Consider the following 144,179-nt stretch of genomic DNA (forward strand, 5'->3'; position numbering starts at 1 on the left):
GTCAATACCACCCAAAGCAATCTACATATTCAATGCAATCCTTATCAAAGTAACACCAGCATTCTTCACAGAGCTAGACCAAATAATCCTAAAATTTGTATGGAACCAGAGAAGACCCCGAATAGCGAAAGCAATCTTGAAAAAGAAAACCGAAGCAGGAGGCATCACAACCTCAGACTTCAAGCTATAGTACAAAGCTATAATCATCAAAACAGTATGGTACTGGCACAAGAACAGACACTCAGATCAATGGAACAGAATAGAGAACCCAGAGATGGACCCACAAATGTATGGCCAACTAATCTTTGATAAAGCAGGAAAGAATATCCAGTGGAACAAAGACAGTCTCTTCAGCAAGTCGTGCTGGGAAAACTGGACAGCAACATGCAGAAGAATGAACCTGGACCATTTTCTTACACCATACACAAAAATAAACTCAAAATGGATGAAAGACCTCAATGACAGAAAGCCATCAAAATCCTCGAGGAGAAAGCAGGCAAAAACCTCTTTGATCTTGGACGCAGCAACTTCTTACTCAACATGTCTCCCTCCAGAGGCAAGGGAAACAAAAGCAAAAATGAACTACTGGGACCTCATCAAAATAAAAAGCTTCTGCACAGTGAAGGAAACAATCAGCAAAACTAACCGACAGAATGGGAGAAGATATTTGCAAATGACATATCAGATAAAGGGTTAGTATCCAAAATCTACAAAGAACTTATCAAACTCAACACCCAAAATCAAATAATCCAGTTAAGAAATGGGCAAAAGACATGAATAGACACTTCTCCAAAGAAGACATCCAGATGGCCAACCAATACATGAAAAAATGCTCAACATCACTCATCATCAGGGAAATACAAATCAAAACCACAATGAGATACGACCTTACACATGTCAGAATGGCTAACATTAACAACTCAGGCAACAACAGATGTGGGCAAGGATGCGGAGAAAGAGGATCTCTTTTGCATTGTTGGTGGCAATGCAAGCTGGTGCAGCCGCTCTGGAAAACAGTATAGAGGTTCCTCAAAAAAACTAAAAATAGAACTACCCTACGACCCAGCAATTGCACTACTAGGCATTTATCCATGGGATATAGGTGTGCTGTTTCAAGGGACACATGCACCCCCATGTTTATAGCAGCACTATCAACAATAGCCAAAGTATGGAAAGAGCCCAAATGTCCATCGATCGATGAATGGATAAAGAAGAGGTGATATATATATATACATACACACAATGGATAATTACTTGACAATCAAAAAGAATGAAATCTTGCCATTTGCAACTATGTGGATAGAACTGGAGGGTATTATGCTAAGTGAAATTAGTCTGTTAGAGAAAGACAAAAATCATATGACTTCACTCATATGAGGACTTTAAGAGACAAAACAGATGAACATAAGAGGAGGGAAACAAAAATAATATAAAAACGGGGAGGGGGACAAAACAGAAGAGACTCATAAATATAGAAAACAAACTGAGGGTTGCTGGAGGGTTTGGGGGGGGGATGGGCTAAATGGGTAAGGGGCATGAAGGAATCTACTCCTGAAATCTTGCTTCATTATATGCTAACTAATTTGGATGTAAATTTAAAAATATAAAAAAGTTAACAAAAAAGAAAAGTTATATACCCACAATTTCGAGAGCATAAATAAAATTGGGAAAGCCCTTAAAAGACTCAAAGTACCAAAACCCACTAAAAGATAATCTGAATATCATGACATATATTTTAAAATGAATCAATAATTAATAAACTTCAAAAAAAATCATCAGTCCAAGCTGGTTTAAAGGTGAATTCTACTAAACACTTAACAAATCAATGATACCAAGTCTCCACAATTTCTTCCAGAAACCAGATACAGAGGAAACATTTCTTAACTCATTTTATGAGGTTACCACTACCCTAATAAGAAAATCGGATAAAGACATTACAAGAAAACTACAGACCAATCTCTCTCATGAACATTGATGAAAAATTCCTCGATAAAATATTACCAAACCAGATCTAGCAATGTGTTTAAAGAATTAAACAATACCACCAAATGGGATTTATTCCAGGTATGCGAGACTGGTCCCCAAACTAAGTAATGTAATCTATTAATTAGCAAGTCAAAAAAGAAAAAGCACATGATTATATCAGTTGATGAGAAAAAGCATTTGACAAAATCTAACACCTCATCATGTTAAAAACTCTCAGAAAACTAAGAATGCAGGTGAAATTCTTAAACTTGATAAAGAATACCTCAATAAAAAATTGTTACAGTTCAAATCATACTAAAGATCAAAAACTGGGCACTTTCCCCTAAGATCAGAACAAGGCAAAGAAAGATGTCATATTTGTCATTGCAATATCCCAAAATAGGTTCATCTGTTAGCCCTCTCTGAAGTACCAATTTCTGAATGAAAATCTGTAATTTTGACATAAAATTCCATGCCCTTTTCCAAGACCTTATAGTTTATACATTTGGGGTCATATGTAATAAGACTGTGTCTGCCACAAACAATTCTCTAATTCTCATGATTTTTTATTATTGTGACCTATTGGCTATATAGTATCTTTTCTTTCATATAGAAGTCTTTGAGCCATCCTATATAAGACAGAGATTTAACATTATTTGTACCCATACAGTGATCCAGTTTCCCCAGCACCATCTATTAAATAATCTGTCCTTTCCCCCATTGGTCTGTAATACTATCTCCACCATATAGTAAATTGCTACATACAAAAGGGTCAGGTTTTAAAGTCATTATACTCTTTATCAAGAATGTTTAAATTCTTTCCCTTCACTACTTGGTTTGACCATTACTATTTAAATCCATCACTTTTTAAAAAATAAAAAATTAAAAAATAAAATAAATAAATCCATCACTTTTTAATACTATGATTTTGTCTTCATGTCTGGTAGGAAAAATCCTCTCCCTCCTTGTTCTTTTCCAAAATTCACTTAGGCCTTTGTGAAAATTTTATTTTTCTATGTACACTTTAGAAAAAATTTCCAAGTCTTCAAAAATGCTAAAGTAAGTGTTAAATTTTCCAGTTGTTTTGGGATTGTAGACAATTTTTCAAATGCCATTCAGAATCTCCTACATGCTTGGCAAAATGGAATAACACTTGCCATGGGCCACACACAGTGCAAAATGCTTTGCATTTGCAAATGCATACATTTCTCACAAGCACTTCATGATGATTACATGTTATTGGCCTTATTTTATAAAGGACATGAGGAAAAGTTAAGGGACTTTACCAAGGTCACTTTCTTAGAAAGCATCACACTTGGGATTCAACCTAGTCAGTCTGACTCAAGAGAATTCTTAGGTGTGTATTATTTTTCAGATAATTAAACATGAATTGGACTTTGAAACTTTTTAGAGTAGCTTCCATTTTCTCTAGGAAGCCAGTCAGCATACTTCCACACTCTTTGATCCCTAATAGAAGTCACAGGCTCCCCCTTGGAGCCCCCATGACTGTTTCTACTGCTGTATGGTAGAGTAAAAGTAGAAAATCTCTTTGGGGGCACGTGTCCACAGCATGAAGACTGGGCATATCTACTTGTATGACAGCTTTGGGATAAATAGGATAGATAACATTACACCCCTCCCTCCCTAGAGTTGGGTTAGATCTACTTGAATTTGATATGTAATTCAGTGGGAGGGATATTAAGGTTTAAACAGCATAGGTAGAAAGAGTGTAAGAAGGAAGAAGAAATGATTTCCCCAAGACAAGTAGTTTATTCATCTTTAGGGAACTGACCATTTCTAGTTACAGATACGCTTCTCTGTATCCTATCCCTAGTCATGGAGGACAACCTCTTTACCCTCCTAAATTCCATGACTGCCTGAATGCTTGACTTCAGAAGACAACATTGTGTCCAAATGGGAACCATACACTTGACTCACATTCCCTTTTCCTATTCTCTGTGGGACTACATTATAGACTTTGGGCTGGTAGCAATAATAGTTGTCATATTTATTCGATAAAAATAGGTCTTTCATTTCTATAACGTCCAATATCAACAAACAATTTTATTATGTTCATGAAGATCCCAAAGGAAAAATTTAAAAAAAATAAGTGGCTGAGGCTAGGGCACATAAAGTCTTTGGTGGCCTCATTTCAGAAGCCGACAAATTCGTAAGTTGACTCTTACATAATAGGATACATTTATTCGTCTCCAGTTCTTCTCTTTCCCCAGGCAGTGAACTGCAACTTTGACTACTGAGGTCTGTCTCCACTTTGTACGTGATCAGTTAACTGTAATTCAGGCTATCTGACATCTCAAGGAGAATATAAATGCAGTGAGGAAATTTTCATCAAATATAGTAACACTGATGTCAATATAATATTAATTAATTAATTAATAGTGAGTGAATTGAGCAGGATGTAAAGCTGTAATTGCTACAGTATTCTAAGTTGATATAAATATGTATGTTTTACATAGAAAACTTCAACTAGAAAAACTTCAAACTAGGCCAACTAGAAAAACTTCAAACATGAAATACTGGCTATCTCTGAATGGTGGAGTTACAGTGATTTCAACTCATTGTTTACACTTTATTTTACCAATTTTAAACATCAAACATTGGGGTAGGAATGGTGGGCTGTTCACCAAAATATATGCTTTCCTTCCACAGTGTAGAGTTTGCTAAGAAAATGCTATTGGGCAGGAACTACATTTCCCAGGACCCGTGGGTCTGGGTAAGGCCATATGACTCCATGCTTGCCTGTGGAATGCAAGAGGATAGGATGCATGTTACATGAGGCCCAAGGTAGTTAAAGAAGCTGCTGGGCCTTTTCTATCTACTGTTTCCCTCAGAGAGGACTCTGAAGTCCTCAAAGATGTCAGAGCCTCACAAAGGAAAGAACCTACTTCTCTGAATTGCCACTTGGCACCTACTGCTAAACAGGAACATCTACATTGGCAGATTATAGGCAAATGATAATAATAACAATAATAATAATGATGATAATAATAAGCTTCTATTTTAATCAACTTTATTTTCCTGAGTTCTCCTAAGAAAAGAACACTGAAAAAAAATTTTTTTTATGTAGGTAGTTTTTAGGGCATTGATCCAGAAGCAAGAGTGAGAGGTCAGTGAAGTGAATCAGAGAAGGAAGAACAGGGATTGCAAGGATGCATTGAGTTGACCAACACCGGAGACAGCAAGTGCTTGAATCCTCCTAGGACTCCCAAGGAGGCTTACACATTCATCTCAGAACTGCCTAGCTATAGCAGAGAAGGAGGAGATGTTTGTATATCTGCTCCCAACTCCTGCTGGTCAAGAGCCGATACCTCTTGAGGCACTGAGTCTCTGGCTTCCACATTGAATATGTTTACGTACAGAATATTTCATGTAGGTGTCCCTCGATGTGTAGTAAGAGAAGCCCTGGGGCAAACAGCTAGAGGTACCTGATGAATGTCTGAGGCAAGATACTGCTAGATGATATCTGACTTAGGCCATTCACCCCTGACATGGCTAGAACAAGAAGTGAGGTCCAAAGGATTGGAATTGGTGCACAAGAGGTGTTTGGTAGTCACTGAAAATGTGGGATTGATTTACTACAGTATCTAACCTGGTCTTAACTAAAATAGGCATATATTAACCTTGTGATCAGAAAACCACACACACACACACACACACACACACACACACACATTTTTGTTTGATTCTATAAAACAGCTCAGTATCCTTATGACACTTAATGATTTGCATTGAAAGCACAACTGTCAAGTGAGATATGCTAAGCATCTGAGAGTCTTCTCAGCTATTCAACCACCAAAGGCAGTCAATTCCACCTTCTAAACAATATTCAGGATTGTCCCTGCTTCTGTATCGGCTGCCCCTGCTTTAGTCCAGGCTTTTATCAGCACATGCCCCAAACATTGCTATAGCCTTCAATCTTCCCCATTTGTTGTTTAAATCTAAAATTAAATAGGGTTGTAGTAAAATCCTGCTTAAAACTTATTTCAAGGGTTCCCTCTTCTCATAAACTCTGAGCTCTTTACAAGGAATTCTATGTGCTTCATAATCCAGCCTCAAGACACATCTCTACCCTACCTCAATCACTCCAGAGACTGCACCTGGCACTTGAGGCAGACAACAGAAATACAAAGGGAACCCCAAGTCTTTTCATGCCATTTGGTTGTGTATAAGCCTCTCTTTACTGGGAAGGCTTTCCTTCATTTTTACCTAGAGCAGGAGTTGGGCAACCACAGCCCTTAGTGAGCTACCAGCAATGAGCTAAGAATGTTTTTTATATTTTTAAATGATTGGGAAAAATTTTTTTTAAGTTAATAATCATTGTGACACATAAAAATTATATGAGATTCAACTTTCATTGCCATGAATACAGGTCTTTTTGGAATACATCCATGCTTGCTTACTCATTTGTTGAGGGCTGGTTTGGGGCTACCAAGGCAGAGTTGAGCTATTGTCAGAGACTTGCAGCCCCCAAAGCCTAAAGTATTTGTCTCCTGTCTTTTCATTTAAATAATAATAATAATAATAATAATAATAATAAAATAAAGAATAAACCTTTGCAGAGAGCATCATCCTTCAAACTCTGCCCATGAAGGGCCATTCCACATCTCTGTCCCTACAAAACTGAGTTCCCACCTCCAGGAAAGCACGATTCCCACCTAGGGTAAACTGTGCATTTATGTGTCTGCTATCCTACCTATTACCTTTTTGGGAGACAAGGTTATATCTTATTTATCTCTGATTATCCTCCAACCACCAGAATGGTGCCAGGTGAACAAGGCTTAGTCAACATTTGAATCTGTCCAGCTCTAAGCGCTGCTTCCTTTTCTGGAACTTGGTGGTTAAGAGCATGGGCTCTGGCATTGTATTGCCTGAGTTTGATGCTGGGTGTGGCACATAAGGCTGTGCAGCCCTGGAGTCACCCTAACCCCTCTAAGCCTCTGCCTCCTCATCTAAGAACCAAAGATAATAACAGTACCTGCAGCATAGGCTTGTTGTGGGAATTACATGTGATAATATATGCATGGTACTAAGCACAGTGAGAGCACATAGTACATTTTCAGTTAATATTAGCAATTATGATGATGATTGTGTAATCCCTAAAGCTTAAGTGAAGCCCTGGGGTCTCCAGGGAGACATCACTGACCAAACAATATCCCCTACCTACACAGCTCCATGGTGTTACTTGTGCTTTAGCTATTTTAATGTGCTCATGTGTTGTTAAATAAAATGGTGTGTTTGCTGAGGCAAGGGACAAGATAGGCTTGAAACAAATCATCTTTCCATTTTATCTAAGGATCTCTGTCAATCTATTTTGCTTACATATATCTTCTTTCCACTGGTTCCTTTTCCTTTTCTCTCCATCTTCCTTTCCAAGGGCTCTCTCTGTCTCTCACTGCTTCCCCAACTTGCCTGATTGCATCACTTTGCTCTTCCTCTTCAGCCTCCCTTTACTCGTCCCCATCTCCAGTCCCTTGTCTTTACTGTTTTCTCAGTATGTTCCCCTTTCTCTGCTCTGCCCTCTCTTTTCTTTTTTCTCTCTCTTCTGTCTTCATTCTTTGCATTCTTTCCATCCTATTTCCCTCTCATTTTGCTTCTGTCATTTCCCTGGTATATCCCTGGTCTCTTTTCCTGCTTCCTCCTCCTCCACCTCTCTGCCCTCTCATGCCACTGAAGCTAGGTCCCCTCCCCAGGTCCTGTGTAGGGGTAGACGCTCCCTGCCCCCTAGATGACCAGCACATCAGCAAAAAGCTATTAGTCACCCAGCAGAGGATGAAGACAGTTGTCTGAGGGAGTGTGGTGCTCGGGGAGCATCTCGAGGCCAGGCAGAAAATGGAGTGGTCAGGAAGGAAGAGGAGGCGGTGTTTAATGGAATGGAAATAAAATAGGTGAGAGAAAATGAGATGGAAAAGCAGAGATGTACGACACAAGAGAATTTAGTTGGAATGAGATTGTCATCAGATCAGCTGGGGGGAGAAAATGGAAAAACAAGCCTGTTAAAGTGAATTCTTTGTCATAACCACAAGGTTCGTATTCTCAGCTTGCTGGCTTGGCTTCCCAACACTGTTTTGTTCTTTCCTAACCATTTTGTTTGATCCTTCTCTTCTCACCAGACTTTGCTATTTACCCAACCCTGTCTGATTTCCATTTGCTGATTTATTTTCTTGGGCACTTTGGGCTGGCCAAGGGTTTAGAAAGAAATCATGGTTAGAAGCACAGATTCAGGAGTCAGAATGGACTTAAAATCTGGCTCTAAAAATCAAAGTGTTTCTGTTATGTTAATGCTGTAAAGTTACCTCTTCCTATCACCTGGCATAGGTTTTGGAACAGAGTTACTTGGACCATAATCCCATTTCTGCTCTTACTAGTTTTGTGATCTTGGCAATTTATTGATGTCTCTGGTCTCATTGGTCTTTATCATGGGGATAACACTCTCATAGATGAAGTTGCTGTGAAGGCTACATGAGATCATTGAAGCCAAGTGCCAGGTACAGTGCCTGGCACACAGTCAGGCTCTATCAATGTTGGCTGGCTTGTTATTAATATTTTAATAGATTGTTCCAGCCCTCTCTCATTGTAGGTTGACATCAGCCTTCCTGGACTATCTATGCTGTGCCTAGTATTATCACTCTAAACACCTTGCACTACACAGCCCCCCTCCTTACTAGGTCACCTTTCCCAGACTGATGCCCAGAAAAGGCCAGGATTTGCTCAGCAACAAGATTTGTATCTTATCCTACTTTAAAACTTCATTCAGTCCCACTCACCCGTCCCCACACCCTCCCTTCCTCTTGGTTCCTGCTGGGGGAAAGAGGAGGCAAAGGTTGAACCATCTCCCAGGAGAAGCAACCCACACCATGAACTCACCACTCTCAGTTTCAATAGATATCCACAATTAAATATACATCAAACAAACTCCCCCCAGCAGATGAGTTCGGCTCCCAGTGAGAGTTTTGTCACAAAAACCTTTTCTTTCCATCTCTCTCCTCTCCACCCCCAATTTCACCACCCCCGAAGCCTGCCCTTTGGAAATGCTCTTTACACCCACCCTGTGCTTTTAACCCTGGTATTAGGAGGGTGCAACCCAGCTGGAAATTTCCAAAGATGATTTCACTGAGTCCTCCTAAATGTTTCATTTCAATGCAAGGGGGTGGCTGGCCTGTGCCCCTAAGGCAGACAGTGAGGTTCACCAAACACCCTGTTAGCCTGGGGTGCTGAAGCTGCTCACCTACAAGTTGACTTGTAGTCTTGGCAGCACTCTTTGCTACACTTTCTCTCAGCTTCCTCGATGGCACAATGCCAAGGGACTCCTGCAGTTGCTTCTGGCTCTAGTATTCAAAATTCCAAACTCTATTCTGGTTAAAAAAAGATAGATATCTGCAGAGCCCTTATGTCTGCTTCATGTATTTATTATGTGGATAACAGCATAACTTTTTAGAAAATCACCACCAACTTTGCCCCACTTCCTCAGATCATCATATGCAAATTCCAAAAGCATGAATGTCTAAAGAGGGCTATGGAGAAAAGCCACCTTGCTGAGGAAGGGAAATGGTGACATGGTTGGGTGACAGTGGATTAGAGAAGTCTCTCTCCAATGCCAAACCACCAAATTTTGAGAAGAAAAATACTGGGTACCGCTCCTTCAAATCTGAAGTGAAAAAAGAATCTAAAAAATGTTTATAGAGAGATAAAATTAGGGATGAAGAGGAAAGCAAGGGAAACAAAGAGATTTAGAAATAACACTCTAACAAGGAACCAAAATAATCCAGTGTCGGGGGTGTGTGGGGGGGTTGTCTTTCTTTAGCATATATTTTATTCTGGTTGTCTGTTTAAGCTAGGAATTATAATTTCATCAGGTGGACTTCTTCTCACATATTGGAAGGTAATACCTGTTTAATGCTGACCCCACATCCCGAGATATGTCTGTTGTAGGAATTAGTGAGTAATGAAGACGAAGATACGACAATAAATAGAAAGATCTGACTCTAACACATAACCTTACATTCTAGAAGGGAAAAAAACAACAACACTTAACTACTGGGAAGCCAAAGTGGGGCAGTCAATGAAATTTAGGAAAAGGAAAAAGTAGAAGAGGGATGTTGTGAGGCAGAGACTGTGGTATAGTGGGCACAAAGAGACCTGGCCCACACCTGAAATATTACCAACTGCCTTGCAATGCTGTGAGCCTCTACAAACCTCAGTAGATGCACATGCTAAAAGAGGGAAACAAAGAGCCTTTTGTACTCTTTCCTATTATAAAAAGTTACCGTGAGAATCAAATGAAATAAGGACAACACAGGTGCTTTGTTAACTGTACACATGTAACCAACAATTTTATTATAAAACATGATTCCTGAATGACTGAAACAGTGGTGGTTCTAAGGTTATTATAGAGCAGTACATCACAGAGAGCCAGGCTCTCAGTTCTCTGAATGAAATTGCAAATCCTAAATGAATCTTTAATCTCTTTGTGTGGTGGCCTTCTTCTTACCTGAGCCACAGACTCTGGGGGACGAAATCTCCAGGACAGGATTTGAACTAATGGGGAGACCTACATCACTTCCTCCATTTACTCTGCTCGAGGGGCCTTGCCCCAGATGAGGCATAGCTTTGTCCCACAAGTAAATGGAGCGACCAAGCACCCTGCGTTTCCTCTGTACTGGTCTTGAGCCTCTACCGATAAGTGGAAACATGGCCTTTTCTTCCAGCCCACAGTGTAGCCAATTCCTACGCTAACAAAGTTGTCCTGTGGTAAATGCCATCTGAAGGGATGCTGTCCTGTACCCTGTGCTCTCATGTACAGTAAGAGTCCCTGCTAACCATCTTGACTAGCATGACCTCCTACAAGTATGTCTCAGTGCTGACTGGACTAAACAGAAGCACCTGACCAAAACAGACCAACCAGAATTCCTTCCTGAGAGTGTGGGGGAGAGATTAGATGAGGATATCTGAGTGACTAGACATGCAGACCCAACTTCTTTCTAGGATGTGGGTATCCTTCTCTTTCTTTCACTTTCTGGGTGGACTGGAAAAGTAAAGGAAATTTTTGGGCTGGGTAAAGATGAAACAGACCAAGAGAGAATTAAGAAGGTTTCCTCCATCTGAGTCCATTATCAAGTGTGGACTATCAAGTCTCCAATGCAGCTTGGCCTCAAGGATCCATGCATCTCTCTCTTGTGTTATAATAAGGTTTCTTTTCATTTTAAATTGCCTAGCGGTACTTGCTGTGGTCTGAAACCAACTACATAATTTCTTCAGAAATTCACATTGATTATGTGAAAGGAGACCTGAGATTTGGTGCCAAGCAGCATGAGCACTCATCCTGAAATCGCAGGCAATGCTATGGGATCATAGGCAAGTTGCTTACCCTTCTTGAGCCTCAATTCCGTCACTTACAATCAGCAAAAATAAGCTGAGCTCCCTTGGAGGCTGGCTGGGAATCATTGATTTAGAAGAGTTTTATGAATTATGCAAATGTGAAAGATTATTATAAAAGATGTGCATTTAAGTTATTTCTTCTAAAATGGATGTCTGGTCTAATTCAGAGGCCCTCTAACATCAGGTTCTAAATTATATTTTGGATGTTATCCCATCCAGCAGCTGAGCTAAATAACACATACACTCTCTCCTTATGTCCTGCATCTTCTGGTCATTGTTTGTTCCTATGCTGCCCCCAGGCAGAACCAGGATCACCAGTAACTACCTCCTTCCTCCTATCATCCCCATATCTCCTTTGGCCATAGTCAGTTTTGTGCTTTCATCTTTGAAGGAATAGCTCCAAAGCTGAAGCCTCCATGATTATTTCTTGGATACGCCCAGTGAGAACTCTTTCCATCTGCCTAGAATAATGTGGGCACCTTATACCACAGCAAACATCCTGCTTTCTGGTACTCAATGTCCTACCAACTTGTGATGGAGAACCCAGACTGGACAGACAGGCAGACATGGGTTTGAGTCTTGTCTTGGCATCTTACAAGCTGTTTGAGTTGGGGCAGTTCCTTAACTGCCCCAAGCTGGTTTTCTCATTTTAAAAAATGGAGATGAATAATGGAACTTATTTCAGGGTATGTTGGGAAGATTAGACAACACAGAGAACATTAAACATTTTGCACAGGCTTTGACATGTAGTAATAAACTGTAGCTATTGTGACATTCCCTGTACCAGTTCTGCCTTGTTTTCCCTGGGATCCATTTTCATCCTCTGTGGGACAGAGTCTTGTAGGCTGCACACTCCAGATTCCCACATAAACTGACATACAGATATATTCAGCTGGCAGGAATACTTAAATGAGACTGGGGAGTGAGAAGAAGGGAGAGAGCAAGGTATTTCTCCCCTCAACCCCCAACTCTATCTCTACCTCACATGGTGTCTACATTAGTGACTGTGTCTCCCATGTTTCTCCAGTTCCTCCCATGTTCCTCCAAACTCTGGGAAGACTTGCTGTGATTCCACAAGATCCTGGCCCAGGGTTCTAATAGCATGGTTTCTTCCCTTTTCCCCTCAAAAGCTTAGGGATAGTGGTAGATTTCAGCTGTTGCTAATCTTGAGTTGCCTCGCTGTCCCTCTTTGGCTTCTAAACTCTTCCATCATGTGTGTACTAAATTATCTGTACCACATTTCCTCTCATAGTAGTTTCTGTTTCCCTAGCTAGACTATGATTGGTACAACCCACCTCACCCACATCTCAAGTAGATTGCAAATTTGTTGTAAATAGAGATTATGTCTATGTCTTCTAGATTTCCTGAGAGAAAATTATATATTCAGCTAGTACTAGACACATGTTTCTTGGATGTAATATTTTGAAACAGTGACTTACCAACTTCTGCCTGTCCCTACAATCAAGTGCATCATTGTTCTTTGCACATTAGGTCTAAGCCCATATTGTTGCATGGACAATGTCCCCTCAGATGTCTACTTTGTCTACCCTCTGATGGTGTCTGGCCACCCAGGTACCAATGACCAGAAGAGAGAGGTGTGCTGATCATGGGCTGTAGCTCATCTTGGAAGCAGCTTCCTCTGTAACATTGTTACTTCCTAGATGTAATTAAAGATTTTATGTATCAAAGTTAGCTCTGTCTCACCTCATCTGCTGTGTTAAATCTATTTCCTTTTCACTCATTCCAGTGTGTCTACTGGCAAAAGTATTCAAAATCTGAAAAACCCATTTAGTGAACCTAACTTTTAGTTTAGTGACAGGGTCCATGGTGCAAGATGTGGGACTAAATGCTACCTGGCAATACCTTCATCTTTTCTTCATTCTGAATATAACAGACTTCAGAAATTAGGCAGCAAGTGTTTCTTCTTTTTAATATAATTTCCTGCTAAGAATGTTAAAACCATGTCATACAGCCTGCCACAGCAGATATTCATAATGAAATATAGAATATTCTCATGAAGTCTTGAAAGACTTCTCAACGCACCTTTCCAGGAGACCACTGCCAATCATTTGGGGATGATCCTCAAGATAAAATGTGTCGTCAGCTCTTCTCAGTATTTTCCTTTTCAAAGTGTGGGCATGGTAGCTGCTTCCATATATCCAAGTTTTCTCTCCTCCATTTCTGAGAAGTCATGAGCTTAGGGGACATTAAGCATCCCAGCTTTTGCGTTATTCACAATTTACCTAGCCCACTGGTACAGTGACTTGTTTGGGTAACAGAGGCATTCCATGTTCAACAGACTGGCCAACGACATTGAATTAGGAATGGACATGTGTCTGAAGTTGGATCAGTAAGTCATGAAAGGAGATTTTCTAAGGGCTTTTGAGCAATAGTCCCCTTGATCTTCTAGGAGAGCTACCCAAAGCCATCCCGCTAGCTCTTCTTGGGTAATGTGGGATGAGAAACAGCTTAATAATTTTCACCCCAGGAGTGAAACCAGCCTTATAAGGAAGCTGAAACTGCCACAAAAGAAAGCAGAGCAGACAGATGGAAGAACTTGTGTTCAGAAATCGCTGAGCCACTGAATCAAACCCACCTGAAGAGCTTCCTACCCTGGATTTCTACTTCATGAGCTCATAAATCCTTTTCATCGTTTGCATCAGTTGGAGGAGAATTTGCTGTTACTAAAAGCCACCTGCAACAGTACATCCAGCCTCAGATTCGAGTGAGTTCTGTTGCACTCACTACCAGCTCTCTACATAAAGTCTGGCTCCTGCTCTCAGATCACATCAGGCCCATTTTCCCCTCTTCATTGTTCTTACTTAAATGCTCACTCCCTACAGATCTCTATACCTCACAGCACCTGACTCACCTTCTTCTTTCTTTGTTTTACTGCCCTGAATAAGCCATAGCTTATTACTCTTTTTCATATTCTAATACTCAGTAAGGACGTCCTTTGGAGAAGGGGAGGACGTAGTCATACATACACTCTGATTTAAGAAGTTTCAGAGTTGAATTGTCCATCTTGGAGTCAAACTATCTGAGCTGGCAATTCACCATTTTGCTTTTCTTCCTTTGTGTGTGGTTTTAAGTGAGGTTCAGAGAATTTTATAGTGGAATGGGACCTTAAATGATATGCTAGCCTAATCTCCCTAGATAATAATTAAGTCAATGGAGGTCTAGAAATGCCAAGTGATTGCTCCACATCAGCTGGAGACCTTAAGGAAGGGTTGTGACTCAGGTATGCTACCTCTCAGCCAGTGCTCTCTTTCTGACCTAATGCCCACTTTCTTTCACACTGCAAGTATTTTAATGGGGGCCTCAGTTGCAGATATTCTGCATAGAGCTCTGAGAATTGGCTGCTTCCAGACAGAAAATCGAGTGGAGATGGAAACGGTGCTGCTGTCATTCACCTGCAGGACAAGGGCCTGGTCAAGCATACTGACAGGTTCAAGATTCTCCCATAATTCCCCAGATCAAGAACTATGGAGGCTGTCAGGTTGTCTGTGACAGCAGGGGAGACCAGAGTGGTTCAGACTTTCAATCCAGTCAGATCCATTTTCAGGTTGGTAATTTGAAGTGAATTTCCTAAGAAACCAGAGAAAGAGTAACAAAGAAAATTCAAAAACCATCTGATGCTATTTTGATCCTTAAATCCAAAGCTCTCCAAATATTCCTATAACATATTACTTGAGGCCATTGATGTTTTCAGTAGGCAGTGTATCCTAGTGGTTAAAGACCATGGCTTCTGGAGTCAGACACCCTAGTCTGCACTCCTCTCTGCCACTTCCTGGCTCCATAACCTGGGGCAGCAAATTAACCCCTTCAAGACTCTGCTTCCACTTCTGCAAACTGGGGATTTGAGTAGCAACTATTGCATAGGGATTTGGGGGATCTCTAAGTAAGCTAATTTTAGTAAAATGCATAGAACAGTGTCTGGTAAATAGCACACTCAAAATAAGTGATCACTATTAATTTCATCATCCTCATCATCATCATGTACAATTTTTTTTTGAAAGAAAGAAAAAAGGAGGTATAAAAAAAAGAAAAAAAAGAAAAAGAAACACAAAAGGTAAATAAGTCTGGGAACCCAAGTAAGAGGAATAAGAAGCACAAAAGATGGAGAGGAAAAAAAAAGGGAGGAAGGGCAGAAAGGAAGAGAGGTGATTGACTCGGTTTGTTCTATTCATGTGTATCGAGCACTGACATTTGTTCCAAGTGCTATGTTTCTTCCAGTAATGATCCCACATGAAGTTCATAAGAGAGAAAAATATTAAATAAATGAACACAAAAAATATGATTACAACCAGCTGTAAATACTACATTGTATGGCCAAGGTAGACCCCTCTGTGGAAAGGACATTTACAGTATGTTTTCTATAACCTAAGGCATATTTGTGCACATTATAGATTTATTCTTTTAGTTTTGCATCCTCTCCTTTATTCATTCTTCATTTATTTTGTAGCAGCCGTATTCCAGACTTTTAACATCATGGTTTGTATACACAGGAAGAGTGTCTCTTTGGTCAAGGAACTCCTTATTCAGCAGGGGAGACAGGTATGTTAAGGAATAAAGGTCATGAAGCCTGGTGGGAGTGTCAAGAAGCAATTCACAAGAGAATGGAAAGTTATTCCTGGGGATGGTCATGAAAGACCCAATGAAAACTAGTATTTTGTCACCAGTGACTCTATGACTCTTAACCAGCCTCTACTGCAATTCAGAGATACCATCTCATCTGTGAAACCATCTATCTGGGAAAGAGGTCATGAGAAAGATCCTGAAATTCATCGTGGTCAAAAAACGGGCCAGAGCCCAGGTTCAGAGTCTCTCTGCTCCATGAAAGTACACGACACGGAGGGAGGGATGGGAGGTGGTGTTTCAGGGGAAGTTGCCAGTAAGAGGACTGAGAATAGCACACTTGGCTCTTGTAGGCAGAACTCGGCACAGTAAGTGACTACCGAGGTCACAGAACTCTGCCATTAGCAAGAGTGGTGCAGAGAGCTTTCCATTGTGCTGTGACCTCTCATGACCAACCCACTGAGGCTCTCCTACCTCATCTGCTTTCTTCCAGCTTCTCAGCCAAATCACACCCACTCTCTTTCAAAGGCTCACAAAGTACCAACTCTTTATAGAGCTGATGTCAGAAAAAGGGGCCGGCATACTTATTGTGGAACAATACTGCCACATTAGGTTCACAGTGGGAGTCTGGACTAGGAAGGTGGAGAGAGACTGAGTCCTACTCGTTAGGGTCTATACACAGGTGGGCTGTAGGGGTTGCATTTCCACAGAAATTCAGGCCTGATATTATGAGCACATACCCATGTGCATTTCTGTAGGAAGGGGGGGAAGGTTTGTGTCTTTTCCGAGTTTGAGTAATCAATCTAGTCATATTCATAAATAAGTAGAAAGAGAATTTATATTTATCAAATATACGAATTATAGCTGTACAGAGCACTTTATACATATTATCACAGCTGACTATAAAAAATATATGAGAGCTCATTTTCCCCATTTCTACAGCTTTGGAAATATACAGAAGAGAGGTTAAGCAATTTGATCAAGTCTGTACAGTACACGGCAGAATTAAAACTGAAAGCCAGATCCCCAGGATTTTAGGATTATATATATTTTTAGTTGTCTTACATTCTTTCATCTTCAAAGGATTAAATACAGAAAAAAATTCCTATGTTGACTATAAAAACAGAGGAACCTGCAAATTCATAGTATGCATAAAGAGCTTCTTTTCTCTCACTCAAACATACCATATTCTGCCACTTTTATGATGACATTCTATGTATGATAGAGTTAATTTTACTATAAAACTATGATAGGAGAGCAGGTCACAGCAAGATGGGCAACTTTGGCATGAAGATTATTCTGAGCTGAAGTAAATCAAGACCCTAGGGGCTCAAGGGAAACTTTTGCCCCTCCCTTAACAACACTGAAGAATCTAAGTTGGGGGTCTTTGCCAGAATAAGGGTTATTAGGAGAGATGCATTTTATCTAGGGACCCATCCGTATGGCAGGGCAAACATCTGATTTCCAAACATCTGTTATTCTTCTTCTTGCCCTGTGGATTGCATTCCTTTTTCCTACCCCCTTGTCTTTAGTCCAGGATGACATATATACCTCATTTTGCCTGTCTTTGGAATTCCCATGTCTATGTGGATTCCCTGTACGTATACTATTAAATTTTATTTTCTCCAGTTAAACTGTTTCACGTCAATTTGATTCTTATTCCAGCTAGAAGGACCTTTGAGGGGACAGGAATTCCTGCTTCCCAGAGAAGTTTATCAACTTAAGCTTGGCAATAAGTTACCATTATGCCACCAGAAAGATGGCTAAACTTGGTAGGCTCTGAAAATTTGAAATACAAATCTGGGTCTCCATTATCTCAATCAGCATAACAAGGTGTGTTATAATGACAAGGGGATCTATTCAGAACTTTATTATCGCCCCTTCTATATCCTTTCACTCAATTGACTTGTTGAGATTTTGTCAAGGAATGGAAATAGAATGGAATTCAGAAGTAAGCAGGCTTGCATTTGAGTTTGGGATCCATCATTTAATTGTCGTCCTGATAAGAAAAACCAAAAGAGAATGCTTGTCATATGTGTACTACAGAGTTGTTTTGTGTCCACAACTAGGCTAAGAACTTGATGCTTATTATCTTATTTAATCGTCAGAGTGACACATCAAAGTTGATTCTCTTACTACTTTCACTTTACACACAGGAAAAAATGAATATTGAGAATTTGCCATGCATGTGTACATGTGCATGTGCACGTACACACACACACACACACACACACACACACACACAAAACTTGTTCAAGGTCACAAAACAACTGTCTGGCAGAAGCCTTGATTCAAATCCATTCTTGCAAAATTCCAAATTTCAGGGACTCGAACAAGTATGATACACAGTTTCCCTGACTTTCTGGCTCGGTCCCTTTGACCCATTTATTTACCTTCTTTGGTTCACAGTTTTTTCATTTAAGACCAAGTCAAAAGGATCAGCCACAGTTATCTCAGCATATTGTTTTGAGAATTAAATGGGATCATGCATATAAAACGTTTGGGCCATAGAAGCAGGCTTACGAAAGGTTATTCCCTTCCTGCTTCTGAATCATCAACCTTCTCTCTCCTTGGAGTTCTCCTCCACTGTCTCAGCTCCTCCATCCTTTCCCTGCCCTGCCCCCTTGCTTGGGCACAGATGGCAGAAAGGCCCAGTGACATGGGCCATCATTACCACTAGCTGTGTGTCTGGGGTCAAGTAATTTCTTCATTATCTTTCCTTATTGCAAACAGCTTTTGTAAGAGAAAGGGTCCATTAGTAAATATTGATGCTGGCAGGCAGGGCGTGCGAGCTGTCAAACAGCTGAAATGAGGGATTGTCAGTTCAGCAGCAAGAACATGAAAGCCAGTTTAAAGCAAAGATTGAATAAAGAGTAACGTAACTAGAAGAACAAGCACACACTCATCAACAATGAACAAAGACAAAGAAAGTTTCAGGTTGTGTTGTTTGGAACAATTGTGTAGTTTTATGAAGGCCTCTGCTCTAAGACAGAATTCAGTTTACATCAATTTGCAAAAAATTTTTTTTTAAAAAAAGAAAACAGAAAGAAAAAAAGAATGCATGACGACTACCACGTGCAGTGTGTTATGAATCAAATATGAGCAAGATGCAAACATTGTTTTCAAGAAGTTTAGTAAATAATAAAGTAGTATAGGGTGGTTATTGAGAACACAGTTTTTATATTTAGAAAAATCTGGATGTAAGATCTGATGTGTATGACCTTGCATTCCCCTATGTGAATCTCAGTTCCCTCCTTATAAAATGAAATTATAATGCCAACACCATAGGGCTGACATGAGGGTTAGGAAAGCATGTGACATTGTCTCTAGCACATTGTACATGCTCTCAACATCACTGATTTTTAAGAGTGATATTATCACATAACATGGTAATACAGAAAATTCTAGGAGTAAAAAGGTGGCTTTTGAAATGGGCTTGATGTTCAAAACTAACTTTTTTTTTTTTTTTTTGGATCAGGGACTAGGAATAGAGTGGGAACATTTCCACTGTTTATTGAGAAAAGGTGAGGATTTGGCCATGCTAATCTTGTAAAGACTGTCATAGGCAGGGAGAAAAGTGAAAACAACCATGGACAGTGGGATAGCTTGGGGCAGGAGTGACAAGCAGGGGGCTGTTTCATTTGTCTTTGAACATGGTGTGCAGAGATGGGGATTGCTGGAGATAAGGCTATGAGAAAAATTTGAATCCAGACCTTTAAAGGTCTTACATGCTAAGCCAGTAAGTTAGGACTTCAATCTCTAGTAATGAAGTTGTGATTGATGTTTCCCTTGAACAGGATGAAAATGCCATCATTTCTTCTCATCAGGGTGTACTTTCATCGCTAACCTTAAATTTGATTAGTGTGGTGTTCACAAGCATTGGTTCTGATGTTCAGTTGTCTGCTTTTGAGGCTCAGGTTACTGTAGGATCTCAATCAAGGTATTTCATCTTTTTCTACTTGAGTTTCTTCATCAGTAAGATGAAATCATTATATTCTCTAACTCATAATAGTAGTAAATTATTAAATGAGGTAATACATTGCATCATTTAGAACAGAGCCTGGCATCATTATCACCTAGTACCAAGGCCAATCAGTTACTCAATAATGCTACAGTGATTACTGAATAATTAATAGACCTGGGTAGCTAGTGATGATGATACTTACCAGTCTTTCCCCTACAGCCAACACCCTACATAAAATTTCTTCTTTGATGGTGGATATTATTATTGTCCAAGCCATCTTGGTATAAAATATAATGGTTTTGGCAGGACTGCAATGGAGCTACTGTAGCAGGAATGATAGAACAGCTGAGGCATGATGAGGAGGATCACACTGAGAAATCAGGTCTGTGGTGGTCAGAGACAGGAATCAGAGCTCAGAGCAACATCTACCTTCCCAAGAAAATCGCTGGTTAGTTTGCTGGAGGAAGAGCAACCATTTGAATTTTGGCTCAACCAGCGATGGGTTTCCCTGCTGGTCTGTCCTAATTGTGTCTCAGACACTGGATTTTGTGGAGTAATCTTACAATATTTATCCCCAAGCTATTGATGCACTACTGACTCTCTACCTCACTCCATCCCACCAACCTCTTGTGTGTTGGTCTAAAGTCTAGACATAGAATGAACATCATACTTTGCAAAGTTCCTTATGCTGCACTGATTGGAGCTTCATGACAACTGCTAGAGTTTAGGAAGTATATATACTGCCTTCTTGTAAGGAAATAAATAACAGAGAAAATGACTTGCTTTAAGTCACCTACCCAGTTAGTAGAAGCACTGGCCTGGAACTCTGTGGTGCCCTGCCTAGCTATATGAAGCTCTATCCCTGGCACCGTACTGCCTCTCTATCTGCCTAGAGATACCAAAATCTAATAGAGTGTATGTAGACAAGAGATACAAGAACATTACTCTCAAACCCATATCCTACTAATACAGTGCTTCCTCTCAAAAATTCTAAATAGCCTTTCATTACACCTCATGTAACACAGCACAATAATAGGCTGTTAGTCTTACTTCAAAAGTTAGGCAACTGTGGGAAAGATGAGGGTTTAGGAAATAGGGCCTATAGGAGGTAGCTAAGAAAGACTGGAGCTATTTAGCTGGGAGAAGAGAAGGTGGATGAGTAACTTAATAATAATCTTCAAGGGTTATTAAAATACCAGCTGTTAGCCATTCTACCCGAGGTAGTAGGGAGGAAATTGCAGTAGTGAGAATTTAGCCCAGCATTATGAAGAACTTTTATTCCCTTTAGTTATAAGGTCTATTAGACACCAAAACATGATACTAAGCAAAATTGTGGGCTTTTTTCCCTGGAAGTATTCCAGAATAGGCTTGGAGGTAGTTCCCAAGCACTACTCCTTGGACCATTAAGATCAACTCCCTTGGAGCATCTCTTACAAATGCAGATTCCTGGAACCCACTTCGATGTGCAGACTGGCAATCTCTGGGGGTAGGGGCAGGAGTCTATATATCTTAACAAGGCCCCAGGTGAGTCTTGTGCACAACCCCATTTGGAAACCCCTTGTGTATGTAGAATCAGTAAAATTTAACGCAGCAAGAATATATTGCGCGCCCACTTGGTGATCCTACCACTGCTATTAGCCTCAGGGAATAAAGATAATAAAAGAATGTAGTATAATTTTAGTCCTTGTGGAGCTTTCAGTAAAGTAATTAAAGATTAATGATGAATTAGGGCAACTGTTTTGCCTTTAACGTAGTGTGATTTGAGGAAAGTTTCTTAATTCCTTTGGCCTGAGGTCCTAAATTGTTAACTTGAAGAATTGAACAAAATGGTTTTAAAAGTTCTTGTGAATCTTTAAAATAATACAATACAGAATGAAGCCTATTTAGAAAAATAACTAAATGCTAATTAAAGAGTATGAGAGAGGATATCGAGAGAAACCAATTCATATGGGCAGGGCTTACCAGAGAAAACTCCAGGGAGAACAGGCGATTTAAATCTGGCATTGAAAGGTAGATGTGATAAAAAGATAAATGCATATGCACATGTGGGGGCCTCGATTTTTTTAAAAAAACTTACTGTGTACTGTGTACACATGTGACATCATTTAATACATTACAACATTTAATATCTACAAAGGCTTGTGTTGTTAAAGTGAGGATAATTTTTAGAGGATTTTACCATTTACTAGTCACTTAGTTAGGTGCTATATACATATTACCTGTTTAATCGCTATTACATCATTTTCCAAGTGAAGTGCTAGTTTTCTGTTTTTACCCCCCAAATTCTTATGTTTGTATGGCATGGGGATATATTTGAGGACACAGAGAGAGAGAGAAGAAGGAAGAGAGGGAAGGAGGGAGACAGAAGAAAGGAAGGAAGGAAGGAAGGAAGGAAAGAAGGAAGGAAGGCAGGCAGGGAGGGAGCGAGGAAAGAAGAAAAGAGGTTTGTGGAAGTAAAAATTAAAAAATTAAATGAAGAGTACAGGCTACTGAAAACATGAGTTTAGTTTGAGTACAGGATAAACACTCAGTTGTTTTTCATGGTTGTTGTTTGTTAATATAATTGGGGAGTAATAAGGAAGTGGTGCTTATAGATTTCAATGATGCTTTTTTCCTTTAAAAGACCGCTGAATGACTGAATGAATTAACATATGGAACAGTTCATGAGTTTGCATATCATTGTTGCGTAGGGCCCATGCTAATCTTCTCTGTATCGTTCCAAATTTAGTATATGTGCTGCCAAAGCGAGCACAAGACCGCTGAATTTAAACATTGGAATATATATTCATACAGTAGCTTTAAATTTCCTAAGCAGTTGTACATTTCCTTACTACGTTTTATAAATGCTTTTCATTTGTTTTTGTTGTTTGTTTTCTGTCCATAGGAAGAAGGGACTTTCCCAACCCCTCAGGACTTGGGCCTCGTGAATTTCTGTCTCAAGTTTCCAAACGCTCGATAAAGTGATCAAATCATTTTTATCAGTTTGTGGATGACACAAATTCACAGGGCTCCCAGTAGTTATGTGCTTGGGCTTAAGTATGAGTTAAACATAAATTCAAATCCCTATTCCGTCTAAAGAGCTGTGTGACTCTGAATCATAGCAAATATCTGAGCCATTTGCATCATTTATAAAATTGGGTTGTTTTCAATGATACAATGCATGTATAATCTTTCATTGATCAAGTATGTCATAGAAGGTGTAATTATAAAGTAACCTACAATCCATTGTAGCACATCAATTGTTTTCTCTGCCCTCAGGCACCTTATCTACTCTGGTCATGATAGAAAAAGTTCTAAGGTAACACAGTTATAAACCTCTGCCTCATTTTAATAATTCATGTGCCCTGTCCCTTACAATCCTCATGAACTAGAACTTGGTATAAATTTAAAGCTTCTCCCTTTCCTTCTTCCAAGCTTGCTTTAGTCTCACACCCTGGAGGCAAAAATGTACATGGACAGGCATCTGCTCCTCTCCCTTTATTCTGGCTTCTAAACACTCTTAATCAGAGTGGGGGTGGAGGACAGGAAAGGGAGAAAGGAGGAACATTCCTCCATGACTGGCATTGGCTGAAGACCTAGCATCAGCGCTGTGTGCACGTGATGGATGGTTAATGCTATCTGTGTCCATCCTGAGTTCCTCCTGCACTACTTCCCCCGATTCAGAGTATCCATCACCTCAATATTCATGACTCATCTCTGCCAACTTACCTTCTGCTGCTCAGCCCATAGTCTTCAGGTCTACTCTGGTCCTCATGCCCCTCCTTCCAGGCAAACCTCTTGGACAATTCTAGACAACTCCAAACCAGTACTCTTTACAGCATGGCCCAGATCTGATTTAGGGTAAAGGCCATAATCCTTTGATGGGGAGGGTGGTTTTTCTCAAACTACAATTGTCTACTCTAAGGACATAGGTCACTTTATCCAGGCTTTTGATGTTTACATTTCTCAGGTACAACTCAGGCGTAAGTAACAAGATGGAGATTCAACAAGCTCTTCGAATGGCTTCCTTAAAGGCCCATGTACTCTTGTGAAGTGCACAGGGAAGCCCTTTCCAATGGTGCCCTGGGAAAAATGTAAGACTTAAAGCATACACAGAACTATTTCCAAAATTCTTCCTTCACTCTCCATTTGATGATGGTGTTATACCCATAATAAGAGATAAAGGTTGAAAAGGTGTCAGGTTATCATTCACTATTTTGAAATGTTGACTTCTTAGTCTAGAATATCCTTTCAGTATAGGCCTTAGTCAAAGTTTACATTCTAAAATTCTATTGTATATATAAAGCTGCCAATACAGTACTTGGTCATGTTGTTAGAAAGGTGAGTGCTCAATGTAAAGTTGGAATTGTAATTGCAACGTATTACTTGCTTCCTAGAGAGACACAATACATATGTACAGTTTGTGGTGCCATGCTTTAAGAGTAGTGTTGACAAATACAAGTGTTTCCAAAAGGAAGTTTAGCAAGAGCAAAGTTCACAGGGATATCAAATTAATGATTTTAGTATTAAGTCATATGATATGAAATAAACATGATGGCAGTTAAAAGTTTGATATAAACTATGATTATACCTAAAGTTCTCATGTTCATCATGTAAATATTGAGTGATTTGGCTCTACTTTATTTTTTCAGAAACTCTTCATGTGTCTCTTCAAGACATTTTAGTAAAACTAAACTTGAATATGAGAGCTTGCCTGCCTGTGTTCCTTCCTTCCATCCTTCCCTCTTCCCCTTCCTTCTTTCTTTCCTTCCTTCCTTCTTTCTATTTTCTGTCATCCATTCTCTCCTAAATCATTTAGTGCAAAAGTCATTAGGTGAGATGGATCAAGGTTTGCATCTGTAGGTAAGGAGGTCAATGTCTAATAGATATACTGGAGCCTGAATCGGTAAAGAGGGTGTCTGGTGGTAATATGTAGGTGTGCAGAGTGTATATGTATGTATATATATATATATATATATATATATACACACACACACACACACTGTATATGTATATATATGTATGTATACGTATATATACACACATATATGTGTATATATGTATATATGTGTATATATATATGTATATGTAGGTGTGTGTGTATGTGTATGTGTGTGTGTATATATACACACATACACATGTGTGTATATATACACATACACATGTGTGTGTATATATATACACACATACACATGTGTGTATATATACACATATACACATATATGTGTGTATATATACGTAAAAATACATATATATACATATGCAGTGTGTGTGTGTGTGTGAGTTTTATATATAGGTGTGTGTGTGTATATGTGTATGTATATATATCTATATATAAAACACTCACACACACTATATATATAAAACACACACACACGCACACACACACGCACACACACACACATTTTATCTCAGTGGTCTACCAAGAGGGCCCAGGGATAGTGACATCCCAGATAAATGAACACAACCAACACAGATCGTTGTCTCTAAAAACATTCTCCACTAAAAGGAACTTGAGATCCTTAGAGAAATGGCTGATTTCAGGGTTGTGAAACCCAAAATTCAGGATGAGCCTTATGCAGCTTGGTGTGCCAGAAATAATATAAGTACAAAGAATATTGTGGACATGTAAAAAGGACACAGAAGCAGCCAGAAGGACCTCCCACTGGAATAAGCTAGGCATCAAATTAAACAGAGGTGCTACTGGATTATAACCCACTGAATAAAATAGGCATCCATGAGTCCATTCTAATACAAGTAAACAAATAAATGGGAAGAAGAAAACACTTTTCCTTCCACTAGAATGCCGCCTAATAAATGGAGAAGGAATAATAGTGATAGAAAAATCACCATCTGGCAGCTGGAGGAATAATTATTTTCTCCAACTAACAGTAGTAAATGCTAAAGCCAGTGGGTAAAAGTATGATAAGGAATAGAATATTTGCTTAGTCTCAAAATAACTCCCGTATCATACTTATTATAGAAGTAATTTTACAGTGGAAAAATCTTATAGATACAACCTAAACCAGGTGATCAAAGTTAACATCACCAGTAGTGGGACAAATTGAAACTGTGTATCACTTGATAGGATTTTATGAGAAGAACACAGAATCACAATTTTTATGTTGTTGTCAAAAATCTATAATCTAAATCTGATAAGGACACATTGAACAAATCCAAATTGAATGACATTCTATAAAATGTAAAATTATCAGTCTGTGATATTCAAAAACATCAGGGTCATTAAAGGCAAGGAAAGACTGAGGAACTAATGTCAATTGAAGGCTACTAAAATTTATGACAATTAAATGTGACACATGATTCTAGATTAGCCATTTTTGCTCTAATGGGCATTTGTGGAAATTAAAGATACTTGAAAGGGATATGTGAAATTAGTAATATGTGTTAATTTTTTTTTAATTCTGGCAGCTTTTTTGAAGTTATGTTAGAGAACGTCCATGTTCATAGGACTTATACACTAGTGTTTAGGGTGACAGGACATCATGTCCACAACTCACTCTCCAGTGCTTTCGGGCGGTAAAAAAACCAAACCAAAACAAAACAAAACAAAACAAAAAAACAGTCTTTGTATGATTGTTGCAGATTGCTATAAGTTTGAAATGACTTCAAAATTGAACAAAAAATAGAGGAAAATTTGCAGATACTATCTCTAGTAATATCAATTATGCATCGTTCCAAGTTAACTAGAGCGGTACCTGAAGGCACCCGGTTATAGAATGGTGGCAGCAGGCAACTGGTTAGGTTTTCTAAACCACCCACGTGCATACACTGATTCACATGCACAAGACACTTTGATCATCTGTTTGAGTTTACATGAATAAATATCAGTTAGCCATGCCATAAGGGTATTGAGGGTACAGTAAAAAACTGTTATTAAGGTTGCCTTGTGTGTGTTGGAAATGAGGTTATGATTATAATTTCAAATATTTTAGGTACTTTTTTTAAAGTTTGTTTATTTTGAGAGAAACAGCACAAACAGGGAAGGAACAGAGAGAGAGAGAGGGACAAAATCTCAACGAGGCTCCTCACTGTGATCAGGGAGCTGGATGCAGGGCTTGAACTCCTAAACTGTGAGATCATGACCTAAGCTGAAGTCAAGAGTTGGATGCCCAACTCACTGAACCACCCAGGTGCCCCTAAGTACTTTTTTATGTAAGAGTTTTTGTCTTTCTTTAGGACCAGAAGAAAAACAACTGATGGAAGACTGAGGTTTCCAATTTTGATTTAAGAAGAGATGACAGTAAATGCTGCTGAAGAAAGGTAATGCCTTGTGAGAAATTCATATTGAGATCTGACCAAGCCAAGTCTGTGTGATGATCTGATCAGGAAGTGGAAGGATAGGTACATGACAGATGGAGAAAGGTAATCTACCTGATTTCTCAAACAGATGTGCCCAAGGGGATAGAGTTTTAAATACGGATGCTTTTACTCTTAATCCTGACCATATCAAAGATGTTCTGATTCGAAGATATAAGAATTAATATGTCCATTTTTTTTCCCTCTATAGATTCAATAACCATTTCATGTTGATAGGCCTGGCTTCAAGTGCGAGGGAAAAAAAAGTCCTTGTATAATGTCAACATAACAAAAATAATGAGATTATAGAAGAACACTGACTGATCCGCACTTCATAATTGAAAGATGGGCCTATTAAGGGGACACAGCAGGCCTGAAGGAATTGTGTGATCATTTGCACAAATGCTAATTTTGATATGTGGTTCTTCATCTCCGTAAGCATAATGTGGCTGGGCCGGCAGGATGAACAATGCATTCTTCCCCCGGGAGGCCTATGCCTCAGTGAATCAATGCCAGAAGGGCCATTTGCTGGTGTTGGATGACAGGGCATTCGTTCTCTCTTCTTGTTGTACTTGTGGACACAATTGATCTGAATTGCCAGGATGCTGTGTTTTTAGAGACAACCATCTTCTTTCCTAGAGAAGCCATCTTGCTCTGGGTTGTGTAGTTTTATAGATGAAGCCTGGGGCAAATCACCTCTCTCCTCTGGCCTTAATTTCCTCACTGAGAATATAAAGAATTTGGAATAGACAAGCTACCCTCTCTGAAATGACTCTGCTTGGCAGGTAGTGTGATAGGAGAGAATGAACTTGGGCTTTTACATCAGAGAGACCTGGATTCAAATCCTACCTCAGCTACTTTGTAAAATCCTGAGCAAGTTTACTGAGCTCTCTGAGCATCACTCCCCCCCAAATGGAAATAAGTGAGAAAAATAATACTTTATTTTCAGGGTATCAAGAATGCTAGTTGGCAAACAGCCCTTGATAAATATTTATTACATGGCTACATGTAGCAAATATTTGCTACGTTAACTATATGTTAATTTACTATACACCAATATGTATCTAATCAAATAATTAGATATTGACATATAGGCACATATACCCACAAACCCCAGAGAAGATACAAAACATAGTCAAGTGATAAAGATCTGCCACAGATTTAGGTTAGTGTGAATTCTCTGCCCCAAGCCTACAAAGCCCCATCAACATAAGTAGGCACTCAGTAAATGTTTGTCACATGAATAAGTAAACAAAAAAAGCACGTGGCAACCCCCATCTTCAAAAGTGCAAATCCATAGTTTTAATGCAAATTGTCGAGAAATAGAATTTTGAACAAAGATTCTAACTTGCCATCTGCTTCATATATACCCTGCTTTGTCCTTCTTTTTTCTTAATTCTATCAAGTTTGTTACGGTAACTCAGCGGAAGGAACATTTCTCATGGAATACTCTGAGCTCAGTTCTATCTAACCCACATGGAAAGGCCCACAGGTCTACATGTAACCCTAAAGTAGGTTTTTATAAGAATCCACTGAAATAAATAATTCAAGGCCTATCCTCAGTCACATATGAGAAAGCCTCCATTAAGTCCAATGGAGAGTTCAAATGCTAGTCGCGGAACCTGAAAATATATGTATTTTATACAACTCTTCTCACATCCTTTTGGGAAAGATAATGAACTACAATATTAGGGATTATTCCAATTTTCTCAAGCAAGAAAAAAGAGAATTAGATGAGTTGGAAAAAATGGGCTTTAAAAAAATGGTGCAGTATTTGATGTTTAAAAAATCAAATAAAAGGCCACAAATTGAATGGAATAGCTTTTGTTAATGCTGAAACTTGCAGGGCCAGTTAGAGCTCATTAAGAGGTGATGGGAACTATGCAGATGAGATCAAGTTTGGTAATTGGCTGGTTCTGAATCCATTAAAAAGGTTATAGGGTTGTTTGGGTGGGTTATGTTTTATAAATGAATGATTAGAAGTATATTAATGGGCCAATGGGTTATAAGGCTGGGATTGGTTTGGTGATATAATGTCTCGAATAGCACTAAGCTGGGGACAAGGTTATGTGTATAGGATTAAATTTGGGGAATAGGTCAGCTATGATCATATTAGGTGGGTTATAGGGTTGTAAAAAGTGTCCTGTGTTTGATGGCAATGAGAAAATGAGATTGTAGTTAGACTTCACTTGCATCCTTAGCACTTGTAATATTCTAATGTCTTTATATGTAGAAACTGCTTTCTGGAATTTATGTGGGCTCTGGACCAAGACCCCCAAAGAGCTCAGATATCAGTCAAAACCCTTAATTCCCAGCAGAGTTAAAGTCTTCATTGGTGTGTTACCAAGATTAAAAAAAAATCACACTGGGGAAAGGGACAGGCCAAGGTAATGTTATGGAATTTTCTTAGGAGTGGGTTCAAGAGAAAGTGACATGTAGCAGAGTCATAGGAAATTGAATATACACTTGTTACTAAGGTGGTGATTGCAGACGGAAGGACCATCTAGGAGGAGGTTGCATTTCTGTGAAAACATTTGGGCATGTTTAACACACCAGTGTCTTCAAGGAACTCAGAGGTCCTATGTGTGTCCGTGGTGGGAAGGTTTGGGAGTAAGAGAAGGAGGGCTGTGTAGACATATTGTATTTGTGTGTGCTGGGAAGGATTAGACAAGAGAAGTTGGCTGAGGTTGGAATTTAAGGAAGGAGTTGGTGAACATAAATGTGTACATAAATGTGGACTTAATATTTTCTCCCAGTCTGTCCCCAAATGTATTCCAGAGCAAATAAATGTCATAAGTACACAAAATGATTTTTAAAAAAAGGATTCTGTGGACTCAAATATGTTTGCTAATGCTACATTTTAAATTCTCAGCCTCTGCCTCTTCTATAGACATTCAATTCTCTTTAGAATATTAGATGTTCTAAGGAAACTTGCAGCTATCAAGATGTGAATCCATACTTTACTCCACCATATCTTAAGATTTTTTGATCCCAGGCACATTTTTACCCACTCCAACCACAAGAAGAAGTGTTATTAATACCCATTTGAGTAAATGCTTTAAGGAACACACTATTGCTCTAGACAAAGAGAAGCCCTTATAATAAAGACTAAGAAACAAGAGACAAGAATACTCAGTTTTCTCATTTTACAAAAGAGATATAACGATGCTAGAAGGCTAAGATACAGCAAAGAAAATGGAAAAAAAAATATTGATGTTGTATCTGAACAGTCAATTTGAATTATCTACTACTAAGTAGTTATATGACCTTGAGAAAATTTCTTCTCTGTGGGCCTCAGTTTTCTTAAGTATACAATTAGGACAAAAAAGAAGCTTAAGACTATTAAATAAGGTAATGCATGTAATGATGAGCACTGTACCTCACACATAAGAGGGTGACTGATGTTAATAGTTGCAATAATTCTAAACTTCCCGACTGTCTGAGGTACTCCACCATGTTCAGTTCAACCTTCTGGTCCCTGAGTTCAAGTGTGGGAGCCCTCCCCCACATCATGTCATCTTTGGGGGAATTATAAGGAAACATCTTTACAAAATAAGACTAAGGGTAGAAGAATAAAGGTCATGGACTGGTATCAGTTTCCTTCTTGGCTGTTGGATAGAAGGATGACTAATGTTAATTGAATGAGGTATTCATACGGGAAGACTAAATATCTAACTAAAAAAGAAGTAGGTTTTTGAGTGGCAAACATTCTAGTCTCATGAGAAAGGAGCCACCAGCTGACGAGGGCATTGAGCCAACAGAGAGGCTAAGCTCAAATCATAGGTAGACCTTTCAGAGATTTTGGTCCCCGCCTCTGTGCTCATTTCTTCATGAGCAGCCATCCTTGAAGCTGGGAAATAGTTGGGAAATTAGACAGCTAGGGTCTATTTTCTCCATTCTGAACACTTGCCTGATATTTAGACTTTTTACATGTCCCTCCCTAGCCTCACAAATTTTCATGAATATAGCACTTTTCTTTATTAAAAAATCTTACTCCTTAAAATGTTTCTCAAAACTGCCCTTGGTGACATCACAGAAATTTCCTGGATATAAATCAAGTTCAAATAATTAGTAACTGCTAAAGTAATTTCTCCCTTCTTCCAGAGTTTGTCAGAGTTACACTTAAGGGGGAGGGGGAAGAGTGGGAATCAGAAACAGATCTCTGTTTCTTGGGGACAGTGACGGTGGAGATCTGAATTCTATTCTGGGTAAATTCCCTGCCCATTTCCACTTCACCATGACTTGTATTTCACAGCAGTAAAGGGATAGTTAAACTTCTTTATCAAAACAGACTGAATGAAGATTTCAATCCTTCCTTACTCCTACTACTACTACTATTAGTTTTTAGTTTTTCCTCTTTTTGGATGCCTATTAGTCCAGTCACTCACTTTCTTCTCTAAAATGCTCACAATATTCTATACACATTCCATGCCTGGGTTGTGTTTGTTTTTCTTTGTTTTTGTTTTTTCCATAGACGCAGTGATTACATTTGTGTTCTTCCAAATTTTAAGCTACTCCAAGACAACAACTTGGCCTTACTTTGTATTCTGTCTGCCCCTTTCCTGGCCCAGTGCCCAGAGCTAAATAACTCTTCAGTAAATGACCAGTGGGTGAATATACAAATGAGTAAAAGCATTTTCTAAAATTTCAGAGTGTGCCTCACTGTACCCATTTTTTTTTTTTTTTTAACAAGAGAGCTGAAGCAATTGATTGCTATCATCTATTCTGGTGAAGACACTCTGTGGTCTATGATTAAAACAACAACAAAACCAAAACTAAACAAAAACAGACAAAAAACATTAAAACTAGTCTTAAGTTGAGCTAATTCAGTAACCTGTCCTTATTTCCTTGTGGATGTGAATCTAATAGATTTTTTTTTCTAATGTTTGAAAACAAAACTTGGTTTGTAGGTTGAGTCTGGAGCTGGAATGAATTTCTTTCATTTGTGTTAGAAATCTGTGAAAACAAGGGGTTTCGATGAGGACAAGTGACAGACCCTTAACTATGAAATCACAAATGGGCACCACCATAATAATCAGGTGTATTTATAAATCAGCAACAACGTCCCAGCAAGACTGCCTTCCCTCACCTCCCACTGCATTATTGCTCCCTGCCAAAGCTGTCAGCTTGCGCTCGCATTGCTAATTAACTGCACCACTCAAAGCAGGTGGATGGCCAAAGGAAACAACCCACAATTTTCCCTGTAATCATTTGTGCTTCAGGTCCCTGGACTCTGGGACCCGTTCTGCTTGACTTGCTCCCCACTCTCCACACTGAGCACACACACATGCTCACACCTGGGGGGAAAAGGAGAAGTGGCTTCTCCAGAGGGGAGAAAGAGAGGGAACCATCTGTGAGGTTTGCAAGAGAAAAACCTGTGGGCTGATTCAGGGGCTGGGCTGAGTGTGAAAGAGACAAAGCAGGAAAGTTGATAAATAAGCTCCGAAGCTTCCTCAAGAAAATACCCCCTTGGATTTGCCAGCACCGAGTATCTTCACATTAGGTGATATTTTCCCTTGAGAATTTTACAGATCTGTGCAATTCTTCATCCATACAAGCAAGGCAATTTTATCAGACATCCACTTTTTCTCTACATCCAACACCAACCCTCCAGATTAAATCACCATTGTCTTCCACCCTAATTCCTGTAATAGCCTCCTTGCCATCACGCAGCCACAAAATATGATTTATAGAAATCCAATCTTGTTTTGGATTCTCTCGTTTCACCCCTGCTGCTTAAAACTCTACCTTCTTCCCATTAACCCAAGGATCAAATCCTAAGTTAATAATGGCTCACAGTACCCTCTGTGGCCTTGTCTCTACCTAACTTCCAGCTCCCTTCCAAGCTACTTTGGACCTCAGTTGCTGGGTACCAGTTCTCTGCATAAACCACATTTTCTCATGCTTCCGGGTTTGCACATGTTATTCCTTCTGCTTGAAACCTTCTTTCTCCAGTCCTTTACCTGGCCTCCTACTCATCCTGTAGGACAAAGCCTATCCATTAATCTTCAGTAACATCTAATCCATTGACAACCTGTACCCACTAATTTAAACCAGTCTTCTCATCTATCTTCTAACATTTCAGCGTTTACCTTTTTTCCATAGCGCATATCTGCATACATAGCAATATCTGTTTCTTTAATTAGCACAGTGGTTATCAACCAGAGGTGATTTTGCCCTCCAGTGGGCATTTGGCAAAGTCGGAAGATACTTCTGGTTGTAATAAATGAGAAGGGGAAGGCATATCACCCACATCTAGTGCGTAGGGGCCAAGGATGCTGTCAAACACCCTATAATGCATCAGATAGCCCCCCACAACAAAGAATTTTCAGCTCCAAAAGGCAATAGGGTCAGTACTTGAGAAAACCCAGCATAAGCTATAAGGTCCGTGATATAGACAGAAACCATGCCTGTCTTAAACATTTATATTTCTCTAGGACTTAAGGTTTGCTTCACATATACTGTGTTTAATAGATGGTTATTATGTTAATGCTTGGTTTAATCACACTGTATTCCAAACATGGGCCATTCACCCACTGATTAATCATTTAATGAGCATCATGATACAAGTGGTCATGTGTTTGTCATTGGTAATACAGTGATAAATATCAAAAGCCTATGCTATCAGGAGCCTTAGAATTTAGAAGAGGAATAAGAATGTAAGGAATAAGTTAAACTTGAAGGAAATTTCAATGCATAACACATTATAAGAAATTATTTCACCAGTTGGATGGCATAGATGTCCAGGAAGAAAAGTGACATGGGTCTTTCACTCAGTCAATAAATATTTGTTGAGAACAAGATGATGGGGATGCAGCAGTGAATAAGACAGACAAGACTCTTGCCCTAATGGAACTTACATTCTAAAAGGGAAATCAGAAAATTTAAAAAATTAAAAAATTAAGGGGAAGACATACATTAAAAGCTATGTTATAAATCAATAAGATCATTACAATTGAGCTATGTTCTATGAAAACAATAAGATGAGATAAAGCATAACAGGGAGAGCCTGCTTTAAATAGAATGATCAGGGGCGCCTGGGTGGCGCAGTCAGTTAAGCGTCCGACTTCAGCCAGGTCACGATCTCGCAGTCCGTGGGTTCGAGCCCCGCGTCAGGCTCTGGGCTGATGGCTCAGAGCCTGGAGCCTGTTTCCGATTCTGTGTCTCCCTCTCTCTCTGCCCCTCCCCCGTTCAAGCTCTGTCTCTCTCTGTCCCACAAATAAATAAACGTTGAAAAAAAAATTAAAAAAAAAATAAATAAATAGAATGATCAGCTAAATCCTATCTGACATGGCATTTCATATGAGGTTTGAGTATGCTTGTGAGCTCATATAATTTTGAGCCATGATGAAAACTGGGCAGATGTACCAAAAAAAGTGTATAAAATAATTTTCCAAACAATTAAAACATCACATGCAATGCCTCAGATGTAGGAGAGACCTTTGTATGTTGGATGGAGGGAAAAGGACATTTAATAGGTCTAGGATCCAATGAGATTCAGGGAAAATGGTATCAAATGAACTTGTAGGTAACATAGAAGCAGACTATGAATATTCTCTAGGCCATGGTAAAATGTATGGGTTTTTATTCTAGAAACAATGAGAAACCATGGGTGAATTTTCAAAATTTAAATTTATATTTTAAGTGATCGCTCTGGCTATTTCATGAACAGAAGAAGTAAGTGCAAAGAGTGGAAGCACAGAAATGTTAGTAAGCGCATGCAATGGTCCAGGTGAGAGGTGATGATGGCTTTTATATAGTGGTAGAGGTGGAAAACAAAAGTAAATGAACTTGAGATATTTTTCTGAGTCGTAATAGACCAGAGTTTGTGACAAATTAGATATCAGACGGGAGGGAAAGTGAAAACCTAAGGTAATGTCTAAGTTTTAGCCAAAGAAATTGAGTGTAGGGAGTATTGTTTACATAAAAAAGACTGGGGGAAAAGATGCTTGTGCATGTTTTGGGGGATGGCCAAGTACTATGGGTTGTATATAGTATGACTGCAAAGTTAAACATGAAAATAGCAAAAGTAGTAACATTTACATAACAGTCATTATGTCTCAGCACTCTTCTGTGCATTTTACAGATCTTGGCTGCTTTAATTTTCAGAACAATCCTGTGTCTGAGACATGACCCATCTCCCCACTTGACAAATAAGGACACCAAAGAGAACTGAAGTAACCTATCTTAGGTCAAACAGCACGTCTCATGAATGGATATGTGAATAAGGCAGTTATGTCAATGTATCTGTAATTCAGAGTATACATCTAAGGTGGGGATGTCAATTTCTAAGTCATCAGAGTTAAGATGGTCAGATTTTAAGATTGTGTAGAAAGAGAATGTAAGCAGGAGGGGGGAAAAGCCTGGTAACTTGATGAAACAATGTAAAAACGATGGAAATAAATGAATAAGAAAATCTTTATTTTTTCCTATGGCAAATGTAATATTGGAAAGATATCTATGTAATAGCGGAACAACTGGAAAATATAGAGAATATTCTGGCACCTTTGGATGCCAGGCTAAGTAATGTTGTTTTCTGCAAATATTCTGGAATATTTGAGAGTCTTCGTGAAAAAAAAAAAAAGTGCCAGCATAAGGTAGCACTTAGAGATGGCAGATCAGGCAGTAGTAAGGTACAACAGTTAAGAGTGGGTAGTGAATAAAAGTTTCAAAATTGTTTAAAAGGCAAGCACAATACCAAATTTCCTCCCAGGGACAAGGAATAAAAGAACAGAGTAAACAATACATAGTGTTAGCAAGGGGCATCACAAGGGGCTGATAAATTCATTTTAGCAGAACGGCCCCATTTCCCTGGGGATTCTGTTTCTCAAAATGATATTTCTCCTTCATGCCTCCCATGCATCCCTTCTCTTTCACTTTCCTTGGAGATAGATGATTTAAGAGCCGTTGGGATTTTGTCAAAGGAAACATTCTCAGGGCTTCAGGTTCTCAACAAATGGAGCTTGGATGAGAAATTTCAATCTTGCGTAGATATGATACAGTGTGTATAAATCTCTGCGCATGCAGCTGAAGATCTAAAATATGCACATCTAAAATCTTTAGACACTTAAAGTCTATTCTTCAGTGTCTAAATAGTTGCTGCTAGCTTCTTTTTTCTTTTTGAATAATCCTTATATGAAGGCACCCTGAAGAATATGGAAAGAAACATAACTAATATTTATGACTGCCTTCTACATTTTAGGCTCTGTGTTAGGCATACCACTACACAACTACATCAAAAGGCAATCTGACTGTTTATTTACCTAGCACAATTAAGTTCTTTACTTATGTCAATTTCTCATAGACCACAAAGCTTGCATTATAGTGATATAGTTGAGACTGGGCCTCACAGCCACATTTTTCTTGATTAAAGTCCTAGCTTCTAGAATATTTATATAGGTCTATAAAACAGGAAAGGCAATTTAACCCATCTTGGCTTACTTTCTTTATTAAAATCAGAAATGTTAATAAATATCATGATGAGAATTAAAAGTTAATACATATAAGCTGTTTAAATACAATGTCTATCATATTATATTACTAAATGCTATTATTACATGTCCCATATAGAATTGTAGATCAATAAATATTTGATGTTGATATTGTTGCATAATAGTGTGTTCTAAGGTGGGTTACTTAAGGAAGTGACTTTGAAGGCTGTTGATTCAAGGAGGTTGAGAAATGTTTAGTGTAGTATGGCTGTAGTGGTGATCTAACTCAGACTAAAGGTGAGAGGTGGAGTTCAGCGGAAGACAAGAATCCAAGTCCTAAATGGTGTGTGCAATGAAATAGTGTTCAATATATGACATTAATGAGTAGTAAAGAGAGATTAAAATCCAGGGATTCTGGCAGATACTGTGAGACTTATATATTTATAACTAGGAACTCAAATATTGTTTTAAAAACATTTGTGCATTTTTGGAAGGAAAGGGTCAGTCACTTGTATAAGATACTAAAAGGGGTCCATAAATCAATAAAATGCACAGTTGGAGATTGTGAGACTCAAAGAAGAGCTTTTTATAAGAGAACATAAGAAAGATTTGTAATAGAAGCAAAGACAAGCTAGAGAATGGTGACATCACCTCAGAGACTATAAGGTGAGAAATAATAAACAGGCTTCAGAGAAGAAGTGTTGTCAGGGGAGAGTTGGTTTCAGAAACAAAGGAAGGTGAGGGAACATTCTGCAAGAAGGTTTCTGATATAAAGGGGGGCACTTATAAGGGAGTTGAGGTTATAACTGACACAGAAGAGCCAAGAGAAATTTCAGAAAGCAGGAAGTATAGATTATTATAAACAAAAGTGATAACATGATAACATATGTAATTGCATGTGCATTTGTGGGGGGGGGGCAAGAGCAGGTCAGAGGGCTTGAAATTTGATGGTGGACAAGGATGCACACGATAAGAACAAAACTGCATTGATTGTCCTTTAGATTTCTGGACAACTGAACTAAGATTCCAAGTGCTTTTGGAAGCAATGAAGTAGCTTCCCAAATCTTAAAGAAAAATGAGGCATTGATGTGACAAAAAATTGTTTATACATAATGATGAAGTGATGGTTCAAAGTTCCTTGCATTAAAAGAGATACACATGATGAATGTAAGCAGTAAATAGCTAAAAAGTACGTAATTTTTAAGACTTTAGAGTAACCTTTCCAAAGGCTTAGGATGTTGGTTACAGGTGTGGACTTTGAAGTTAGACTCTTGGGGTTCCAATCTTGATTTCATCCCTTTGTGAATGTGGGATTTTAGGTAAATGTGTATTTTCAATTTTAGGATACTTCCATTTCCACACCTATAAAATGGATATAATAGCAATACTTTCAAAATAATTCCTTTAATTCTTATAAATTGTTTAAAAAAATCCTTGGCCAATAGTAAATATGACAAAAGTGTCTGTTAAAATACACAAAAACATATACACAGGTAACAACTGTTTGATTTTGGACAAATTATGTAAGCCATTCAAGTCTCAGTTCTCATATCTATAACTTAGAGAAAAATATGTATTTCCCCACAAAGTTTGATGATTAAATGAAAACGTAATGAGATAAACCAAGGAAAGCACATAGTACTATATCTTGCACATATGAGTCAACCAAACTTTCAATTTTTTTTCTTTTCACTATTAGAATTCTTTATAAAATCACAACATTAGACTTCATAAAAAGCACAAAACTATCAGAAGGAAATCATTAAACTAACACAAATAATTAGTTTTTGATTTACAGTATTTTTTATTTTAATAAAATGAGCTGCTGTCTCAATTGATAATATATTCCTAATAATGTCATTAATTAACATCATAACTAAAAGAAGCACAGGTAAAGACCTACCAAACATTAAATAAACAATAATAAACATATAGTATGGCAAAAAAGTGGTGCCCTAAGAGATATTCCCTTTTTATGAAGATCAGAATTTTTAACTATGCACCCATTTGTTCATATGTATAATATCAGTGTTTGTCTCTGAAGGTCTTTACATACTTTCTGGGATGTCAATTTTTGCATCCTGCAAAAGTACTTAAGGTTTCCCTGGTCTGCTTTTAGTCCATTTCCTTAATTTTAAAATAGGTTGTTAAAATTCAAGATGTCTTGTAACAACCCCTCTTGCAATTAAGAGACAGACGTGTGTCTGGGTGTCTTAGCAGGGGGAAAAAATTCAGGAAACAGCTGTAGTTCAGAAAGGAGCAATTTTGCTCTATCCGTGGTGCTGAATATGATTTTCTACGGGTATGGGAAAGCATTAATTGCTTGTCCAAGAATCCAAACAGAATTTGATTTCTACAAACATGTGAGCCAGTCTGGAATGTATAACAGAAAGCCGAAAGCATAGAGAGAGTGAAAGTGGAAGATATATCATTTTATAGCATTAAATGAGTGTGACCATTTTATTGTTTTTTTGTTTTTGTTTTTCCCCTCTAAACCTGGAAATGTTTTAGGTAATGCAAACGGATATATTTGATTTCCATCATTTGTGCTAAATGTTTCTTCTGATTATTATATGTTCGATATTTTCTCCATTAATTAACTCCAAGCTTAGTTTCTGAGTTTGTGAGACTTCCTAGTCAAAGTACACATCCAAATACATTATTTATGGTGAAATGTTTGTTGAGAATGTACTATTTGTGACATCTTATACCATCCATTTTGGGGACAAATATATATTAAAGTTTCAGTACATGTCAATAATATTTTTTCTAAAACACAAACTTTTGTGGAGAAAGTATATGACTACAAGATTTTTAATTTTATATACAACTACTTAGGCATTGATGAATAAAGCTGTATGGGATTCTGAGTGTGGGGGACTAATCAGGTTCTGACTTGAGACATTGACGAAGACTATAAAAGGGCACCTTTTAAAACTTATGCTCATGTTTTGCCCAATGCTAGATAATCCCATCAGTATCTAGGGACAGGAGAGAGGCAGAATGGAAAGAAAGATTTAAACCCAATTGAATGCATGGAATTTGTCTGCAAAAAGGCAGATATGGCATGTGGATGCTTCACTGAGATCAAATGGCTTAAGGAATGTTCGATGACTGTTGCTGCGTTACCCATGGGTTCTTTCACTTTGAATTATTTCACTATGAAATACTCATCTGCTGGCTGCAGAGAGAGAATGACAGAGAGAAAAGAAACATCTTTGCCTTGTCTAAACTTTGTGGAGAGGCTGTTGCACATAGGTCAGGCTTGTCTCCTTTCATTTATGTTAACAGGCCCTAAATCACTCTTTCAATTCACTGCCTCCCACCATGGAGACCACAGCACTTTGCTTGTCCATGATGCCATAGTCACAGAAAGCTCCCATAATATATTTCCAGAGGTGCATTTCTAAGGATTTGAATAAGTTCTCCATCCCCCTAACTATCACACTAATTTTAATTTCTGGACACACACACACACACACACACACACACACACACACACAAACACTCCACCAAACTACCAAAACATAAAGTAACATTGCCAGTAACAGTCTTATTAAAATCATAACATGGTAATTAATATCTACCAGTGTTAATGTGTGGGGGTTGAACTTTGTGAACTTTACAATCAATATCTCTAGCAAGGAGGTACTGTGATTACAAATTTTCTTTGGACTTCATAGCCTGACCTTTGCTTTTGTCTTCAAAAAAGACATTTTCGTGAGTACTAGACCCCAAGTATCCTGTATTCAATTATTAGCCTGTCTTAGTTGCAAGGAAGTCACCTACAGTATGGGTAACTTTAGAAATACAGAAATTCAGTACAAAGTCCTGCTGGATATTTAGATAGATGTGGTTATAATTTTTTTTTTTATTCATTAAATGTGAATGATAAAATCAGTTCTACCTAAAGTTGTGCTCTTTAGTTTGGTTTATGTATGTGAGGGAAATACGAAGAAATTCAAAGAACTATTACAAATAAAAATGTGTTAATTGATTTGATAAATTGTTAGACTGTATACTAAAAGCATAGTATTTTATCTCAGGAATAGTTTCTGTTGTTTTTTTTTCTTTCATTTCCTTTATTGTTTCAAATTTAAATCTCACAAATTGGCTAATACCTCTTCTAAAGCTGTTTCTTCAAGCCAATTGCTACCAGAAGTCATTGGGAAGAAAGAACTACTTTATAATGGATCTGAAAGGAGTTTATGCTATCAAGTTCTTAATAGACAGTTGTGCAGCCCTAGGCATGATCAGCACAACTGGTGGGTGCTCCCTGGAGATCCCCCAAGGATTCAATAAATGGGATAAATGGGCAATGGAGAATGAAGTGAATTGGAAAAGTGCCTGGTTGACTTCATAAATACTAGAATGGAAAGATAGGGCAGAATTTACCTTCCAGGAATACATCAGTTTTACTTGTTCCGAATATACATACACGCATGCATTTGTGCACACGTGCACACGCATTCTCACACCTTAATTTGTCTTCTGCTTTAAATTTATCAAGATTTCTTGTGCTTCATTCTGACAGTAAGTTGACACACCTGGACTTCAAGTGTAGTTAAGGAAAACATGACCTTATCCGGAGCATAATTTGTCTCTATATCTGTTACCATAAGAAGCCATATCTTTGGGGTTTGACAGTCACCCAAAGAGAGAGAAGACAGCCTAAGGGTCTCAGGCTGAAATTGCTTTTACTTAGAACTATTTATCAATGTGCTTACTCTACATTCTCAGCATTTTCCTTCTGTGGCTTACTTTTGTAATGCAAATACCTTTAAGCTACCCCTGAGAAATCTGAATTTGATGCCTCCTATGCTAACCGGGTACCCAGTATCCTTCAATAGTATGTGATTGGAATAACTAGTATTTATTGAACAACTACTTGATACCAAATACTTAGCTGATATGACCTTATTCAATTTTTATAACAAAACTGTGAGGTAAATATTAGTATCGTTTTATAGTTGAAAAAACTGAGATCCACACAGGTCAGTAATGATAATAAAGCCTCAGCCATTGTAAAGGTAGAATTTGAGATTGGAACTCAGTTTTTCTTGGTTGAAAAATATTCTAACTTTCTGAGAATTTAAATTCCAAATGGTCTTTCTCTTCTCTTATTCTTAACATGTGTTTCTATATTATATTAAAGCATAAGCAACAAAAGACTACATCAAATGTAAAAAAGATTCTGCACAACAAAGGAAACAGTCAACAGAATGAAAAATATCATCCTACAAAATAGAAGAAAATATTTGAAAATCATATATTTGATAAAGGGTTAATATGCAAAATACAAAAAGAAATCATATAATTGAATAGCAAAAAAAAAATCTGATTTTAAACATAAGCACAGGAACTAAATAGACATTTTCCCAAAGAAGATGTACAATGGCCAACAGGTACAAGAAAAGGTGCTTTATATCACTAATCATTAGGGAGATGCAAATCGAAATCACAATATCACCTCACACCATTAGAGTGGCTATTATCAAAAAGATAAAAGGTGAGGATGTGAAGAAAAGAGAACCCTCATGCACTATTTGTGGGAACGTAAATTGATACAGACACTATAGGAAACAGTATGGTGGTTCCTCAAAAAATTAACTACAACTACCATATGATCCAGCAATATCACTTCTGGCATATATCCAGAGGAAACAAAAACAGGATATCAAAAAGATACATGCATTTCCATGTTCATTGCAGTATTATTCACAATTGTGAAAACATGAAAACAACCTGTGTTCATCAACAAATGAATGGATAAAGAAGATGCAGCATATATAACGGAATACTATTCAGCCATGAGAAGGAAGGAAATTTTACCATTTGGGACAACACGGATGCTCCTTCAGGGCATTATGCTAAGGGAAATAAGTCACTCAGAAAAAGACAAATAGAGTATGCTATTACTTATATGTGGAATCTTAAAGAAAAAAAAATAGAAACAAAATGTTGGTTCCAGAGGCTGGAGGAGATGGGAAAATGCTGGTTAAAGGGTACACACTTCCAGTTATAAGATGTATAAGTTCTGGGGATACAATGTACAGCCTGGTGATTAGTTAATAATATAGTACTATATACTTGAACATTGCTAAGACAATAGATCTTAAATGTTCTCACCACACACACACACAAACACAAAAGGTAATTTGTGACAGGATAGAGGTGTTATTCAAGGCTACAGTGGCAATTATTTTGCCATATGTAAGTATATCAAATCTACAGGTTGTACAGTTTAAAATTATACAGTGTTACATGAAAAGCTACTCAACATTTCTCATCATCAGGGAAATACAAATCAAAACTATAATGAGGTACCACCTCACACCTATCAGAATGGCTAAAATTAACAACACAGGAAACAACAGATGTTGGTGAGGAGGCAGAGACAGAGGAAATCTCTTGCCCTGCTGGTGGGAATGCAAACTGGTGCAGCCACTCTGGAGAATAGCATGGAGGCTCCTCAAAAAGTTAAAAACAGAACTACCCTACCATCCAGCAATTGCACTACTAGGCGTTTACCCAAAGGATACAAAACTACAGATTTGAAGGGCTACATGTACCCTGATGTTTATGGGAGCATTATCAACAATAGCCAAATTATGGAGAGATCCAAAATGCCACTGACTGATGAATAAAGAAGTTGTTGGAATATTACCCAGCTGTAAAAAAGAATGAGATCTTGCCATTTGCAAGGATGTGGATGGAACTAGAGTGTACTATGCTAAGCAAAATAAGTCAGTCAAAGAAAGACAAATGCCATATGATTTCACTCATGTGGGGAATTTAAGAAACAAACCAGATGAACATAATGGGGACAAAAAGAGAGAAACAAACCATAAAACAGACTCTTAACTATAGAGAACAGACTGAGGGTTGCTGGGGAGGGGGGAGTTGGTGGGGGCATGAGTTACATGGGTGATGGGAATAAGGAGAGCACTTGCTGTGATAAGCACTGGGTGTGATATGTAAGTGATGAATCACTAAACTCTATTCCTGATACTAATATTACACTATATGTTAACTAACTGGAATTTAAATAAAAAATTGAAACTAAAACAAAATCTTAAAGCAATTCCTAAATTCAGAGATAAACCATGAATTAAAAAAGAAAAAAAAAAGAAAAACAAAATGCATAGGGTGAGTCTTGCTCTGTCTTTGTGGAAAAAAAATTAGATAGTGTTCTATGTCAATTATAGCTCGTTAATCTTGGGAAAAAATCAGTACCATGTACAATGCATTAAGAACATAATGGCTCACATTTAATACTTTTTGCTCCTTGCATCCAATTTTGTAAAATTGCCTGTTTGGAAAGTAAGATATTTTTAATAATTATATACTTATAGATACTTTAAAATCATGCCCTTTGATTAAATATGAGATTCTAATCTGGGTCCAATCTAACTACATGCATGCTTAAAAGTAAAGAATATTTCCTCACTGTTGGATGAGAGAGCTCTGTCTATGGAAAAATGGTCAGAGAGATGCAACGTTGTTGACTTTGAAGACGGAAGAAGGGAGCCAGGAACCAAGGACTGTAGTTGACCTCAAAACAGATGTTACCCTAGAGCATCCAGGGAGGAATGCAGTCTTATTTCCACCTTGATTTTTATCCCAGTGAGACCCATGTCAGACTTCTGACCTATATGACTGTAAAAATAATACATTTTTTTTGTTGTTTTAAGCCACCAACTTTGCGGTAATTTTTACAGAAGTTATGCAAATTAAATAAATGTGATTGACTCCTCCAACTAGATCTTCCCTAGATGTCTTTACCTTTTGATGGGCATCACCTAGAGGCCTAGATACACTTCAAACATGTCTGAAAAGTGACCCTATAGTCTTGGCTACACAGTCCAGTGAGGTTGTGATTCTAAGTCCTGAATTCAAATGTTGAGCTCTCTACATCACAGATACCCCATATATCCAAGAATGTCCCAATCTGTAAGACTACATTTCCTGATCCATTCAATAAATATTTTGTACAGCTACTCTGTGCCATTTCTGTGCTGCTTACTGAAACCCAGTGAAGAACAACTTGAACTCTTCTGACTCTTATGGAGTTTATGTCCCAGAGCAAGTGTTAGCAAACCATGACCATGGATCAAATCCAGTCCAATACCTGTTTCTATAAATGAAGTTTAACTGGAAAACAGACATGCCCATTCATTTGCATATAGTTAATGCCCCTCCTGCCCTATAATAGTAGAATGGCATAGTAACAATGGGGGCTTTATAGCCTGCAAAGCCTGTGTAATATGCACATCTGGCTCTTTACAGAATAGGTTTGCCAGCCCTTATTCCAAAGAGAAGACAGGCAATGAAACAAATATGTCCAAATATGAAGACTGTTATGATGAAGAAGTACAGGGTGCTGTGGAATTCTCTTAGAGTATGGGGATGACATTTAACTAATGTGGTATAACCAAAAACCAAAAGAAAAACACGTAAGAGTTAGCCATATAAAGAAACCGTGAGAGGCTAGGAAAAAGTGTCCCAGGTATGAGGAAGATTTACATATAAATGCCTGAAAGCAAGAAAGGACATGACACATTGACATCAATCTGCTGAGACGAGAATAATTGGAAGAATGGCCCCAAATGATGCCAACCCACGTAACACACGAGAGGCTGTGTGAAGGATGTCGGATCCCCTGCTAAAGGCAATGGAAACTCAATGACTAGTTTTAAGCTGGGTTTCCCTACACAGTGCTTGATTATCTCCTTGACTTGAAACCCTGTCCTGATCCCTGACCACTTGGATGTATGGTTCCTTATCTGCCTAGATCCTAGAAACTCTTCATCCAGAAACCTTGAAGTTGTTTCCTCGATAACAATACTCAAGGTAGGTTCTTGCTAACTTTCAAACCTAGTCTCACGTTCTTTCTGTAGTTTACCTGTCTTTGTGTCCCCCAGATGACTCAGGCTTCCTAATACAGGCCTTTCTCTGTTACTCTCTGGGTCATAGACCATTGGGCTGCCAGGACATTCCTTACTTTTATGAGTCTCTGCCCTTATTCTGTGGGAGTCCAATCCCCATAATATAAGGGAAACAGACAAACCAACACAAATTGACAAGGGTTATCTTGACTTTGAGTCCTAGCTTCCTAACTTCATAGCTTTGCAATTTTAAATAATGTATGACATTAAAGGGTCCTAAACTTCTTCATTTCTAAAATGGTCATAGAAGTTTCATGGGAATTAAATGGAAAAGTATGCTGTGGTAGATTGACTACATTGATGGACCCTATTAAATTCTATACCCTTTCCTGTCCCCTCCCACTCTGACTTCTGACTTCACCCTGTGGCTTTCTTTGCTTAATAAAGAAGTAACAAATGTGACACAGAGACTCTAAAATGTGCTCAAGTGTTTAGCTTCCTTTCTTACCTCTCAATCATCCCCATGAGAATGTATCTGGCATAGTCTGCTGGAGCATGAGACAAGTGGAACAGAGTTTAATCAGTCTGTTTATTCCAGCCAAGGCTCCAGACATGTGGACATCCTCCTAAGATCTGTAGAGTTGCCTAGCCAAAACACTGCTAATTACAGACACTTGAGTGAGTCCTACCAAGTCTGGTTTAGAAGAGAAAATTTGACCAACTGGCTCCAGATTTATGGGAAAAAAAATCAGTATTTATTTTGTATACCTTTGAAGTTTTGTGGCGGGTTGTTTCACAATACTTTTTTCTTTTTTTGTAGCAGCTAACTGATGCATGTACAGTAAGTGGGATAACAGGATGCGGAGCATACACTCAGTGCTCAGTAAATGGTAGCTCCTCCCCACCACTGAGACTTCTGTGATGTAAATATCAGCAGGTGCCGATTCAGATTACGAATTGACAATTGTCAATTCTCTCATTATTACACTGGTTGGGTGTTAGTTCATTTCTGCTGGGTTTCCAGCAGCATGCTTGTAGACACACACATACAAACACTTGCCATTAAATAAACTGTGGCCCCACCATCTGCTGTCTTAAATGAGCACCTGCCTGTTGCAGTCTAAGGGATTCTCACCAAAGACACCTCCAAATCCCATTTCGTTTCTCTTTAGGAGAAAGAGCTATGCCCACCACAGCCCCCACATAATCCTTTTCCCAGCAGAACTGAACAAGCTACATCATGTCAGGGTCAGCACAGCCTGGCTTCTGAAGTAGGTCTAGAGACGGTTTCCAAAGAGACATGTTATTAAAGAAACAATGCCTTTGTCTCGGCAGCAGGGCTAAGTGCTGTTTATTTCCAGATGCTTTCCTGGAACACAGGGGAGGGAGTGCAGCTGCACGTCATTCATGCAGCGGCTGAGACAGGATGGAGGCAGCACTGGGAGGAAATGACCAAGCTCATTTAGGGCTGGGGACATGATGCAATTTTCTGTCCCTGACAAAAAAGAATTTGGTTTCCTTCTTCACTGACCTGCACCTGCTCCAAACCTCAACATTCTTGTTTGTGTGAATGACACCGTCTGTTTCTCCTTCACCTGATCATCCAAGCTTTACACATTTTTAAAATTTCTTCATATAAATGTCTTCCTTGGTCCACTTTCTCACCCTCATGCTCTTCCTTCTGATTGAGATAAGTACAGCCAAGTGGCTCAGACCACAGGCTGTGGAAAGAAAAAAATTGCTTTGGTCAAAATCATGTTTTGAACATTTATTCTCTATTTGTCTTTGGACAATTCTCTCTCCAAGACCCACTTGCATTATAATAATACAACATTAAAAATAGTAGCTATATTATAGGTGTGTTTTGTGAAATAATTCAGCATTACGTGTTTATCTCTGTGTTTGCAAAGCACTTGTTATTATTCTATCATCATTATCTTGTTTTGTTTTTCACTATTATCCTGAGTCCTGGTATTTGTCTGACTAAATATCTCACATCTATTCTGTTCATCTATCTGAATCTACCCTCTTTCTCTTCCAAATTTTTATTTAAATTCTAGTTAGTTAGCACATAGTGTAATATTGGTTTCAGGAGTAAAATCCGGTGATTCATCACTTACATATAGCACCCAGTGCTCATCACGAGTGCACACCTTATTCCCCATCACTCATCTAGCCCATCCCCTACCCACCTCCCTCTATCAAGCTTCAGTTTCCTCTCTATAGTTAAGAGTCTCTTATGGTTTGCTTCTCTCTCTTTCCCCTTTCCCATATATCCACTGTTTTGTTTCCAAAATTCCACATATTAATGAAATTATATGGTATTTGTCTTTCTCTCACTGAATTATTGCACTTAACATAATGCATTCTAGCTTCATCCATGTCATTGCAAATGGCAAGATGTCATTTTTTTTGATAGCTGAGTAATATTCTACTCTGTGTAGGTGTATCTTCTTTATCCATTCATCAGTGTATGGATCCTTGGGTTCTTTCCACATTTTGGCTATTGTTGATATGCTACTGGCTATTGTTGATAATGCTGCTATAAACATTGGGGTGCATGTACCCCTTCAAATCTGTATTTTTGTAGTCTGTAGTAGTGCAATTGCTGGATTGTAGGGAAGTTGTATTTGTAACTTTTTGAGGAACCTCTGTACTGTTCTCCAGAGTGGCTGCACCAGTTTACATTCCCACCAACAGTGCAGGAGGGTTCCTCTATCTCCGCATCCTTACCAATAACTGTTGTTTCTTGAGTTGTTCATTTTAGCCATTCTGACAGGTATGAGGTGATATCCCATTGCAGTTCTGATTTCTATTTCCCTGATGATGAGTGATATTGTGCATCTTTTCATGCGTCTGTTAGCCATCTGGATGTCTTCTTTGGAAAAATGTCTATTCATATCTTCTGCCCATTTCTTAACTGGATTATTTTTTGGTATTGAATTTAATAAATTCTTTACAGATTTTGCATGCTAATCCTTTATCCGATTTGTCATTTGCAAATATCTTCTCCCATTCAATAGGCTGTCTTTTAGTTTTGTTGATTATTTCCTTTACGGTGCAGAAGCTTTTTATCTTGATGAGGTCCCAATAGTTCATTTTTGCTTTTTGTTTCCTTTGCCTCTGGCAACATGTCTTGTAAGAAGTTGTTACAGCCAAAGTCAAAGAGGTTGCTGCCTGTGTTCTCCTCTAGGATTTTAATGGTTTCCTATCTCACACTTAGGTCTTTCATCCATTTTGAAATTGCTTTTGTATATGGTGTAAGAAAGTGGTCCAGCTTCATTATTATGTATGTTGCTGTCCAGTTTTCCCAATGCCATTTGTTGAAGAGACTGTCTTTTCTCCATTAGATATTCTTTCCTGCTTTGTTAAAGATTAGTTGACCATATAGTTGTGGGCCCATTTCTGGGTTTTCTATTCCTTTCCATTGTGTCTGTTTTTGTACCAGTACCAAATTGCCTTGATGACTACAGCTTTGTAATATATCCTCTTATTTCTCCCATGTAAGCCCCCCACCTAGCCTCACCACCGTTTTTCTCTTCTAATTCTTTCCACTGGCTCAGTATCTCTCCCAGGATAACTCCCATTCTTTGTAACATGGTGTACTGATTTCCTAGGGCTACCACAGCAAAGTACCCCTAATTGAGTGGTTTGAACAACATAAATTAATTTTCTCACAATTTGGAAGCCAGACAGACACTCAAGATATTGGTAAAGTGGCCATGCTATCCTCTGAAACCTATAAAAGAATACTCCTTTGCCCCCTTCCTAGATCTGGTGACTCTTCAGCAATTGTTGGTGATCTTTGGCTTGTAGATGCATCACTCCAATCCCCCATCATCACATGGTATTCTTGCTGTGTCTCTGTATTTGCATAGCTGTCTTTTTATAAGGATAAGATATATTGGTTTAGGAACCCACCTTACTCTACTCCGTATGATTTCTTCTTAACTAATTACATCTGCAATAATCCTCCTTCCATATAAGGTCACATTCTGAGGTACTGGAGGTTAAGACTTCAGCACAAATATAGTTATAGATATATAGATATTTTAGAGGAGGTAGATAAAATTCAACCTATAAAACATGGCTCTTCAGAATCTGCCTCAATTTATGTCTCCATCCCTATTTCTTACCACTTTCCATACTACCCTCTCTGGCCCTGGGAAAAAAAATTAATGAGTTGATTATACAGTGTCTTCTCTGTCTCACAGCCTTCCATGGGCTGTGCACTCTGGCAGGAACACTCCCAATGCCCTCCCCACTTGCTTTCTAGCTAAGGTTTACTTACTCTTAAAATCTCAACTTAGTCATCACCTATTATAAGAAGCTTCAACTGAAGCTTACTTCACACCCATTAGAATGGCTATTATCCAAAGAAAGAAAAAGAAAGTAAGCATTGGTGAGGGTGTTCATGAGAAGAAATTGGAACCCTTATTCAGTGCTATGCAGCCACTGTGGAGGACAGTGAGACAGTTTCTCAAAAAAAATTAAACATAGAATTATCTTATGATCAAATGATTCCACTTTAGGTGTATACCAAAAATAACTGAAAGCAGGGACTCAGACGTTTGTACAACAACATGCACAATAGAATTATTTACAATTGCCAAAAGGTGGAAATAATACAGGTGTCTATTGATGGGTGAAGGGATAAACAAAACGTGGTGTGTATACGTAGTGGAATAGTGTTCAGACTTTTAAAGGAATGGAATTCTGATACATGCTACAACATGGGTGAGCCTTGAAACATTATGCTAAGTGAAGTAAGATAGACACAAAAGGATAGATCCTATATGATTCCACTTATAAGACGTACTTGGAATATTTAAATTCATAGAGGAAAAAAAGTAGAATAGAGGCTACCAAGGACTGGGGTTGGGGCGTAAAAAGAAGAGCTATTGTTTAATATGTACATAGTTTCACTTTGTAACAATGAAAAAGTTCTTCAAATGGATAGTAGTGACAGTTGAGAACAATGCCCATACACTTGGTACCACTGAATCATAGACTTAAAATGGTTAAAATAAGTTGTATGCTGGGGCGCCTAGGTGGCTCAGCCAGTTGAGCATCTGAGTCTTGATTTTGGCTCAGGTCATGATCCCAGGGTTGTGCGATCAAGCTCCGTGTTGGGGTCCACACTGAGCATGGAGCCTGCTTGATATTCCCTCTGTGTTTCTGTCTCTCTCTCTCTCTCCCCACTCTGCCCTTCTCCCTTGCTTGTGCTCTCTCTCTCTAAAATAATAAAAATAAAAAATAATTTAAAAATAAGTTGCATTATATATATGTGTGTATACACACACACACATATATATTTACCACAATAAAAAAATAAAAGTACATAATGCATAAGGGGCATTAAGGAATCTACTCCTGAAATCATTGTTGCACTATATGCTAACTAACTTGGATGTAAATTAAAAAAAATAATAAGTTAAAAATTTTTTTTTAAATTAAAAAAAAAAACTACCTGTATTTAACATGCTAGCAAAGAACAAAACAAACAAAATAGAAGCAGGTGAATGGATCCTACCTTTACATCCAGAGGTAACTGCACAATTTTTTTTAACTTAACCAACACATAGATAATGCATCTATATGCTGGTCACTGCCCTCAGCCCTATGTAAATATTAACTCATTTAATCGTTATGATACCTTATGACCTAGGTAATACTGTTATACTTATTTTATAGGTGATTACACTGAAATAGAGAGGAAGCAATTTTCCGGAGGTCAGTAGTTTCTATGTGGCAGAGCAGGATTAGAGAGGAGGTATCTGGCTCTAGACTCTGGACTCTTTTTAACTCTCATAGCTGAGATCATGCTCATCACTTCCACAAGCAAGATCTTCAGAGGATCTAGGTTATGTGGACAGTAAAGCCAATGCCACTTTGTTTTTCATGACCACTCTCAAATCAACCCCATCCTATATTTATTCCTGTAACATTATTTATTCCTATAATGTTTTTTCATCTTCCTAACTAAAACGAAAGGACCTCTCTTATATTCTGAACATTTTCTGAAATTCCCTATTTGTGTGATTTTTTTTTTTTTTTTTTTTTGCCTACATTATTTGCCTTGGTTATCTATTTCTATTAACAAACTACTTTCTAACTTTCTGGACTAGAAGGCAGTCATTTGGTTTTTTCTCATGAGTTTGTGGATCTGAAATTTGGAAGGGCTTGGTTAGGCGCTTTGTCCTTGGATCTCTGTGGTCTCAACTGGGACAGCTGAGGCTACAAGTACACATTCAAGATGATGGCTTCTTAACACACATGTCTGGCACATGTCTGACACCTTGGTGCTATGTGGCAGTCTCTCTCTCTCCCCCTTCCTCCTTCCCTCTCGTCTTCCTTCCCTTTACATGGCATCTCAGTATTCTAACATAAGAGGACTCCACTGACTTGGGCTACCCAAAGCAAAGTGATCTCAGGGTAGTCACACATTTTACCTGGTGACTGACTTCCAAGTGGCAGGAAGAGGAAGCTGCATAAAAATTTCAAGGCTTTGGGGCGCCTGGGTGGCTTGGTCAGTCAGTTAAGCATCCAACTTCGGCTCAGGTCATGATCTCATGGTCCGTGAGTTCGTGCCCCGCGTTGGGCTCTGTGCTGACAGCTCAGAACCTGGAGCCTGTTTCAGATTCTGTGTCTCCCTCTCTCTCTGCCCCTCCCCTGTTCATGCTCTGTCTCAAAAATAAATAAACATTAAAAAAAAATTTAAAAATTTCAAGGCTTTGCTTAGAACTGGCGCAGCATGATTTCCACCGAATTTTACTTGTCAAAACAATCACCAATGTTCAATAGGTGAAGACATAAGCCCCACCTCTTGATGGAGTAATTACAAAGTTACACTGCATAAAAGCCTGTGGAATGAGAGATATTGTGACCACATTGGTATAGTGGAAATCCTTATTATCTATCAGTATGTCTAGGTAGAATCAGATAGATACATAGATACATGATTTTATGTATTTTTTTTAATGTTTACTTTGTTTTTGAGAGAGAGAGAGAGCATGAGCATGAGCAGGAGAGGGGCAAAGAGAGAGGGAGACACAGAATCCGAAGCAGGCTCCAGGTTCTGAGCTGTCAGTACAGAGCCTGATGCGAGGCTCGAACTCACGAACTGTGAGATCATGACCTGAGCCAAGTCAGACGCTTAACTGACTGAGCCACCCAGGCACCCCGGTTTTATGTTTGTTTTAGATAATACTCTACCACAGTCAGCCATTTAAGTAGTAGAAACCCAACTTAAATTAAAGGTGGGGTGCCTGGGTGGCTCAGTGCATTAGGCATCTGAGTGTTGATATTGGCCCACGTCATGATCTTAGGGTTCATGGGATCAAGCTGTTCATCGGGCTGTGTGCTGACAGTGTGGAGCCTGCTTGGGATTCTCTCTCTCCCTCTCTCTCTGCCTGTTCCCAGCTCTCTCTCAAAAATAAATAAACATTTAAAAAATAAAATAAAGATAAAAATAGTATGTAGCAATTCAGTTACCAAATTACAGAACATGAAGGGGAAGATCTTGCTTGTTTCAAGTAGATCCAGAAAATCAGATACCTTAGAACTCTCTTTCCTTCTCTGTTTTTCTCTCTCTTGGCTTCAGTATTTCTCCAGAACTGGAGAGAAGTATTAAGACTATTGGAAGCACATACCTAAAGCTTAAGGAAAGATACTAGAGACGGAGGTGAATAATTGGATATTATCTACATACAAATAGATAATTGTTGAAGGTATGGAAGTGGGTGGGGTCTTTAAAGATGATAACAGGGCTAGATGGGAGAAAAAACAACCTCAGATCACAAAGTGAGAACTTGAGTTTTAGAAGGCAATTTTGTTTGTTTTGTGGTGGATGCATGAGTGTGTATGTATTTGTATCTCTCTAGTCAGGGAAAGATTTAATAAGCCTTTTAGCTACAGTAACTAGCAATTACGAGTGGCAACTATTAATAAACACTCTCTGCTTTACCTATGTCAAAGTAAAGCTGTAACCCTAAAGACAAATGAAGTAACACATTGTTTAGTAGGAAAAGATGGTGGAATTGGAGATAGGGACATCTCTCTAATTCTACATTTTGCACAGATGGGAAAGCTGGCCTGGGACAAGTTTTCTAACTCCTTCAGGTTATTTCTTAAAGATATAAAACAAAGAGATTGAACTATAGGAGTGTCAGAGGCCCTTCTAATTCCAAAAGTCTGTACACTACAAAAATGTTTTTCCCAAGTACATAAAATGTTACACAACACAAGATTTTATGAGTTTTAAAGGTTGATTTATTCAGAGTGTCTGTGTGTGTTGATTAATTTCACCAGATAAATGTCAACCATCCCATTTTATTTGCAGCGATGGACCCAAGTATCAGCATTGCCACTGTACTCTGACCAGGTCCACGGGACCACAGCCTAACGGAAACCCACATTATGCGTGGACAGGGAAACTAAAGGTGTGTCCTTCTTCACGAGCGTCCATGGTCATGATAAGCTTAGGTTAGTGAAAGTTCTGTAAATGTAGTTGCTTCTTAACTGCATTAGAAACACTTGCTATTTAAAAGAACCCCAGGGTCACTCTTTTCCTAAACAGCAAGTGCCTTTTGTAATATGAATCCAAATGGCTTAATTAATGTTTTGCAAACTCAGATTTGATATCTCCAGCATTCTTAACACTCAGCCTATCCTTACTGCATAGTCAAATATTTCTATTTTATTTCCTCCAGAGAATAATTTGATATGCAGATTGATATCTGCCAAACAGATCAGCCAGACATATTTTTTTTCAAGTGAAATTTTTACCTCAATTGTCTAAACTGGTGTTTCTACTTTTCAAGTTCATTAGATAATTGCTTCAATATCAGCTGGACTTTGACAGCCAGGTTTTTTCCTACTTCTTTTCCTGCTTTTTTTCCAGTCAGCCATGTTACTGGTTTCTGCCTGGTTTACTTATTCTTTAATAATTTCCTTTCTTTTAGCTACATTTATATGTGCATGTTTTATTGATTATAAATGAAATGAATTCTTGCTATGAAATATTCAAAATTCCCCACCATGCATGAAGTAAAATAAAAATTATTTCATTCGCTCACTCCTCAAGCCTTAAGACAGTCCTGCTTCATAGTTTGGTATGTATTCTTTCAAACTTTAATTCTGAGTTTTAAAATTCAATATATCATATTAATCATGATATAAAATGCATGTATAGCCACATTATTTTCCAATATGATGTAACATTCATGATTTTCACATAATTTATTAAATTAATAACCCAATTTTAAATATATTACCTGTTTCTAATTTTTTTTTCTTATTTCAGACAATGTTGTCTGGAATATACTTATCCATTGACCAACCAAGCATTTTCTTAATATATCTCTTAGAATTAAAATTCTTGATTTGAATAATATGCACATTTAATATTAGTCTTTATTGCTCTATTTTCCTCTAGGAAACTACACTCAGAAAAAAAGTGCATGAGGTGAGGATGTTTGCTTGACCATACCCTTGGCTAAACCTGGCCTTACAAATCTCATGATAAATACATCTTTTTCTTTCTTTCTTTTTTCCTCCCCCAGCCCTCCTTTCTTAATAGCATGTCTAAATATTTTTTTCATATTTTTGTAGCTATTTATAATCTATTGAATATATAATAACTCATCTTGATGCATTGTAACTTCTAACATCATACTTTTTTTTTCAATTCAAAGGTATTGGGATCGCATCTTTTTTTAATTTTTTTTTAAGTTTATCTATTTATTTTGAGAGATCAGACACAGCATGAGCAATGGAAGGGTAGAGAGAGGGAGAGAGAGAGAGAATCCCAAGCAGGCTCCACACTATCAGCACAGAGCCCAACATGGGGCTTGAACCCACAACACTGCGAGATCATGACCTGAGAAGAAAGCTTAACCAAACTGAGCCACCCAGGTGTCCCCGGGATCAAATCTTTTGAATAATAATCTCATAATAAAAAAGAATCAAGTTCAGTGTCCTGGGCTTCACATTTAAGGCTCTCTTACGATGGGTTCTACTCAATTTTCCAAACTTACTTTCTCCTTTTTCTTACTTTTCCAGCTTTATAGTCATACCCCACCCCCCATATTTATCAAATACTATGCTCATCAGTGCCATTAGATATTCACTTATTTATACTTCAAAGCTCATCTTACCCAGAACACTTTCTTGCCTGTCCCCAGCCCAAGCTGAGCTCCTCCATCACTGCCTCTCACAGTATTTAGAGATGACATCATTCCCTTTAGGATCCAAATTTGTAACACTTGCTTTCCCACTCTTGTTACCTCCCAAAGCAAGTAATTCCTTCCGAGTTAGTATGACACTTAGTTCATTTTCATATTATTTCCATTCATACAATGGAGTTTAGAACACATTAAGGAGTCAAACATCTGTTGAATGGCCTACCCATTTCTAGTCCTCTGCATTCACCTACCCCCTCAAACACTAACTCATTCAGTTTTGAGCTATCTGTAGTAGCCAGTATTTTCAGATGCCAGCAGGCCTCTCTCTCTTTTCCCTTTCATGGATTACACAGTCTCAGGTCACAAGAATGACCATGTGACACAGGTATAATGAAAACAAGTGAATAAACAAATGAATGAATGTTCTATCTTTCTGACCACCATAATTATTTTGGGAATGCTTACATGAACCAAACATAGTCTTGGTTCCCTGGGACTTTTCTGCCTAGAAATACCGTCTCTTTCCTTGGTTGTCATGGTACCAGAAGAATGTAAATCAGGCTGGCAGTTGCATTCTCCAGGGCTCCATGGATGGAACCCATTTAAAAGAGTCAAAACTTAGAGAAAGAACAAGTGTGAAAATGAGCATACTGGACAGATCATCTGAGCCCTAGATCAAGACACGCTTGCTCTCCAGTTTCCTCTGTATTTCCATTTATAATAATCTTAGGAACTGGTTTAATACGTTTGAATTGCTCTACATGCTATGGAACTTTTCCTAATAAGAAACGTCATTCCTTTATACTTCTCTGCCTGCTGCCAATCTGAAATATTCTTTTTGGCTTTTCCTTCTTAATTTATGAATTTCTGAAACCTAGATTAAGATCCCCCACTCTTAGCATGAAACTTCCCTAAGCGTGCCTACTCACTGTTTCTCTAAGTGCTTGGGGAGGGGGATGTTTCCGTGAAGCAGTGTACATTTGATTGGAAGAGAGACTAGAATGGAAGACAGTATAGATGAGCAAGAAAAGTTTAGGAAATGTTCAGGGAAAAAAGACAAATGGTTACAAAAATTACAGCACATTTCTTCTTAGGGTATTATCTATGTATTTAATAATGATGAATACCATATAATAACAAAATAAATGCTTATGATACATTTTAGCAAAACAGGACACAGTGTTGCATTTATACCATAACTGTAATGCCAAATAATGAGTATTGACTTAAAGCTAGCAAGAAAAATAGAAAAACAATCTCTTGGTTTTAGTGTGGTAGGATTAAAGTGAGGGTTTTTGGGTTTTTTTTTCTGTATTTACATTACTTTTTCAGTTTAAATAAATAAAAAGGTTTCCTCCCTACTTTCCAATTTTTCTATAATATGTGTGTCTGCACATGCATGTGCCTGTGCATAAGTGTGAGCATGTATCACAGGTGAGAGTGGGAGGCAGAAGATATGGACCCACTGTCTCAGCTCCTGTCCTTATCCTGGCATCTTACCAGGATTCTATCATCTACAGTCTTGGTTTCACCATCTGTAAAATGATGGTGAATGAAATTGATCTGAGACTCCAAATGTAAAAGCCTGCTTTTCTTAATCTAAATAAATTATGTGCATTGAGTGTTCACTTACTAAACTTTCAGGATTACTTTACTTTCCCAAAGAACATATCTGTTTCCATGTTCTTGATACGCATGAACCACCCATTCCACCCTAACCCTTTTTCATAGAGAAACATATTTCCGCCAAAACAGGGCAACATAGTGAATTCTGATTAGATTGTGCTTCAGTGTTTAGGAGACAATTTAGAATAGTCAAGAATATGGTGAACTGGAGCATGTGACTTTGGTTAAAGGAGAAACCAAGTACTGATCTCTGGCTGATAAACTGCCAAACCAGAATGTTGGCTCAGAGATGTTTCATCTTCCAATTTATCAGGAATAATTGCAAAAATCTGATTTTTTTTCTTTTTTTAGTTTTTAGATGTTATATATTAACTCAAATTACAATATAAAGTATTTATCTGAAGAAAACGAAAACAGTAATTTGAGGAGATAAATGCACCCCTGTGTTCACTGCAGGGTTATTTACAACAGCCAAAATATGGGAGCAACTCAAGTGTCACCAAAAGATGAACAGATAAAGAAAATGTAGTATATATACAAAGGAATATTACTAGGCCATAAAAAAGAATGAGATCTTGCCAACTGCAGTAACATAGATGGGCCTAGAGGGTATTATTCTGACTGAAATATGTCAGAGAAAGACAAATTCTATATGGTTTCACTTATGTGTGGAATCTAAGAAATCAAATGAGCAAACAAAACAGAAACAGATTCATAGATACAGTAAACAAACTGTTGATTCCTGGGAGTAGGGGAGGGGGGTGGATGATGAACAAAATAGGTAAAGGGAATTATGACTTCCAGTTATAAAATAAATAATTCATGGGATATAATATACAGTATGGGGAATATAGTCCATAAAATTGTAATAACTTCGTATGGTGACAGATGGTAACTATACCTATCATGGGGATCATTTTGTAATCTATAAAAAATGTTGAATTACTATGATGTACACCTGAAACTGACAGGATACTGTATGTCAATTACACTTTAATAAAAAGCAATTACAATACAAAACAACCTTTGAAAGTCTTGGAAAACACATCTTTGGGATAAATTTTTTCCTTGGACCATAAATTTACAGTCTCTCGGTTAGAGGAAACATCAATATTCTTTTAGTTCTGTGATTGGTTTTAAATTAATTAGTCTTTATTTCTTTGAGATCTATTAGAAGTATAGGCGCATTGGTCACAGTTTATTACCCCGCATCCATTTATTTTCTTTTTGTAAAAAACTCCTAGATTGGAAACAAACACCTTTCTTCCACTCTGAGTCTATCTGTTCCATTAAAGTGGAGGCCATCTATAGCTCTAAGGGTAACTTAGGGAAATCCAATGTTGTATTCCTGTAGCAAGACTATTTCAGGCATAGATACTTGGTGCAAGCCAAGTCAGAGACAAAGCGATCTGGGACTTTTTCTGGGAATTTTTCTTGAGCTATTGGGAAAAGAAACCTACTCCTCTCTTTGCTAGACAGGAACTAAAAACAAACCCCACAAAACAAAAAAAAAAAAACAAAAAAACCCAGTAGTCCCAGATGATATCGAAACCATAGGGGGACAAAAACTCTAAGAGAAGAGATTCCAAACAGAAGATGCAGAGACAGCACAATTGGGTGGGAAATAACGGATCCTCATTTCATTATTCGTAGTTCTATATCCAGCATTGTCTGAAGCTAGTGACCCTGGATTTTCAATCACGGGATCCATTAAATCCTTTTAACCTAAGCTGATTTACATCTGGGTTTCCGCTAATGGAAACGAAAGTCCAACCTGCTACAGAGAGGGGATGAGGTGGGATGGGAGAACTCCATAGTCCCAAATTACCTCATTGCATACAGTCAAAATAAAACCAAAACAAAGAAAAACAAAACATACTGTTTCTTCACCCTCTAAGAGGCTAGATGTCTTTACTGAAGCATGGCAAGGCATAATGTCACCATGTCCCAGCACCGTTTCCAGACGTTACTCTTTTGAATAAACATTGTCAGCACCTTCTCTTTGTACAGTGGAAGAAGGAATGTTATTTTTCTTTCATCCCTGTTTCCATATTCCCCTGCGGAACCATTTTAATTTAGTGAAGTAGAGAGGGACCCAGCAGTTTGCATCTTCTGTTATGAATGTGGTGCTTGAAATGCCAGAGTCAATGACATGAGACGCAGGGCTTCATTACTCGTCAGCTCACCCAGACTCAGGCTTCCCAGGACCCAGTGATAGTTTGCTGCCAGAAAGATACATTTGAATTTCAATGTGCCAAGTCTCTCTTGCTGTATTTTCCATGTTGCAGGCTACAAATGGCTTTTGGAAATCTTTTGAACATCCCAGTGACTCGGCTCTTTACCTTCTATCCCTGCCTAACACTAAATTGGATACATTTATTTGCAAGTTGTAATAAATGAAGGAATAAGTGGTCTAAAGAAGAGCATGCATCCACAATGACAAAACGTTCAGTAAATAAGAACCTTTCAACAAGACCATTCACACTTCAGATGAGGCAACACGGAGAAGGTGAGGAGTAGAGAACATTTGGCTTCTGAAGGCCAAATTTGTCTCTACCTTTTCCTAAATAAGGAAATTTGGTGATGCTGACAAAATTTTTCCACCCTTAGCATCCTCATAAAATCAGAATAACAATGCCTATCTTCATAAAATTGTGATCTGTATATTTCATTAAATTGGGAACTATTATTAATCACAACTATTCTGCAATGAAGAATGAGGATTAAGAAAGGGAAAATTTATTCATTCATTCAACAAGCATTTACAACGGACCTAAACAGGTGAAAAAATATAGCATCAGGAGTCAGAAAGCCTGGGTTCAAATTCTTGTCCTAGTCGTTACCAACCAAATGACCTAGGGCTTCATTTCCTATGCATCTCTTCTTTTTCTACAGGGAATCTACCCCACACGGTTAGAGCATAGATTCATCAGACTGAAACCATTACGTTTTCAGGACTGTGGCAGCACATAGTAAGCACTTAACAAGGGTTTATGTTATTACCGTTACTGATATTGATGCTGTTTTGGAGCTGGGCACTTTGCATTGTCTCAGACACAGTCATGAAGAAGATAGCAGAGTGGGGCTGCTTTCAGTTGTGGTTCTGAATTTATATTGGACAACCTGATTTTTCCACTCTTTAACTCTGGGTCTTTGGGAAAATCACTTTGATTTTCCATGTCTTGGCCTTCTCACTTCTAAAATTGGAATATTAATGGTACCTGATTTATGGGGCAGATATGAGGACCACAAAAGAGTTATTCCACATAAATCACTAAGTAGAACGCCTAAGATACAATACATAATACTCAATTATTCTTAACTTTTATTACCATTATTAACAACAATGGCTTTTTTCAAGGTCACACAGGAAATCAGAGTCAGAAATGGGAAGTTTGTTCATATCACTACATAAAAAGCTGTTGATCAGCTAGACTTCAAACTGATGTCTGACTCCAAAATCCACATTGTTGCCATTACACCGCATCATATCTTTTTAAGAAGATGAACAGCAGAGGAAAGCCAAAGGCAATTTTAGATTTATTTTACTGTCATTTCAAACACATCAGTGCAGGGTGCCATATCACTTTCGAAATGTGTATATTTTTAAAAAGATACAAAAACATAGCTATTATAACCAGTGACTGCTTACAAAGTAAATTGTGCTAACCCCTCTGCTCCCCATTTGCAAACATATTTGCATTACATCTGGAACAAAATCATTAGTGGCAGGAAGACAGATGTTGTTCAAAGTTCGGGTGTGCACGTAGACGTCGAATATTGATGTTGATGTTATTTACTCATTTGATTCTTCACTCTTTTCCAAAAAGATGGATTTTGAGCTTTTTCAAGATTTATTTCTTCTTTCTTGGTTCCCAAGGTGACAAATCAAAGTTCACCCCAGGAACTTGTAAAGTATATCATGGTGGGAGAAATCCATCAGACGTGGAATAATATTAATAACTAGTATTGTGCAGTTGTCAATCAGCATAAAGCCGTTTCTCAGAAATAATTTAAGGATCTTCTTCAAACCAAAGCAGTATGTATATGGCAATGAAAGAATAATGCACAGTGCTGTTACCAGATTGATCAATATAGCAAATTTTACTTTAGATTTTAATTTTAAATATAATTCATTAAAGTTAAATTAAAATTTTACCAGGTTCATTTGAAGAAATATACTTAAGGGAAAGAATACATGCAATAAAATAGTCTATTAAAGAAAGCACATATGGGGCGCCTGGGTGGCTCAGTCAGTTAAGCGTCCAACTTTGGCTCAGGTCATGATCTTGCAGTTCATGGGTTCAAGCCCCACACTGGGCTCTGTGCTGACAGCTCAGAGCCTGTAGCCTACTTTGGATTCTGTGTCTCCCTCTCTCTCTGTCTTTCCCCCGCTCATGCTCTGTCTCTCTCTGTCTCTCAAAAATGAGTAAATGTTAAAAAAAACTTTTTTATTTAAATAAATAAATAAAAGCACATAATGTGCCATGGATGATTCAAACAAATAAGAGATTTGATGAGGGTGGGAACAGAAGAATACGAGGCAATGCCCCTGAGCTATATATATTTAGGCTGCTATAAAATGTCATATTTATTTAATGAAATACATTAGAATTTGTTTTACCCTGAGATAGTTGACTACTGAAAGTGAAAAAAAGGTTTTCCTCTCAACAGGAATATAATAGTTATATTGCCTGGTAGAACCCATTTCCAGAATACTATACATACATTTATTTGTGGACATTAAACAGTGAATGTGCTCTCCATGTCTCCTCTGTTTCTATGGAGAACAACTAACTCCAACTCATATAATAAAATGCTTTGACATCCATGGAGGAAAGAATATGGGTAATTTCAGTAGAATGTTTATGTAACCCAAAATTCATGTTGAAATCCTATCTTCCAACACAATAATATCAGGAGGTGAGACTCTGTGGGCATAAATGAGTCATAAAGTTGGAGCCTTCATGAACGGAAGAGTGCCCTTATAAAAGAGACTTCTTGTGCTCTTTCCATGTGAGGGTATGGCTAGAAGACGACTGTCTGGAAACTAGGAAGATGGCTCTCACCAGACACTGAATCTGCCAGCACCTTGATCTTAGACTTCCCAAACTCTGGAGCTGTGAGAAATAAATATTTGTTGTTTAAACCACTAAGTCTATGGCATTCTGTTATATGGTACATGCTATGGTATAGCAGCCCAAACTAAGACATAGCCAAACAAAAGTATATTTTTCCCATTATGCATTACATGTTTTCCTTTGTACATTTTTTTTCCATGCATCACTCATTGTGGAGCACATTTTCCAACACTCATTTCTGCATATCTAATGTGTGCCAATCTTAACGTTCTAGCCTAAACTGCACTGTGCCCATGGAGCTTTGTCTGAGCTCCCCTTTGGAGTCAGAACTTCCTTCCTTGCTCTCTTCTTGTATTTTTAAGATTTAGTAAATTGGATATGAATTTTTTGCTTACATGCTTATCTTCCAAATTCATCTATAACTTTCCTCAAGAAAAGAGCCCATGACTTACGCATCTTGCTCAATACAGCATGCATCACATAGTAAATATGCAACAAAACCTCACTGAGAGAAAGAATACACACCATTTTCCCCCCTTTTTATTAAGACTCTTACATCATCTAGTCAAGTACCAAACACTTAACAGGAGCTAAACGAATGTTAGGTAAACATTGATATCTGAATGTTGACCAAAGTCAATTTCCAAGGTCTCACAAACCTTATGGTTAGGGTAAGCCATTTTATTTTAGTTTATTATGATTCAATTCACAAAAATAGCCTTTTGAAATCTTTTTTGTCTTTGACCTTCTCACATCTATGTCCAGGAGGCCTTTGTTCCCCCAGAAATATTTGTTATTCAGGGAAAATAATGCCCCAGGGTGACTACTTGTATAATAAATGAGAACTCAACATGGTCTTTCCCAGCCCCATCTAGTACCGAGTGTTTTCTCTTATAGCTCATTTGCTCAAAACACAAAATAATTGTATTAACTGGGGACTTTTGGGGGATGATATATTTTTTTTTATTTAAAAGAAATGTTAATTTGCTATTAAATCTCTTGTTGAAAGACTAATAGCTTAATGAACACAATAAACATGTGCAAATTAGTTTTTTTTCAATGCATTACTTAGTTTCAGACTGAAAGGGGGTGATACATCATCGTCATCTCTGCAGGAATTAATGAGGCATTAGGCCATCTCCTGTCATGGAGGCCAGACTTATGAACGATCTGCCAAATTGCACATGCGAACCTTGTCCTGCTCTCCCTTTCCACCCACCACATACATCTTTTCTGGGCCTCTTGCTTCTGTAGCCTGAGCTTTGGTATTTGAAATACAAATGTGGGTTCACCATCAGTTTGGAAGTGAAAAGTGGTCTATTGCAAGTGACAAATGTTGTTTACCGTTACTAGAAAAGAGGGTGGAACAATGAGTGCATATATTAACATCACAGGGGATGGGTTTGGTAGTCATTCAATTGCCATCTTGCCCTGTGAAGACACATAACCTCTCTCCATTTCCCTCAATCACCCACTCACTCTTAGACATCTACATTAAAATAAAGAGCCCAAGGCAAGGCAAGCTATCTTAACTATAATAAGTGGCAAGGTGTTCTCAACTCAACAGCTTTTGTCACCAGCTCTCAATCTCTCCTCATCACAAGCATGGCTTTTTCTGCCTGGATCATTTGATATATTTGCCTTATTCTGCAGTTCCCAAATCAGTGGTTTCAAACCTCCATGAACAAGCAGCATTTATTTAGAAGCCATCAGTTTAATTCTATGACATAAACTATCTTGTACCTGCTTTTATTTTTATAATTAGCAGGCATGACATTTAATTCCGTTTCAAGAATCTTTGATAAACTTTTGGTGTATCTTGAGATAGTTGAAGATGTCATAGCCTACTTAAAAATCATGGATGGAGATCACTAGAATAGACATTAGATTAGGTGTAGAAATAACATCTGTGTGGGACATGGAAACATTATAATATTGTTAACTAATTTCTTTTACACTTAAAAAAGCATTGTTTAGCTCTGCATTATTTCTTTAAGATGTGTGTGTGTAAGTGTGTATATATTATACAAGATGTGTAGGTGTATATCTATACACACATGCACATATATATACATATCATACATATTTATGTATATATATGTGTGTATATATAAGATGTGTGTGTATGTGTGTGTACCTGTGTTTATTTTTTCCCCCAGAACATAATTTTCTCTACTTGCTTGATTAGATTCACAAAACGTTGGGCTCTAATCTATCTATGCCTCTCACTAGCCACCAAATTTGCCTGTTGTTTTCTAAGCACATTTCAATTCATGATTCAAGCTTAATGCATATTGATTCCTCTTTTACAACCTAGCCCCCATAACAGCAATTCCTTCTCAGGACACTTTAGCTAATTCACCTTCATATTCAGTGTAAGTCTATTCTATTCAGTTGTACTGTTTCCTAAAAGCAGATTTGGGACAAGTACATTCGTGTCCATTATCAATGACACAGTTGAGGAATCTCATGCTCCACATCCACCTGACAGTTTTTTCTTTTTGTTTTTAAACAGACATGTACTTCATTAGTTAACATTCTTTTGATTGTAAGAAAAGAAACTGATTGCCTCATCATTAGAATAAAAAGTGGACTAATTTATTAGAAGGAAAATGGGATAGTTCATAACATGGAAGATGAGTTGAAATATCAAGCCTTAGGAATGAGGAGTCAGAACATATTCCAGGACCCCAGCAACTGTAGCTCTTAGATCATCTGTTAGAACACTGCCAATGCTATAACTACCTTTCTGAGATACACACAACCCGTGTCTTAAAAATTTTACTTGCATACAAGTCATTCCAGGACACCTTGATCAATAAGCTGTTGCCAGGGAGGTATGATCACTCAGTAGAAACTAAGCTTCTGAGATCCAGTTCCTTGGTATTGAGGACTATCCAGCAGAAAAATAGGAGTAGGGCAGTCTACTACAGCCATCCCCACTGGGGAAGCATGTATGGAATGTTTCTTTTCAGTAGCCATATAAGGTTCACACTTCAGCTAACCTTCCCCACACTTATCCCTACCATCATGGCCACGTTTTTTTCAATGCTGCCTTTAATGTATAATAATAGCAGATTTTTCTAAAGTTGGAAAGAATGAGCTAAATTGACTTGAAAAGTCCAATTTTTATGGAGTTACCCCTCTCTCCCCAATTAATATAAAAAGATAGGAAACACTAATATGTATCAAATAATTTTCAAGGTGTTGTGTCCAGTCTTACAACCATGAGACTCTGAAGATGAAGGGATGATCATTTTAGAATATCCTCTTAGTGTCAGCCATTCTGGAGGTGATCAGAAAAGTATCTTCAAAAAAAAATATCTTCACTTGCATGGTAAATATCGCTGATTAGATGGTAACAATGACAACATCTAAATATTGATACCCCATGTTTCACGATATATTTTATTGTAGTGCTTCCATCCTAATTATAAAGGTAATATATACTCAATGCAGAAATGTTAAGAGACCAAAATGCAGAAAATATAAAAACATTTACTCATGACCCACTCTGTTCACACATTGGTATTGCCACTATGTTCTTCATACTTTGTGCACTCTTTTATAACCTATCTTATTATAATTTTTACTATTTAAAGTAGTACATCCAAATGATAATGTTCTAAAATGTTTATTATTATTAATATTATTATTATACCAGTGGTATATATGAATCATAAAGCAATTAGAAAATACAAAGAAGCAGAAAGAAAAGTTACCAAGAATCCTACTACCCAGTGATAGCTTCTTTAAAACAATGTGGTATACATTATTATAAAAGGTTCATTATAAAATGGCTTTAATGTTTACAGACCATTGCACTAGGTGAATGTGTTTTGATCTACTTAATAAGTCTCTCTCAGTTAGTATTTAGGTTATTTTCAATTTTCTTATCAATAACACCACTACAATTATCTGTTTCATGCATATTTTGTATGTATCCTTTTTCTAAGAGTTTTTCCAGTTAAATTCCTAAAAGGTAGAATTGTTTGTTGATGATACATGCATTTTTAAAAGTTTATTTACTTATTTTGAAAGAGAGAGCATAAGCAGAGAAGGAACAGAGAGAGAGAGAGAGAGAGAGAGAGAGAGAGAGAGAGAGAGAGGATCCCAAGACAGTGCAGCATGGAGCCTGATGCAGGGCTGAACCTATGAACCCTGAGCCAAAATCAAGAGTCAGGTGCCCAACTGACTGAGCCACCCAGGAGACCCGATATATGCATTTTTAAGCCATCTCTTGGTTCATGTTCTCATATTTGTTTTCAGTCTTCTTTCAGATTTATTACATCATTTGATTCTCTTAACTGCACTGTGAGGGAGGCAAGTGAGACATCATTATCCTCTTTCTCAAGTGGGAAAGCTGAGATTCAGAGAGTTCTGCCCAGATCATACAAGCCTTAAGTGGCAAAGCCTGGCATCTATTCCAGGTCCTTTGTCTCCGATTCATATTTACACACAGATGTGCTGCTGACAGAGTAAAGATCCAGTTATAATCCTCAAAGAAAAACATGGCATAATAAGGTATCTATATTTATTGTCTACCTATTCTGTACCAGACACTCTGTTAGATTATTTTAGATGCATGATCTCAATCCTTACAGTAAACTGGTGTTATTGGTTTTATTATCTCCCTTACAGATTACAGAACAGAGCATTAGTGAGTTCAAGTAACTCCTTCAAAGACACAGATCAAGGAGGTGAAGGGCAGATTCCAACTCAAATAGTGAAATCCATGCTTTTCCCTATGTACACGCTATGGTCCATAATTACTAGACTCCAACCAAAACTTATTTCCCTCAAAGGCAATGTCTGAATTAGCCTTGTTTCCACTGAGTTTGGGAGAGAGAAATAAAGAGACAGACAGAGGCACACACACATGCATGTGTGTGTGTAAAGAATCAGGGATAATTTTTTCAAGGTCAGGCACAGGAGCAGCCAAGGTTAAAGAAGCAAGTCTAAATCCGCAATATCTTCCAAGTGCTTGCATCAAAGAGCAAGAGAGAAGGAAATGGAGTTGAGGAGCAAATGTATGAGGCATAGAAAGTGTTGGGCTGGTAAGTGGTCACCAACCAACTTCCTACTGGGGAGGGGGGTATCATTTGTAGTACAGCTGAGCCTTGAACAACACGGGGGTTAAGGACAGTGACCCATGCAACATGCGGACACATGCACTGACTCACTGAAAAATCTGCACATAAATTTTGACTCCCCCAAAACTTAACTACTCACAGCCTACTGTTGAGTTTCAGAAGCCTCACCAGTAACATAAACAGTTAACACATATTTTGTATGTTATATATATTATATACTTTATTCTTAGAATAAAGTAAGCTAGAAAAAATGTTATTAAGAAAATTATAAGGAAAACATATTTTCAGTACTGTACTGCAAAAATACCCATGTATAGATGGACCTGTGTAGTTCAAACCCATGTTGTTCCAGGGTCAACTGTACTTATCAATCTCCTTGGTATAAGTACTCCCACACAAATTCTGATTTCAACCTACCAGCTGGGCTTATACCGCCATCAAGAGTGATTTTGTTAAACTTTCACGATTGAAATTCTACTGGGTCTCAGAGATACAATTCTTAGAATATGAAATTCATTACAATGAAAAATTAAACAATTCTTAAACCTTTATATCAGGAGGTATGCTAAGCATTAGCAATACAAAGTTAAATCACACATGGCCCTGACCTTAAAAAAAAAAAAAAGGGCAAAAAACCCCCTCTCACACTGGTATTGAGAAAGACATGTAAACACTTTAACGTGATATATGAGTAATAATAGAAGCCTATCCTAGGAACAGTGGTGATATATTAGCATATTAAAGTGATCAGTTCTACTCCAATATGCCATCTGAATCTTCTTCACTTACCATCTATAAATTTTGCCCTTTTTTGACATTACACTATCCACAGTATCTTGAAAAACACTGTAAATAATCTGCACTGAGTAAGTGATCTACATATTCAAAGGTATCTTATATTACAAGTGATGGGGTTCCCTCTGTCTCTCCACTTCTACCAACAAACATGCAACATAATGACATTCTCAGGAGCTCTTCTAACTGCATTAAGTTTATAGATGAAGACTGGAACTATTTTCAGAAACTTAAAAAAATTACCAAGGGAGGTACTTTCATCATTTATTCATATGCAGGCTCTTTATTTTTTATTTATTAATGAGGTTTAGAAAATGGTACTTGTAGAGCATCAAGTGGCTTTCTTATAAAAATAAAATATGACCAATTCAGGCTTCAGTGGTTCTGCCTCAACCTAGTGTTCACCTTTGGAATATACATTTCTCCTCCTGGGAATCACAAAATAGAATTACCATTTCTATGCTTCTGGGTACCAATGGACTAAGCAACCAAGATACGTTCACAAGACTAAGATAATTAGACAGAGTCCTAAGTATTTCATGTATTTGAAAAAAAAAATCATTGGTTGTATTTCTCATCATTGAAGCTATTCAAGGACTCAATAATAATCTGATAGGGATATTTTAGAGAGGCTTGAAGCAGTGGGTATTAAGGGGTTGGGTTAAACTAGATCAGTATTTCCCAAACTATTCTGAAAACTGGAAAAATATTAAGAGGTATGGCACAGAAAAAAAAAATCAAGTAAATTTAGTTAACACCATATTCTAGAATGCCCTCATAGAGATTCACAATATACATAAATATAACAAAGGATCTGAAAATTCTACAGTTAAGAAACAAGTTCAACTTTGGTTCACTCAGGATTTCCCATGTTGTTTCATTGCAGGAACTTTTTAATAGTGCAGGGCACTATTGCTTTATGGCATATCTCCACACCACACAAAGCACCAAATTTGGACAACTGTAACTAGAATGTTGTTTAGATGTACCCTAATGCAAATGCTCTGTCGTCAACAGTTTCACATCCTGTTAAGACAGTGGTTTAACCACTTTAAAGTCACCTCTTGCCAGAGAATTTGTTACAAAGGCTGGTCTCCCCTTTCTCCCCACTTTGTACTTAGCCCAGGTCACTGTGGCAATGTCAGTGCAACCACCTCTTCAGAGGAACAACTTTTGACCCACTGATCGTGCATAGCATTTTCAGGATACATACCATTAATTTGAATTATTATCTGATTAATATATTTCTCTCACGTGTAGGCTAAAAATGCCATGAGGAAGTAAGTTTATTTTTTCCTACGAGTTGCATTTACCATTGCTACTATGATGCCTGCTGCAGAGTGTGCCTTAATGCATCTGTCAAATGCTTAAAGAATAAAGATCCTTCCCCTCTGAATGTATAAGTTCAATCTTGTACAAAAAAAATTTTTTTTAATGACTTAGATGAAGGCTAGAAGATGTGCTTATCAGTTTCATAATTGGCACAAAGTTTGGAAAGTGGGTATGGAATGATCAATGAGGGAACAAAACAAGTCTCATCAGGCTGAGTCAATGGACTGAATCCTTAAATCTGGCCTTTGATAGGGATAAATGGTAGGCCTGCGAAAAATCCCACTGAACAATTACAGTGTGGGGAAGACTGGGCTTAAGAACACGAGGCATTTTCATATGAAATAAAGTGTGCACACACAAACACACAGGAATATCACCTAGTTCAGTAGGCACAAGTGAGACATTGCTGACACAGATGTGTGCTGCCTCAGACCGCATTCCAAGGGATAACACAAGATTTGGGAATACAGGTTATAGTATAATGCTTCAGAGAACAGGGTCTTGCAAGGTGGACCCTCAGGCTTTAAATCTTAGGTCTGCCATTTAGCAGCTACAAAACTTGGAGGAAGTTACTAGAACTTTTTGTGGCTTGGTTTCCTTATCTATAAAATGAGAACCTCAACACTGCTGTGAAGATGAAAAGAGTTAATAAAGGAACAGTTAGCTCTCTATAAATCCTAGTGATTAATATTAGTCATAATGTGGGGCGCCTGGGTGGCGCAGTCGGTTAAGCGTCCAACTTCAGCCAGGTCACGATCTCGCGGTCCGGGAGTTTGAGCCCCGCGTCAGGCTCCATGGCTCGGAGCCTGGAGCCTGTTTCCGATTCTGTGTCTCCCTCTCTCTCTCTGCCCCTCCCCCGTTCATGCTCTGTCTCTCTCTGTCCCAAAAATAAATAAAACGTTGAAAAAAAATATTAGTCATAATGTTAAGATGAGTATTATTACCGTTATGGTAATTCTGCTTTGAATTTTGCATAAGGAGTTTCAAACAAAGAGGGAAGTCAACATAGTATATTTGTCAGCAAACTACACTGCTTCAGGTAGACCTGGATTGGATCCCATCTACACTGCTCCTAGTTTTATGAGCTTACACAGGTTACTTGCCCACCTTTACTTCCTTATCTTCTCTAGGTAATTGAAAGAAGTGAAGGAGTGTCACCTGAGCATCACTCAGTTCCGTGCCCAAGAGCACAGTAAGTGACAATTTCAGAGGAAAATGACAAGACGGTTGAGTAAGTGAAGCCAAGCAAGAAACATAAGATAGGGCTGACTCAGGACAATGTGCTCAGTGTTTTAAAATATTTGAGGTGCTCAAATAAAAGAAGTATAGAACTCTGGGTCTCACCAAATAGGTATAGGCTACAAGGAAATGCATTTTAAGACTGGTATATAAATAAAGTAATATTTGAGCAGATATAGCTGTCCAAAGTTGGGATGGGAGGTCTCAGAAGGTAGCAAACTGTTCACTCCAGGGGTCACTTTAGCTTCCAAGACACAACAATATGTAAGAGTTGAACTAAGTATTTTAAAGATCCCTCCAGCCCTCTGTGACTATAGTTGTTAACATCCCATTAATAGTCGCATGTTGATGTTTCTTTGGGCAGGGAAATGCTCTAACTCGGTCTTAATGTGAAAATACAGAAGGGTAGGGAAGGAAGACCAGGGAAACTGATTTTGTTGCCTAAAAAGCAAATCTCCACCTCACCATATGTCACTCATAAACATCTGCACAGTAGAATTTCTGAACAACCCAATACATGAGGATGATGTTCTGACTCATTAGCAGTCTGGGATATTGATACCCGTTCATGGCCACACGAGGGCTATATATTATACTAACGCTACCACAGAGCATCTTCCATTCTGAAAGTTTGCAAGTCACATCAAAATGCCACATTCTTAAGGTAAGAGGGACAGCTATGCTTAAGAACATTAAATCTTAAAGGATATTCTTTGATATTGAAGCAGTGGCAGGAGCAACCAAGGAAACAAAATTCAGTGTCAAGCCAGGGTTTCCCCTTCTACACAGGGTGAGAGAGTCACCTTCAAAGGAAGACAGAAATCAGTGTGCAGAACCTGGCAATGCCCTGTATATGAGTTGGCTGAATCATAATAATAAACAATATAACAACAATATTGGTCATTCTCTTAAGAGAACAAGCGAAGCATTTCACCTGCATTACCTTATTTTTTTTTTATCAGGGATGAAATGCACAAGATTTGTCATGAGATACGTAACATGATTTTCAAGAGGAGGACCCTGAGATTTAAAGGGAGGAAGCTGTCAAACCCCAAAATGCTTGGACATAGCACAGCCAGAATTTGATCACAGCCAGTAGATTTCAAAGCCCATGTTTTCAACCTCATACCACACCACATCTTGCTCTTCCATTGCCTGAGCATTCATGTCCATCGTTCTTTCTCAAATCCCCCTCCTCCTCCCCACCAAACAAATGTCCCACATGACTTATTCTAAGTTACTTCTGCTCTATAGACCTCCCCAGAGCATATATGTAACACCAATACGGCTTTTAGGTTTTCTGTGAGTTACAATTATTTGAGACACTAGCTCCGTCAATACTTTCTGCCCCAGTCAAATGACCAATATTTATATATTCTCTGTGTAGTTCCTACAGACCAAACACATAGACAGAGTACTAGTACACAGAACAGTACACAGAAATAATATCATTACTACTTATATAAATAAGTAATATTTATTGAGGGATTACCACGTGTCAAATCCTATTCTAAGCACCTTTCAGGCACTAACTCATTTAACTTTACAAGAAACCAGTGTGGTGGGTATAATTATCATATCCATTATGCAGAACATTTAAGTACCTTAGATACTTAATTACATGAACATGCCTTTTCTTATCATCGTGAACTGCTATGATTTCAGTCTAAGTTTTGCTCACCTCTCACCTTCTGCTGCTTCTAAATCATCACTTTCAAGGCTCCTATAATTACCTTATAAAAGCTGACGTTTGCATCCGTCTGTTCCCCTGGTGGTGCCATTTTCTACAGGAAAGCGTCCAAACTGTAGTTTTTCAATTCAGCCCTTCCGAATCTGGCCTCAGTCTTTCTTACATCTGTATTTTCATCCCTCCCTCATTCTCCATATGCTCTAAATCACCTGGCAGTTCTTATCTCTGAGGCAGTTCAAATTATGTCCCCTATCCTAAAATGTCCTTTCCAGAGCTTGTATGAAGAAAAATAAAGCAAACATCCCATTGAAGCCCTGATCACACCCAGTCCAACCTACCATCATCTCCTGCCTGATGAGTGTAATAGTCTCCTGCCTGTCTCTGCTTCTACTCTTTTTTTCTTTTTTTAAAGTTTATTTATTTTTGAGAGAAAGAGAGAGTGTGAGCAGGTGAGGGGAAGAGAGAGAGGGAGACCCAGAATCTGAAGCATGCTCTAGACTCTGAGCTGTCAGCACAGAGCCTGATATGTGGCTGGAGCTCACGAACCACGAGATCATGACCTGAACTGAAGTTGGACGCTTAACCAACTGAGCCATCCAGGCGCCCCGATTTCTGCTTCTACTCTTGACCCTTCCCTCCACAAAGGGTCCCCAACAGCAGCCTAAGTGAACTTTTGTAAAAAGGAAGTCAAATCATGTACTGCCCAGCTCAAACTCTGTGACTGGCTTCTCATCCTATTCAGAATATCTAACCTTGACCTCTGACATCTACATGGTCTGGTTCATGCCTTCTGTTTGACCTCCCCTTCCACATGGTTCTTCTCATTCCTTCACTTCAGTCATGTTGGACTTTTTCCTTGTTTCAAGACTATGAGCTCACTTATTGTTCACCAATCATGGCCTAAGCAGTCTGGTATTTATTCCCTGTGATACTATGATTTATAATAAGAAATATATATTTGGTCCTCATCTCCTACTCTGACACAGAACTCCTAAAACCCTTAAATATCCTAAATGATGAAAGTGAGCAAGGTATTTTCTTATCTTAATGAGGCAACTTTTGGAAAGCACCTAAGTGTGGGGGACTGGTTGCCAGTGGAGCCAACTTTCAGTCTAACCTGTCAAACTCCTGGGGAAGAGAGAGGGGCTGGAGGTTGAATCAATTGCCAAAGGCCAGTGATTTAGTCAATTGTGCCTATGTAATGAAGCCTCCATTAAAAACAAAACTAACAAACAAAAAATTGGAAAGACTAGCTTTGGAAAGCTTCCACATTGGTCAACATGGGGAAAGCGGTCCCCCTGAAGAGGGAGTGGAGAGCTTCCGTGCCCTTCCGGTATGCATCTCCCCCATATGGCTATTCCTGAGTTATATCCCTTTATCATAAACTGGTAATCTCATAAGTAAAATGTTCCTCTGAGCTCTGTGAGCCACTCTAGCAAATTAACTGAACCCAAGGGAGGGTCATGGGAACCTCTGATTTACAGCCAGTGAGTAAGAAGCACAGGTGATAACTGGCTCTGCAACTGGTGTCTGAAGTGGGAGGCGAGGGGGGAGGGGCATTCTTGTAGGACTGACCTCTGAACCTGTGAGGTCTGACACTATCTCTTGGTAGGCAGTGGTGTCAGAATTGTGTTGAACTCTGGGACCCCAGCTGGTGCTGGACCATCACTTGCTCGTATAGAGAACAATCTTCCCCATAGTGAAACTGGTACCAGAACCCTTTAATTCCACAACCTCGATTCTCAGAGGGTCTCTCCCTGACTTTACTTACGTCTCTCCTCAAATGCCACCTTTCCAGATTTTCCTTGGCCTTATTTTGAGTGTTCCTTGTTCTTCCTTACATTCACTTAACTTCTTTTTTTTCTTTTAAGTGTATTTTTCTTTTGAGAAACATACAGAGAGCAAGTGGGGAGGGGCAGAAAGATAAGGAGACGGAACCCCAAGCAGGCTGCATGCTGTCAGACAGAGCCCGACGTGGGGCTCAAAGTCACGAAACATGAGATCGTGACCTGAACCGAAATCAAGAGTCAGACACTTAACTGACCGCCACCCAGGAGCCCCAAATTCACTTAACTTCTTACCTCTGTTTCTTTTTCTTCATAGCATTTTGCCACATGAGGTGTCAGTGTGTATTAATCTGTGTACTTTACAATCTGCTTGCCCACTAAAAAAAAAAAAAAAAATCTAGGGGCGCCTGGGTGGCTCAGTCGGTTAAGCATCCGACTTCGGCTCAGGTCATGATCTCACAGTTCGTGAGTTTGAGCCCCACGTCGGGCTCTAGTGCTGACAGCTCAGAGCCTGGAGCCTGCTTCACATTCCGTGTCTCCCTCTCTCTGCCCCTTCCCTGCTCATGCTGTGTCTCTGTCTCAAAAATAAATGAACATTGGGGCGCCTGGGTGGCGCAGTCGGTTAAGCGTCCGACTTCAGCCAGGTCACGATCTCGCGGTCCGGGAGTTCGAGCCCCGCGTCGGGCTCTGGGCTGATGGCTCGGAGCCTGGAGCCTGTTTCCGATTCTGTGTCTCCCTCTCTCTCTGCCCCTCCCCCGTTCATGCTCTGTCTCTCTCTGTCCCAAAAATAAATAAACGTTGAAAAAAAAAATTAAAAAAAAAAAAAAAAAATGAACATTAAAAAAATTTTTTTTTAAAAAATCTAAGCACCATTAGGTTCAGGTATTTGGAATCTTCTGTTGTCTTTTCTCAGCAAGTAATGCTAGGCACAAAAATAAATATTTGTTAAAGGAGTGAATGCTGTTCTGTGGTATTTTCCCCCTCACCCTAAGAAGTTCTTTATCACTTCCCCCCATGCCCCAACGGTAGACAGGGTCGGCTAATGCATACTCCTCAGTTCATGAAAAATTTTTATGAAATGTCCTTACAAGGACCTATTCTTGCGTATTTATTTCATTCCCTTGTATCCCCGTTTCCTCCCCACATCATAGGCAATTAGTCTAATATATTTAGCCAGTACGCTTTTGTTTATGTTCTTGTATGTATGTTGTCATTCTGTGGTTAGTATATATTTTCATGTATATAAATGAAAGTCTGTTGTATTTCTTGTTCTGTTTCTTCTGTGGCTGTTGAACATCCAGGATGCTGTGACTCATGACTCCACTATCCCATGATGTACGGCTGCCACATTTCACCTGCCCTGATGCCCCAAGGTGGGGCTCTTAACAATCCTTCCCCCTGACTCTGTAATGAATGTATCTGTAGATACACATAGGAAAATCCCTTTTGAATATACAGCCAGCAAAGACTTGAGGAGCAAGACTAGTCCAACACTTAATTGGCCAAGTGTGACTGGAATGTTCTCCAGAATGTCTACACCCATCGATTGTACAAGCAGCGGTGCATGCTGGCTTCCTATCCTCATATCCCTGGCAGCACCTGCCGTTACTGCACTTTCCAATGTTTTTCAGGGCATTTCTTTTTTTTTTCTTTTCTTTTTTTTAATTTTTTTTTTTTTTACATTTATTTTTTTGAGACAGAGAGAGACAGAGCATGAACGGGGGAGGGTCAGAGAGAGGGAGACACAGAATCTGAAACAGGCTCCAGGCTCCGAGCTGTCAGCACAGAGCCCGACGCGGGGCTCGAACCCACAGACCGTGAGATCATGACCTGAGCCGAAGTCGGACGCTTAACAGAATGAGCCACCCAGGCGCCCCTTTCTGGAGAGTTCTTAAGGGCTATCAGCTCAACTAGCTACTAATCTAGCCACAAAATCCTTGCTTATCTCCAAGATATTAGAGGATTTGTGAAATGCCTGGTTGAAATGTATTATATCCATGTACAAGTGTTAATTTCTTACTTTGTGCTAGACGCTGTGCTAAATTCTGACACATGATGATGAATAGGCCAAACATAGTCTGTTACTTTGGAACTCCATGAAGGAGATGAGCATGTGGAAAAGACAGAGGCAAAACAAATAGAGAAGGAAGAAGTGACAGGGCAAAATGAGAAAACATTACAGGAACACTTACCCTGGCCCGGGGGCAAGGGGCACTTTTGGAAAGAAATGAAGCACATAAACAGGAGTAGGGCAAGGGCACAGGGAGAAGGAGTGTGTTCAGAGAGGAGGGAACAGAATGTGCAAAAGCCTCAAAGGGAAACCAGGCCTTGTGCATTCAAGGAAATGAGAGAAGTTGAACATGCTTGAGTACAGATCGCAAGGGGGAGAATAAGCTATTTAAAAATTCTCAGAGAACTGAGCAGGGGCCAGGTTATGCAGACCTATTATTATAAGGTACCTGGAGTTTATGTATGAGGACAATAGAGAGCTGCTGGATGGTTAGCAAAGCAGAGGGATGACATGATCAGATTTCTTTTCTGGAAGATTCTCCTGGCTGTAGAAAGATCAGAGATTATAGATGGGGGATTGGGGAATGGGAACTGAGAGCAGAGATTTAAAAAAAGAAAGAGAAAAAAAAACCTTAGGAGACATTTGCAGCAATCCAGGCAAGTGGTAATGATTTTGTGCATAACAGCATAGACATTAAAGATGGAGATAATGACAGATTCAAATATTTTCAAAGTAGGATAGACCTAGGACAGATTAGATGTGGGAGGGGTGTGAAAGATGACACCTAGGTCTCAATATTAATTCCCGGATATACTATAGAATGTAGGGCCCAGGCTCCTTGTCTCGGTAATGAGCATTCTGCAGAAGGCATTTATTTCATTGAAGATACAGAAAAACAAAGAACAGCATGAACCTAGGACTAGAAGGTGACAAAATTAAATTTCCTTGTATCCTAGCTTTCCTTTTAATGTTTTAGCGCACCTCAGTCCCCAATGCCTGAACTTCTTGGTGTTTGGTCCTGGTCCCCTCCCTTTCCTACTCAAGCCAACAGAGCAAATGGTGAGTGAAGGTGGTCAACCCACAGCTGACGGCTGACCATTTAGAGGGTTAGAGGAGAGTCTCTGTTTCCTTGGTGTTAGATCCCTCCGGTTGGGGCTTCCACTAACAGCACCTTGTGACTGACCTCTCAGCTCCTCAGTCAGTCTCCGAACAGGAGGAACAGATGATCTGAATGGTGAATTTGAAAGGAGAAACAATATATATGGCAGAGATATGCCCCTAATGCAAAACTAACACAAAGTAGCTTCAGTGCTCCTTCGTAACAACGTCTCCAAAATGCCACATAGGACTTCTCTAGATGAGAAAGCTCAGATTAGCTCACACCAAGCTAAACAAGGGTCTTTTTCAAAGTTTATTTCTAAACATGTCATTACCACTGCCTCATTTCACCCTCTTTTGCCCTCTTCCTCTTATTCCATTACAGTTTTCTGAAGCTCCTCCCTTTCTCTCTCCATTCCCCATCTCTCCCCCTCATCATTTTGCCTCACTGGTTCCTTCTTTTAACACAGAAGTCTAATTTCTCTGTTTCAATCTAAAGGATATCAATTATTTGTGATGATTTAAATACAGCCTTGTTCTTTACCTCTGTCTCTCTCCTGTTCTCTCAGAAGAGATCAGAACAATTTAAAATCTATTAATTAAACAAGTCTCACTTTGTCATTCTAAATTAGTTTGAAATCAGCGTTAATTTCTAAATAACCATCTAGTTTTGTAAATATGATTAATTGGGGAATAGCATCCAAAATTCAAGGTCTTCCTTCACCTGTAATTACACATCTTTTATAAGTAATTTTTATTGCCTACATATTTAAATCTGCTAACCCTGCCCTGTAGCCAAATCAGCCTGTAGGGAATCCAAGATTTCCTGGAATGTTTCCTGGAATTTTCTTACATCTGTAGGTGATTGCACACCCTCGCCTACTTACCAGAAGTAACTCAAAACACACTTCTTCCAAGAAGCTGCCCTTGATCAATGCTGCCTTGAAAATTTTGTATACTGCGTCCCTCCACACATATATACATTCTATACAAACACTTTGGGCTCGAACTCACAAACCACGAGATCATGACCTGAGCCGGAGTCAGACGCTCAACCGACTGAGCCACCCAGGCGCCCCTTCACTCAACATTTTAGACTTTTCTTGAAAATCCTTCTAATCTTGAACTTGTAAACTAAAGGTATGGGTTTTTCTCATAGAAGACGTGGATCAGGAGTCATTAAACAGTGTGGGAAGGATCACCTCTCCCCACAGTGCTGAGCAATACACATGTATTTGCTCTGGTCAAGCCTATACTGGTTTTACTACGGGTTATGTTATGCTCTTGGTTTTGGTGGCTCTGATGGAATGTTTACTCTCCTAAGAACAGCATTTAGGAACCATTAGCTATCGCAATTTCCTTTGGTCCCATCTTTAAGAAACGGTGCAGAACTGTAATTAAATATAATAAATCATTTTACATGTGCGTCTTGTTAAATCATAACCACCTTATTTTTGTTCCAAGAATGGTTTCTACTCCCATTAGTGTCTATACTTCTACAGGCACTATGTTTGTTATTTCTTTTGCATCTTCCAATACAACTTATTTGGCATCTGGTATTCAGTAAGTGATCAGTAAGTGCTTGTTAACTAAGTTGGCAGGACACTGGGTATATGGCATCTGCCCTTGCAAAGGAGAGACATTCCCAGCCCAGGAAGTGTGAGAACAAGGAGTCCACAGAGAGGAGCCAGTTGGAACCGTGGCAACTCACATGCTGTCATATTGCCTCAGAGTCCTGGGCCCTGTGCTTAGGAGATGAGACAGAAGAGGATCCAGCCTCTGATCAAGGACAAATGATTGCAGGGAATCCTCAGAGCAGTGGGCAGAAGAGAGGTGATGCTAGGCAGGATCTCCTGAGAAATCTCAGCCATTGGAAGACGCCCTTCCTGTCTGGGCATGCCACCTTTGTCCAGTGCAACTGCCATGGGGAATTCGACTGTGAGAAGATACAACTTTGGGGCAACAGCTATCATAAATGACGAGTTCTGTTCTGAGTCCCCATGGCTTCCAACTCATCATTTGTAATTAAAGTGGGGACTGATGAAACTTTCCATCATTGGAATTTCTACTACCCTATGACATAATCCCTGGAGCCTTAGATGACAGGCTGAGAAACAAGATCCCAAATTCTCAGACCATTTGTCCTGGACAGCCTATAAATAACCAGTTACCATTACCTTACACCATTCTACTACACTACAGCGAGCTGCCCACCTCCATACTCCATCTTAGGTAATTTCTTCTGCTTAATGAGCCCCTCATCACTCCATTTCTAACCTTTTAAGATCCAGCTAATAGCAAAGCAAAACAAAACAAAAACCCTCTTATTTGAAACCAGGCAGCAGAATATAATAGTCTCCAGTGTGACTATAAGAGACAGACTTCTGGGATTCATATCCCAGCTCTCTTATGCACCTGACCTCTCCTTGCTTCAGTTTTCTAGAGTCAGGATGTCATATGCATACTAATTTACCTACCTCAACGATGCTGTAAGAAATAAATGATTATATTTGTGTGTCTAGAGGTGCACTTATGTATGTTTATGTCTAGATACACGTATATAATAACACAATACACATTATATGTATTGTATGTTAATAATTTATATTATTATATATACATTGTATTATATTATATTATATATAATGTATATTATATATACATATACATATATATACATATATATACATATAATGTATATTGTATTTGTATTATATATTATATATACATTGTATTATATTATATTGTATATAATATAATGTATATTATATATACATATACATATAGATACATATACATATATATACATATATATACATATACATATATATACATATATACATATATTATATATACATATACATATATACATATACATATATTATATATACATATACATATATACATATACATATATACATATAATATAATATATATTGTATTTATATTATATATTATATATACATTGTATTATATTACATTACATTATATTATATTATATATAATGTATATTATATATACATATACATATATACATATACATATACATATATATACATATAATATAATGTATATTATATTATACATTATATGCTATACATTATATTACAATATAATACATATATTTAGGACTGCCTAGCACTTAGTAAATGTTGAGTGTTTGTTATCATCATCATCTTTTTAATTTCTTCTATAAATCTCCATAGTTCTCTCTCTCCCCTCTTCTGTTTCTCTGTGTCTTTCTGTCTCTCACGTGCACTACCTCTCCTATACCTTATATCGCAGTGTAGCCCTGAAGTCTGTGGGAATGATAAACATCACCCAAGTAGTATTAGTATTAAAGCCCTGCTCTCAGTACAGGTCCTCAAGCAGGTGCCTCACATGTGCACACAGAGTCTCCAGGAGACACACTCACCCCCATATGCAACCTACCGTAGCTTCTTGTTCTTGTTCAGACTCTTGGGCTGTTTCTACTGCTACCTGCATGGGGAGAAACCTCGCTTTCTGCTGCTATTTTCTACCAGACGAGTGGCAATATTCTTGCCATGGCAGTGTCTCCATATGCTGCCACACCTATCAGCCCTTGTGTTGCTGACAGAATCCTGGTTCTATACGGCAATGAGTGGAGAACAGATATTGAAGGACAGGGGTAGGATGATACGTGCCTTCTTCCCAAGTTCTGTATCAAATTTTGGCTCCTGATGTCTTACTCTGTCCAGGTTGCTACAACAAAACAACAGACTGGGTGGCTTATAAACAACAGCAATTTTTTTAAATAGTTCTGGAGGCTGGAAGTCCAAGATCATGGCGCCCTCCTCAGGGTGGCAGAATTCTCATTGTGTCCTCACACAGCAGACGGGGCTAGGAGCTCTGTGGAGTCCCTCTTATAAAAGCATCAATCTCATTCATGAGAGCTCTATTCTCCTAACTTAAACACCTCCCAAAGTTCCCATCTCCTGATACCACCTCTAATCATACATTAGCATCTCAGCATATGAATTCTGTGGGGGACACAGACATTCAAACTACAGCACCTGGTATCCAAAGCTTTAATGCTTTGTGCTCAGGGTGGCTCAGATCCATGGGGACACCCATTTTCCACGGTTTTCTTCCCATGGATCTCTTCAGCTCTTTTCTTTTTTTCTTTCTTTTCTTTCTTTCTTTCTTTCTCTTTCTTTCTTTCTTTCTTTCTTTCAGAGAGAGAGAGAGAGAGAGAGAGAGAGAGCGAGCGAACATGCATGAGGGTGCAAGTAGGGGAAAAGCAGAGAGAGAAGGAAAGAGAGAATCTTAAGCAGGTTCCATACTCAGTGCTGACTAAGCCAACCAGGCACCCCTTCAGCTCTTTTCTTAATTGACTTGTTCTTTCTTCTCTCCTAACTACCAAATAATAGACCTTGGACACATGAGTAGTAGCTACAGGCAGGTGTAGGGGTGTGTGTGTGTGTGTGTGTGTGTGTGTGTGTGTGTGTGTGTGAATGCTGACCATTTATTATCAACATCATATGTACTTTTGAATATATAACAAAGACAAGGAAATAATAAATAAATAAAACTAGCATTGAAACACACAAAACAGGAACGCCTAATGGCTCAGTCATTTAAGTGTCTGATTCTTGATTTCAGTTCAGGTTATGATCTCTTGGTTCCTGAGACTGAGTCCCACATCGGGCTCTGTACTAACAGCATGGACCCTGCTTAAGATTCTTTGTCTCCCTCTTTCTCTGCCCCTTTCCTGCTCATGCTCTCTTTTGCTCTCAAAATAAATAAATAAACTTTAAAAAAACCCACATATTTAACTCTTTAAGGAATGTGTCAAGAATAAGAATATTTCAAAGTTTTTACGTGTGTGTCTACATGTACAGCTCATGCCAGCACAATGATTCATAATTTCAAAGCAGCTCACGTATTAAGTTGTGCTCTTCATCACAAATATGGGAAGTAAACAAATTTATATTATTTTCTCTTTCATGAGGAACTGGTGGTTAAGTTTCCACACATAAACTCCTTGTGGTGGGCACCTCTCTGAAACGATTAAGTGGAAGGGCTTGGATAGGAACTTGTTATCTGATACAAAGTTGAAAATTTACCATCAAACATAGTAGCTCCAAAGATAGCAATGGCTCTCATTCTTATAATCCTAAAATAATTTCCCATCTGTTTTATAATTTTATTTGTAACTCATAAAACTTGAATTTACATGATACGATCTTGACATAAAATTGCATTCAAGGAAATATAGTACAGTGATAATAGATAATTATACAATTTAAAATATTTATTTCCTGGAGGACCTCAAAGAAGATCAAAGAGAATATTCTTTTCTCTAGCCTGCTTGGGTCTTATCTTTCTTACCCCTTTTCCTTCTATTTTTTTAACCCCTGTCCTGGGTAAATTTTAATTCACTTTGATCCAAATTCGTCATCATACCAAGAAATAATGCCAGGACTAATACAAAAAAAAGGGGCTGACAAAGACAAAATTCACCTAAGGGGGTAGAAATATGTAAGAAAATGGGTGAGGAAAGAAATTTTTCTTTTGGAGTTAGGGAAAGGAAGATGGTAAGCATTTGCATTGCAATCCCTTGCTTAAGCGGTACCAGATATCCCAACAACTTTGTTGTGAGACAGGTGTATCTGGCATTATCACTGCTTCATTTTACCGAAGAGGAAACCAAGCTTGAATGTAATAAGTGTAGGAGGTTTGCCTGCTGCAAAACTATAAAGACCTGGGTATATGCAAATATAGATTTATAGGAACACACCCTATTACACTTCATTTCTCAACTGATCCTCTAGCCCTTGCATTTGATGTTCAACCAGCTAAGGTCCAGAACATGTAGAGGAGGAAGCAGATCCTCTACTTATTTTTCTACCTCGTGATGTACATGGAGTCCTGAACTTACCGCTTCATCTTGTGATTGTGCCAGCCTCCGATTCCTGGTATTAATCAAAGGGAGGTTAAATGACAGGCTACAGTGGATGGAGAGGAATAGCTACACTCAGGTCACAGCCCCAGAAGTGCAAACCCGGAGGTGAGATTCTCCTTTGTAATTAATGAACAGAGGGATGAGGATAATCAGAGGAAAGCCAATGCATGGAAAATACCCTGGGACCTCCTCCAGCTGCCATCAGGAACTCCAACCTCAAGCTTGACCACAGACTGAACTGTAATTATTCTCATGACTTGTCAGTTGTCCCTGTTTCTTCTGGTTCAGGTTTATCATTCCTAAAATTCTAGAATTCTAAAGCTAAATAAAATAAGACCTGGCACCTGACTCCAACAGGCATCTGACAGAGGAGTTTGCTTCTGGATACCAGAAGATGTTGCAGCCTTCTGTTCATATATACCCCTCTAGAACTACTGTCCTCTGATTATCATCTTCCCCTGCTCCTACTATGCTCCAGCCACAGTGGCCTCCTAACCATCTCTTGAGCATGTTTTCTCAGAGTATTTTCATTAGCTCTTCCCTATGCTTGGAATATTTTCTCCTTAGATCTTTATCCAACATCTTTGCCATCATTCAGTATTTTTAAAAATTAATTTATTTTGAGGGCGGAGGGGGAGAGGAAGAGGGAGAGGGAGAGGGAGAGAGAGTCCCCCAGAGCACAACATGGGGCTTGAACTCAGGAGGCTCAAATTCACAAACTGTGAGATCATGACCTGAGCTGAAGTCAGGAGTCAGATGCTCAAATGAATAAGCCACCTAGGCACCCCATCATTTGGTATTTTTTTATATAATTTCTCTTACAGATCTTACTCTCCACCTTGACTTAAAGGACACTGAGTTAGACTGAGCCCTCTAAGAAGAAAATACCAAGACAGAATTAAACATGCAACACAAATTATCAGGGAGAATTCTAGTGAGAGAAAATGGGGGATTACCCTCCCTGGAAAGGCTGGAAGAGCCACAGTAATGCAGTCCTGACTCTGAATGAAGGGGAGGGGAAGAAGGGAGGTTGGGTAAAAGCATCAGAAGCAGTGTTACAACTGAAAGGGAAGTCTGGCATGGCCATTGGAGAGTCCTTGGCGTGGCCATTGGAGAGTTGTATGTTAGAGAATTCAAACATCTCCCACACCTTTGAATCCCTGCTTCAAATCCCTGCCTTGGAATCACTGACTGGGAATAGGCCCCTGGAAAGTGGGGCCCTAGTGCAAATAGGCTGATGGATATCGGAGGGCAGCAATGCCCACATTTGGAGATCTGAGTAGTGCATTCTCAGGGCCGCCATATACCTCCTCCCTACATTTTCCAACTTCATCATATTCCTCTATTTATCTTCTTCCTAAAACTGTCTGCAATTATATTCCTTATTACTTATTCTGTTACCATTTGTCTCCCTCACTAGGCTAAAAATTCCATGGAAGCAGAAATACTGTTTATCCTCATGCCCAAAATTATGTATCAGACATGTATAGTAGGTAGTCAGTAAGTATTTTTGACTTGAGTGGCTGAGTTAAGGACTGATAAATAGATCCTCACTGAACCTGTAAGCACAAAATCCGCTCCTAACTGGCCTTCTGTGAGTTACTTCTAGAAATCCTCTACTCCCCTATTATGACATCGTACACAGTCTCATGCTGTAACAGCTATGTTTGCTCCTTTCCAATTTCCAATCCAGCGTGAACTCTAAAACTCTTTAATTAGCCCTGTTCACATATTCTAGCTAAACTTAAACTTCATCTAATACCAGCCAGTGAGGCCAGCCTAATGGTAAACTGTGGAAGAATTGTAACATTTATAAAATGCTTACTTCTAAATGAACAGCATTATAGAACACTCATTCTCAGTACTTATGTGTATAGTGGACACTTTCCAGCCCGGTTAATGATCCAGTTCTTTCCTTTTGTTCTGAAAGTTCACATCCATCTAAACCTTTCTGGGTATTTTAAAGACTGACATTACTGACATTACTCACCATCGAGACATTAACAGGGTCCTCTTTGTCTCTGTAGGTTTCTGAGCCATTTTGGCTGTGCAGACCGTATGTATCACTTACACTTCTTTCTCTCCAGTCCTTATTAATTCTTTCTTTCCCATAAGATAAAAACTCTGTGAAGCAAGAGACTGGAGCCAGCATTAATTTCTACATTTGCAGAATGCTGAATTGGTGTAAAGTGAATGCCAATGATCCCAAGGATACATTGTGCAACTACTACCTGCAGATGCTTGGATTTCATCTCGATCCGCCTTCTTCTGTTACACGATAGAGATGTGGCCACAGAGATGATTAATGGGGGGGGGGGGGTGGTTGAGACTTACTCTTAAAAAGTGTCCTTGAAGCTATTTCACTCTCCAGTGTTTGACTTATTTATGGACTTATTTATTTATTTTAAAAAATATAATGAGATCAATAAAATATGATCATCAGTGGCCCTTGTGTTTGCTGCAGCCATATAATTCCCCCCACCAAAGACACATTCAGTCACGTCACTCCCTTCAACGACTCTCAGTGTCTCTGCCCTTAGAATAAATTCTGAGCCCATTATATGCCTTCCTCTTAGAGCTCCCTTCTACCTCTCTGAGCTCCCTTATCTTAATTTATTTTTCAGCACAATGCACACTAAATTTCTATTTCATCTCCAGCCCTTCCTTCTGGATAAGGGGTAAGGAAAGGAACCCAACCCCACCCTCATCCCTAATCAGATGTCCTTCTGTCAGGGCTTCAGGTTTTAGCTCAGAAGTCACCATCTTGGGGAAGCGGTCTCTGATTGCCCCTCCACTCAGGGTATACTATTTGACCCTCTTCTGGGCTCCTGTAAAAACCTTTACTTTCCCATCATTGAACATTTCACATCATGTTACAATTAATTGAGTGTAGTGCACAAAAGGTCAAGAATCCCATCTGCTTTGTTATACTCTTAGGAACTTGAAGTAGATATTTGTGGAAGAAAGAAGTAGGGAGGGAGGGAGCGAGGAAGGGCAAAAAAACAAAAACAAAAACAAAAAACAAAAAAACAAAAAACAAAAAACAAAAAGACAAAGACCAGAACAAAGCCACAGGACCAAAATACAATTGCTTCTGCTATGTCCCCATGACACCAAACTGAGACTTAATCACAGTTTTGGTGCTCCCAGAAATGGATCTTCAATCAGGAATTTCCTCCTCACCTGATAGAGCCCTGCCATCCCCTAAAAGGAAGTGACTGCAATAGCCAACTGTGGGTTGGCTGTGGGTTTTTTTGTTGTTGTTGTTATTCATTTGTTTGTTGTTGAAGTACAGCTGGCACACAGTATTAAATTAGTTTCACCTTTTTCCTAGTATAACTTCCTTCTTCCTGCTCCCTTCTGCCATCAAGCTCTTTAATTTTGCACAGCTCCTCAGGGGTGCTTTCTATCTGCTACATTGGATGCTGCCCCACTGGAATTTATTTTCACTCATATAAACTCTTAAAAATGTTAATGTGTCTCATTCTATCTTTTATATTTTTATTTAATTTTAATTTTTATTTTTTATGAATATAATTTATCGTCAAATTGGCTTCCATACAACACCCGGTGCTCATCCCAACAAATGCCCTCCTCAATGCCCATCACCCATTTTCCCTCTCTCCCCACCCTCCCCATCCACCCTCAGTTTTTTTCTCTGTATTTAAGAGTCTCCTGTGGTTTGCCTCCCTCTCTTTCTGTTTGTAACTATTTTCCCCCTTTCTTTCCCCTATGATCTTCTGTTAAGTTTCTCAAATTCCACGTGTGAGTGAAAATATATGGTATCTGTCTTTCTCTGACTGACTTATTTCACTCAGCATAATACCTTCCAGTCTATCCACGTTGCTGCAAATGGCATGATTTCATTCTTTCTCATTGCCAAGTAGTATTCCATTGTATATTTAAACCACATCTTCTTTATCCATTCATTAGTTGATGGACATGTAGGCTCTTTCCATAATTTGGCTATTGTTGAAAGTGCTGCTATAAACATTGGGGTACAAGTGCCCCTATGCATCAGCACTTCTGTATTCCTTGGGTAAATTCCTAGCAGTGCTATTGCCAGGTCATAGGTAGATCTATTTTTAATTTTTTGAGGAACCTCCACACTGTTTTCCAGAGTGGCTGCACCAGTTTGCATTCCCACCAACAGTGCAAGAGGGTGCCAATTTCTCCACATCCTTACCAGCATCTGTAGATTCCCGATTTGTTCATTTTAGCCACTCTGACCAGTGTGAGATGGTATCTCAGTGCAGCTTTGATTTGTATTTCCCTGATGATGAGTGACGCTGAATATCGTCTCATGTGTCAGTTGGCCATCTGGATGTCTTCCTTGGAAAAGTGTCTATTCACGTCTTCTGCCCATTTCTTCACTGATTATTTGTTTTTTGGATGTTGAGTTTGGTAAGTTCTTTATAGATTTTGGATACTAGCCCTTTATCTGATATGTCATTTGCAAGTATCTTTTCCCATTCCATCAGTTGCCTTTCGGTTCTGTTGATTGTCTCTTTATATATGAAAAGCCCACAGCTAATATCATCCTCAATGGGGAAAAACTGAGAGCTTTCCCACTGAGATCAGGAACACGACAGGGATGTCCACTCCCACCACTGTTGTTTAATATAGTGTTGGAAGTCCTAGCATCAGCAATCAGACAACAAAATGAAATAAAAAGCATCAAAATTGGCAAAGAAGAAGAAGTTTAACTTTCACTTTTTGCAGATGACGTGAGACTCTAGATGGAAAACCTGAAAGACTCCACCAAAAAGCTGCTAGAATTACACATGAATTCACCAAAGTTTCAGGGCACAAGATCAATGTACAGAAATCAGTTGCATTCCTATACACCAATAATGAAGCAACAGAAAGAGAAATCAAGAAATCAGTCCCGTTCACAATTGCACCAAGAACCATAAAATGCCTAGGAATAAACCTAACCGAAGATGTAAAAGATCTGTATGCTGAAAACTATAGAAAAGTTATGAAAGAAATTGAAGATGACACAAAGAAATGGAAAAACATTCTCTGCTCATAGATTGGAAGAATAAATACTGTTAAAATCTCAATACTACCCAAAGCAACCCACACATTCAATGCAATCCCAATCAAAATTGCACCGGCATTCTTCTCAAAGCTAGAACAAGCAATCCTAAAATTTGTATGGAACCACAAAAGACCCCGAATAGTCAAAGTAATAGTGAAGAAGAAAACCAAAGCAGGAGGCATCACAATCCCGGACTGTATTACAAAGCTGCAATCATCAAGAACAGACCCTTTGATCAATGGAAAGAATACAGGACCCAGAAATGGACCCACAAACGTATGGCCAACTAATCTTTGACAAAGCAGGAAAGAACATCCAATGGAATAAAGACAGTCTCTTCAGCAAGTGGTGCTGGGAAAACTAGACAGCGACATGCAGAAGAGTGAACCTGGACCACTTTCTTACACCATACACAAAAATAAGCTCAAAATGGATGAAAGACCTCAAGGTAAGACAGGAAGCCATCAAAATCCTGGAGGAGAAAGCAGGCAAAAACCTCTTTGACCTCGGCCGCAGCACCTTCTTACTCAACACGTCTCCCGAGGCAAGGGAAACAAAAGCAAAAATGAACTACTGGGACCTCATCAAGGTAAAAAGCTTCTTCCTCAGTTTATCGTTTAACAGTTCTGGTGACAGAAGAGAGGAGGAGAGGACACCGAGCCGGGCGCCCCCAGGAACAAGGCCCGACAAGGCGCAGGTACCTGCTGGGCTCCTTGCACCGCTGCTCCGCTGTGTCTGGAGGAGGCGGGGAGGTCTCTCTGGCAGCCTGGGTCGCAGCTCCCCAGCTTTCCGGGAGGAGCTTTCAGACTTGACCGCGGCACTGCTTCGTCCACACCGGGGTCCAGAAACCCGCAGGAGTCAGACTGGGTCGGACCGGGAAACCTGAGCCGTTCAGGGTTAGACTGGGTCCGGAAACCGCCCCGAGTTGGACTGGGTCCGACCGGGAAACCCGCCGGGTCCGGGAACAGAGCGGTTCCGACTGGGAAACCTGACCCGGCCAGAGTTACACTGGGTCCGGAAACCGCCCCGAGTTGGACTGGGTCCGACCGGGAAACCTGACCCGGCCAGAGTTACACTGGGTCCGGAAACCGCCCCGAGTTGGACTGGGTCCGACCAGGAAACCTGACCCGGCCAGAGTTACACTCGGTCCGGAAATCCGCCCCGAGTTGGACTGGGTCCGACCGGGAAACGTGACCCGGCCAGAGTTACACTGGGTCCGGAAACCGCCCGGAGTTGCACTGGGTCCGACCGGGAAACCTGACCCGGCCAGAGTTACCCTCGGTCCGGAAATCCGCCCCGAGTTGGACTGGGTCCGACCGGGAAACGTGACCCGGCCAGAGTTACACTGGGTCCGGAAACCGCCCGGAGTTGCACTGGGTCCGACCGGGAAACCTGACCCGGCCAGAGTTACCCTGGGTCCGGAAACCGCCCCGAGTTGGACTGGGTCCGACCGGGAAACCTGACCCGGCCAGAGTTACCCTCGGTCCGGAAACCGCCCCGAGTTGGACTGGGTCCGACCGGGAAACCTGACCCGGCCAGAGTTACACTGGGTCCGGAAACTGCCCGGAGTTGGACTGGGTCCGACCGGGAAACCTGACCCGGCCAGAGTTACACTGGGTCCGGAAACCGCCCCGAGTTGGACTGGGTCCGACCGGGAAACCTGACCCGGCCAGAGTTACACTGCGTCCGGAAACCGCCCCGAGTTGGACTGGGTCCGACCGGGAAACCTGACCCGGCCAGAGTTACCCTCGGTCCGGAAATCCGCCCCGAGTTGGACTGGGTCCGACCGGGAAACGTGACCCGGCCAGAGTTACACTGGGTCCGGAAACCGCCCGGAGTTGCACTGGGTCCGACCGGGAAACCTGACCCGGCCAGAGTTACACTGGGTCCGGAAACTGCCCGGAGTTGGACTGGGTCCGACCGGGAAACCTGACCCGGCCAGAGTTACCCTCAGTCCGGAAACCGCCCCGAGGTGGACTGGGTCCGACCGGGAAACCCGCCGGTCCGGGAACAGAGCGGTTCCGACTGGGAAACCTGACCCGGCCAGAGTTACACTGGGTCCGGAAACTGCCCGAAGTTGGACGGGGTCCCCTTAAGAAACCTCCCCGGGTCCAGGAACAGAGTGGTTCCGATGTGGAAACCAGACCCAGTTGGGGCTGAAATGTGCCCGGGTCGGAGTGGTTCCTCCTTAGGAACCAGACTGAATCCGACCTAAGCTGGGCTGGGTCCAGTGTGAGGCCCAGGTGAATAACATTTTTCTTTAAGGCTGAACAGGGTTAACTTTACCAAAGATAATCTTGAATTATGGAGACCACTACGGAGAACTTTTAACCATTTTAGATAAGCTTATCCATTTAGGAGGTGCCCTGGAGATAAAGGTGTCTTGGCCAAGCACTCGCTGTAAAGGGTAGAGGGAAAACTACTTTTCCTCCAGTTTCTTTTTCTTTTTAACATTTATTCATTTTTTGAGAGAGAAAGAGAGAGCAAGGGAGGGGCAGAAAGAGAGGGAGACACAGGACTCAGAGCAGGCCCCAGGCTCTGGGCTGTCAGCACAGAGCTGATCACAGGGCTTGAACTCACGAACTATGAGATCATGACCTGAGCTGAAGTCAGAGGCTTAACTGACTGAGCCACCCAGGCACCCCTTTCTTCCCTTGGTTTCTGGTGACTTCCATAAGAAATGCTGGAACCATCAACTGGCTCTGGAGCCTGCAGATGGGATCCTGGAAGAACTGGCAGAAGGCAGGAAAATGTAAGAATTGTTACCAAAGTCAGTTCCTCCAGATTTCTATCTGTGGTGCCTGGTCAAGAGAGGAAAGTACAATTTCATGTTGCCCTTTCCTTCCCAAATCAACATTGGCAGGAAAAGAAAAAAAAAAAAATTGTAATGGTGATTATGAATTGGCTGTCAGGTACCCATTGGTTGTCCATCTTTTCCCTCCTAGGGATAGCCCTTGACTCCCTCATTTTTGTATCCTGAGCACTTGGCTTGGCAACTGTCAGGTTGGGGGTCCCCAGAATATGGCTAGCCAGAAATGTGGGTTGTACTTCATTTGTAGCTAGGGTCCTACCAACGATTTCCAGATCTCAAAGGAATCTCTAAATCTTTCTTTTGGTTATCTTTGGGAGTGGCTCTGGATCTGGGGAGGGAAAATTTTTTTCACCCTCTTTGGGGATGCCTTTTGTGTCCATGAGGTCATTTAATACTGCCAAGAATACTGTTTATCCCAGATGAAACCTGACAAGATATTCAAAAGCTTTTGTTGTTGTTGTTGTTTTGTAAGTAGCCTTATGGTCAGAAGTTGGCCGAATTAGAAGCTGGTATTTAAAGCCTAGTAAGAATTTTTTAAGGCCTTCCCCCAAAGGTAAATGAAACTATGTACCAGAAGCAAATAAAACCATTTTGAAGCCTTTGTGGAAGGATTTACTAAAACATTCCAAAGACACACAGCTGTAAATCTAGAACATAGGAATCCTTTGATTTTCATCTTCTCCCTGATCTAAAGAAACAAATAAAATATAATATAGTAGGATGTGTATATATCAGCCTCTTTGTATCATTCTGGTTGCAGTCCATTTCTTTGAGGAATTAAACACAACTATCCTTGTCCTACAAATTGAGTCTTTATAACAACAGAAATGTGACTCTAGAAACAACTCAAAGCCCACCTATCTTTTTTTTTTTTTTTTTACCAATCCCAAAACTTCCCCTATTCTTCTCAAAAGGCTTGCGGATATGGTATAAGATCTGGACTTGGACAACAAAAATTCTCCTTGGTAGAACCTGTATTATTTCTCTGTGCCTTTTGAGATGAAAGTCTTCTACCTGGTCTTCTCCAGGAACCAAGGGAATTCTTATAAGAAGGGAAAAAGGAGGGGAAGGCTATTTTGAAAACTCGACCTATAAAAAATCCTAACAATCTTTTCCACAAATATTAGTAAAAAGCTTCAGCCATCTGAACAGAAAAACTTAACTTCTTCCATCTGCCAGAAACAGTACTTGGATGCAACTGCCCTGTTATAAACTCGTGAATTTTGAATGATTACATATCTCTCCTGGCTGAAATTTTAAAGCAAAAACTATAACATCTCAGTTTGCATCCTGTACTCTCAGAAATACAAAAAACCTAACCCAAATGTTTTTCAAGTTCATGGGGTCTAGGATAATCTTTGGTAAATAAAAGCTAGTTTACGTTTGTTTGTTTAATTGAAATAACCATGAGTTTAGAGTTATAAGCATTAAGTATAATACTTTTATTCTCCCTGGGTTTTACTAAAAGTCAAATAAGCTCATGTTCTCTATGGTACAGAATTTATCAGCCAGAAAGATAATTTAAGATGATGGTTAGCTGTTTACTGTCTCATGAAATTTTCATGACTAATCTAAACATAATTAAGAACAATGAATCAAATAGATGTAAGTAAGATATAAGTTTATAAGTGAACTTTTAAACAATTATGCCTTAAGGTATGTCTACTTAAAAACCATTTTAAAAATCTTTTTGGTAACTTGAAACCTTAAATTTACCTGAAATAAGTGACCAGTCAGAAGCACAGGTAATAGCCCAGACTTGGGACTAGTATCTGAAGTAGAGAAAAGTTTCGTGGGACTGAGACCTTAACCTGGGGACCCTGATGCTGTCTCCAGGTAAACAGTGTCAGAATCAAGTTGGACTGTAACACCCAGCAGCCATCAGAAAGTGGCTTGGTGGTTTTGGGGGAAAAACACACACACATTAGAATTGGAGTCAGAATTGTAATGGGTCATTAGGAATCTATGACAATTGAAAGGGAATTATACTTGTCCTTTTGGGGCTGCAGCAGAGGAAAACGACTGCACACTCAGTCCAAATCACCCTTTGGTGTCCCTTAATGCACCCAAAAGAAAGGTCAAGCACTACAGATAAAGAGAAAGACAAGCCCAGCAGTGCATTTTGCTACTGATGAATGCGGGACTGACTTGGGCCACAGGAACATTCTTTATATTCTTTCTGTCCAACTACTCTCTTACAGACAGCTTCTGGTATAAATCAAATCCACCAACCAGGAGAGCACTGGGCTGTGATTCAGGAGTCACATACTTGCTCTGTGGCTTTGGGCTTTTTACATCTCCTCTCTGGGTCTTGATTTTAATATACATCAGATTAATGAGTTTAAGCAGACACTCTCTATAGCTCTGACACAATGTTGTCTTGGGTTTCCAATGCCCCATTTGCCCTGGGCAAGGGCACCTGTGTCCCTTGTTAGCTGGCTTGCTCCCTCTTCCTCTGCCCGCCTCCCTCCAAGGCAGTGCATCATTTTGGACCCCAAAGTGGTATTAGGCAGCCAGACAATCTCATTTACTCACAACCATTTCCGTCATCAGGACCCACTATATCCAGTGGCAATTTACCACACGTCGTTAATATGTTTGTTATATTTTGTTGGCGGAATATGAAAGTTCATCAGCAAGCCCGCACACAGGGAAAGCATATTGAAATGAGCATCGCAGATCTGTCAGGCTGGAGTTTATGGCCTTTTCTCAGTACTACACTGTAAGTAAAACAAGCTCTGATTGAGTCAGCAGCCTCCTGGGTACTCATTTGCCAAAGTGTGGGAATTTTAATGCTAAGTTTATCCGCCTGCATTAGGCAGGGAGGGTTGGGTGGGGAGGAGGTGGGCAGATTGCTTTTGCTTAGGGGTATTATAGACCAGCCTGCAAGTTCCACAGGCACCAGGAGGGAAGCTTTCAGTGGGTTTGGCCTCTTATCTTCTTATCGTCTTATAGATTTTGGAGATGTAGTACCCTGGAGTTTTAATACTCAGTTTGCAAATCCTTCTTTTAAAGCCAGTGCATTGAAATGCAAGAGAAAAGAGAAAGGAAAAAAAAAAAAAAAAAAAAAAGAAATATTCACTGAGGAATGGCACTGGGAAGAAAAAAAAGATGATGAAGAAGAAAGGGGAAGAGAGAATCATTAAAATCCCAGTTAGTGAACATGATTGATGCAAATATCCTTACACCTTGTCTCCTTTGCAGGCGACTTCCAGGAAGGGTTCAGGCGCCCTCACTGGGGAACTACGTTCTCTGAACAGGACTTTGTAGATGCCGATGCTGTCTAAATGGATTACAAAGCTTTGTAAGTCCAAATTAATGCACTGGGAAAATGAATTTTGGAAACAAGATTTCTTTTTCTTCTTTCAGGCAATGCATAGGAAGCACAAAATAGGGGGAACACATTTCTACCCATGGGAAGAGATCTGTTTCTCCGATTTGGGGAGGGTCAGACAGTTTTCAGCAGGTGGTTCACAGAAGTTGTGTGACTCAGAATAAGGTGTTATTAGTATTAACAGATAGTTATCTCATCGCAGCAATGGCAGTCACTACCATTTCTTCCTCCTCAGCAGGAAGGCTTATCTGTTGCTTTTTCCTTGAGTGGACATTTGGTATTCTAGGAGCCAGAATCTAGTTTTCATTCCAGTGGTGTGCAGCTGTGGGTAACCTGGCTAATGCAGGGGCCATTCCACATTCCAGAGGCATGGAGCCATGGTCATTTGGCATTCCAGAGGCGTTCTGAAGCTACAGGTCATTCATTATGCCAAGGTTACTTTCTCGGCCTGCAGAGCCGAGAGCCTTATTCTTTGCTAGTTGAGATTGGAAACCGCCAAGGAAGATGTAACTCCACTGGTGTCAGAAGGACAAAGATGGAAAGAAAGAGAGAGAAAATAAAAATTAACTGCAAAGAATTCTCAACTAGTTCTTAGAGAGGATGATGGGGACAATTAATGGTGCACATGGAGTCAAAGATGAGTTTTTTGGGGAGGAGAAAGAAAAGTATAAATACAAATCTGATTGTAATTAATTGTTCTGTCTTAATTGAATGAGAAGCAAGATATACATAGTAATAAGACATACTGGTGCTACAATCGGTCAAAGTTGGGTTCAAATCCTGCCTCTGCTCCCCATTGATTGTGTAATTTTGATTTATTTAGTCTCTTTAAACATCATTTTCATCATCTGTAAAACGGAGACAATGAGACAACCTGCCAGGGTGCCTAGCTGGCTCAGTCAGTGAAGGGTCGAGCTCTTGATCACCGCTCATGTCGTGATTCTCCTGGTTCATGAGATCAAGCTCTGTGTCAGGCTCTGTGCTGACAGAGCTGAGCCTGCTTAGGATTCTCTCTTTCCCTCTCTCTCTCTGCCCCTCCCCTAGTTGTGCTCTCTCTCTCTCTCTCTCTCAAAATAAATAAATAAATAAACATTAAAAAAAAGACAAACTGCCATTTTAAGATAACACTCTTTTTAAAAATTTTTTAATGTTTACTTATTTTTGAGAGAGACAGAGCGTGAGCAGGGGAGGGGCAGAGAGAGGGGGAGACACAGAAATCCGAAGCAGGCTCCAGGCTCCAAGCTGTCAGCACAGAGTTTCATGCAGGGCTCGAACTCACAGACCACTAGATCACGACCTGAGCTAACGTCAGATGCTTAACCAACTGAGCCACTCAGGTGCCCCTAAGATAATACTCTTAAAAGTGTTAAGCACTGTCCCTGCCTCAAAGAAAAGACCCTACAAAAATTACTGTTGCTGTTGTTGTTGTTGTTGTTGTTCTTGTTATTATTATTATTATTATTACTTATTGGGACACTCTTGAGTTTTATTTATTTATTTTTTTTTTTAATTTTTTTTTCAACGTTTATTTATTTTTTGGGACAGAGAGAGACAGAGCATGAACGGGCGAGGGGCAGAGAGAGAGGGAGACACAGAATCGGAAACAGGCTCCAGGCTCTGAGCCATCAGCCCAGAGCCCGACGCGGGGCTCGAACTCCCGGACCGCGAGATTGTGACCTGGCTGAAGTCGGACGCTTAACCGACTGCGCCACCCAGGCGCCCCAAGGGACACTCTTGAGTTTTAAAGAAGAAGATGATGATAACTTTCCTTAATATTAATACCTATTCACTCTTTCCATTATCTTCTATCATATGTCAGCCACTGTGTCACAGAAGTCATTGTGCTAACTCTGGACAGATTAAGACTAGGCTGTGTCTAATGACCACAGATTCAATTCAATAGGGTCCCAGCAAATATCTGCTGGGTACAGTGCTCTTCTCTAATCCCAATAGTTGACCTAAAGATCAAGGGGATTTTTTTTTTTTTTTGCCACTGAGGAATCCATGACCTATAGTAAGATAACTATGGATAATGAGAAAGGGGGGGAAACATATGGAATTCACAGAATGATAAGAACTGTTTGTCTTAATGTGCACATAGATTGGACACTTCTCAGGCAGTCTAAAACACATGTATGATGGTGACAAGATGGTTGTACCATTCCCAGCATTGAATCTTTGTAAATTAAAATCTAACAGGACAGGTGGTTGAAGCCACATAAGGGAGAACCTTGATTTTCATGCTTAGGAGTATGCACTTTATTCCATAAGGAGTAATGACAAAAAGGAAAAAAAAATTTGCTTTGCTTTACTTTTTGTTGTTTTTGTTCCTACAGGTGAATGATATAATCTATCCTTTATGGATCTCCCAACAGAATTGCCAAATATTGGAGCAAAATATATGTATGTTTCATATCAAGATCATCAACAGAGGACAAGTTGAATTACGGGGCAAAGGAGGCAAGCCAGACTGGGGATGGGGGGGGGGGCAATGGTGGTAGAAGGGGACAGTGTTGTGACTACAGGGAATTTATATGTGACCTGATTCACTGGTGGAAGCCAGGACCTTAGGGATGGGCTACCCACAGGGAAGCCCTAACTGTGCCTCAGCCAGTTAGCTCAGATGGTAAGAGGAGGTTTCTGTGTGCATGGGGTGGCCTTGCAGGCTGCAGAGCCTACTTCAGAGGGTCATAGAGGGTGGCCTATGCATGCACTGGGGTGCTTGTTAAAAGTGGATTCTGTAATCCTCACCAGGAACAGATCTCCTTGGAGCAATCCCCCGTGGCCTCCAAGAAATAAAGGTCAAAGTTTCTAGCATACAGTTCTCAAAAGAAATAGCAAATCAAGTTGAAAAAGCACTCTTAGAAAACATCTTGTGATTCTTGCAAACATTTGTTGGATCTCTCCTGGTTCTAAAATCTGAGAATACAAGTTTCAGAGAAAACACAATTTCCCTGCCAGGGTGGACCCTGTATGTTGTAAAATCTTGGGGCCCCCTTAAGTAATGAATACAGAAATAATGAATAGAAATGTACACTAGAAAGTAAATCTTTACCTTAGAAAAGAATTGTAACAACTAACAATACTGAAATACTGACGTACATTTCACAAAAGCCAGAAAAACATAATTTTTCTTTATAACCAACATGCCATACCTCTATAATGTCATCTACATTTTATCTGTGTACTTTGATGTTTTCATATGATGATGTGTTTGTATTATTTTCTATTGACAGGTTAGGAAATTCACTTTTCCCCCATCTGGTGCTATTTTTTTTTCTTAATTGACACTTCAAAAAAATTCCCATTATTCTTCCCAATTCGTTATTGAAAATTAGTAGGTAAATACTTAGCAGTGATGTCACTTTGAGAAAACTGATATTAAATTTCTTTAATACATGAGCATTGAGATTTCAGAGAATTTCAAGTCTTCTCATGCAGTAATGTAACTTAAATATTCTTTGTGTTGATAATATTCATGAACCAGTTTGTGATCAAGGTCCATATTGCATTGGCATAGTATGACTTTTATGCTAACTTTGTTGATGTTTATAGTTTATGCCAAATCAACAAGCTCTGAATTAAAATACACAAAGACTCGATTGAGCCAGACAGTTTTGACCAAAGAAAATGATGGAAAAAGGCAGTCTAATAGAGCCAAGAATGTAGTTCAAAAAGAGTACAGTGAACAAGCTGGACAATGGGTAATGAGACCAGAACCATGTCTTGCAGTGAGAAAGGCAGGTCTGGAATGAGTGTTAAACACTGGCAAGTGGCTGGATTTATATTATCATACTTGCAAATTTTGGAAACAGATACCTGCTGATTTGTCACTAAACTTACAAAAAAGCAGTGACTCAAAACACTAAGATCATCAGTACTAGTCGCAGACAAATACCCATTTCAATCTTAGCTCTGCCCCTTACTAACCTGTGAAATCTTGCTAACAGTAACTTAACTAGTCACAGAAGGGATGACAAACCACAAAAACATTCCCCACCAAACCCCACCAAACATATACCCAATTAAAATTCCTTTAAGCTGGATACAAAAAGGCCCACACCAACCACTGTAACACAAGGAGAGTAAGAGTAAAGAGAGACGATAGTCTTGATCAGTTATGTAGTGCAGTACTCTCCTTTGAAAATTCTGAAAAAGAAAAAAGAAAACACATATAACCATGTGCTCACATTGCTGACGCAACTCCCGGAGTCCTAATGCTGAAACTTCATTTGCCTGCTGGTACATCTGCCTCTGTTCCCTGTGGTTTCCATGGAGCCCACAGTCTAGTTAGGGGAGACAGACAATAAACACATGAACAAAATAGTAAACAGACAATTTCAGATAGTTACTCTTCTATGAAGAAAGTAAAATACTATGTATGATAAAGAGTTACTGTAGGCAGGGCAAGAAGCAGCCCTTCGAGAGAGGAGTCAGAGAATATCTGGCTGAGGAAGCCAGCTTTGGGCTGAGATGTGCATCCAGAGAAACCCACACTTGCAAATCTGCAGACTGGAACTGTGAGGCCAAGAGAGGGGAGTGACTAGTCCATGCTTCCCCATCAAATTAGTGACAGAGTTAGGACTATAGCTGAGACATCCTGGACTACATTAGCATCCCTTGCAACCTACCACTTGAGGACCCCATGTGAAGTTTCACTGTAGATATTCTTGACCTATGGAAACTGAGACAACCCTCCACTGAGCCTTCACTCAGCTCCTGGTAAAGGGAGTTACTTATTTATTTTTAGAATCACCAAAAAGCCAAAGGTGAGCAGGTGAGCGCTGCATTCAGTAGTCAAACTGCCATTTCACAGTTTTGAGATAATCACAATGATTATAATATCTCATTTCAGGACCATAAAATTGTTAAGAAAAAAAAAGCTATGAAAACTCAGAGAGATCAATCAGGTAATTATTCTTTAGATTATGGTAGTTACATGTCTGTATCAGAATATATCCATCTATCTATCTATCTATCTATCTATGCTTATATACATACAGAGAGAGAGACAGAGACACAGACAGAGAGAGAGAGGGAGGGAGGATACCCATACATTATAGACTTATTTACTTGCTATTTTGCTATTTATATTATATGCCAAAAATATACACAAGACCTACAGATTTTAAAAGATGCCCTAGAAATAAATGAAAGTCCAGAATTTTCTACCACTTTCTACCAGTGGATCGCTGGGTATGCACTTTGAGAAAACTCTGCCTCTCTTTGAAGACTTCTGATCTAGTCTATCACTTCCAGTTTGAGTGCTGAGAAACTGAGGCCAGAGAAGATAACTGAGAAAATCATTCTGATGACCCAGTATGAAAAATAAGCTGAATTACTTTAAAATAAACTCAATTTCATATCTAAAGTCTTTTAAATCATCCCTGTTATTTGTTAAAATTATGATTTTTACTATGCTTTCACTTGGTTTTTGCAAGGCCTTTCCTTATTCCCCAGGGACTTATGCTTTGCTCCTGATCTCCTCTCAACAGTGAGCAATCCGGGATCAGGAAACCTCTGACACCAGACCCCAGCAAAGAGTAAACTCCCTCAAGTCCACAGGCTCAACCTGAACTCAAGCCGTTCTCCTCAAGGATTCCCAGAACAGACACAGGCTCCCAGCCTGCTTAGGAATGCGGCACCGTGCTTCTCAATAGCATTTTATGACACATTTCTCAAATCAAATTTAAAAGCATAACTGAGTGGAATTAAATTAATGCCGTCTGGTAATGTCAGCAGCACCAGAGTTGCAACAGGCTGGCTTAACTCTTAAACCTTCTAGAGCTCCATGATACATATTCAGTCTCCAGTATTATTGAGAGAATCTGTGTGTGCGTGGGCGCCTGTGCATGGTGGGGCGGGGGCTGGGACGTGGCTGAGCAGTCTTCAAGAGCATAAAAGGAGTTACGGGTACTTAATGATCACGCACGCCCCGTGACCTTGATGTTTTTGAGTTGACATTGGCCTTTCCTTTCCTGTTCCATAGAGTATGCTTAACTTCCTCATATCATTTGATCATGATAATCACCCTGGGAGGAAACCATTCATGTTTTTATCTCCTTCCTTTATTATGTCTTACTTGAACCCGAGTGCTGGGACTCCAAATTCAGCATTCTTTCCACTCATTGAATTTAATAATAATGACAACATTGCATGCCTTTGCAAGGTTCTCTTAACGTCTCTGTTGCTAAAGCCATTAAACCATTTGTCATTTTCATCTTAATTGACTCAATGGCATCATTTTACTTACCACTTTCTTGTTGTCCAAAGATGTTGCCCACACTTAGTTTCAAGATGCCTGGCCTTTAGTTTTGTTCCTACATCACCGAACACTCCCAGTGTCTTTTTCTGAGGACTCTTTCTCTTTCCTAAATGTTAGGTGTTCCAGGGCTCCTTTTTCTCTCTGGCTAAACTACCCCTGGTGATCTCACCCAGTCCATGTTTTATTTATTTATTTTTTTAAGTAAGCTCTACTCCTGATGTGGGGGCTTGAACTCACAACCCAAGATCAAGAGTCGCTTGCTGTGCCTACTGATCCAGCCAGGCACCCCAGTCCATGGTTTTAAATGTCATTTACAATAATGGCTTTTGAATCTACATTTTCTGCCAAGATGTCTCTCCTCAGCTCCAGTGCCTACATCCAACACCAGGCACCTCCTCTTGGATATCTAAGGGGCCTATCAAATTATCACCGATATCCCGATCTTGACCCAGATAGACGTGCTCCCACAGTCTTATTCATGTCTGCAAACACAAACTCCAACCTTCCAGCGGCTCAGTCTCAACGCCTGTGTTATTGTCAAGCCCTGTCTTGTGTCCTCCACACCTCCTCTGTCTGCAAATCCTGTCTACTCTGTCTTCAAAGCATGCCTAGAACCCAACCACTGCATCTTGCACTACTCCCACCCTACCCAGGATACCACCATTTTTTGATACAGGATCCAGAGCATTCCTTTTAAAAGGTAAATTTGATCATATCGTGCCAGTGGATGCCCCTCTCGCTTACAGTGAGAAGCAAAGGCCATGCGGTGACTTACAGACTCTTAGTTCTGTCTTTTTCCTCAACATGAGTAACTTTCTAACACTATGCTATTTTTTGTTTATAGTCTACCTCCTCTCCACAGATTATAATATCTAGCAGAAGAGGCACCATCTAAGCCTGTGTCCCCAGTTCTTCCAATAGTGTTTTACTCATAGAGAGTGTGCAAAACAGATTTTTGATTGTACGAATACATACTTCACTTGCATGTCATGAATGATCATTCCCAAAGTCCTTTCACATACATTATCCTGTGTCGAGTCTCAGCATGATTCTAGGAAGTAAACAGTGTAGACATTTTCCCATTTGAAAAAAGGGGTACAACTGAGATGCAGTGAATTAATTGATTTGGCTAAATTCACTCCAGTACTAACGGAAGAATCCAAGAGTAAACTCTCAACTTTAACATTCCTAAGCTGCTCCTCTTTACTATCTAATAGATTCTGTCTCAGGGAGTGTGAGCGTACATGACACTGTGGAGTCAGCATACAAATTTAGCTTGCAAACTTTGGTGTCTGACTGCTTGGGCTCAGTTTCTGGTTCTACCTATTCCTACAATGGTTAAATTATTTAACTGTCTGTTTTCCCTTCAATGAAAGGGTTATAATCATAATGTCTTCCACAATGGGTCAGAATGTGTTAAATGACATAATACATGTGAAATTGTTGCACAAAGTAAACATTCAAAAAGATGTAATTGATGGCATGTGAAAAGTGTTTGCAGCAAGAGAAATATGAGTTGACAGATAATCAGATAGATTCATGTGCAGATATGACCCACATGAATTTGGAAATTCCACACTATTTGAAGGGATGCATGGATGCCAGAATCTTAGTCTACTGTTCTTGATTGTTGAAACAACCAGAGTCCAGTCCAGGAAAACTGAACGCCAAGCTGCAGAGTTCAGACTAAGCGTACTGTGGAAATCTAAGAGGCCAGAGTACCTCACACAAGACCAAAGAAGCATCCCGGAGCATGTGGAACCTGACATGACTTAAATCTTCCTGGTCCTGACATTGTCTAACACAATAGCCTCCATGTAGGTGGCGCATATGAATGTGCATTGAATAAAAATAAACATTTGGGTGAATGAAAACTGGGGATGATAGAAGAGAACACAGTGCATGGAGAAAAGGATGAGGAAGACAGAGAGCAGAGGAAGTATATTAGTTACCAACTGCTACATAACAAATAGCTCCCAAACTTAGCTGCTTAAAAGAACAAGCATTTATTATCTCTGGAGGGTAACTGACATGACAGATGACTTTCAACAGATATTTATATTAGAACTAGGTACAGATATCATGCCAATACTCAGAAACGTGGGTGTCTTTATTTGTTTTAGTAACAGTAGTCCAGGCAATGTAGAAATATTGACATATGTTATCTAAATTTATCATCACAACAATCCTAGCTGTCATTCTATCTTTTTAATCCATTTATTCACTTATTTATTAAGCAACCATTTATTAATTTTCTACAATATGCCAGACTTTGTGAATTTAGAAGCAAACTATACAGATAAAAATTCTTGCCTACATGGAGCTTATAACAAAGAAGGAGAAGACAGATATTGGTTGGCAGACTGGTCCACTTACATGGAGGACAAGAAAAAAAATTAAAGAAAGTGGCCGACCACTCCAGATTCATAGGTGGCAGTGATCATAAGCAAGGGAAGTTACTTACAAAGTTGTTTGGGGCGGCCACAGACAGGTAGATTTCTGAACCCATCTGTCAAAATATTGCAAGTTTATACAGAAACCTTAAGTGGAGTCAGTTATTTGTACTCTCTGGATGGTCTCCATGACACCTTATTCTCTCAAGGCTATGCTCATGGAACAGCTCCCATTGTGGGAACCATAGGAAGAGTGTACTTCCCGAGATGGGGGGTGGGAAGAAGAGGGGAGGATAGGGTCAGGAGATGGGGGGTGAAGAGCCTGATTGCCTGGGTCCAGCTTGTGGGTCAACCTGTGGTCACATCCTCTTATTTACCTCCTCCAACAACAGACATTCAATATATAAATAAGTATACAGTAAAATGCATAGTGTGTCAGAGGATGATGTGTGCTCTCAGGACAATAAAGCAGGAAAGGTGGAAGGAGGTATTGTCCAGCATTGCACAGGCAGCAAAGAGTAGAGACAAATGCCATTTTGTGTCTGACCCCATAGGGTGTGCCAGTGACCGCACACTCAATCATAAGAACTTCAGGTCTTCCTTAGGGTGCCTCGTCAGTTAGGATCACTCAACCACATAGTTAGAGAAAACCCTAACTCACATGGGAAATTGCTTCACAAACCAGGAGACCCAGAGGCTTCAGAAGCGGAATGCCAGAAACTGTCTTACCACTGGGACCAAGGCAGCGTTCCCTCTAGTACTCCAACATCTAATAGAAGAAAATAAACATCTTTTTGATAAAGAAACCTTTCCCAGAAGACCTGAATAGACCTCCCCTCATTATGTAGAATGTGATCACATGATCTCCACTAGACACATTCCTGGCAAGCAATCTGAACCCTTGGTATTCTGGATTGACATAAGTCTCCCCCCCCCCCGCCCCCACCTACCCCTCCTCCCCTTACCTGTGGTTTCACTTTCCGTGGTTTTGGTTACCTGTGGTCAACCCTGGTCTGGAAGCAGATGATCCTCCTTCTGACATATAGGTTAATAGTAGCCTAACACTAGGTCACATGCCTCGGTCGTTCACCTCACTTCATCTCATCAGGTAGGCATTTGATCATCTCACATCATCACAAGAAGAAAAGTGAGTACAGCACAAGGAGATACCTTGAGAGAGAGAGACCACATTCATATAACTTGTAGTACATTCTATTGTCACAATTTTTCCATTTCATTGTTATTGGCATTAATCCCTTTGTCTACTTGATAAACTTTATCATAAGTATGCACATATAGGAGAAAACACAGTATATGTAGAGTTTGATATTATCCACAGTTTCAGGCATCCACTAGGGGTTGGAACAGATCCTATATTCCTGGAGGGTACTCCTATATTCCCGGAATCTGGGATAGGGTTATCTTCCCCAGTGTAATGTGAAGGAGCAATGGTGATTTCAAGAAAATCTGTCAACAGGAAAAGTGGAGAGGAGCGACCGTCAGCATTTGCTATTAATATGGACAAAGCCTTATTTATAGTCTAATGATCAACAATGGGTACATAAAAGAAATTTCATAAGTAGTTCTTAATTTGGATTAGGGTAAGAAATGGAAAAACAAAACTAAAAGGGATAAGGAAGGGAGGGAAGTTGGAGAAGCAGAATCATTTTAATATTAATATAAAGAAGAGAGTGTACAACAGTCTGAGTTGAGAGAGAAAGACTCTTGTCTTTTTATCAATGCCCAGACATTCAAAAGCTGTGTGACTTGGGGCTGATCACTTAACTTTTCTGTGACTCAGTTTCATGAACAGAAACTCTAATCTAATAATGCTAATCAGTCACATTTTATGAACAGCAGGAGATTTAGTAAGTTGCCTGTGTTCAGTGAAAGAAATCCGTGACATTCCAGTTGAAAGTGGGTGTGTTCTCCATTTACAGATGTAGAAAGAATGGGAAAGAGTGTATCTACAAACAAGATAATCGAGTTAGTCAAGTAGATGATTCAAAGAGGGCAACACACACAGACATATGCACGCACACACACATACTCCTACAATCTTTTCTCATGAAAAAAATATATTATTGTTTATTGTTCTTTGAGCAATTATTGCTTGCCAGGCACTAGCTAAATAATTTATGAGCATTGTCTCATTTAATTTCACAACAACCCATGAGTTAGGTACTACTATAAAATAGTTTTCTGTTTGAATTATCTAGGATAGATTTTTCAAACTTCCACTTCATTTTACATATATGCACTTTCTCTTCCTCATTAAGTGGATGCCATTTCAGTGAATGACTATCGTCTTCAGGTTACTTCTCCTAAATTTAAACACAGTACTTCTTCAGTCATTTTCCTTGCACCAATGAACCATTCTATAGTGCTTTGAGCTGATCAGATCAAAATTGTGCAGGAAAATTTAGCACCAGCCAGTTCCTAAATGCTGAGTTGGCTCTGGTTATTTCTTGACCGCCCTGCATTTGCTTACCAGTCTCAACACCAGAACTTGGTGCCCATCAATCACTTGGAACACATCCCTCTCAGCAATTCCTCAACAGGAGCCTTGACTGAGGAATTGTATTGACAATTGCAAGCTAGTATTTCACATTGGATTCCTCTTCAAAGCACTTTACTCAGATGATGTGCATAACTGATATGCAACAGAAAAACAAGGTCAGAAAGAGATTCACAAAGAAAGAGTGATTTGGCAGGTTTCCCATGAGAACTCCAGGGGAAGGTCCAGGGCTCAGCCAAGAGCACCAGGTATGGAGTCAGGAGAGGGGGAGACTTAGTGTGTCTCTGCCAACACCATGCTGTGTGTTTTTGGGCAATTCTTTCTAAATCTCCCAGCATCGATGTTCCCAGCTGTAAACATGGTGGGAGAGAACCAAGTTAGGGCTGGAAGGTACTGGCATAGGTGCCTGTAGCAGACATCAGGAATCAATCATGGCACTTTTTCCCACTGAGCCTGCGATAGGCCCCCATGTTCTTCTCAGCACACACTCCAGGCAGCCTAGAACAATTAGAGTCGGCACATCATTTAGAATATATCTGTCATTCCTGGATGAAGTAATTTCTAACATTCATTTTGGATCTAATATTTTAGAAATATATTGCTGCTGTAGAAAGAATCATGAAGTCGGGATCAGAAGGCCAGACTTAAATTCTGGTTCTGACGTTTATTACTTCTGTGACCTTAAGCAAATCAACTCATATCTTTGATTTGTTTTGTTTTTTTTTTTTAATCTGCAAAATGGGAATAAAATATCAATGTCCTATGGTCAGAGTGAAGATCAAATGAGATATATGAGAACACACCCAAAAGCATATAGCATATCCTGGCAAATTGTAGACATTCAATCACCCATTAAAATAAATATTTTAAAGGTGACACCTAGTGAGACTAATGCATATGTGAGGAAATTGCTAAGCATGCTGAAAGCCAAAAGGAAAGTGAAAGAGGAAGGGAAGGTCATTCCTCTTTGGATATTTCAGCTCTTCCCTTTACCCACCACTGCTGCTGGATTCTGCAGTCCTTATCCTGGGTTTCTTATCAGCAGCACACCTGTATCTCATATCCTCAACCCAATCAAGAGACTGGGTCTTCCTCTTCAGCTCTAGATATCTGACTCACAAATCCATTTCTAAAGAACATGTCCAGGAACTACCAGTATTGTTTGATTCCTCTCTGCTTTTGTCCCTTCATGTGATCCTTCTCCATACCCAAAGGGATAGATATTCCACCAGTATATTAACTCAGTGGGGTGCTATCACTTGGTTCATCTATACCCAACCTTAACCGGGTGTGTTGTGGGGAGAGGGTAACCTGAAGTCAGGAAATGAATGATGCTAGGAGTTTTTCTCCTTCCCCATCACCAGCACAGCCTGAGGCGTCTAGGGCCTTAGTCTCTGTTTCTCAAGTTTATAATCATCCTGCTCTTGAAAGATAGTTGTCCATACAGGATAATTATGGTGGGGGTATTAAAATATGAGGGCTCAAGCAGCTGTCAGTTGGTCACTACCAGATTTACTCATGGCAGTCACACGTACTCCTCCATTCCTTCTTCCTACAGGTACGGCATGGTGCTCATTACTGGAATAGATTTGGGATGGTCCTCAATCCACACACCTTCCCATACTGGTGGCAGGTGCTCCACATTAGGCGAAACAGAGAAATTTTCCTGATGACAGCACCCCAGTCCTCCTCCTCTACCTCTTGCCCCATTCTATAGGATCTTCTCTAGTTCTAGATGATTGTGGGGGTGGGGGTGGGGAGGGATACTCATTATGCATGCATCTTACTGTATTTCTTAGGTCTGAATCAATTTATGCCTTTGTATCCTATAAATGTAGTCTCATGAAAAGCAGAGGTGTAACAGATTGGTTCAGGGACCAAGGGAAGAAATTTGATGAGTCCCTAGGTAGGTAAAAAACATATTAATTCTCACTTTTTAATATTTTCCAATCACATTTTTACTAGAACATATTTAATCCTGATATGATCAAGGAAAATAACTATTCTATGTATCATGTGATTTAGAAGTTCCTAAAGGCATCTGGGAGAAATGGAGTCTGAAGAAGATATGGGGAAGTCAAGAAATGGTGTGAGGCTTTGGATACTTTGTAGGATGAAGCAGCCATATTATTTTCAAAATGATTATTTATTTATTTTTGACAGAGAGAGAGAGAGAGAGAGAGAGGTAGAGAGATAGGAAGACAGAGAATCTCAAGCAGGTCCCACAATGTCAGCACAGATCCTGACACAGGGCTCAAACCCACTAACAGTGAGATCATGACCTGAGCTGAAATCAAGAGTTGGACGCTTAACCAGCTGAACTACCCAGGTGCCCCAAAGGGGCTTTTATAACCAAGAACATCTAATACTCAGTTTGGGGTGGGTTATTTGCATTATTACGATGCAAAACTTCTGTTAGCTTCCCAAATTTTTTACTAAAATATTCTGTACATAAAAGTAGATGTGTGTGTGTGTGTGTGTGTGTGTGTGTGAATGAAAGATGGGCAAAGATAAATGTCCAGGTTGACATAGCTCAGAGCAGTCTCCAGATAGGGGTACCATGCACATATGTAATACTAAGATAACTCATAAAGGGAGAAGCCATGAGTTCAAACCACAAAAGTATAGCTCTACCCAGACATTTTCAGAAACTTCATGAGAGTTTTTTTTTTTTAACTTCTAAAGAGTACAAAAATTGAAACCCAAACCAATCTTCTCTATATCTAAAGGATCAGGAAGGCTCAGTGAACATTTGGGTTGGATACTCCCTATAACCCAGATCAAATGCCTTCTTCTCTACAGGGTCTTCTTCAAACACCATCCGAGAAAATTAATTACTTCTCAAGGCTCTTACCTCACTTTGCTGACACAAACCTTGTCATTATGCATTTTGATGTCTGTGCCTGTCTCTCACACTAATCTGTTACTCTATGCTATGCTATGCTTATTTGTTAAGATTTCTTCAGAACTTACTCCCTTGTTTTGTGAAATGAATTAAAACTACTTTATAACACTTTTTCCTTGCTTCCTAATAAAAGGCTACATATCTCTGCATTGGATCAGGACTGGGAAAATAAGAAAGTAAGTTCAGGACTGGAAAACCAAGCTAGAGTGACAGAAACTGTGACACGATGTGCAGAAATCTCCAAAGTCTGCAGAAAAAAAAGTAAAAGGTAAACCCAAATTTGGCAAACCCTAAAGATGAACCTAGAGAGTTTACTTTCCTCTTTTCTACCCCTTTCCCCCTCTTACCCCTGTCCTACTGGATCTTGAACAAAAGTTAAAAACTCTATCCCTAGTAGCCCAGAGTTAGGTAAGACACACTTCTATGGTGATAAGGTAGTCAGTGTGTGGTCCCAGTGCCACTGCAGTGGGAAGACAGTGTTTCTTTGGAGACCCAAGTTGGGCCTTGAAGGTATTTCTCCTCAATAATTTTGTCTGATAAACTATGGCTAAAATCAAGTGTATGTCATTCCCTCCATAGGTTCAGTAGGTTTTGGTGGATTGGAGGAGGGAGCCCAAAACAAAATGCAGAATACTGGTTCCATATTGAAAACAGCTGCTAAGTTTTAAATAACCAACTTAAAAACAAACTTTTGGGATCAACTCTATTGATCCTTTGGGTTGCTGCTTTTCAGAAACAGGGCCTACATCATAAAATAGCCCCTTACTCCTATGTCTAACACCTAGGGGGTTTCCATACCTTCCTCTGTATTCATTGGACATAATTTTACATTATTTTAAACATTAGAATGTTTATGGAACACTCTGTGGCCCGCCCTGTTCTAATTTGGCCACGGGAAGATGTTCAAATTGATTGTTCAAAATCAATTTAAGGGACCATTAGTCATCCAGAGGCTAATTGCTGTTATTATCTTATTATTCATCATAATCCCAATAACATAAGAATAATGCAAAATTGAAAAGGTAAATCCAATTTGCTATGCAGTCATCAGAAAAGATCGTAGCGATTTCTAAACGCAGCCCTCGGGAAGGAGTTTCAGTGCTCTTTGCTCTAGCCAATCTGGCAAACAAACATCTACTAGGCCCTTCCTATGTATAAGGCTCCAAATTTGCTACTGAGATGGGGGCCATGGGCTAGGGGAAGAAAGGATAACAGTGTTGTGGGAGGATTCAACAATAAAAAGCCTCTGGCCCTTCATTTGATGGAGTTTTCTGTCTATAAAGAGTGATGTGCTTATTCACTGTTATGAAAAGACAGACATTAATAAGTACAAAACAATTCACTAGTTATTATGGGTGCACACTGTAGGGAATAATTAGTTGTGTTTTTCAGGGTTCTAGGAAGACTTCATAGAAGAGGTTACTTTAAAGCCAGGTCTTGAGGGGTGCCTGGGTGGCTCAGTTGGTTAAGCATCCGACTTCAGCTCAGGTCATGATCTCACTGCTCATGAGTTTGAGCCCCACATTGGGCTCTCTCTGTGCTGACAGCTCAGAGCCTGGAGCTGTCTCTGCCCTCTCTCTCTGCCTCTCTCTCTGCCCCTCCCCCACTCACAATCAGTCTCTGTCTCTTAAAAATAAATAAAACAATTAAAAATAAATAAAGCCAGGTCTTGAATGATAGTTAGTATTCCATTATTCCAACAAAGAAAAAAGTCATTCTTGGCAAAGGGTATTACATGGGTAAAAACAAAATTGCAACTGATTCGGGGAGCAGGGAAGCTCCTGTGTGGTTTGAACAAAGAAGGGGTAGAGCAGAAGAAGGCGAGAAGGGAGAATTTATGGTAGGAGGTGAGACTAAAAAGGAATTTTGCAGGTAGGCTGTGAGGGGCCAGGATGGCAGGATGGGCAACTTGGGGTTTGCCTTGGGAGCACCAAGAAAACTACTAAGGCCTCAAAGTGGGGAGACATTACTGGTTCTCACATTGTATCAGGAAGAGAACTTTGATACTGATTATAAAATTTGGTTTGGAGGTGGAAAGGTCTGAAAGCTATAAAGCAAGTAAATTTGAGTCATTGCAAAAATGTGGGTGGGATGAAAAAGAATGAAGCTGTGCTATTAGATGCCATGTTGCCACACACACTCTTTGACATGGTTCCATACAGTGGAATATTATACAGTACTTAAAATGAATAAATTATAGCTATACTCAATATAGATAGATTTTAAATATAACATATTGAATCCGAATAAAAGCAAGTTGCAGAAGACCACCTATGTAATACCATTTTATAAAATAATGGTATTTTATATGGTAAATATAAATGGTAAATTATATTATAAATGGTAAATTATATTATAATATAATATAATACCATTTTATAAAAACTAGAAAATAAGCAAACTAAATAAAAGCCCTGGGGTATATACATATGTGGTAAATCTCTATTTTGAAAAGCATAAGAAAATGATAAATGAACCATTCAGGAGAGAAGTTACCTCTGGGGAAGAGGCAGGGAAAAGGGATCTGAATGAGACACATTCAGGTTCTTAGATGGTGCTATAGATAACTACCAGAGTCTTAGGTTAGGCAGTAGATTAAGAAGTATCTATTTTATTATTTTACTTCATAAATTACATATACATTTCATCCCTTTGCATGCTTCAAATATTACATTAATTAAAAACCCTGTTTTCCTACAAATATTAATTTTAGAAAATCTATTCCTTCCTAAACAATAAGCAAGCAAGTGTTTGCACAAAATAATCTTCTCTTCCTTGACCTCTTCTTATCTCAATATTGTAAATTATTCAAGAGAAGTGCTTGTTTTTCTGTTGTCATTTTTTTTTGATCAGCATAATCTGGAGACACAAAGTATTTAAGATGGCTACCATCTCATCTCTGGCCCTTTAAATGAAGACAATTCTTCCAAACATCTTTTGAGAATCACACACAGAATACAACTATGGTCAAGAAAGTGTTCCTGTGTCCCACTTACATGCTCAACCCCTTGCTCCCCATTCCCAGTAGTTCAGGCTTCTGATTCCTGACTTTTCACATATTTGCTCCTATAACATGTACAGTAAAAGGTGCTGAAGGGCTTGTTTGTGCCAGGCAAGCATATGAAGTATCTTATAAGATATAACTTATCACATTCTTGGAACAATCCTGTGAGATGTTATAATCCTGAATTTGCAGATAAGAATTCTAGTGATAATATGAGCTGCTGAAGTAGACAAATGTTGAATGGTGGGGCCTGGCTTTGAACCCAGGTAATCTGAGTCCTGAGCCAATGTTTGTAACCACTTCAATAAATGTCTCTGTCTGATTAGCATTGCAGTATGCCTTCCCTTGGGTTTTGGTGGCCCTTGTCATTTTCTGGTAGAACGATGCTATCCACCAGCTTATTTACAAGTCTAGATTTTCATGGGAAGGAAAGAAGGTTCAGATAATATCATCCAAAAAATAAAGACAATATTGTAAACTGACCTATTCCAGATTTTCACATTTACAGGGCACACCAATGATGGCATATAATAGCAGAGAGATTGAGAAAGGGAAATAAGATATGATGGGGACCACAGAATGAGGTGAGCCTGGGGACACAGAAGTGGAAGAGTCCATATAATATCACTCACATGAACACTGAAATCTTGGGTCTCTGCTGGAGCTGACATTCATCTCTGAAGAGGTAAATTATGATGAGTCTTGGCCATATAGGATGGAAGAATCCAAGTTCTGGGGAGTCTGAGCATCACGAAATAGACACAGTGATGGCTCCTTATATTAGGCGATTAGCAAAGAAAACCAGGTTCATTAAGAACAAACAAAAGGCACTGATTAGGCCAAGCGAGCTGGAGTTCATGGTTTAGTCCAATCCTGTGACCAAGAGTGTGGACTCCAGGGATGGACAGCCTAATTTATAAACTGAACTCATAAGTCCCTAATCAATGCCTACCTCACTAGCATAAGTGTTACATGAAATAATGTAGTTTAAAGCTTCGTGGAGTGAGTGGCACATGGTAAGTATTTAGTATTTAGTGGGTTAAAGAAAAAGAAAAAAATGGATATTTGAACTCAGAAAAGATTCCAGACTTTGGAAAATATCATTATTTTAAAGCCCATTTGCTTGGGATAGAGTTTGAGGTCCAGACTCAATAGCTTTGCTTGTTTGGAACTTATCCTGTCTTCTCTGGCTCTGATGGGGCAAAACCACTCGTTGAAAGCTCATCAAGATCCTTACTCCTAAATGGCACTGACTAAGGCAAGAACAAATAGTCAGAATTTTAAAGTCTCACCAAAAATAACACAATGAAGTTTGGAATAAAACCAATTGGAAAGGCTCCTCTCAATCCTGAGTTATGACGGCTGTTTTTGTTGTCTTGGTTGTTTATTTAATGTCTTCCTGTTGACAAATTTGGTGGAAATACCTCCTAGAGCTTGGTTGATTAACATTTCAAAGTTTATAGGAGGGGATTATGTTTCCCTTTAACTACACTGATTACCTTTGGTTCAATGTTTTTAGGCAACTAAGGGTAAATATTTATAGCAGGAATTATTATTATTATTATTATTATTGCAAGAATCTTATTTCTTGAGTCCACATTCACTGTATTCTGAAAGAATCAGGACATCTAAAGATTGTAGATAACAGAAATAATGCTGGTCAGAGAAGATTTACTTACTCACCCAACCGGTATTCAACAAATATGTACTATATTACAATGTCTGCTGTGCTGGTGACACAGTGGTGTCATAGACAATAATCCCTGCCTGCAGAGATTCTGCACTCTAATTAGGAGAGAAAGATAGTAAGTTACCTATTAGATAGACGATAATCCACACAATGAAGACGAATCAGACAGAGACAGGGAATGAGAAGTTACCTGAGTGGGAGTTAGTGTTTGCAGTTTCTAACAGCGTGGTCAGAGTGGTCACTGAGAAGGTGAAATTTGATCAAAGGCCTTTAAGAGGTGAGGGAATGAGATATGTAGAGATCTACTAGAAGAATTTTATAAAGAGAAGAGCTAGTGTGAAGGCTGTTGCATGGGAGTAGATGTTGGGAATACCGAGGAACAGAAAGGAGGCCAAGGGGTTGGAGTGCAGTGAACAGGAAAGGCAGCAGTAGTAGGGAATGAAGTTAAAGAGGTAAGCCAGAGACCCTAGCCTGTATAGGGCCTTGCAGACTACATGAAAAACTTTGGTTTTCTTTGGGCGGGATAGAGAGCTATTGAACAGCAGAGTGATGTTCTGGCTTCTATGTTAAAAATAGATCTTTATGAGGCAAGGACAAAAGACAACGGAATGGTTCAAATGAGAGATGCTGATGGCTACGATGAAGGTAGTAGCAGAAGGGGTGGTGGGAAGTGGGCAGATTCAGAGTCTACTTCGAAGGAAAAGCTGCCAGCTTTTGGCGAATTGGCCATGGGCCAGGTTTCAACTGCCTTGTTTAATCTGAATTCCCAGCACACATTTCCAAGAACAGGGGTCAGAGTCTCTGAGTAGGGCGTTTCCTACCATGCCACTGGATGGTATATGAACCGGCCATTCCATCCAGAGCAACTGTGGCAGCCAGGCTCAGGGGTGGGGTGTGCGAGAGGTTCCACGCTGGAAGTCAAGGCTACCTGGGGCTGTCCTTTTAGCAGGAGGGTGTGGACAGGAAGTATTTTTCATAGAAGGATCTGGGAGCACTCTCTTAGAATGAAATGTGTTGTCATAATTACTGACATGCTTTGCTACTAACTTACAAGGCTTTTCATATGCCTCACTTTACAGTTGGAATATGATAATTAGAGTGATTACATAATGAACTCAAGTTTACATGGCTAAGCAACAACTTAAATAAGACTAGATCCCAACAAAGCTCTCTGCCTCTTTTCTTTTTTTTTTCTTTCTTCACTGCACTCCAATATTCATCTTTAAAGCCGAGTGTTTTCCCCCATTGTGTTTCTTTCCCAAATTACAAAATCTCCAAGTGAGAATATCTGTTCTTGACATCTGGTCCATGCATAGTACAGTTCAATAGTTTTGAATGTGGTTCTTGTGTTTTCCTGCCGGGGTTAAGACCAAAGATCTTATTAATTGTGCGTTCTTGGGCAGGTTGCTTCATTGCTTTGAGCTCTTAGCTTAGAATGAATATTTGTGCACATTTCACACAGCTATCGTTTAACATAAAATAATGCATGTGAAATATTCAACACAGTACCCAGACCCACATTAAGTACTAAAAAAAAAAAATTAACTTAATAATGTTTAGTAGTAGCAGGACTAGCAGTAGTATCATATTTTGAATGAGTAGATGAATGGACATACAAATGGATGGAGAACTATCCTATGATATCCTTTTACAAAAAGCTGCTTTCCTTTGATGAGGATTTCTTGTACTTTGATGTATTTTGGCAGCCTAGCTGAAAGGGTGGAGCTTCCAGTTGTAAACTATACCCTTCTGGGTTATCTGAATAGAATGGCTGAAGCAGAGAAAATGGTCAGTAATGTTAAGAACAGAGTCCTTCTAACAGAAATGACTCCAGCTGCAAGATCATCAGCCCCATAAATTATTTACGCTATTGTTGATCTAGACTCTGCCGCTACAATTTTAAAATTAATTTAGTCTAATTACCCCCACTTAATAAGATAACTTGTCAGTTATCACCACTCCCATAATCTCCTGCATTTCCGTCTCTTTTTAGCCTAAATTATCCTCTTCTAAGCTTGTTTTTAATGTATTGCAAAAAAAAAAATCCTTGGAGGTATAATTAACTTTTTCATTCAGAATCCTAATTTCCTCTCCAGCTCTGTTGCTGCAGTATTTAAACTATTTATTATGCAAACTTGCAGAACTTAAACTATGAATTATGTACAAATCTCTGGATGCAAGCTCTGCCCTAATCATGGCATCTTGCTGCCTTTCTAGTTCGAGGTAAGCAAAATGTGGGCAAAATGAATGTTGCAATTTACAAATGGGCTTATATTTGTGACTAGGCTTTTGAAGGGTTATTCTCTATGCCAGTTATTATTTTTAAAATCATCTTTAAGTCTATAATTCCTTAACTCTTTTTTATCTACTTTATTTGTTGTTGTTGCAAATGATGGAGATTTTGGTGCAGATGTTCTTATGCAAGTCTAATGAGTACCAATAGTTTTTCATTCATTCATTCACTCACTCACTCACTTATTCTTTCATCCATTGAATATTCATAGAAGAACAACTCAGTGGCAACTGAACTAGGCATAGAATTGAAACAGTAAGTGCAATGTGCTCAGTCTCAACTCCCAAGGACTGCTTATATTTTAGCAGAAGATAGACACTTAGATGCTTAAAATTCAGCTTGGTAAGTGCTAGGATAATGAGACATAAAGCAATGTGGAAAGACAGGATGGGCATCTAAACAGACTGAGGGTGGTGGGGACAAGGAAGTGTCCTAGAGCATTTGATGTTAATGTTGAGAAAAAGCTGTAGGAACCAGCTGGGGAAAATGAAGGTGGGATGCATTATATGTGTGATGGTGTGATGGTGTGTGTGTGTGTGTATCTAGAAGAGTGAGCAGAAGGCATGCATGTGTACAAGGTAGAAGGTCAGATAGAACACGGTCTATTCAAGGATTGGAAAAGAAAAAAAAAACTGTATGGCTAAAATTTGGATAGCGAGGAGAGGTAAGAAACGGGGCTGTAAAATACACAACTAATAGCCATATGTTTACATCTCTTACGTATTAGAAAATTAATTTAACCCAACCTGCCTTTCTAGAGGCAATGTGGTAAAAGATCAGTAGACTGAATGCTAGAATCAACTTATAAGTTGGTAATTTTTTTATTATCTTGTGACATACATATAAATCAAGTAGATTATATGTGTATATATCCAGCAGCAGAAAACCTGAAAACAAAGACAAAACCTCTGAATCTTCTTATGTGTGTCCTATGCAAGTTACAGAACTTCTCTGAGCTTTAGCTTCCTTTTCCATCTAAGAATATAGTAATGGTACGGATATCCTGTGAAGTCAGTTGACAAAGCTATTACATTTTGATCTTAAAGTTCATATGGGACATCGAACTCCCCAAATACAGGGTTATTGCTATCTTCTATCAATTTGCTTCTGAAGGGAAAGAAGGCAAAGCATAGAATAAATAATAGATTATCCTAACAATGTTCACATGCTTGAAGCGCTCTTCTGAATGGTTTACATCTATCAGATCATTTAAACTTTACAACAAACTGAGGCAGGCATTCTTTTTGACCACTTAAAGATGAAGAATGGAGGCATGGGGAGTTTCAAGTAATTTATTTAGAATTAGTGATGTATAGGTAACTCGAACTCAGGCTGTCTGGGTCTGTGGCACTCCCGCTTAACCACCACAGAATACATCTCATTGGGGCGGAAATAAACATGCAAATGATGGTACTCTATGCTGAACGGACAGTGACTGCATTTTCTTCCAGCTCTATTGAGACAGTTGACATATACTACTGTGTAAGTTTAAAGTGTACAACGTAATGATTTGAGTTTAAGGTGAACATTGTGATGATTTGGTATACATATGTTGTGAAATGATTACCATAGTAGGGTTAATTAATGTTTCCATCACCTCACATAATTACCATATCATTTTTTATGGTAAGAATATTTAAGATCCACCCTCTTAGCAACTTTCAAGTGTATAATGCAGTATCGTTAACTATAACCACAATGCTGTACATTAGATCTTGAGAACTTACTCCTCTTATAACTGGAAATTTGTACCCTTTGATCAACATCTCCCCATTACCCCATCCCTAACCTCCTGAAGATCACCATGGTACTCTCTGTTTCTAGGAGATAGACTTTTTTAGATTTCACATATAAGTGATGACTCAGTATTTGTCTGTCTGACTTATTTCACTTAGTATAATGCCCTCAAGTTATTGTCACAAATGGCAGGATTTCCCACTTTTCTCAATGGATTTCCCATCCATTTCTCATAGATGAATAATACTCCATTGCATATACATGTCACAATTTCTCTATCCATTCATCTGTTGATAGAAACTTAGGTTGTATCCATATCTTGGCTATTATGAATAATGTTATAATGAACATGGGAGTGCAGATATCTCCCATGTGAGATTTTGCTTTCATTTCCTTTGGATATATATATATATATATACCCAGAAGCGGGACTACTGGATCATATGGTACCTCTATTTTTAATTTTTGAGAAACTTTCATACTGTTTTCCATAGTGTCTGTACTGATTTACATTCCCACCAACAGTTCATGTGGGTTTCCTTGTTTTCACATCCTGGACAATATTTATTATCTCTTATTTTGTTTTTGTTTTTGATAACAGCCATCCCAGTAGGAGTGAGGTGGTATCTCATGGTTTTGACTTGAATTTCCTTGACAATTAGTGAAGTTGAGCATTTTTTTCATGTACCTGATGGTCATGTATATCTTCTTTGGAAAAACTGCCTATTTAATTCCTCTGTCCATTTTAAATTGGTTTGTTCGTTTCTTTTGCTATTGATTTGTAGGAGTTCCTTATATATTTAGAATATCAATCTTTTATCAGATATTTATCAATATTTTCTCCCATTTTATGGGTTGCCTTTTCACTTTGTTGACTATTGCTTTTGCTGTGCAGAAACCTTCTTAGTTTGGTGTAATATCACTCATTAATTTTTGCCTTTTCTGCTTGTGCTGTTGGTGTCATCCCCCCCCCCCAAAAAAAAAACTGCCAAGACTAATGCCAAGGAATTTTTTCCCTATTTTTCTTCTAAGGGTTTTATGGTTTCAGGTCTAGTATTTAAGTGTTTAATCCATTTTGAGTTAACTTTTATAAGTGGTATAAGATAGAGATCCAATTTCATTCTCTGCATGTGATTCCAGTTTTCCTAGCACCATTTATTTGAAAAGATTATCCTTTCTCTATTGAGTATTCTTGGTTTCCTTGTCAAATATTAGTTGGTCATATATGTGAGGTTTATTTCTTGCTTCTCAATGTTGCTCCATTGGCTTATGTGTCTATTGTCATGCCAGTAGCAAAATGTTTTTATTCCCAAAGCTTTGTAATGAAGTTTGAATTCAGGGAGTGTGATATTTCCAGCTTTGTTCTGTATCAGGATTGCATTGACCACTCAGGGACTTTTGCGGTTCTATGTCAATTTTAGTCCACTTTTGTTATAAAAGTGGAATCTGTAGTTTCTTCCTGGTCTGCAGACTGGGGCTGGTTTTCTGCACATGCCCACTAGATGTCTGCCAATGCTCACTCTTGCTGCCACTGGAATTGCACAAGAAGAGCTGCCATGGTTGGTGGAGGGGTGTAGGTGAAGTGCATGGAGGGCTGCGGTTGCCCTGTCGGGGGGATCTGTGGGTGAGGTGTCCCCAGTGGCTTGTGAACAGGCTTCTTGATAGAATCCACAGTGCAGTTATTATGATCCACATCCGTTTAATGGCCTCCCCCAGAGTCTTAACTGCTACTCTTCTAGCTTCTTCCTGCCTCCCAGTCATGCAGCTCATAACTCAGTACTCTGGATGGGATGAGAGAAAAATGGGCCTTTTTGGCAATATCCCACATAGCTGGGGAAGCTGGATGCTCACTTACATACCCTCACTTTGCCCTGCAGAAGAAATCACAGGCTCAGAAGGTTTCACTTGACACTTAACTGTTCTACCTTTGAGGAGGGGTGAAGTGAGTAAAGTCAAAATGTTCCTTACAATTTTCAATGCACCCAAGCTCGTGTTTGTTTCTTTGTTTACTATTTTTAAATTTTCCCAGCAATGATGTATTACTGCAAATTGTTCTTTTAAAACTTGGACTTCCACAAAGGCTCACTTGTCTATGTCGGTGTTCTCTCGGGGCTCCAGGACCACAGTTGAGAGGGATCAGTACCATGCAGTGTCCACAGTTGGACCAAGGTCTGTGTGCCTAATACCCGATGCTCAGTTGGGTAAGACTTCTTCTTGGGTCCGTTGGTGTAGGTGTATGGTACTGGATCTCACAGCTCTTACCAAGGTACTTTTGTCTTTGATGGATACCAAATTGTTGTTGAGGGTAGGACAGACCTAGGGATATCTTATTAGCCATGTTGCTGATGTCATTGTATGTTCCAGTCATCTTACATTCTCGTGCTTTTTCATTTCGGAAGAGAGAGCCCAACTGGACCTTAATGGTGTAGTAACCCACTGTATGACACAGATGAAAGGTTTCTGAATATTTTTTGAGAGGAAAATATATGGATGAAGGTATTAAAGACAAAAAGGAGAACCCCAGTGAGGCAAAACCCAGATTAACCGAAAGTCGTGTGACGTGTGTCTTAATTTTTAATTACTTAGTGATTTCTCTCATGTGACCTTTGGAAACTTTGTTCCTTTGCTAGAAACTTAGTTTGTGCCATTGAAAACTAAATGGGTTACTAGAACTGACCACTCAGGTAACTTTCAGCATGGAATACTTTGCTCTAAAATCTCTGAATGAGTAGTCCAACTGTAAAGGTACATTCTTTCCTTCTTAAAGCCATATCTTTGAGCTATAACTTGATATTGAAGAAAACATTTCTTGGCAACTTGCCTAATAACACTGAAGGCAATTAAAACGAAAGCATTTTTTTTTCTTGAAATCACATTTTATTGCACCAGCTGTGGAGTTTATTTGTTTGTTCAAGTTCGCCCAGTTGGAGTTAATATCTCTTTCCTTTATATCCCTATTGCACTTTCTCAGTCCCTTTGTTATAACACTTATAACATTCTAGCTAATATTAAGATTGCTTGTGTACATGCCTGTCTCTCCCAATGAGTTAGAGCCCCCTAAAGGCAGTGACTGCTCTTATGATCTCTTTCTCCCCCACTATGCCTAGCGTTGTGCCCAGCATGTCATAAGGACTCAGTGAATATTCATTGACTTGAATGAATTCACATTTCTGAAACTTGACTCGATTTAAATTTTGGAAATTATTTCAATTGCTTCTCTCTTAGCAGATTCTTTACAATAGCAGAAATCAGCTTACATTTTATAAAACGCTTTGCCACTGAATTTACTTTTGCTTAGTTGTTAAAATCTATATAAAAAATACAACAAAATTTCAAAATGAAATCCAAAGGTAATGGCCATAATTAGACTAATCTAATTATGCAGCAGTAACAACAATACAAAAAAGTAGATTATACTGCAAATTGCATTAAAAAAGCTTGTATGCAAATCTCAAGTTTACCAATTGCTAAATGAAATAGTTTTATAATATCTTCAAATGGATCTATATGATTACATACTGATCAGTTTCTACAATGGGATCAATTACATTAGTTACAAATCATAACCTGGAAAGAAACACATACTTAAAATGAGAAGACATGATTTCTGGTCTCTGTTTCATTTCTGCTGAGTGATCATGAACAAGCAAGTCAACATATACTACCAGTTTCCTGGTGGGTAAATATAAATGGTTACATCTACCCAAATGATTACATGGTATTTAAAAGTACCCACTCTACAATTAGGTTTTACGGGTGCAAATTCCCAGTTCTACCACTAATTAGATACACCTTTACAGTTGGACTACTCATTCTGAAATTTTATAGTAAAATATAATACCATATTTTATTTTTCTCATCTATAAGGTGTCAATAATAATAGTGCCTTTCTAAAGAGTTAGTGTAAAGTCTAAATGTGAAAACTTTTATATGTGGTCTACCAAGTAATAATTAATATTGGAATACTGCAGTGCATGTATAAATATATATATATATATATATATATATATATATATATATATATATTTAATTATACCTTACTGGATCATGATGAGGATCAAACAGGATAATTTATGTGAGGAAACTTACAAGTAGATAAACATTTTTTTTAAAATGCAAAGAAGGGGCGCCTGGGTGGCGCAGTTGGTTAAGCGTCCGACTTCAGCCAGGTCACGATCTCGTGGTCCGTGAGTTCGAGCCCCGCGTCGGGCTCTGGGCTGATGGCTCAGAGCCTGGAGCCTGTTTCTGATTCTGTGTCTCCCTCTCTCTCTGCGCCCCGCCCGTTCATGCTCTGTCTCTCTCTGTCCCAAAAATAAAACTAAAAAAAAAAAAAGACCCCCCCCCAAAAAAAAATAAAATGCAAAGACGAAGAGTGATTGTTAATGACATACATACATGCAGTAAGTAATTCACCATTTTTTTTTCTCTTAAAAGAAATCTCTCTCTTTCTCTCATGCATGGGTTGGAAAATGTCCATAAGGATATGTGTAACTTTGGGAAAAAGAGAAAGGTGTTTTAAAATATAAATAACAATTTGATAACAAGAATTTGAACACTTACCAGTAATAAATTTGAGCAGTGTCTCATGACACACAAAGATCAGTGTCTCATGACGAGGCAAATATGAGATACTCTAGATGCGATAATATACTCAAACATGAGTTAAAGTACCTATTTCCAGAACCTTTCTGGTTACATCATACCTCACTGCCTTGACTATGCTAGTGTGCTGAGCAGAGTTGGGGCAAGCAGATATGCAGAGGCAGGAGAGTATTATAAACCTCAGTGTCTCTTAGAGTTCTAATGAAATGGAATGTAAATAGCTTCCCACTTCAGATAGAAAGCGTAGGCATTGGTGGGGAATCCTGGTGAGTAGCTGACCCTTCAAAACATGTGGCCCTTAAGAGAAGCTTTACTTGGGTTACATTATGCGTGCTCTATATCCTGACTTGCATGGGAGGGAGGACTAGAAGTGGGAAGACAGTAGGATGCCAGGGAATAGAGGTGTTGTGCCCTACTGTCTCATCAGGGCATAGATTACCAGATGTAACTATGTGCCAGGTATTTCTCATGAAACTGTCATACTCGAGGTTTTTCTGGAAGCTTGACTAAAAGCCCTAGGGATCAAAGGAACATGACAAGACACCCAATAGGGCTTGTAGGTAGATACAGAGGAAGAACAGAGAAGAAAATAGAGAGTTAAAGGAGAAATAAATCAATCTAAACAACTAAAACATCATTAGAACATATATATATAATATATATATAATATATATATATTATATATACACGTATATATAATATATATATATATATATATAAAGATTATAATCTTTGTAAACTTTTAATTTGTAAACATTTACAATCTTATTTTTTTAAGTTCATTTACTTTGAGAGAGATAGAGTGGGGGAGGGGTGGAGAGAGAGGGAGAGAGAGAATTCCATGCAGGCTCTGCACAGTCAGTGTGGAGGCTAATGCAGGGCTCAGTCTCACAAACCGTGAGATCATGACTTAAGTTGAAATCAGGAGTCAGATGCTTAACTGACTAAGCCACCCAGGTGCCCCTACAATCTTATTGAAAGATATAAAATAAAATCTGTCAGAGGGAAAGACATACCCTTGGATGGTAACACTTAGTACTATATAGGATCAGTTTTCCAGTAATTAATATAAAGGGAAAAGAAGAGGAAGGGAAATGGAGGGAGAGGGGATATGGAGAGAGAAGGAAGAAAGATCAAGTAGAAAAAAGTATCTCAAAGTCAAAAGATAATATATGAAGTAACGAATATCAAGAATGCAGTTATAAGTGACAAATAAAAAATCAGATGACCTATTATTCAAATAGTAGAAGTCTCACAAAGAGAAAAAGGAATGCATAGAAAAAATCAATGAAAAAAATAATAGAAGAAAATTTGGAAAACCATTACCATATAAGATTTTTCTTTGAATATAAGCTTCATTTGAACATATCAACATAATTTTCAACATTACTATAATAAGGGGGAAAATAGGTTGACTCAAAAGGCATTTAACAAATTTGAAAAACATTCATAAGAAAATACAGTTTAAATGAGAATTGAATTAAACTGGTACAATAAATATCAGGAAACTGGAAGAAATGAGTGGTATCTACATTAGTATTCAAAATTGTCTTAGATGTTCTGGCAAATATCCCAAAGCAGGAGAAATGAGTAACTTTTGCTAAATATTTGAGGAGAAGAAATTTAAATTCATCCTTTTTTCTTAGAAAGGTTATATATAGAGAGAACCCAGTGTTTCTGGTAGAAGACACAGAAATTTAATAAGAATTTGGTAAGTGGCTGGATATAAAATAAATGTACAATTAGGTATATTTTTCTCTATTTTAGCAAAAATCAATTAAAAAGAGAATAGAGAAAGTATCAAAATAGCCACAAAATTAAAAATTATTAAAAACAAAATTACCATCAAAGATACAGGATCCACATACTTCTCTACAGTATTACTTACTGAAAAACACAAAATAAAACCTGACAAAGAGAGTAGCATGCCTTTGGATGGAAAGGTTTAATACCGTAAAGGGTCAAATTTCCAGTAATTAATATAAAATTTGCTCAATTCCAATTAAAATAATCATATGCAAGTTTTATCTATCTAAATTTATATCTAAACATCTCTCTCTCTCTCCCCCCCACCCCCTCTACGTGTGGGCGTGCGTGCATGTGTGTGTGTGTGTGTGTGTGTGTGTGTATGTGTGTATGTTGTATATCCACTATTTGCTTCGTTGGGGAAAGAAGACAATTCAATAAAATAATCTTAAATGTCATTTTATTGAATTGACATTTTATTGACATTTATTCAATCTTAACTTTATAAAGTTCTAAATTATAACTAAGACAAGAGTCAAAGGTAAAATAATGAAGATGCCAGGCCTTGATGATATTTGAACATGCTATAATAGCCATCTGTTCAACTTGGTGTAGTATGGAATAAGAAGATAAAGTGTATCAGTTTCTGAGGAAACTGATAATAGCTTAACTATTCTGGCACATTAGCAAAAAAACAAAAACAAAAAATAGCAAAGCTGTTTTTCAGAGAGAGCATGCCAAGCACATTCCTTTTTAAGGTCTTTGCATTTGCTGTTTCCTCTCCTTCTAATGCTCTCCTATTAGATGTACATATAGATTACTCTATAGCATCATTCAGGTTCTGTTCAAATTTCATTTTATAAATGAAGAAATCCCTGGATCCCCTTTCTAAAAGAACATCCTTCTCCATGCTGTATCCCCTGCTTTATTTTATCACCATCAAATACCGATTGACTCATTTTGTTGTTTAGTCAGTTATTTTCTGCTTTCCTCTATTAGAATATAAACTTCAGGAAAATGTGGACCTTGTTTTATTCTATACTATAACTCCAGGACTTAGAAAATTGCATGGCAGAAAGTATACATCCATAATCCAAAAAGAGGTCACAATATTTATATAAGAATTTAAAATGTAACAGAAGCAGTATTTCAATATGGGGGAAAAGGATGATTAAACTAAATAGAGCTGGCACAACTGGCTACCCATCTGGAAGAAAATTAAGTTGGAGCATGTCTCACATCATAGAAAAAATAAATTCCAGATGGTTTAGAAGCTTAAATACAAAAATAAATGATTAAATAAATAAAACAAAGTATCACAAGACACTCTAAGCATAAGAGTAACCTTCATAACCAAGAAAGAAAAGATAGGAGATTAAAATAAATATTTATCTCCATAAAATTGGAATATATGTATTCCAATCTGTGTGTGTGTGTGTGTGTGTGTGTGCACACGTGCACGCGCGTGCACACTTGAATTTGGGAAATATAGAATATTTACCAACCTGATGACAAAAAACAAAACAAAACAAAAAAATAGGTTTGACATGGGTTTTTTTTTTGGCAAATTTAAAGGGAAAAAAAAACTAAAAAAAAAATGTAAACAGTTATATCCAATCTAAGTAATGAATGAAAATACGAAGAAATATTCATATGAAGGAAATAAAATCAAGTATAATGACGCATTCCTTTATAACCACCATATTGTCAAAACTTAGTGACTGATAATTCCTCTTGCACTGAAGATGCAGGATGAACATAATCTCGTGTTGTTTGCATAAATTTGCACTGCTTGGGGCGCCTGGGTGGCTCAGTCGGTTGGTCGACGACTTAAGGCTCAGGTCATGATCTCACACTCTGTGAGTTCGAGCCCCGCATCGGGCTCTGTGCTGACAGCTCAGAGCCTGGAGCCTGTTTCAGATTCTGTGTCTCCCTCTCTCTCTGAACCTCCCCCGTTCATGCTCTCTCTCTGTCTCAAAAATAAACATTAAAAAAAATTAAAAAAAAGATAAATTTGCATTGCTAGAGCAATTAGGCAGTATCTATTAAAATTGAATATATCCATACTCTATGTATTGATCAATTTTTGTTACAATAACAAAGAATCCGCCCCCACCCCCTGCAAAACACAGTTATTTAAAACAACAAACATACTACATCTATGGATCACTGGTACCTCTGCTGAATTTGGTTGGAGTTTTTTTCTTCCTGGGAACCAGGCTCAGAAAGCAACCACTATTGAGGGTCTATTCTCATAATGGAGGAGAAAAAAAATTGAAGCAAATATATGGAACTTACTCCTTAAAGTCACATTTTTCTGATCATAGCAAGTTCAAAGTCAGTGAGGTGGAAAAATACACTCAAAGATAAGGTGTGGTAAGGAAGAGAATGAATATTTACTTGCTGAGCAATAAGATAATCTACCACACTATTCATCCCAGAATTCCCACTCCCATGAATCTGTCCTTAAAAAAATAAACATAAATAACTATCTTTGTAGGAGTCTGAATAATACCCATGGCCAAAGGTGTCCATGTCTTAATGCTCAAAACCTGTGGCTATGTTATCTTACATGGTATTAGGGATTTCACAGAGATGACTACATTAAAAGTCTTGAGATGGGGATGTTATTTTGCATTTTCTGTGTGGGCCCAATGTATTCATAAAGGTCCCTAGAAGAGGGAGGCAGAAGGATGGGTTAGTAGTAGGAGACATAATGGGAAGTGAGGGGACGGAGTCATGTGAGGAAGGAACTAGGAGCCAAGCAACAGAGGCAGCCTCTAGAAGATGAAAAAGACAAGGGGATTATTTTTTCTCCTAGATTCTCCAGAAGTAACTGCCAACTCATTTCTGGAGACTTCTCCAGAACTGTAAGAGAATAAACATTTTTTTACACCATCAAGTTTGCGGCAAATTGTTGTCGTGATAATAGGAAGCGGTTTCTCTCTCCCGGTCTCTGTATGTGTGTGTGTGTGCATGTGTGTATACACGGTATCTATCACACACACAGTGTTCTTGCTACATTATTGATAATGTCAAAAACTAGAAACAAAGCAAATTCCATTCATTATGAGACATTCTACACTATAGGATTTGTCCAAAGCTTAGAATGTCATCTAGCAATTCAAACATGAATGATAACATTTGATTTGGAGGACATTCTGAGTAGGACTGCTGAAAGAATAAGATGTTAAAAATGTATATATTATGATTCTATTTTTATAATCTACAAGGTTGGTGGTATTCATTTCTAACAAACAAAATCATATTATTTACATTACTTTGTATATCTGCATTTTTCCTTTTGATATATGTTTGTATGTGTATATATAATCACATATACTCTCTCTGACATGTGTATATATAAGATAAACATGGCAAAAATATATAATGATACACATGAAGGTGCTACCATGATTACTTAATAGGTGGGAGGCACTGATGAAGAGTTGATTTGTGGGAAAAGGAGAGGAGGAACACATTTAAGAAAAAACATATTTGAAAAAAGAAACTGTATGATATGATTCTGGTAATGTAAAATTTTATATGATATATGTATTTACATATATTAAAAATTAGAGGGTAAAGAATTATAAACATGTATTGCCATGTAGGACTGCCTATGATTTATTTTAGGTGGGGAAAAAAGAAAAAGAGTACACAGAGATGTAGAATAACATAGATAATATGATTTTATTTGTTAAAAATGAACAAACACACATACTATATGATTACATTTATATAACATTCTCAAATGACCAAGTGTTAGAGATTGGTAAGAGATTTGTGTTTGTCACGGTAAGAGAGAGGGAGACGAGGGCAAAGGGAATGGGTATATTTATAAAAGAGTAGCTGAGGGAAATTTGTAGTGATAAAACAGTTCTGTGTCTCAATTATGGTCCTGATCACAGGAATTTTTGCATGTGATAAAACTACATAGAACTACACATGCACACATGTAGCTTTATTGAAATGTAACTGACATACAAAAACTTGCACAGATTTAATGTATACAATTTGATGGGTTTGAATATATGTGCACACCCATGAAACCATCACCCCAATCAAGATAATAAACATACTAATCAGCAAAACTAAAAGGCAACCAATGGAAGGGAGAAGATACTTGCAAATAACATATCAGAAAAAGGGTTACTATCCAAAATCTATAAAGAACTTATCAAACTCACCCAAAAAACAAATAATCTAGTGAAGAAATGGGCAGAAAACATGAATAGACATTTTCCCAAAAAAAGACACACAGATGGCTAACAGACACATGAAAATATGCTCAACATCACTCATCATCAGGGAAATACAAATCAAAACCACAATGAGATATCACCTCACACCAGTCAGAATGGCTAAAATTAACAACTCAGGCAACAACAGATGTGGGCGAGGATGCAGAGAAAGAGGATCTCTTTTGCTGGTGGGAATGCAAACGGGTATAGCCACTCTGGAAAACAGTGTGGAGGTTCCTCAAAAAATTAAAAATAGACCTACCCTATGACCCAGCAATAGCACTGCTAGGAATTTACCCAAGGGATACAGGAGTGCTGATGCATAGGGGCACTTATACCCCAATGTTTACAGCAGCACTCTCAACAATAGCCAAATTATGGAAAGAGCCTAAATGTCCATCAACTGATGAATGGATTAAGAAATTGTGGTTTATACACACAACGGAATACTACGTGGCAATGAGAAAGAATGAAATATGGCCCTTTGTAGCAACGTGGATGGAACTGGAGAGTGTTATGCTAAGTGAAATAAGCCATACAGAGAAAGACAGATACCATATGTGTTCACTCTTATGTGGATCCTGAGAAACTTAACAGAAGACCATGGGGGAGGGGCAGGAAAAAAAAAAAGAGGTTAGAGAGGGAGAGAGCCAAAGCATAAGAGACTCTTAAAAACTGAGAACAAACTGAGAGTAGATGGGGGGTGGGAGGGAGGGGGGGTGGGTGATGGGTATTGAGGAGGGCACCTTTTGGGATGAGCACTGGGTGTTGTATGGAAACCAACTTGACAATAAATTTCATATTAAAAAAAATTAAAATAGAACTACCCCACGGCTCAGCAATTGCACTACTAGGTATTTATCCAAGGGATACAGGTGTGCTGTTTTGAAGGCGCACATGCACCCCAATGTTTATAGCAGCACTACCAACAATAGCCAAATTATGGAAAGAGCCCAAGTGTTCAACGATGGATGAATGGATAAAGAAGATGTGGTGTATATATACAATGGAGTATTACTAGGTAATCAAAAAGAATGAAATCTTGCCATTTGCAACTACGTGGATGGAACTGGAGCGTATTATGCTAAGCGAAATTAGTTAGAGAAAGATAAATATCACATGACTTCACGGATATGTGGAATTTAAGAGACAAAACAGATGAAAATAAGGGAAGGGAAGCAAAAATAATATAAAAACAGGGAGTAGGACAAAACATAACAGATTTAAATAGAGAGAACAAACTGAGGGTTGCTGGAGGAGTTGTGGTGGCGGGATGGGCTAAATGGGCAAGGGGCATTAAGGAAGACACTTGTTTGGATGAGCAGTGGGTGTTATATGTAGGGGATGAATCACTGGATTCTACTCCTGAAATCATTATTGCACTATATGCTAACTAACTTGGATGTAAATTAAAAAGTTAAAAAAAAAAACAAACAACTTCCAAACATGAGCGGTTAGCACTTGTAAAGCAATTCCCCTCCCTCAATGATTAAAATCACTTCCTAAAAAAGAAAATAATATTCAAACTTTAAGCACTGAGTTCAATACGAGGGAAGTCTGTCATACTTTAATCATTGCTAAATATTTACACTAACCCATATTTCATTTACTGAAAACTTTCCTCCTGTATTATTTGATAAATCAACATTTTTTTTGGACAGGAATTGTCAACTCTTACAATTAAGACAATAAATAGAGCTTTCCATTGATAGTTTCCTTCATTATGCTTCACACAGTAATAATAAGAAGAAATATGGAGATTTTAAAGTGTAATGAAATATTGTTCTTAAGATGTATTCAATTAAAGTAACGGGCAAAAATGTAAAAAAAAAGATAATAAACATACTCATCACTTCTAAAAGTTTCCAACTGTTCCCCCTTTTTGTAAGAACACTCAACCTGACAACTACTCTTAAAAAAAAACTGAGTGCGTGACACAGTGTTGTTAATTATAGGCATTGTGTTGTATAGCAGATCTCTAGAATGTATCCGTCTTGCATAACTGAAACTTTATACCCATTGAACAACATCTCCTTATTCCCTTCTCCACTCAGCCCCTGGCAACCACCCTTCAAATCTAGGCTTTTATGAGTTTAACTATTTTAAAGACTTCATGTGAGTGAAATCATGCAATATTTGTCCTTTGACTGGCTTTTCCACTTAGCATAATCCCAAAATTGATTACATTATAAAATTATTCAGTTCCACCAGTATGTATGGTTGTCCACTAACATCACGCCAGGGCTGATGATGCATGGTCAGCACACTACTGGCCTGCGTCTTGAGTTAATCATTGCTCTATTGTTATATATGAAACTTGTTCACAAGTTTTCACTGTGGATAAGTTTGTGGTAAACATATTAGTACATAAAACTTTCTCTGAGTTTAAGATTATTATCTCAGAATATATTCCCAGGAGTAAAATTATTGGGTCAAAGGGAAAATAAAAAATTTTAAGACCTTTGCTACCTATTGCCAAACAAAATGAGATGAACAAGTTTACAAGTCCATTCTGAAAGGTTGCCAACTTCCAAGATACAATCAATCATTGTGACCTTGATGCAAAATATATTCAATAAAAAAGGCTGGCAACAACAAAAACGACATTCTTTCTCTAATATAAGCTGCCCTGTAGATGAGACCCAAGCGAAGCTATCTTGTCAACAAAAGGGGAGAAATTTAATATTTATTTATTTGGGGTTTGCTATGTGTCAAACACTCCTTTGCATTTGCCCTTTCATTTATCACACATATAAGAGCTTCAGCAAATCAATATTTGACTGATACACTTTTGCATGTATAAAAGGCTATCGTTTACTTAGTGTTTTCATTTGCATGATTTCATTTATGACTAACAAATCTGTCAATCTAAGAATGCGTTTTCATTTGTCTGTTTTTCCCTCGAGTTCTTAGTGAATTAAACTTGTGAATGATTTTTCGGAATAATATTTTAAAATAACTTTAAAATGTGATTTACATTTTAAAAAGGGTGGAAGTAAAAAAAAAGTCAGTGAAAATGTTTTAAAAGAACTTTATGAAAGCATTTGAAGCTTTGAAAGGAGATTTTCCCTCCTCCTCAACAATTTCCAACAAAAGCTCAATTTGATACTTCTCCTTCATGCTTGTGTCCCTTTAATTCTACAGGACCTTAGCTTGCCTTCTTTTCTGATATGCCAATGAAAGGGAGATACAGACAATGGAACTGCACTGATCTGAAATGCTTCCTTCTCTTACTCTCCTCCCTCCTCCTCCTCCTCCTCCTCCTCACTAGATATCCACCCCCAGAAACGCCATCCTTTCTGATGACCGAATTCCATTATTGCAGTTAATACTGGCAGCAACTCTATAGGGATAAATGTGTATAATGAAACAATTCTTTCATTTAAAAGATCCATTCAAAGAACGCAGACTTAAAAGAAGAAAGAAAATTGTATCTTAAGGATAAATAGCAGTCAACTTCTGTCCAGCATAGTGGCAGTCAAATGTAAATAAAGATCAGCCAATTAAATCACTCAAATGCCTCCCTAGGAGGTAGAAATAGTGTCAGTGGGTTGTTCAGGCTGTGAAGCTGATCGGAAGAGACTGCAAATCTGGTTAGTAGCCAGATGTTTGGTGCTGCAGAGATAGAAGGTATGTAGTCATCACAGCAATAATTATAGCTTCCTATTTTGTATGAAATACACCATTTTGCTGGCTTTAAAGGGCATCTATAAACAAAATCCCAGGTAGGTCTCAAAGACCCTGTATGGTAGGCACATCAGTTATAACTAAGCCATCCTACAGATGACCAAACTCTGAGATGAATTTGCTTGCTCAAAATGAATCAGGTTAGTTAGTACTAGGGCCTTAGTTTGGTCTAGATTTTGTCAATCCAAACTCACATTTTTTTTTCCCTTCCGCACAGCCCCCTTATTATTTGTTTGTTTGTTTATTTTTTGAAGGGGAATACTATTTACACAGGCCTCCGTCATCCATGAACCATTCACCATGATCTCTGCTGAATCAAGGAGAATGCACCAGAAGATACAGAGGGGGATCGGAGATTAGAAGCAAACATACGTCCTTATTTTTTTTCAAAACATGGAAAATAAGTTGGGTTGGACAAAATATAGACCGATGGTTTGGATACCTACCCTAAGCACAATTCTAGAACAATAGGTTGATGGAAAGGTCTGGAGGTCCCTGAAAGAGCTGGGAAGCCTTGCCATACTGTTAACCTGGGCCCGACTAGGCAATGACAAAGGGAAAGCAAAGAGCATTAGAGCTGAGCCTAGTTTCACTAGGGGTGAGCAGTGTCTTAGGGGTGCCCTGGAAAGGCCTTAGCTTCGTAGCTTTCTCATAACCTTCATCGATCTCCTCTAGTTATTATTTACGTGAAGAAATAAAGGCTACTTGCTCTACAAACAGCTTTAGGAGAATCTCTAGCACCTACCCATTCAAATTAATTGCTACCTTCTGTAAAGAAATTTCTGAGCCACCACTGTGTTAAACTAACCTCATTTTTTCCTATATTAAGTTTCTCCTATATTAAGAGAAAAAGTTAGTAGATGGGCTGTGTCTGGACTTGAGGAAGACATTTGTCAACTCCTCTCCCTATATCCTTGGTTAGCACCATTACAATCAAAGGGACTGGTCGGATGGTTTTATCCAAACAAATGCATATGAATCAAGGGTGCAGTTTCTAATTGGGTGCCTTAGGAGGGAAGAGGGAGTGAATGTATATTGCTCTTTTCAGTCTTAACCTTAAGACCCTGATAATGATTTTAATGGATCTTAGTTTTGGCTTTCTGTGTGTTTGTTTGTTGTAATCTGACCATGAAAAAACTTGTTTCCTTTCTGTAAGTTTCATGTGATTCTGGAAACATAGTCAATCATTTCATTCTCACTCTCTGGCCACGAGCATAGGCCTATGATCCAGGCTGGCCAATTAGAAGAAACTGGAATCCCTGGGCCTAGGAATTGGTGAGGACCTACACCATGTTCCAAAGTCTGTTCTACATTATGTGCTATCTTCTTAATCCAGCAAAGTCAGGCATTATTCTCAAGTTTACAGAGAAAGAAACTGGGGGCACAGACTTCTTTACATTTTACTCAAGGTCACACATTTAAAGTTTCTGAGGACGGATTCATATCCTGTGACATTTTGTTTTCTGAGCTCTTCATTCATGGTTGAGGCTTCTATTAGGCACAGTAAACATAGTGCCTAGGACCTGTGATACTTTTAGGGAACCATAAAAAAGCGTTGATTTTGATTTATTTTAAAATCAAAGAAAAATGAAATATAATAAAAATCAACGTATAATAATGAATTTAACCTGGATTTTATCCACCTTTATACCAATGTAGTCATAAAATATATTTAATATATACATTATTAAACAATTATATATTAAATATATATTTATTGTGTATTATATACTTATATATAATACATAATAAATACATATAATATATATTTAAATATATATTGTATATAATGTATATATAATATATCAGATATATTATATATATAATGTATATATAATATATCATATATATTATATATATAATGTATATATATTAATATATACATATATTAAATATATTTTATGGAGAAAGTGACTCATAATGACAAAAGTGCCTAGGGCTCACAAAAGTCATAGTGCAGCTCTGTCTCCAGCCCAACTCTATTCACCTACTTACCTTGCACTATGCAAGGTAGAAGAGGAGTATGTGTTTGATCTGGGGTGGCTGGACATCAGCAGCAAAGATTAGAGTGGCAAGAAATATATTGGGGTACATTAAAGAAGACTAAAAGAGTCTTATGCAAAGCAGGAGGTGTTACAGTGACTAACTCATATTGTGTGTTTGCTTTGCTAAAAGTTTTGACTTCTCAGTTCCTCCTGATGAATGTAATGGAGGTATTTCTATCTTCCCTTATTCCCACCTAGGCACATGTAGGGCTTTCACAAATTTGCTTTGAAAATGATCAGAAATGTCTCATTTCTGTTTAGGCTTCTAAAGCCACAGTAGATGAACTTTTCTCTTTTAAATACTCAGGCTGTCTGAATGTATCACCAATAGCAACGACAACTGACATTTGTGTAATACTTTGTAGTCGAAATTATAGGCTTTGGATTCCAATAAACCTTTGTCCAAATCCTAGCCCCACACTCTCTCAGCTGATGCACAGACTAATTATATCTGTCTTTATGCCAATGCACTCTTTAAATATACTTTTCAAATTTTTTTTCTTTTTTTTCCTCCCCCCCCCCCCTTTTTTTTGGCAAAGGAAGTTATGTAAGCTTCCTGGGTCTGAGTGTCCCTAGCTATGAATGAGATACAGAGTAATGACCTCAGAGTTATTCAGCAAATGGCAGCTATTGTCTTTATTTGTACCCCCACTTTACAGATGAGAAAACAGGTTCAGACAGCAGAAATAAATTACTTAAGGTCACAAAGAGAAGTAGGGCTCCATTCTGTTATATAGCCAACTCTCCTGAGTTTCTTTGTTTTCACATCCAAGTTCTCAGAGTATGATTCAAAGTCATTGAAATGACAAAGGCTTCTTTGAAGACAGGACCATCAGCAGGTACATCAAAGGGTTTCAGATTGCTGTGAGGAGCAAGGATTAATATCAACTTAAAGGAAATGTTCTGCTACTTCCAATTCCATTCTTAGCTCTGCTATTATTCCTAAGCATCCACAGGTCACCAGAAGTTTCCAATATATGTTGTTTTTGTCACTGGTATTATCCTAAGGATTTCAGACTTGGGTTCTCATTCCATCAGGAACTTTCCATAGAGACCAAGAGACCATGGTCATTTTCTTTTGATTCAAGTATCTCTCACTTATCATTCTCACTAAAAAATCATGGAATTAAGAATTACAGTTATTTAGAGCACAAGAGACTTCAGATAGTTATGATGTAGTAATAACTATAATAAAAATAATATTCAACTTTGAGCTGTCTATTGTACTGTACCGTTTTCAAAAGGCTTTTTTTTTAAGTTTGTTTATTTATTTTGAGAGAGAGACAGAGAACACAAGTGTGGGGGAGGGTTTGGTGCAGAGAGAGGGAGAGAGAGAATCCCAAGCAGGCTCCATACCATCAGCACAGAGCCCAACACAGGGTTCGATCTCATGAAGTGTGAGATCATGACCTGAGCTGAAATCAATAGTCAGATGCTTAATCCACTGAGCCACCCAGGTGTCCCCAAAAGGCTTTTAAATGTAATTTACTTAAACCTTCACAATAATATTTTGAAATAGGCAGGACAAGTGTTATGATCCCTAGTTTACAAATAAGAAAGTAATTTGATTGCCTAATACCACACATCCATGAGTTGAGTCTCATATACAGGAATTCTGGTTCCATGTCCTTTTGCATATGGCAAATTTCTAAACAGTTTCTCCAGCCATTCCCTCAAATAACACTGAAATGGATACCCACATTTTTTAGAATTGATGTCTGTGAGAACACAAGTAGCATCTATGCTCACAATTTAACTCAATCCAACTAATGTTGAATAGGAAATTATTTTTTTGCTGGGAGAAATAAGAATGGCCAAAATATAGATCTTGCCCAGGAGGACATGACCATCTGGTGGAAGGGGTAGATATAACGACCGCTAATCACAAATAAAAGCATGCTGGAGTAAGCACTATAGCACACGCATATAGCAAACACTACGATGAAGAGAGGGAAGAAAAATGACCTCCTATGGGAAGATCTGTGAAAGATTTATAAAGCGACAACACTGTTATGGCTTAAGGATGAGAGAAATGTTGGTGGTCAAAGAAATAAGAAAGAGAACAGATGGGAGGAGCTGCCATGAGCAAATTTATGCAGGTACTTAATATGTTTGCAGACTGGCAAATATTAACTCTTGTTTTGTGCATGGGACAACAAGCACAGAAGTTGTTTTTTTAATTTTTTTTAATTTTTAAATTTTTTATTTTTGTATCAGCATTCTTAAAGTCATAGACCCTGGAAGCACTAGAAGTAATTTGATTCTCAATCTGATGTGCTTCCCACAACCTTGACCTGTCTTCATTCAGGGCTCATCGACTGAATTTCCAGATGTCTCCTCCACTCCTTCTCAAAGGATATTGTCTGCCCTCAGCAGGGAGACGGTGGTTCACATTTCTTTGCAGCCAGTATCCACTTCCCATTTTCAACCATCTGTTCACATTAGTAAGGGAAAGGAATCTGTACCTTACCTCTGTTGGCTCCTACTTATCCCTATTACCAAGATCCCACAGAGCAAATGGCCTTGTTATGTGATAGCAATAGGCAATAAAAATACCTTGTGTTTGGTACTTAGAATACTTTACAACTAAAAAAAAAATCCAAGTTGTTTTTAAGATAGTAATCATGTTTAACAATTATTATTATTATTTTTTAAATCACTAAGCCAACCCATGGGGAAGAACAGTAGACTATGAGTAAGGAGAACTAAATCTGGCCACAATTCTGCAGTGTGACCTTCACAAGCTCTTCCTCTATGGTCTATGGGCCTCAAGTGCCCATCCTTAAAGAAAAAGAAAGAAAAGAAAGAAAGAAAGAAAGAAAGAAAGAAAGAAAGAAAGAAAAAGGACCAAAGCCCCTGGGCTTTAACACTCAGTGTTAATTATCTAAGGAAAGAAATTACAAGGGCATCAATAAAAAAATTTGGTTACACTTCAGATACCCTTGGTAGGCTTAGAATAATTGATCAATCTCTTTTTAAAAAAGTCATTTTGCCTTTTTGTCCCAATGACCATTTGGAGAAAAGTGCTAAGCATTTGGGGAACAGAGACAAAGAAAACTCTCTTTGAGGTATTTTGTTCCCATGAAAGTAAGTCCAAAGAGTCATTTGTAAATCTGATCTCTCTCTGTCTCTCCCATTTCTTCCTCATCATTAGGAAGCTATTGTAACATAGTGAATAATTCTGGATGTTGAAGCCTCACAGCCAAAGAGACATAGGATTTCATCTACCACTTGTCCTACCTCCGTACAACCTTGCCTGAATTTGCCTCTTTCCAAGGCTTGATTTTTTTTTCAATTAAATGGGAATAAAAAGACTGATATATAGAGTTGTTGTATGAGTTAAATAGGATAAAGTCTTTAAAGAGCTAATATACTGCCTGGCAAAAGAAGTCCAGTAAGAGCTACAACGAGAAAATCTGGTTAAATGTCTTCACCTTTCTATTTTTTGGATGCAATCACTAGACTAACTACAAGTGAAGTCAGACCAGGCTTCAAACCATGGCTGTGGCATCTACTTAGCACTGCTATACTTGAGTTCCCTCATCTACAAAATGTAGATCAGTCTCTCCAGTTGGGGCTTTTGTGAGTGTGAAATGAGTTCATACCTATGTAACACTTGGTATGTAGCCATATACATGGGAAATCCTTGATAAATGTCAGACATTATCATTGTCATTGTCATTGATTATTCATTCATTAATTCATTCACAATCTCCAATATTGCTGTCCTACAAATATTTCCTGGGCATCTAACAGGTGCTAGGCTCTGTGCTGTATGCTTGGCACGTAATGGCAACAATGTTCCATTTGCTTCCCCAGCATAAGCTTATAGTCTAGAAATATTTTTTTTGAAAAAAAAGACATAGATATTTCCAATTCAGTATCTCACAGTATGCATAAAATGCTATGGAATCTCAGAGAAAAATCTTTAATTTGACTGAGGAGTAGGCTCAGAGATGGTTTCATCAAGGAGATGATGAGAGGCTTAAACCAAGAAGGATCAAGAACTATGGGTAGGTCAAAGGAGGCTAAGAAAAGGTAGGTGCATCCTAGGAAGGTGACTATCACAGAATAGTGATTCTCAAATTTTGTATTCTTTTAGAATCACCTAGGGAGCTTTGAAAGCCATGGATGCCGGGGTCCCTTCCCACAGCAAGTGAAACAGAATCCCTGGGGATAGGACTCAAGCATCAATGTTTCTAAACCTCTCCAGGTGATTTTAATGTGCGGCCAAGTGAGGAACCACTGGTAAAAAGTATGACAGCATAATTAGTGTTGAGGATGGAAAATGTATTGACCTGGAATAAGTCAGGGCCAGCGAGGATAGGCCCAAATAATAGGACGATGAGTTTGGACTTGGCTTATATCTGGTGATTAGCAACTGGGGAATTGAAAAGGGGAGAACAGAGTGGTTCATATTTACATTTTGGAAGGATCTCTTTGGACACAACTCAGTGCTGAATTCTGGAAAAAAAAATGAAAACCAAAACAAAACAAAAAACATGATGCACAATCTTCACAAAACATGTAACCTATGGATTAGTCCTGGAAGAGTGTTTTCTGTATATGGTTTAATAACATGTAGAATTTATAAATATACTGATGCTTAGGGCTCTCCTCAGACATCCAGAAAAAGTTTTTGTGATATGGGACTTTGGCATTTATACATTTATCAGGTTCCCCTACAAGGATTAAAGACACCTGCTAAAGGGCTTGAGTAACCATCTTACAAAGGATATTCAGTCATCGAGGCAACAGAAATTCATCACTTATGTGTAGATGAGGCCAGGTTAGTAATGAGGTCAGTTCTTGGACAGAAGGCTGCTGGGTCTCCCAGACTTCTAATCCTTGGTTTTTCTATCTTTGGTCAATTTTCTCCTTGCCCTTTAACATACTAGGTGACTACAACTCCACTTGTCTATATTTCTATCAAATTCAGCCCTCCCATAAAAAACCAAAATGTGCTACTGACTCTTTACTGAGACTGGAATCATGTGTGTCTGCATCTAGAACAAATTCTGTGGACTGCGAGGGTTTGCCTATTGCGAAGAGAGCTGTTAGGCTCCATAAGTCCTGGGTGTGAGGGGAGACCTCTCTTGCCCACTGGTGGGGGTGACCACTTGCTACATTGATGCATAAACACAGACCCCCTATCATAGTACTTTGAGGTGGGTCAAGGACAGACAAGCTCATTAAGCAGTAGCCGAGGCAGCTAAGGCCCACACTCACATGGGCACATCTGACCCAATGTCTCTCAAGGGGAAGCAGGGAGAGGGATAATCTATCTTGACCCTAATGAAGAGATGCCGACAAGAAGGGGACAGTCAGGCAGCCACCCCAAACTTCCAGCTCACAGCTTCTTTAAGGAACCAGACTTCTATAAGCAAGCAGATAGCTGCATTCATATGACTCAACAGTGACACCCAGTGACTCTCTCTGACAATCCCAGGTGGCTGTTCCCGGAGGATCTTTGAGGGAATACATTTCAGCCTCCATTACCTAGCACCGAAGCAGCAGTGGCAATCACATCAAATTCAGTCCTGAATAAGACAAACATAATAATAAATCCCAGTTTGCATTAACATAATAATCTAACTGTTGAAGCATATTCCTCTCCCCTGTTGGGCCATGTCTGATGTCAAACATAATACCACCATGCCATATTATACCTGCTTGACTTTGGAGTCATATGGAAGTGATTCTGTCCATTACAACCTTTTCCAAATTTCATGGGCCCTTATTTTCTGTCATTTTCACACACACACACACACACACACACACACACACACACACAGATTTGAGTTCAAGGAGATTTCAGCTTTAATAACGGAAATAAGACTCCAGGGATAGGAATGTAACAGACTCACATCATTATATATTGGGCCAGCTGAATCTGGAAATCAGAGACAATAATTTGTGGTGTGACCAGAGGGAAGTGACCAACATAGCCACAGGATTCCAAACCACAGCATATAAATAACAAGAGGAACCGGGGACATTTAGCTCAGGAAACACAACGTTATGGAGTAGAGAGAACAGTAATGTTGGTTTCCTTCCCTAATGGATAGGCAGGCATATAAGGAAGAGATTATACTGGTTTGATTTGGTCCCAAAGGGCAGAAGCAGAACCAATGAGTGCAAGTTTTGAGCTAATGCTTTCAGCTCAACATAAAAAAAAAATTAATTAATTAAAATAAATTTAAAAAAACCCACTTTGTAACAATTGGATTTACTGGGAAATGAAAGAATTTCAGGAGACAGAGATTTTCATGTCATCAAAGACATAGTCCAGATATATCTGATAATTCCCATTGGAAAAAAACAAAAACAAAACAAAATCAAGAAGGGGATGGATAGAGAAAATTCCATGAGCAACACTAGTAAGTTAAAGGACAGAGATGTAGGTGGTGAAGAGTAGGGATGTAATTGGGAATAGGTATCAGGGAGGCTGACTGAAATCTTTCTCCAACTATCACTATCTTTTCCTAATTAAAATGTTTCCTTCCTCATTCTCATCAGATCAACATTGTTTCATGTTTGTTCCCTCAACCTATGTTCTCTTATGTGACACATGAAGAAGATACTTCCTCACCCCTGCCTTACTAATCCTCTTTCCCTTTTCTTCATTGTTTCTTGCCCAAGAGAGGCCTAGCTAGGATCAGACTCTGACCCTTGGTGCAGTCAACTCTGTCCAGGGAGGAAGGAAATGCATTGTACACATGTACCCTCTGAGGGAGTCACTGGGGGAAGGTAAGCTATGATTTTCCAATGCAAGGAGCTGTGAAGAAGAGAGGTACACTGAGGGAGGGAATGGGTACAGAGGCAGACTGATATCTTCCCTTCAAATATCAGATTCCCTGATTCTAAATCATGTTTAATACCGCTCCCAGTTTATTCTTGTTATTCTCTGCTGTGACTTATCTTATTCTTCCAATAGATTATGAATAATAGAAAGAGAAAGTGTAAAGAGAAAACTGAAATGGTAGAAGAAACAATGCAACAGAAACACCATGGAGTATGGAAGGGTTCGTGTGGGGTTGTCATTCCATTGTAGGCTGACCTCCAATGAGAAAAAGTAGAAATCAAAATTGTGAGGCTCTAGGGTCAAAGCTAGGCTAGCATTGATATCAAATATATTTTAACTGGCAGATAAGGTCAAGCAGCTGGGTTCTCCGGCAAGCAACTAAGTAGTATATTAAGGCTCCAGCCAGGCAGGCTGGAGTTTAAATCTGGTCTTCAGGGGTGCCTGGGTGGCTCAGTCGTTTAAGGGTCCGACTTCAGCTGAGATCATGATCTCACAGTTTGTGGGTTTGAGTTCTGTGTCGGGCTCTGTGCTGAAAACTTGGAGCCTGGAGCCTGCTTCAGATTCTGTGTCGTCTTCTCTCCCTTTGCCCCTCCCCCGCTCATGCTCTGTCTCTCTCTCTCTCTCTCTCTCTCTCTCTCTCAAGAATAAATAAACATTAAAAAAAATTAAAAGTAAATAAATAAATCTAGTCTTCAGACCAGGCAGGAATGGAAACATAGAACTGAGACATACACCTGACCCTAAACCTGAGTGCCCACTGAGATAGATTCAACTCCTGGAACAGCCTGTGGCTTACAGATATTATATGTGGATTTGAATATATATACATATTCAAATCCACATTATATATATATAATGTGGATTTTCAGTTATGTGAATGCAGTCAAGTCAGTTCCCATTCCTGAGCTTTAATCTCATTTGTATGACAGGAGTATCCATACTCATTTGTCAGGATCATGCTGATCTGAGGCTCAGAAGATACACTATATGGAAAGTGCCTAACACAGTGCCTGACACATTGTAGATTTGTTTAATAATAACTGTTAATATTATGCTGGACCTAAGTGGGAATTGGAAGGGGAAGTACTATGGAGCCCACTCCATCCACAAGCGTGTGCATTTGTAGAAATGGGGGATATCCAATTTTTTTTGAGTTACCTCCAATATATTCATTGCCCTCGTAAAGCTGATTTGAAAAATTAAAATTTATTGATATCGACACTTGGAAAACATTGAGGGATATGATGGCTTGTGTGTCTATTTATTTTTCTTTTTCATATTCTCTTTTCCTATCATTTCTCTCTGGTCTTTGCTATAGCAACCAGCTGTACTCAGGTATAGCCTAACAGCTCCTGATCTTAGCTGCACTGTGTATCTCTCTCTCTCTTTTTTTTTCTCCCAAGGCTTATCTGCCTCAGTCACAGGAATCCCCTGTAAGAGCCTGATCAGCCACGGTGGTGCCTATACAAACTGAGAAATGTGCAAGTGTCAATACTTCCTGGGATGGCCCTTGACCAACGGGACAGGCACTGTGGGTAGATATTCCTTTATTCTGTGTCAGACATTTCACGAGCACATTCCATACAGTTCCTCGGAACATTACCAACAGGATTGAACTCTAGTTTCCCATAACAACACCCTGTGCACTGGCTGCTTTTCCTTTTCCCCGTGTCACAGTTCCCTAGCCCTTCCAACTTGGTTTTCCCTCCTTTCCTGTTTCATTTTTTCAGACCCTCCATGCATGTACTATACGACCAAATGACTTAAACTAAACTACCTCCCTCAGAGCTCTTGTCTCCGGCTCTGCCTTTGAAGGGGAATGCAAGCTACATCATACTGAGGGCAGTAGCAAGAATTCCACAATGTTAGCACAAAAGAGCTGGGTAAAACTTCAGGGATAATGTAGTCAATTCCAGTATTTTATGGGTGGGTATGCAGAAACAAGCCACCCACCTAGGCAGCTTGGTGCAAAGGAGATGTGAAGGAAAAGTTGGGGGATAGGAAAAGGGGCTGAAGAGCAAAGAAACACAAGGTCGCCTGGGTGATGAGAGAGAGGAAAGAGCAAGCCATTAAAACATCTTACACAGTGGGGATGACATGTATTGAATCTACCCTGTCAGCAGAGCAGGGCGCAGTACCCACCCTGATAAATGCCAGGTTCCCTGGCTGACACTTGGTAAAGCTTCCATTGAGCAGCAAAGCGGCCGCCAAGAATGGGGTGATGGTGCTGCTTGCTATTTTAACCCCCCAGCGCTCTCCAGAGCATGACATGGAGTACGTGCTAAATGAATGTTTGTGGAATAATGGGCAAATGAGTGAGCTTAGCGTTAAGTGTATCTATCATGAATGTGCACAGACCTAGCATTGCTGTGTGCATTTGGATGTCTTACTGTATATGAGCATACATCATTTTCCCCTCTTTCTTCTTTGTTATTATTTTGTGTATGTAAATTAAAAAACAGGTCTAGGTGTTCATGTTACAGGGAGTGTATCCACCCTTGAGTTCCTATACATACCTTCTGTTTACTCAGATCTTAGTCCGGTTACTCTAAATTCCATGTACATACTGATAACTCCTCACCTTTCTTACACAGAGGATAGGGGCTCTTCTTATGCTCATTTGTGTAAACATGCTTATCTTCTTTCCCTAGTCTTGCATATTCTTTTTTGATCATATCAATGCTGCTTTCACAAGTTGAAAATTCTCAAAATATCTTTTTATTTATTTAGAGAATAAATGAAGTGGAAACAAACAAATGGAAATAGATGCAAGCAAACAGAGGTAACTTACTAAGTACCATGTGCCAGGCATGTTGCTGTTTGTTAGAACTAAAAAGATGAAGACAGGATTGCCTGGGTTTGGAGAGATCAAAGATTGTTATGGCAGAAATTTGTCTTTATACTTGACCCCTGTCTCCAGAGAGTGAACACCCTTCCTTATTAGGATAGGCATTAACCTGAATTGATTTTCATCCTGAGTACTTCCAGTGCTGGTCATGTGTTCCTTAGTGACAAAGTGCTACACTTTTTCTTATGGAGAAAAAAGTATAGTGTTGACTTTAAATTATTCTGGTTAAAATTATTCATACCTTCCTCTGGTAGGCATTATTAGCTACACATGTGTACCTCTTTTTAATTGTGCTTTGCAGATACTGTGGTTTTTACAAACTGAAGGTTTGTGGCAATCTTGCATTGAGTAAGTCTGTCGGTGCCATTTTCCAATAGCGTATGCTCACTTCCTGTATCTGTGAAACATTTTGGCGATTCTTGCATTATTTCAAACTTTTTCATTATTATTATGTTTGAATTGCTGCAATCTCATGATAAAACTTTAATGGATGAAGAGTTGCTTCTTATGGATGAGCAAAGAAAGTGGTTTCTTGAGATGGCATCTACTCCTGGTGAAGATGCTGTGAACATTGTTGAAGAGACAACAAAGGGTTTAGAATATTACATCAACTTAGTTGATAAAGCAGCAGAAGGGTTTGAAAGGATTGACTCCAATTTTGAAAGAAGTTCTACTGTGAGTAAAATGCTATCAAAAAGCATCACATGCTACAGAGAAATCGTTTGTGAAAGGAAGAGCCAATCGATGTGGCAAACTTCACTGTTGTCTTATTTTAAGAAATTGCCAGAGCCACCTCAACCTCCAGCAACTACTACCCTGTAGCAGCC

The 144,179-nt window shown here is 38.8% G+C and overlaps 1 non-coding gene across 1 annotated transcript; it reads right to left on the reverse strand.

Moving 5' to 3' along the window:
* Positions 1 to 22,548: 22,548 nt before the first annotated feature.
* LOC125151087 (U6 spliceosomal RNA) lies at positions 22,549 to 22,655 on the reverse strand. Its single transcript, XR_007146635.1, has one exon. It is a non-coding gene; the product is annotated as a U6 spliceosomal RNA (small nuclear RNA).
* Positions 22,656 to 144,179: the final 121,524 nt, after the last annotated feature.

This window comes from Prionailurus viverrinus, chromosome D4 (genome assembly GCF_022837055.1).
Source record: "Prionailurus viverrinus isolate Anna chromosome D4, UM_Priviv_1.0, whole genome shotgun sequence".
Classification (NCBI taxonomy): Eukaryota; Metazoa; Chordata; class Mammalia; order Carnivora; family Felidae; genus Prionailurus; species Prionailurus viverrinus.